At 50.5% G+C, this 126,164-nt stretch overlaps 5 protein-coding genes across 10 annotated transcripts in view; 2 read left to right on the top strand and 3 right to left on the bottom strand.

Annotated features, from left to right (window-relative positions):
• The window catches only part of PANX3 (pannexin 3), a 13,272-nt gene extending 8,834 nt beyond the window's left edge, over positions 1-4,438 (bottom strand). Inside the window, exon 1 of the mRNA XM_084611612.1 lies at positions 4,190-4,438. Coding sequence (XP_084467738.1) covers positions 4,190-4,370 — 181 coding nt within the window. The 5' untranslated portion in view covers positions 4,371-4,438. The remainder of the gene's footprint in view (positions 1-4,189) is intronic.
• Positions 4,439-7,827: 3,389 nt separating this feature from the next.
• Positions 7,828-22,190, bottom strand: RPUSD4 (RNA pseudouridine synthase D4). Of its 2 annotated transcripts, XM_084611617.1 has the most exons (8): positions 18,853-19,745; positions 17,295-17,416; positions 14,576-14,741; positions 11,477-11,678; positions 10,419-10,512; positions 10,135-10,285; positions 9,620-9,717; positions 7,828-8,396 (listed from the first exon to the last, which is right to left on the bottom strand). In XM_084611617.1, exons 2-8 carry the CDS (start codon positions 17,328-17,330, stop codon positions 8,190-8,192), a joined length of 954 nt encoding a protein of 317 aa, XP_084467743.1. In that variant the 5' UTR covers positions 17,331-17,416; positions 18,853-19,745; the 3' UTR covers positions 7,828-8,189. The 2 variants fall into 2 exon arrangements, with proteins under 2 accessions (XP_084467743.1, XP_084467742.1); XM_084611616.1 differs by lacking the exons at positions 17,295-17,416; positions 18,853-19,745 and adding an exon at positions 21,891-22,190.
• Positions 22,191-22,274: 84 nt separating this feature from the next.
• Positions 22,275-32,150, top strand: HYLS1 (HYLS1 centriolar and ciliogenesis associated). 3 transcript variants are annotated; one of them, XM_084611615.1, is made up of 3 exons: positions 25,546-25,612; positions 30,876-30,892; positions 30,988-32,150. In XM_084611615.1, exon 3 carries the CDS (start codon positions 31,022-31,024, stop codon positions 31,940-31,942), a length of 921 nt encoding a protein of 306 aa, XP_084467741.1. In that variant the 5' UTR covers positions 25,546-25,612; positions 30,876-30,892; positions 30,988-31,021; the 3' UTR covers positions 31,943-32,150. The 3 variants fall into 3 exon arrangements, with proteins under 3 accessions (XP_084467739.1, XP_084467740.1, XP_084467741.1); XM_084611613.1 differs by lacking the exons at positions 25,546-25,612; positions 30,876-30,892 and adding an exon at positions 22,275-22,552; XM_084611614.1 differs by lacking the exon at positions 30,876-30,892 and having other exon boundaries at positions 25,514-25,612.
• On the bottom strand, positions 23,372-33,532 carry PUS3 (pseudouridine synthase 3). Of its 3 annotated transcripts, none has more exons than XM_084611607.1 (5): positions 33,457-33,532; positions 29,254-29,697; positions 26,551-27,119; positions 25,839-26,029; positions 23,372-25,714 (listed from the first exon to the last, which is right to left on the bottom strand). In XM_084611607.1, the coding sequence occupies exons 2-5, from the start codon at positions 29,641-29,643 to the stop codon at positions 25,383-25,385; spliced, it is 1,482 nt and encodes a 493-aa protein (XP_084467733.1). In that variant the 5' UTR covers positions 29,644-29,697; positions 33,457-33,532; the 3' UTR covers positions 23,372-25,382. The 3 variants fall into 3 exon arrangements, with proteins under 3 accessions (XP_084467733.1, XP_084467734.1, XP_084467732.1); XM_084611608.1 differs by having other exon boundaries at positions 33,399-33,515; XM_084611606.1 differs by lacking the exon at positions 33,457-33,532 and adding an exon at positions 32,150-32,248.
• Positions 33,533-35,165: 1,633 nt separating this feature from the next.
• DDX25 (DEAD-box helicase 25) lies at positions 35,166-82,868 on the top strand. Its single transcript, XM_084612022.1, has 12 exons — positions 35,166-35,256; positions 41,565-41,631; positions 45,466-45,513; positions 49,762-49,897; positions 51,509-51,601; positions 53,622-53,724; positions 60,742-60,856; positions 61,191-61,368; positions 62,318-62,555; positions 65,912-66,074; positions 74,419-74,607; positions 81,794-82,868. The coding sequence occupies exons 1-12, from the start codon at positions 35,200-35,202 to the stop codon at positions 81,853-81,855; spliced, it is 1,449 nt and encodes a 482-aa protein (XP_084468148.1). The 5' UTR covers positions 35,166-35,199; the 3' UTR covers positions 81,856-82,868.
• Positions 82,869-126,164: the final 43,296 nt, after the last annotated feature.

Here is a 126,164-nt window from a genome sequence, read left to right on the forward strand (position 1 = left end):
GGCTGGAGCTGGGCAGGGATCAGACTGGGCCAGGGTCTGTAAAACACATTGGACCTGGGCTGTGTTGTCCACACTCCTCGCAGCTGCCTGGGGACTACAGCCCCTGGGGGATCCCCTGCTGCCCTGTCTCCCCAACAGCTCATGTAACACAGTTGGCTGGGCACAACTCGTCTTGCCCTGGCCCGAAAAGGTGAGATTCCCTGTGGCAAAGGCTCCTGCCAGCTCAGGAACAGCCTCACTGGCAAAGCCAGGCTTGGCAGGAAAGTCTGGCTCCAGCCAGCACTGAGAATCGAGCAGTACGATAGGTGCGGTTCAGCGCAGCCTCGCTGAGCTTGGATCCTGGCGTCCTTCCTGCAGCCACACCAATGCCCCCCTATACCCGTTCAGGTGCAAGGCATTCTGGGTACTTACCCCACAAACCACTGCCCACTGCAGGGGTGGTCTAGTGAGCTCCTATAGACCACTGACTGGGGGATCCCTCTCTGCTCCCCCCTACAACCCCCAGGCTATGCCCCCAGGGACTCCACTAAGTCTTCTGACTCCAGCTGGCATGTCACGCTATGTGCTCAGACCTAGCCGCAAGCTTGCTGGTGGGGCTGATGCAGCAGGAATGCAGCTACCCGACAGCCCTGCAGCCCCCAGCTCCCCATCCCTGCTCCAGGCCTGTTAGTTTCGGAGGGGGCTGGAGGAACTGGGGCAGTGAAACTCCCAGCTATGCTCCTACTGCAGCAGCCCCAGCCCATGGGCTACAGGTGGGTCATAAGCTGAGATACCGGATCTGCCAAACCCCAGGCAGCTCACTAGGCTAGACTTTGCTGCTGGTAAACACAAGTGCACTTGTTGGCTCAGGCCAGGCCAGCTAGGGTGCATTGAGCTGCTGTCTTGCCCAGATCATGATTTAAGTTTGGACGGGGCTATCAAGGAACCAGCTTTGCTAATCAAGGCATTTGAGATTGTGGGGAGGGATAGCTCAGTGGTTTGAGCATTGGCCCACTAAACCCAGGGTTGTGAGTTCAATCCTTGAGGGGGCCATTTAGGGATCTGGGGCAAAAAAAATTGGGGATTGGTCCTGCTTTTAGTAGGGGGTTGGACTAGATGATCTCCTGAGGTCCCTTCCAACCCTGATAGTCTATGAGATGATCCTGTCCCTGAAGGCGACAAGTTCATTCCTGTAACACCATGTTCTGGTGCTTTACATACACACAGAGCTAGCCACAACTCTAACGCTGTGAATAGCCTACAGAGCCCATCAGCTAGACTATTTCAATGTCCATTCAGGAGACTAATAACCGGGTGGCCCCTCAATCTATGTAATCAAGGAACAACCCAGCAAAAACACGTCGATTTTATTCTCTCTGGCTCCACCCAGCCTCCTGTACATTAAGTCCAAGAACAAATTTCTGAGGCAGGATGGAAATTATATCCACAAACCTCACACTCTCTGGTCAGACATACACAAATAACCCCACAAACACAAGTGTCCTCCGCTTCCGGGACTAGAGACCAAAGCTTTCCTGGCAGAAATGTTACATCACTGTAACATTAGATTCACAGATTTTCAGGCCAGAAGGGATCTCTCCTGAATAACACAGGCTTGTTACCCCTCTGTTGAGCCCGATGACTTGTGTTTGGCTAAAGCATCTTCCAGAAAGCTATCCAGTCTTGATCTGAAGACTGGAGAATCCACTTCCCTTGGTAGTTTGTTCCAGTGGCTGAATAGTATCAGGCCTCATACCAATCCGTACAGAACTCCAGCGGAACACCCCCATTCAATGAAGGTTCCCCACTGACAGCTACTTTTTGAGATCCGCCAGTTCGTTTCTAATCCAGTTAATGTGTGGTCTATTGATATTGTGGGGTGCTAAATTTTTAAAATTAGAATGTTGTGTGGTGCTAAGTCAAACACCTTACAAAAGTTTATTATAACTTACATACTTCGTTGGGCCATCCTGCCTGCTCTTTTTTATCATCATCACATTAGCACTCTTCCAGTCTTCTTGAATTCCCCCAAGATTCTGAGATTTATAAAAAATTAGTATCAGCTGGCCAGAGAGCTCCTCAGCCAGCTCTTTTAGGACTCTTGGTTACAAGTTATCCAGGCCTGCTAATTTTAAATATTTTATCACTAGATTTTCCACATTTCATAACTTCTAATTTCTATCAATTGCTGTGTATTTTCTTTTTTCCATTTGTTACGTAGTGCTTTCTTATTGCTAATTGCTGCGTTATTTTGCCATTGAACCAGGAGGACTGTTAGCCAAAGCTGCTCTCTCTCTCAATTGTGGAATCATGGCTTTTTGGCCAACTAATACATTCTTTTTAAAGAATTCCCAGTTTTCTACGTTTTTCTTTCCAATGTCACTGATAATTTTCCTCTGCTTAGGGAAATGAACCCTTTTGAAACACCAAGTGCTTCTATTACTGGTTGGAACTAGCCTCTACTTGCCCATATTAAATTTAATCAATTCCTGATCACTGCCCCCTAGACAACCACCAACTTCAGTCCAGTGGAAATTCATCTTTAGTCATTAGAATGAGTCCAAATACAGTTACCTCATGTTAAATGCAACACCCTTTGTGTTGACCATCATCACCCATAAAAGAAGCTAATGATATTTTACTACTGGCTCAGTGAGACCTCCAGCAGGTGTCTCCCAAATTGAAGTTTCTCATAAGACCACAACTTTTCTGTCCACACATTACAGTAAGGTTGATCCAGGGGTTGCTCCCCTGGTCCAGCCAGCCTTGTATTCCTTCTCTGACCAGAGCCATAACTTTGTAGAAGTTAATGAAAAATCATCCTGATAGTTAATTTCTTCATCGTCCTTAGCATCGGCTAAGCAGTGGTTGGCTTCTGTCAAGATGGGAGTATCCCTCATAAATGTCTCTCCCAGCAGGTCTAATTGCCAATGATATTCTTAATATTCAGGGAAATGTCTAACCCTGTTTTGAAACCTGCTTAGCTTGTTCCCTCTCTAACATCATGTGGAGGGGAGTTCCACAGGCTAAACACACATTGCGTAAATAGGCATCTCCCTTTTGATTTTTATAGATGCTCTCTCTCTTCCAGGAGCAGCAACTGAACCAACAAAGGAGACTTAAGAGATTGTGACATAACCCCCTCATCTCCCACCCCCCGTACACACACACGTCTCTCTCAGCAAGAACACAGGGCATGTAGCCGTGGGATGGACAGAAAGAGGTAGAAAGCAAGGAAGTGAGACCAAAGCCTCTGGAGGCAGAAGCAGATCATCCTCCAAGTCCATGTTTAGCCTGAGGTTAAGATGCATCCAATTGTGTTATCAATGAACCTTTGTGTAATAGGATCCTAGGCCAAGTCCTATAAACCGGGAAAAGAAGAGTCAATTCAAGCACTGTCAGCATCCCAGCGCTGGCTGGGCTGGCTCCCTGAAGGGCTGCAGGGACAGAGAAAACCACAGCCTCCAAGAACATCCAGGGGCAGGAGAGAGAGAGAGAGGAGCGAGACCACACATAACACAGAGCCACATCAGCACAGGAACTGGGAACCCCAAGGAGAGGGAAGCAGCCGTTGTTTTTGTCAGAATTGTGGCAAGTTATGTCCAAGGTTAGATGCTGGCTACGGAATGGTCCCCCCGGCCGCAGCAGAACCCTGCTTAGATTGGAAGCTCTTCGGGGCTTTCTATTCTCTTTGTACAGTGCCTTGCACCATGGGGCCCTAGGCCATGACTGGGGCTCCAAGGCACTATTGCAACACAGATGATAAACACCACAGACTCTCCAGGGGAGCACAGAGTATTCACAGGAACGTAGGAACTGCCAGCCTGGATCAGACCGAGGTCCATCTAGCTGAGTGGCCTGGCTCTGACAGCGACCAGAACCAGATGCTTCAGATGGAAGAACCTTGCAGTGGCAGATGTGGGACAGTCAACTCCCCATTAAGGACTCACCCTAACCCCTAGTAATTAGAGGCTGGAGCAAGTACTACATGAAATAGCATAAGGTCTTATCGCCCTTCTGAAACTCTTCCATACCCCCAGAGCGCTGACCTCGCTCCTTGAGCCCTCCATGTACCCGTGATGCGCCAGCAGAACCAGAGCCCGAGGAAGCCAATGGGGTCTGTGCTGCATACCCTGCTCCTGCCCTAGAACTTCTTCCCCTTAATGCTGATCCAAAACCAGTTCCGACAACACCCCACCCTGCAACTCACCCATGGAAAACTCCCGTGCGAACGCCAGGGACACCAGGAACAGGGGCAGGCCCACCGTGACGAACTTCACAACGCGGTCGCTCGGTAACTCCAGGCGAAGGCCTTTGGCTCGGGAGCCGTTAGGGTCCGGGAGCAAAGCATCAGAGAGCATGTACTCGGCGGCCGTGTGTGCGATAGACATGACTCCAGGAGCAGAGACGATGCAGCTGCTGGCGTTGTTTATGGTTTGATCCCGGCCGAGCAGTAGCTAGCAGGGCATGAGCACTTGTGGGGTTGAAAGCTGCATTTGCCCAGCATTATGTACCGGGCAGTGGTAAATGACAGCCCGGGCAGCGCATTGCTAATTACAAGGGAAGCTTTTTTTCCTAGGAAAGTTACAAATAGCTTTCCCTCAAATAGAGGGGCCAGAGTCGCAGCAGGAGGGCCGCACTGATTGCTGGGCCCTGGCGTGCCTCACCCAGCCACAGGCAACCCCACGAAAGGCTGCGTCCCTGTGGTTTTACAGCCCTCTCTCATGAATGGATTTATTTCTAGCAGCGATTTTAAGGGGCGTGGGGCTGCTGGGCTATTTTCACATCCAGTAATGAGCAGGAGGGTTGGCAGGGAGGCACAATCCCAGCCCCAGCTCCCATGCCTGGGGGGCTGGGGGATGCACGCAAGTGTCAGCTGTAATAACCGCTGACGCTCGCTGCGAGGTGAGTGATTCTCAGCCAGGCAGATCCCCAGCCCTGCGGGCAGCCATTAGTGGCATGATACAGAGAGGCCTCTTTCTGCGGCCTGACACCGCCCCAGGCACTGCAGGGCTGCAAGGTGAGCATGGTAGGTGTTTGACCAGGCCAAGCCCCAGACTCCATAGACACTCACATGTGCGCCTACCAGAGGGAAGGGACACAGCTGTGCTGTTCAGAGGAGACGCTGCTGAGCACAAGAGCTGACGGCCCCTCAGGGCGGGCAGAGAGGAGCAGGCAAGGGCAGATTTTCAAAGGTATCTAGGTACCTCACTCTCACAGATTTTTAAAGATGTTTAAAAATCTGGGCCTTGGTGTGCCTGCCGATGGACCCTCCAGGTCCACCCTCTTCTCGAGCCTTTGGCCTGTGCCTCTAGAGGTCCCAGGGGGGGTCTCTTGCACACCATTTTCTCCTGCTTGTTGCATGGGAAGTTGTACTCTTTCAGGGATGACAGCCACATTAGAAATCCCACTGCCCGTTCCCGTTGCTCAGGGGGCCCAGCACTCTTCCTAGTTAAGCTCAGTGGCAGATCCCTGGCTCCCCACCCTCATCCTGTGAAGACCTCCACCCCTAAACAGCCACCCCTTGATCATAGATTATCAGGATTGGAAGGGACCTCAAGAGGTCATCTAGTCCAACCCCCTGCTCAAAGCAGGACTAATCCCCAATTTTTGCCCCGATCTCTAAATGGCCCCCTCAAGGATTGAACTCAAAACCCTGGGTTTAGGTGGCCAATGCTCAAACCACTGAGCTATCCCTCCCTAAATTGGTAGCTATCCCTAAATTGACTTGCTTGCTCAGGATTTTGCCTCTCCCCCCTGGCCAAATCCTGCTGAACCTCCCCCATGCAGGCTTGTCAGAGGCACTTCTGAGTGGAAAAGGCTGCCATGCTCATGCCCTTGGGCTCACTTAGTGGGCCTTTCTGGTTGCTTGGCCACTCTAGCCTCTCGCTCTGGCTGCAGCGGCATCTTGCCCAGCCATCCTCACCTCTCCCCATCCAGAGCCTGGGCCAGGTACAGGCCTTCTCCTGATGGGTCCATACCACCTTTCAGGCTAGACTAACCCTGGAAGAGAGAGGGGGTCTAGCCTGGATGAGTCCCAAGAGACTATCCCTTCATTATGCAGCTGTCTGTCCATCATCTCTTTGCCAGGGGCCCCACTGAATTAGCAGAGGCAGGACCATGTTAAAGCCCCTCTGGCCGGAAGCTTAGATCCCACTTTGATTTACTTACTGCACATCAGCGCATCTCACTCTACAGCCATGGACAAGCATTGTAAAAATAGAGCGGGATGAGAGGTCAGTGAGGTGCTCTCTCTCCAGCCGTGAGCCAAATGGGACACACCTGGAGATCCCCTTAAGATTCCAGCCACATGGACAATCCAGTATTTAACACAATCCCTTCCCACCCTGCAAAACCAGAGACCCTTCAAACCCTAGAGCACCACCAATTAACCTCCCGCCTCCCAGCCACCCCTCAACAAGGACTTGGGGCCTTGCCCCCTTTGTCCTCATAGTCAGCAAACCTGTGCCCCACTGGATCAAAGGAGTGTGTGTGTGGGCTGGGGGCAGGATAAACTGTAGAGATAAAAGCCCCCCAGTGAGGAAGCCATGCCCCCACTCAAACACCTCTACAGAGGAAAGCCCTAGGCCAGCATGAGCTAATGAACTCTCCCATCTGGCCTGCACACTGACATCTCAGACTTGGCAAAGCTGAGCCCATGTAAAGTGACCTGTCTCTGCCGCACAATGGGCCAGGGCCTCTGCTGTAGCCAGGGCCAGGGCTGGAGGGGAGGATTCATTGATTCTGAGTCAGAGATCATAGTCTGACTGTACAACACACGTCCCAGAAGTGTTAACCCCTTTTTATGGGGACCAAGCACTAGAACTGTTGTGACACACAGACAGGGTAGGGCTGCGTGGGGAGAATCACCATCCCCTGCCCCTTGCTGAGCTCAGCTGAGCGGGTTTCATGTTGATCTAGCATTTGGCAGTTTGCCTTAGAATTAATCTGCTGTTGTGCGATCGAAGAACCGGGTCTCACAGCACAGCACCCAGGGTTCCTGGGGGGCCGCTAGGAAAACCTGCTTCTACAAGGCTGGAGGCAAGCTGCAGAGCTGAGGGAATCTCAGCGGGAATGCAAGTTACGTTGCCAAGGGTGCTGTGGGCAGTTGGGAGGGAAGGCTCCAGCACAAAACTGCATGCATTCTGTGCAGTCCCTTGGCCAAGGCAAAGCCGCGGCTGCATTTATACTGTGTGGTTTACAAATGAACATGTTACAAATGCCTGTGGCGGTGAAGAACTCGGATCCCAGGCAGGGACCTGCCCCATGGCCAACTGTCTTAATACACATTCCCACCAGAACGGCAGCTCAGACAGAGCAATTCACAGATCTCCAGCCAGTAGGGAAGGGCTATGCTGCCCCACTCCATGCACCGTGGGCCCTGGCCATGCTGCCAGCAGTACAGAGCGTGAATGGGGCTAGCACCAGAATGCAGCCCCAGATGGAATTAAATGAGAGGAGGGGAGAGGCTGCAAGACTTGGTGAACACCAGGGTCACCGAGCGCACCCGTGGCCCCAGAGGATCCCTTCAACATTTGCTGAGCTTGGGGAAACCCACCTCATTTGTGAGGCAGGATTCCAGCCTTGCACTTCCCTCATCTCCCTGGGTCACTCACCCAGCCCATCAATACCTCCAGCTCAGGGCCTTGGAGGGGAAACTGGCCCCACCAGCTCAGCCCAGCAGTCAGTCAGTCATTCCCCCAGCAGGGTTTTGCGGCACAGTGAAATGGGTCATTCTGGTGCCTCTTGCTGATGGCAGCTGACATCTCAGTGGTGGGAAGCCCCATGGCAGAGACAACCTGGTTTTCTCCCAGATTACACAACTCCTAACAGCATTACTGCGTAGAATGAGATCACACCATTTATTGTTTAGAGATGTTCACGGCTTGAGTTTGCCTGGAATCCAAAGCCCTGCTCTGCCTCTGCTAAACCACAACTGGCTGAACCTGCTGGCTCTTCACTGAATCCAGTCCTGTTTCTGCACAGAACCAGACCTTGGGTCTGAGTCAGAACCTCCCTCAAGCGCCTGAACGGCCCAAGATCAAACAAACAGGTCAATGCACAGCCATTGTCCCCAGTGGCTGTGGTTTTCCGGGAGCAGCTGAGATCACTGAACTCATCACCCCATTCTCCCATGAGGCAGACAGCACCGCACAGCAGCTGGGACCAGAGTCAGATGTCATTGGAGCAATGGCAGCTCCGCTCTCCTCTCACTTTTCCAGCGACTCTGGAATCTCCAGCTTGAGCCGCTTTAAAGTGTTTGTGAAGAAACGGGGCGGCCTGCAGACCAGGTGCAGCTGCTTGTCCCCGCTGGTCCCCGTGGGCAGGGTGAGCTGGTGGGCGTGCAGGTGGAGGGGGAGGTGACGCACCTTGGCCTGTTCCAACCCCAGTCTCTTCAGGGTGTTCTCGGGAAGCTTCTGCTCCAAGGAGAGAGAGGGAGAGAGAGAGCAAGCAAGATGGGTGAGAGCCGGTGCTCAAAGCCAGCACACCACCTACAAAAGCAAGGCAGTACCCCAGCCCCTACTGCCAGGGAGGGCCAAGAGAATGAGGTCTCTGTGGGTACAGCAAGCTGCAGAAGCATTAGAAACACCCATAATCAGTCGCAGCCGGACACCAACACAGTGTTCCAGGTACCTGCCTGGGGGAGGGAGCATCACAGGAGCCTTCAGGGTTACCCCCAATTCAGTCAAAGAGCACTGGGCTTAAGACTTAAGCTGACCAGACACTATCCGAGAGGAAACAGGACCTGGGATCTGCTTTAGGGCGAGATCGCTCCCTCCCATCTCACCTAGGGTGAGGTGCTGTAGGATCTGGCTAGTGCAGAGAGACCACGGGACCTGCCTGTATCATAACATACAATCATAGAATATCAGGGTTGGAAGGGACCTCGGAAGGTCATCTAGTCCAAACCCCAATTTTTGCCCCAGATCCCTAAATGGCCCCCTCTAGGATTAAACTCACAACCCTGAGTTTAGCAGGCCAATGCTCAAATCACTGAGCTATCCCTCCCTCCATCTCCTTCTTGCCTGGGGAAAAGATGCCTTGAGATCTTCATGGTGACACCCCCAAGTTCCCAAAGAGAGATGCCCCAGGAGCTGGGTGTTGCAAAGTCGACCACCCCCTCCTCCCCTAGAGATGATGAGACCTGCCTACCGCACATTTCCCCACCTCTTCCCTGGGGAGAGGTGCCTTGGGATCTTTGTGGTGGCGGAGGTGATTCCCCCCCAGGATCTGTCTTGTTGTAGGAGGGGAAACCATCTCCTCAGGGGCAGGGAGAAGCCGCAGCACATGCCATAAGGACTCCTCCAGAGTTTCCAGCTGGCAGTCTAGGTGCCTGGTTCCTAGATTCTCCTCTGGGTTTGAGGCTCTGAGAAGAACAGGCCTCACCTGCCCGAAGCGGGTGCTGGAGATCTCACCAAACTGCTCTGAACTCCCTGACCTGGAGAAGTCAGTCTCAGCAGGCTGTGGATGTGTAAGGAAGTGCTGCCTGGGAAAGGTCAGCAACAGGCCTCACACCAAGCCGTGAAGCCTTTCCCAGGGCCTGGGCTGCAGCAGGGACAAAGGCCCCATAACTCTGCCATTGTTCCCCTTCTGAGGGCCAGCAGCTCCCACTCCCTCCCCAAGCCATATCACCTCTTACCTGGGGTGCCAACTTGTTCCAGTGTGCGTATTTGTGGTCCCCGAGGACTGGACACCCCAATCCATAGGCCAGGTGGACCCGGAGCTGGTGCTTCACTCCTGAGCACACAAGAGGAGAGAGAAGAACCAGGCGTTAGAACACAGCCTGGTGCCACCTGCCTGAGCACGTGCCTGCTGCTCGCCCAAACTGACTGCCAAAGGAAGAGTGGGCATGGACTGGAGATGGCAGCCAGAGCGGCCTGGATGCAAACAAGCACTCCGACTGACTGCTGGAGCAAACTGTTCGGTCCCCACCGCACTAGGAGTGCTCCTGATTGGCTGAACTGCAATCTTATCCAATAGCCAGACTCGAATGCAAAGCCCTCAACTCCCAGAGACCCACGGGCTCCGCCTGAACTGGTTCCCGTCAGGCACCTGCTGTCACTAGAGGGACCCCTACAGAGGCAGCACAGAAAGCACGTCAGGGGCTCTGCTCGCTAGCATATCTGAACAAACCGGGGTCCGAGCGAGCCTTACCGGTGATTGGCTGGAGCTCCAGGAGGGAACAAGAGGGAGAGCTAGCCAGGACGCGGTACCGGGTCACCGCGCTGTGGGCATCTCGGTTCGGTCGCACTTTCACCATCTTCCCGCTCTCGGGAGACATGCGGTAGTTTGGTGCCAGCGTCATCTGAAGCACCGGGAAGCCCGCACAAGGAAGAGAGGGACACAAAAAACACAGCTTGAGCACTGTGAGGCCAGGGTAACGGTGCTGATGGCCTGGCCGGCAGTACCAGGGCCTGGCTGGGAGGCAGCTCACTCACCTTATAGTGCGACTGGTGGCTCTGCACTTCCTTTTCCACAATGGGAATATCCACCAGCCCCTCTGAGGGGACTGGGAGCCCCACACTGATCGTCCTGGGAAGAGAACACACGGATCAACAGGGCCCCACCCCAGCTCTCTGCACACAGCAGTCAGAGGTCATTCTCCTTTATTCCATTAGCAATACTGCAGAGGTTTTGACCCTGCAGCGGGAGGCTCTTCCGAGTGAAAAACATGATCAGCCCTTCCAAAAAGCTATAAAGTACAGCTAGCTCCAAGTCCCCCGAAAGAGCTAACAAGGCTCTGGGGTGACAGCAATTACACATGGAGGTCTGAGCACCAGATTCGGAGCCCCGAGGAGTGCCCCCCCGTTGCCCTTTCTCAGGCTCTGAGCCCCAGACTCACCGCCGGCTGTATGGAGTAAGATGCCCTTCCCACTCAACTCTTCTCCTAAATGTGCTCAGGAGGGGAGAGGAGACCTAGTCCTGGGGAGCAAGAGACGGAAGGTGGCTCTCCAGGCTGGAACACAGCAAGCTACCGGGCCTAGCAACTAACTGATCATCATCTGATTCCCAAGCATGGCACAACCAATCCAGAGCAGATGGCGCTTCTATCACTCCCAGGTGAGAGCATATCAGCATGTTTAACAGGGGGCCTTCCCCCTCTAGGTCACAAGTTCAAACACAGCCTGAGTGGGTAGTGAGCAGCACTGTGAGGGCTGTTTGTGGCATAAGTGAATGAGCTGGCAAGTATCCAGCTTGTCATCAGTGGACAGATGCACTGCAGTGCAGAACCACCCCTGGCAGGAGTTCCGCCCCCATGATGTCTCTAGGGAAAGACCAAGGGCTGACTGGGCTGTGGGGACTGAGCTCCCCCTCTCCTTAAAAGGGGCCCTTTCAGGCACTGTAGGAAATCTGCATTACTGCTGCCCATTCTAAGGCCCCAATCAGCTCCGTCAGTACCGAGCTCAGTTCAGCTTTAAGAGGGCAGATGCCCCTCTACACCTTGCTCCAAACCACTTGGGAGCCTGTGCTCCTGCTCCCAGCAAACCTCTCGTACCAGTATTTCTTCTCCACCTGTCGCGTCTTGAAGAGGCCCTGGATCCGATGTGCTGTGTCCTTGTCCCGTGCGAGCACCATCACACCCGTCGTCTCCTTGTCCAGCCGGTGACAGAGGTGCAGGGGTTCAGCTTTCATGCCATCCAGCATCTTGGCCAAAATTGGCAGCACATCGGTGATGCAATTCTGGATCCCAGGGCCACCTGGGTGATTGAAAGAGAAACAAGACCAAAGAACTAGATTAGTGACTGAGCTCCCGAGAGAACTCCCCTTGGAAGCGGTTTCCCCTGAGTGCGGAGCCAGCAAGGACAGGCTCTATCAGGGCCCCATTGAAAGAGCTTGATATTCCAAAATGTTCCTTTTGGAGACTCAGGAGCCACAAAGACACTTGTGAGCCTGGGAGATGCCTCCAGTTCTCACTCTGCCAGACAACACTGGGAACCTTCAGAACTTTAACCCTTGGGGCCGGGCACTCAGAGTTCCCAGAGGAACCCTAGATTTACTCCAGGTGCCCACTCAAAGCAGAGCAATGCCAGGCAAGTTCACTCGCTGACAGGCTCCTCTGCCCACCATCAGAAGAGTCTCACAAGCACATTCCAAGTTAGACAATAAGTTCTTCGGGGCAGGGATCGTGCCTATCTGTGGGTATGGCACCTCGTGCCATGGTCCTGATTAGGGGTCCTTCAGGCAGTACCACAACAAAACAAACTTCCACTTTTCCATTTGCTGTATTCCCCATATAAGTGCATCTCCTGCTAGGAGAGGCTGGAGCAGCTGAGCGCTCTCTAATACTAGGTCTCCTACATCATTCCCCATAGCACAGCTTGCTGGGTCTGTCTGAATAGGCAGCTCCCAGACTGCCGCAGTGGGCAACACAGCATGTGGAATAGATGAGCAGCCCTCAGTGGCGAAAGAACAGGTTAAAGACTATTTAGAAAAGCTGGACATGCATCCAAGGGTGCTGAGGGAGTTGGCTGATGCGACTGAAGAGCCATTGGCCATTATCTCTGAAAATTTGTGGCAATTGGGAGAGGTCCTGGATGCTTGGAAAAAGGCAAATATAGTGCCCATCTTTAAAAAAAGGGAAGAAAGAGAATCCGGGGAACTACAGACCAGTCAGCCTCACTTCAGTCCCCGGCAAAATCATGGAGCAGGTCCTCAAGAAATCCATTTTGAAGCACTTGGAGGAGAGGAAGGTGATCAGGAACAGTCAACATGGATTTACCAAGGACAAGTCATGCCTCACCAACCTGATTGCCTTCTACGATGAGATAACTGGCCCTGTGGATATGGGGAAAGCAGAGGATGTGATCTATCTTGACTTTAACAAAGCTTTAGATACGGTCTCCCACAGTATTCTTGCCAGCAAGTTAAAGAAGTATGGGCTGGATGAATGGACTATAAGGTGGATAGAAAGCTGGCTAGATTGTCGGGCTCAACAGGTAGCTATCAACGGTTCAACGTCTAATTGGCAGCCAGCATCAAGCGGAGTGCCCCAGGGGTTGGTCCTGGGCAATGTTCCCTCTAATTTTTGACAGACCGTGTGCTCAAAAAATTTCTTCTATGCAAATTTTTGTGCACAGGGGGTTTAGAATCTGTGTGCGCGTGCACACACGCACAGCTTAGAGGGAACAGTGGTCCTGGGGCCAGTTTTGTTCAACATCTTTATTAATGATCTGGATGATGGGATTAATTGCACCCTCAGGAAATTTGCGGATGACAATAAACTTGGGGGAGAGATAGATATGATGGAGGGTAGGGACAGGGTCCAAGTGACCTAGACAAATTGGACGATTGGGCCAAAAGAAATCTGATTAGGTTCAACAAGGACAAGTGCAGAGTTCTGCACTTAGGAAGGAAGAATCCAATGCACCACTGCAAACTAGGGACCGAATGGCTCGGCAGCAGTTCTGCAAAAAAGGACCTAGGGGTTACAGTGGACGAGAACCTGGATATGAGTCAGCAGTGTGCCTTTGTTGCCAAGAAGGCCAATGGCATATTGGGCTGTATTAGTAGAAGCATTGCCAGCAGATCGAGGGAAGTGATTATTCCCCTCTATTCGGCACTGATGAGGCCACACCTGGAGTATTGCGGCCAGTTTTGGCCCCCCACTACAGAAGGGATGTGAACAAAATTGGAGAGAGTCCAGTGGAGGGCAACAAATTGATTACGAGGTTGGGGCACATGACTTATGAGGAAAGGCTGAGGGAACTGGGGTTATTTAGTCCGCAAAAGAGAAGAGTGAGGCGGATTTGATAGCAGCCTTCAACTACCTGAAGGGGGGTTCCAAAGAGGATGGAACTCAGCTGTTCTCAGTGGTGGCAGATGACAGAACAAGAAGCAATTGTCTCAAGTTGCAGTGGGGGAGGTCTAGGTTGGATATTAGGAAACACTATTTCACTAGGAGGGTGGTGAAGCCCTGGAATAGGTTACCTAGGGAGGTGATGGAATCTCCATCCTTAGAGGTTTTTAAGGCCCAGCTTGACAAAGCCCTGGCTGGGATGATTTAGTTGGTGTTGGGCCCTGCTTTGAGCAGGGGGTTGGACTAGATGACCTCCTGAGATCTCTTCCAACTCTAATATTCTATGGTTCTATGACAATCAGCATTGTGGTGAAACATTCTCCTTTCCTCAAACTGAGATGTGACCCTAAGAAGATACATGCTGCTCTCTCTTGGGACCAGATGTAGGAAGAAAATCCCCAGGATAATCAGAGAAGCTAGAGACAGATTACCCTATTGGCTCCTTTTACCCCATCCCCCTACTCCCTTGTGCAGCTCCTGTGGGAGGCTGTCTGGGGTACTGCACCACTTCAGGTCTCTGTTCATGAGCTCAGCATGACCCAGGCTCTATTGAGTTCTATATAGCGATGAGCATGTTGGCATGGTAGCAGAGATCCAAGTGGCATTTAGATGCGTTTGGATCTGAAATCAATTAGCGTTGTTTAATATAACATGAACTCAGACACTACTAACCAAGAGAAGGCACCTTCAGGGGTTGGTGAAGCTGCTCTCACAGTAACTAGCATTGGCTGACATGCACCCCTAGCATTAGCCTAGGCACTGCCCAGCACAGAGCGGCCTCCCTTGTCTCTCTCTCACCATGCACAGGGAGGCCGTAGGGTTTGTCAATCACTACAAGCTCCTGATTCTGGTACAGGATCCCGTGCTTCAGTGCCTTGGCCAGGACGTTGGGGTGAACCCGCTGCAGCTGCTTGCTGAGCTGGGTCAGTTCTCGGACCCGCCTCAATACTGGGTTTTTAGGCTCCTGTGAAGAGAGAAAATGCTCTAAGTGGAGAAAGGATGGTCTCAGGTTAAGTAACAGGGATTTAGGAGACCAGCATGCAATTCCCAACTCTGCCGCAAACTTCCTGTGAGACACTGGGCAGTTCACGTAATGTCTCTGCCTTGGCATCTCCTTACCTCACAATGGTGTTTTGAGGATCTCTCAAACCTGCGTGAGGCACAGTTACTACAGTGACAGGGCCGCAGAGACTGCCCAATGGTCCTATCACAGCAGCCATCCCACTGGAATCTCACCTGGCTGGGCAAGATTTATCCCCAAATGATTCAACTCCAGGGCGCTCTCAGTGCCTCGCCACTTTATGTCAGTTTCATCAGGCCTAGGAGCTCTGATGTCAGGCTGACATTTGACCCCCGCTGACAGCATTCAAGGAAGTAAGGCCAAGATTTTAAAGTAAGGGTATGAGCAGACGAACGACTTTTTTTTTTGAAGCAGGAGAAAATTCTATTTGCATAACACACTTACAAAAAACCACCAAAAAAGATAACACAAAACTATGCAATAAAACAAAAGCAAACGCAATGTATAATACAGCAGCCTTCAGGGGAGAGAAGTGTTCAGGCTTGCCTGGGCCTAGAGCAGGGGGGCTTCCTCCACACTCATGGTCTTCCACCCTCCTGAGTTACCTGGTGGCCTAGAGCGGGGGGCTTCCACCCCCCTCGAGTTACCTAGTGCCATGCCCAGTTTCACCAACTATTCCTCTCCTGAGAGCGCCCAACAAGATGAGCAAGGCTGCAGGGTGGGCAGTTTCGGGGGGGACGTGCACCCACGTGTGAAAGGACCCCTCCTAGGTGGTGGTGATGATGGTATCCATAGCGGCAATGGCTGGGGCTAAGGTCTCTCGCTCTTCCCCTCAATCAAAGGGTCAGACGGAGGGAACCGGACGGGGTCACTGAGCAGAGAACCTTGGACAGCGCCCACCGCTCCTCGAAGGCGTCAAGGGCGTCGGTGGACGCCGCCCAGAGGAACTCTGCCCGGATACATGAATGTACTGAGGATCGGAAAACAGCCCTACAGTCACAGGAAGCTTCATCGGCCAACCTCCTCTCTCTGGTTTTATAGATGGCTGTTTTAGCTAGGGCTAGGAGGAGGTTAACCAGGAGATCCTGCGACTTTGTGGGGCCACGGATGGGGAGTGTGTAAATAAAAAGGTGAGGGGAAAAGTGCAGCCAAAAGCATAATAAAATATTCGTGAGGAGCCGGAAAAGGGGCTGCAGCCTGGCACACTCTAAATATACGTGTGCCAGGGTTTCCCTCACGTTGCAAAAAGGGCAAGTATCTGGGATGGGGATGAACCACGTCAAAAACACACCCGTGCTCACAGCTCCGTGAAGGAGCCGCCAACTGATGTCCCCAACGGGCCTCGGGACCAAGGTGGAATACAGGCTGGCCCACCGGGGCTGCTCACCCTCCAAAGACGGCAGTTTTTATTACACTCGCTGATTCTGAAGAAGGGCACTGATTAATTCGAATACGTTAGGTAATGCAAAGGGTCAGATGGACCCCCATGCTGGCCTCTGAGCCACGCAAGGCTTTTCAAGTTGTGAGAACAAACCCCTCAGAATGAGAACTGAGATCACATTGGGGCTTTGTCTGAACCAGGATTTAAAGGTGTTTCGTTACCTAACACGTTCTAGGGGGCCAGTGCAGACAGGGAGTGTAAACTTTAACTCATACAAAGCTAGGCTAACCCTTAGGCTTTAACTTGACCCATTTAGTGCACCTTAAAGTTTACACTGCCTTGTCTACACTAGAGTTTTAGAATGTTTTAGTTAGAACAAGTCAACTAACATCATGCAACACCACACCTTTACTGGCTAGACTACGCACTGCCTGTCTGACTGAAGCCAGGTCAACACTACAAACTTACATCAGTAGAATTATGTTGCTCAGGGTGTGAAAAATCCACACCGCCGAGCGATTTAGTTAAACCAACCTAGCCCAGGTACAGCCAGCGCTGTGGCGATGGGAGAGCTTCTTCTGTCAACATAGCTACCGTCTCTCACAAGGGTGGAATAACGACGCCAACGGGAGCGGCTCTCCTGTCGGCATAGCGGCACCTTCACTAAAGCACAACAGCAGTGCAGCTGTGTCACGGCAGCGCTGTAGGTGTAGACAAGCCCTGAGAGCGCAGGCAAGGAAAACAGCTTTTGAAGATCTCCAGTTCCCTGTGCATTCAAAGGGAACTGGCATTTCTTATGTCACATGGCACCAGATTCAAGATGGCAGCATTATGTTTGCATGTTAACTACAAATAATTAAGAAGCATTTTCCTTGAACACAAAGGTTTGCAAGCTGTTGGTGCTTGGAGCACCGGCTGCCCACATGTTGGCTCTCATAATTTCCAATTATTAAATCACATTTAAAAAAAAAAACAGCTAAACGCACAATACTTTCCTAATATGTACTGCCCTGCTGGCAAGCTTACCCTCCGCCAACATGGGGTTTCCCTCCCTTTCCATTTTGTTGTTACTCTCCCTTTATATCCCTGTTCTGTCTTTACTAGATCTCTCTTGCCTGGTTCAGTCTGAGGGACGGATGTGGACTTGGCATCAGGGTGGTTGCACACTACTCGGGTAGTTTCTTCACTTCGATTGTAATGTTTACTGCTGGGCCATTTGAAGCCTATTTACAAGCACCTGGTAAAGGCAGCAAAGAGAACAGGGTCTGATCCTGAGAGTAGGGTTGCCAACTTTCTAATTGCAGAAAACCAAATGCCCTTGCCCCGCCCCTGCCCCCTCCCTCCATCACTCGCTCTCCTCCTCCCTCATTCATTTTCACTGCAAGGCCCAAGCAGGCACTAGGAGAAGGCCAGGAGCTGCAACAGTTTGAATGTGGGAGATGGAACACGCGATTCAAATACCCTTCAGCTCTCCAGGGAGGTATTTTAAATACTACTGTAAAATTAATTGCCCCCCCAAAGAGTCCCAATCACTCGCAATGAGCGAGACTAAAGAGGCTATTGCAGGAGCTTGATTTTTCTTGCCTTCACCCAACCGTCCTGGTAGGGAATCCAGTAATACTGCAGCCACTGGTTGACTCTTTCCCTACCCGACAATGGACTATACAGCGGGGGGGGGGGGGGGGGGGGGAAGTTATGCTGTTCCGTGTTTAATGACTAGTTCAATTGTTTAAATGTATGCTTTAGCAGACAAAATATGCAATGTGGACAAATTAATGTTAACGTTTCCTGACACTTGTTTAAATATATAACCTTAGTATTGCATTGATGTTATTTTATAAATTCATTATAGCTCTTTAATGTTAAGGTGAGGTTGCATAAAATGTAATTCATGCTGCAGAAACCGACTCCTCCCTATTTTACCATCCTGCTAACCAACAGGTTTTCTAGTGTTGTTCGTTTCAAGTTTTTTCACCTGTCCTGCGTCCCAAAGCAGGTCGAGAGGAAATATGTTAGAAAGTCACACACAACATAACCACCTGTCCTTGTTCGGTGCCCAACATTCCACATCAAAATCAATAAATATCATCTTGTGTACACCAATAATCATGCAAAAGATTGTACACGGTAATACAATGTGCTATTTGTATATTAACGCTCGTAAATTTCCAAGTTGTCCTTTATTTGAAACATAAAGGGTCTGTATATGGGCGTGAGGGAGATTACCATAGCCAGGGACTAGCTCTTTTGTTTCAAGAACACCCTAGTGAAGCTGTGCTTTCCCTGTTGCCAGGCCCCTTTTGTGCTGCCGGCACCATCAGACCATATGACCCACTTAGAAAAGGAGTTTTTTCCTACCCCCCCCCCCAGACGTTCTTGTTAAACCCTGGATTTGTGCTGGAAATGGCCCAACTTGATTATCAAACACATTGCAAGGAGAGTGGTCACTTTAGATAAGCTATTGCCAGCAGGAGAGTGGGGTGGGGGGAGGTATTTTTTCATGCTTTGTGTGTATAAAAGATCTTCTACACTTTCCACAGTATGCATCCGATGGAGTGAGCTGTAGCTCACGAAAGCTTATGCTCAAATAAATTGGTTAGTCTCTAAGGTGCCACAAGTACTCCTTTTCTTTTTGCGAATACAGACTAACACGGCTGTTACTCTGAAACTTACTGTTTGCAGTCTCTGGCAGGTACCCACCAGTCAGGCTTTGCACACAGTGATGTCTGGCTGCTGGGTGGCTCCTGATGTACCGTGCTGACTGGGTGGGTTGCAGTGGCCACCCCAGTGGCAGAAGCTGAACCAGCCCCAGTGCACTGCCCCTGGATGCACTGACAGAGACATGTCCCAAACCACACTAACCTACCTGCACCTCCTGCACGGAGGGACTGGCCTGCACAGCTACCTAGGCTGGTAGCTGCTGTATCCCACTTGCTGGGAGGGAGTGTGGGTGGGTGTGGCCATGCAGTAATTAAAGCTGGCTGCCCCCTGACTGGGGTTCGCTGTGGGGCTCTGTTTGGGCTAGCTGAACCCCAAGCTCGGAGACCCACAAGGTGGGAGGGTCTTAGAGAGCCCAAATGTCTACACAGTAATGTTCTGGCCCCAGTCCACTGAGCCAGGTCAGGAGGTTGTTTAATTGCAGTGTAGATATACCCCAGATAGCTCAGACAGGCTGAAGTGGAGGCTCCCGGATAGGGACTATTGGGAAAAGGAGACACAAATTTGGAGCATCTCCAACTGAACCCTTCTCCCCAAGCAGCCACCAGCTGCTTGTGGGAACCAGGGCCACCTAGCTGGGATGGCTATTAGGAAGAGCAGGAGGGTGCTTGGGGCTGCGGTTATGTGACAGCGTTAGGGGTGCGGGAGCAGGGTGCGGGGCAGAGAGTTGGGGTGCGGTAGGTGCTACAGACTCTGGGGTGGGGTGCAGGCTCTGAGAGGAGGCCAGAAATGAGGGGTTCAGAGTGTGGGAGGGGGCTCTGGGCTGGGGTGAGGGCTCCAGCTGGGGGTGCAGGCTCGGTGAGGGGCACGGATGAAGGGTTTGGGTGCAGGAGGAGGTTTCAGGTGGGGCCGAGGGGTTCGGAGTGTGGGAGGGGGCTCTGGGATGGGGTGCGGGGGAGGGTTGAGAGCTCGGGCTGGGGGTGCAGGCTCGGGGGGGGAGCAGGGATGAGGGGTTTGGGGTGCAGGAGGAGGTTTCAGGTGGGGCCGATGGGTTCGGAGTCTGGGAGGGGGCAGGAGTGCAGGGGGGGTGAGAGCTCCGGCTGGGGGTGCAGGGATGAGGGGTTTGGGGCGCAGGAAAAGGTTTCAGGTGGGGCCGAGCGGTTCGGAGTGTGGGAGGGGGCTCTCGGATGGGGCAGGGGTGTGTGGGGGGGTGAGGGCTCCGTCTGGGGGTGCAGGCTCGCGGGGGGGTCAGGTATGAGGGGTTTGGGGTGCAGGAGGGGGTTTCAGGTGGGGCCGAGGGGTTCGGAGTCTAGGAGGGGGCTCTGGGATGGGGCAGAGGTGTGGGGGGGGCAGGGATGAGGGGTTTGGGGTGCAGGAGGAGGTTTCAGGTGGGGCCGAGGGGTTCAGAGTCTGGGAGGGGGCAGGGGTGTGGGGGGGGCAGGGATGAGGGGTTTGGGGCGCAGGAGGGGGCTCTGGGATGGGGCAGCAGTGTGGGGGGCAGGGGTGAGGGGTGCAGGAGGGGGTTTCAGGTGGGGCTGAGGGGTTCGGAGTCTGGGAGGGGGCTCTGGGATGGGGCAGAGGTGTGGGGGGGTCAGGGATGAGGGGTTCGGGGTGCAGGAGGAGGTTTCAGGTGGGGCCGAGGGGTTCAGAGTCTGGGAGGGGGCTCTAGGATGGGGCAGGGGTGCGGGGGGCAGGGGTGAGGGGTTCAGGGTGCAGGAGGGGGTTTCAGGTGGGGCCGAGGGGTTCAGAGTCTGGGAGGGGGCTCTGGGATGGGGCAGGGGTGCGGGGGGCAGGGGTGAGGGGTTCGGGGTGCAGGAGGGGGTTTCAGGTGGGGCCGAGGGGTTCGGAGTCTGGGAGGGGGCTCTAGGATGGGGCAGGGGTGCGGGGGGCAGGGGTGAGGGGTTCGGGGTGCAGGAGGGGGTTTCAGGTGGGGCCGAGGGGTTCGGAGTCTGGGAGGGGGCTCTGGGATGGGGCAGAGGTGTGGGGGGGTCAGGGATGAGGGGTTCGGGGTGCAGGAGGGGGTTTCAGGTGGGGCCGAGGGGTTCGGAGTCTGGGAGGGGGCTCTAGGATGGGGCAGGGGTGCGGGGGGCAGGGGTGAGGGGTTCGGGGTGCAGGAGGGGGTTTCAGGTGGGGCCGAGGGGTTCGGAGTCTGGGAGGGGGCTCTAGGATGGGGCAGGGGTGCGGGGGGCAGGGGTGAGGGGTTCGGGGTGCAGGAGGGGGTTTCAGGTGGGGCCGAGGGGTTCGGAGTGCGGGAGGGGGCTCTGGGGTGCGGGGGGGGGGGTACGGGCTAGGGGCGCTGCCACGCGCCGCCCCTGCCCGCGGTCATTGCCCCCCAGCCCCCGCGGGCCCGAGCCAGGGCTCAGGGTGGGGGCAGCGCGCGGAGCCACGTGGCCCCCGGCCTGGGACCCGGACCCGCTGGCGGCTTCCAGGGGCAGCCAGGACAGGCCGGCTGCAGCAGCGCTGACCGGACTCTTAACGGCCCGGTCGGCGATGCTGACCGGAGCCGCCAGGGTCCCTCTTCTCCCGGGTGCTCCGGCGGGAACCGGACACCCGGCAACACCTGCCCAGCCTGCCGGGAGCCGTAGCCGGGGACGAGCACGCGCAGACCCCGCAGTGCCTGCCGGGAGCCGTAGCCGGGGACGAGCACGCGCAGACCCCGCAGTGCCTGCCGGGAGCCGTAGCCGGGGACGAGCACGCGCAGACCCCGCAGTGCCTGCCGGGAGCCGTAGCCGGGGACGAGCACGCGCAGACCCCGCAGTGCCTGCCGGGAGCCGTAGCCGGGGACGAGCACGCGCAGACCCCGCAGTGCCTGCCGGGAGCCGTAGCCGGGGACGAGCACGCGCAGACCCCGCAGTGCCTGCCGGGAGCCGAAGCCGGGGACGACCACGCGCAGACCCCGCAGTGCCTGCCGGGAGCCGAAGCCGGGGACGAGCACGCGCAGACCCCGTAGTGCCTGCCGGGAGCCGAAGCCGGGGACGAGCACGCGCAGACCCCGCAGTGCCTGCCGGGAGCTGTAGTCCCCGACCCCTGCCCAGCCTGCCGGGAACACTCGCCTCCTGTTTCTGTTCCTCTCGCTTCTGGGCCCTCAGCTTCTCCGCCAGCTGCTCCGCTCTCACCGCGGCGGCTGCCCCGCGGCTGGTGCAGAAGGCCCGGAGGCCCTGACTCAGGGCGGGCGCAGGGGCCCAGAGGCACAGCCCGACGCTCCCCAACGCCGCCATCTTTCCGGAGTTATCAGAAGGGGGCGTAGCCGAGGGGACCTCGAAGGGCCCCGCCTCCCCCCCCGCTTCGAGCGGGCAGATCTGGCGCCGAATCAGGAGGGTACGGCAGGAGCCTTCAGGGAGCAGGCCCAATGGGACGAGTCGACGGGCGGGGTTGCAGAGAACTCACCCAATGGGTAGCGACAGGGCGAGGTGACACCGATCGCCCCCAATCAGAATTCGAGGCAGCGCGGAGGAGGCGGGGCCGCCAGCGCGGCACCCAATGGGAGGAGAAAAGCCGGGGATGACGTTTTGAGGCAAAGCGCCCAATGAAAGCGAAGCATGCGGCGGCGGGAGGCGGACTTTAACAGAGGGCGGTCCAATGAGAACGGTGGATTTTGCGGCCTCGAGGAAGGCCCGCCCCGCGATTTAAACGTTGGCAGCTGCCGGCCGTTGGCAGGAGCCGGTAACGGTCGTTGCGCGGGGACGGGGCCTGGAGTTTCTCGGGCGCGGTACAGGTATGTGGGGGGAGGGTCACCGGGCCCCTCCCGGGCAGGGCCCCGGCAGCGGCGGCCTGGAACCGGAGTCCCGCCTGCCACGACCGGGCTCGGGGGGCTGCTGCGGGCCCCGGGCCGGCCCCCGCTGAGCCGGGCCTCCTCTGCGCCCTGCCCCTGACTGCAACCCCGCCGCCCCGCTGGGGTTGCCGGGGCGCCGCCGAGGCCCCGGGCCCGGCCCTCAGCGGGAGGACACCGGCGCGCCTCGCCGCCCCGGGGCCCCTCTGGCCGGCCCGATCCGCCCCCCCGCCCCGGCCCGATCCGCCCCCCCGCCAGGCTCTAATGTCCGGGGGCCTCTGGCGCGCGGGGGGGACTGGGCCCCTCTGCTCAGAGGGGGCCGGCGCCGATCCTGAGCCGTAGCTCCGGCGGGGTGCTGGCTGTCCTCCCACCGTCTTATGACGCCTAATCCGAGGGTCTTGGCGGCCGCTGGTAGTGAAATTATCGAGCTCGGGAAGGCAGAAGTGACACAGAGTTAGAGCCTCTTGTCCCCCTAAATCCAGGGCAGATTTTTTTAAAGAGGGGTGGGGATGGGGCCAAATGTAGGGCCGCCTCCGCCTGTTTATTCATAGCGAAAAATGTCCAGCACAAGCTTAGCATGCTTAAGCCATTTTGTCCTCTACAGATTACTTTATGCACTGACAGTACTGAAATAAACCCTCTGAAAGGGGGGGTTGTGGGTAGAACATGCACTGTTCCCCTTGACAGACTTAGGTTGCTGAACAGGCTTCAGGGTAGCAGCCGTGTTCCTCTGTATACTGACAAAAAGAAAAGGAGGACTTGTGGCACCTTAGAGACTAACCCATTTATTTGAGTACAAGCTTTCGTGAGCTACAGCTCACTTCATCCGATGTTCCAGACTCAACCACTGCTACAAATATTTAATTATCCTTTCCTCTATACCTGACATTCCACTCCTGAACATGGTATCAAATGCTGCGATTGAATCTAGCAGGCTGTTGCCCTGTAATTATAGGAGTTATGAAACTTAGCTTTTCAACAAACCAACATAGTGCTGGAGTAGTTTTAAGGCATATGCACATTCCTGGGTGGGACTGCCCCACAGGTGGCCTAATGTAAAGAAGTCCAACACTGAGAAATCAAGAGTCTCTCTCTCTACTAGGATGCTGGTACTCCTAGGGCAGGATTGAGCTAGTTGAGGAAAAAGCCATAGTTCAAATGAACATAGTCCTGTTGATGTCAACGTTAGTTTCTATGAGCGTGTAAGAAGGGAAGCAGTTGCAAGACTGCTTAGAGCATGGGTGCCTAAATTCCTTTAAAGACAGGGTTCAGGGCCTGTGGTAGGTACCTTTCTCCAGTACTGGGTATTATACCTTTCACTAGTTATTACTGTGGCTCGCTCCTTTGGGATTGTGGGCAGAACTTTCTGTACAGTCACATCAATTTCCTTCCAGTGCATCTCATCTAAAATTGTAGTTTAATTACAATGTCATAAAGGTGCTTGTTTCCTTCATAGGGAAAAACAAAGCATTTGAAACAACTAGTAAAATTCACTGGATTGCCAAATTAGTCCTTAGTTTAAAACTGAAAAGTGTTTAATGATCTGATTCAGAAATTAAGACATTGTCACATCCTGACATGGCCATTCCACTATTGCCTTTCATTTCTTCTCCTGCAGTACAGGCTCTTCCTTTCCAAAATAATTTCTCCAGCCTTCTCGGTCTTTCCTGCTGTCCATCCCACACTATTTGTAACTGGGACAAGTGTTTCATCTGAAATCGTATCCTATTTGCTTCCAGAAAAAGCTGATTATTTCTGACATGATTCTTTTAATTAACTTTCTTTCAAACTTCCTTGCTCCCTAGTCTCATGCTGACACTTTTAAGGTGCCTGGAGGTAGTCTCCATGATCAGCACTGTTACCCAAAGCATTTACACTTCCACAGAGCTGTGACCCTAGTAGCCTCTAAGTATCTTACCTTCCTCAACTAAATAAAGCCTGCAGGAATGAAGGGGAAGGAACCTACAAAATTCATGGGTTCCTCCAAACATCCTGACACCTGCCATACATATGCATCCTGACACTTGCCATACTTCCCACTTTTGGGTACTACCCACCAAAATGCATTGTGTGTAGCAAACAGGAGCCTGGCAGCAGTTCCTGAGACAGCACTTTACCCATGGAGCTGGCTGAAAAGGGACCCTGGCCAGGGTGCTAGCTGTTTCACGCTGTAACTCTTCCATGTGCAAAGTGCTTAAGCAGAAAGTGCAGCATGAAAGGGCTGAAGAAATTGAGGGATGAAAGGAAATAATGATGGTTCTCACACTAGTGCCCTGCACACTTAAACAGTGTAGTCGGAAGGTAAGCTAGCAGTTTACCCCCTAGGGGTAGGCGTTTTCACTCTCCTAGTCTGGATCACACTAATATTGTTTCAACCACTTGTCCTCAATTACGCGGGGCACCACTTCTTCCATTCAATCACATGATATTCCTGTGGCAAATACAGCCATTGCTTGCATGGAAAAGCAATGTTAGCTATTTTTAATGCATTTTAGCAGCTGGTAAAAAGGAGACAAAACAAGTACCATATGCCCAGCATGTTCCATGGACCTGTTTGAGAACCTCTGCACTATATTACCATATTTCAACAGCCCCCTAGAAGTTAATATTTTTAAAAAGTAGGTGCAGAATTGCACCTTTAAAAAGGATTCCTCTCCTCTGTGCCCTTCCTCCCACCCCCAAATGTTTCGTTTCCTAAAATCCTAGGGGACCACTCACCCCCCCCCCCCCCCATTACTGAAAGATGGTCCTGCTTCTGCTATCACGTGACCAGTTCTCATTTAGAGCTCTTGGACTCTGTGTCCACACAGACTCGCTTGGCAGCTTGTCCTGGAGTCTCACTATCTCTTTCTGCACTGTCACCGTGGCCTCTCTTTGTTTCTAGGTGCTCCTCTTTGTCTGCTCCAGTCTCTTTCTCCCCGCAGTGTGGCAGCTCAATACGTCCCCTGCGCACAAAGTGATTAATCCGGGACTCCAAGCCTTCGCACTTGGGACGAGCCAGCAAAGGTTTGTAAGTGCGGGCCTTCACCCCTTCGATGAAACTGCTGACCTGGTTATGGACTGGGGGCTTCACCTCTCTCCAGAGGACCATTCTGTTCTTCTCTAGGCCTGTAACATACACAAGTCAGATGCTGGTATCTCTCAAACAACCCAGGCTACTCATTTCAGGAATTAGCCTTTATCCCTACATGACTTCTATGTGTTAGGCATACTTACAGAACAATTTTCCTACCTGTTCCTAGGGGTATGACAGCAGAGTCTAGCCCCTGTAACATGTTATATAACATGTGAGTTTTGACTGCATGATTGGCCCAGAGTTGCTGTAGGTGAGTAACATTAAACTCCTGAACTTCTCGGTCGTAGATCCACTGGATGTTTTCAAACTCGCAGTCATACAGAACCAGAGGAAATTCCACTGCCATGCTGCAGAGAGGAAAGGAGGAGACATTACCTAACTGTACACAGGCACAGTCAGCAGGAAGTTAAAACAAAATGCAGTGACTTGGGAAAAACCTAGAACACAAGACTGCAGATCCAATGTGATGGCACTGATTTCAGTGGAAAAGACTATGACTAGCTCACTGCTATCTTGTATAAGAGCTGTCAAGTCAGCAGCTCATTGAACCTTACATTTTTACTAGGTCCTAAGGAATAAGACTTATCAAGAATTTCATGTTCCTTGCCTGAAGAGCCAAAGCTTAAACACTGAGGCAACAGGAAAAGTAGTTTCTCAAGGGCATGCTTTGAAGATGAAGAGGGTACGTTAAGTAACAGGCTGACACTGGAAGTACTGTCTTCCATCTCACTCTAGGACTGATAGTGACAGGCTGCTTGGATGCTGATAGGAAGCGTGGCGGGGCACTTATGGCGCTAGATTCAGAAACAGGGACTAAGATGCATAAATTTGAGATGAAATTCTGAGGATTCATCATGGTAATTCTTGCCTGTACTGTGGTTTTCGAGGGTTCTTCTCTACATCCAATAGCTCATCAATAATCTCCGGATTCTCCATCCTCTGTCCAATTAGTAAGAGGATTGCCATCATGCAACGGACTTGATGATAGAGGAATGCCTGGCCTGTGACTTCAAACTGGTACAGTTGGAAAGGGTCCTGTAGCCCAGTTTCCCCTCCTCTATCCACCAGCTGCACCTGTGCAGTGAGAATAGTCCTTTGGAAGTTTGTCACGCCATTCGCTACATCCATTTTGCACAAGTTCCGGAAGTCATGGGTCCCCACGTATTTTTGTGCTGCAGCATTCATGAGGGCCACATCTAAATCTGCATGAGGGAAAAAATAGCGATAGGTCCTCTTGAGGCAGCTGAATCTAGCACTGAAGCTGGGTTCTACAGGGGCCCATGCCAACACACGTATGTCGGGAGGGAGCACCCGATTTAGGATATGGGTGTAGCGGATTTCGTTGGCAGGACTACTGGTTTTGTCTTCCAAGCCACCCTCATGACCATTCACTTTCTTTCCCTCTGAAAGGCTTGAGCGAAGGTCCAGGGAAATCACCTGTAGGATTGGAAAAAGGGGATTACACTCAGACTCCCTCAAGATAGGCAAAGCAAGCTTCCAATTACTCAGTTTTAAAACAAACACGTTCAAGACCTCTGGAAGAGACACTGATCTTCTGGTTTGCTTTAATAACTGGACCTACCAGTAGTCCCTATTGAAGGGTATATAATTACAGCTGCTGGAGGTGGTTGGAGTGAGCTAACAGTTTGCTGCACTGTTATTGATTTGGTGATAGACTAACAGCCCTCAAAGTCCTAGTAATCCATGGAATATATAGGTATCTTAGAATACTTTCAACCTTGACCTGGAGGAAACACACTCACAGATGACAGGTTTCAGAGCAGCAGCCGTGTTAGTCTGTATTCGCAAAAAGAAAAGGAGGACTTGTGGCACCTTAGAGACTAACCAATTTATTTGAGCATAGGCTTTTGTGAGCTACAGCTCAGATGGCAACTTAGTTCAGTTCCATGGCTAACTTACTGCTTAACCTCAACAAGGGTGCCAATTTGTGATGGTTTATACAGACAGTTGTCCACTGGCGTCAGATCAACTTATTGGTAGATCATGGCTAGTCTACATGCAAACAAAAACTGCTTTTGGCCCTTATCGAGACGGTTTGAGTTCAAACCACTGACAGAAGTGGGGCTTTTACCCACTGATATAGTATCCTGTTGTGTTCCGGCTGAAGTGTACAGTGAGACTAAAGCCCTGTCTAAACACAGTTGTACTATAACTTTACCAATATTGTTAAAGCAGTACAGCTGGCCCAGCATTGATGTAATCATATTGGTATAAAGGTGCTTACTTGCCTTCTCTAGCACAGAGGTGGGCAAAATACGGCCCGTGGGCCACATCTGGCCCGTGCGACTGTCCTGCCCGGCCCCTGAGCTCCAGGCTGGGGAGGCTACCCCTGGCCCCTCCCCCACAGCCACGCCACTGCGTGGCTTGTGCCCGCTCACCTCCCAGGCTTTCCAATAAGCCTGTCCTGCCGCTTTGAGCGGTGTGATAAGGGGTGGGGGTGGTTTGCATAAGGGGCCGGAGATCTTGGGGGGCAGTCAAGGGACAGTTGGATGGGGGGGGTGTGGTTGTTGGATAGGGGGTAGGGTCCTGGGCGGGGGGGGGGGCAGTTAGGGACAGGGGTCCCAGGAGGGGGGCAGTCAGGGGACAAGGCGGGGGACGGACAGATGGGTTGGGGACAGGAAGTGGGAGGGGGCAGCAGACAGGTTGTTTGCGGAGGCACAGCCTTCCCTACCCGGCCCTCCATACTGTTTTGCAACCCCAATGTGGCCTTCGGGCCAAAAAGCTTGCCCACCCCTGCTCTAGCAGAATAGCTATACTGGTAAAACTGCCTCCATGCTAGGGGTTATACTGAGTTTACTACTTAATTAAGAACCCCACACTCCTAACCATAGTTAACCAGGACAAAAGCAGAATGCAGACAAGACCAAAGTCAACTGGAGACCATTCTCATTAGTTTCAAGAGGGGTTTTTTCATTTGTTTTTAAAGGAATAAAAATTTAACCAAGTCAACAACATGTCTTAATGACTCTTTGGGACACTTGGTGCAGTTGTAATTTTGCTTAGCATTGTTCTAAGTTTCAAGCTAATGGCTTGTCTACAAGGGGAAATAGCCAAGAATAGCTATTCTGCCATTGCTTCCAGAATGGATGCTCTTACTCCACAATAAGAGTGCCTGTGTGCTGAGTGAGTGTCCATGTGGCGAGTTAGTACAGAAGAGCACTGAATTTTGAAGTCATACCCTCACTTATTTCACACTAGCTTCACTGAGTAGACAAGCCCTAAGTGTCATCCATCATTCATGTCCATTGTGAATTGCTGACTAAATGCATTGCTGAGCACAAAGTTAACTATGGGCTCTCTTTGCTGAGTGTCCTTTTACATACTAGAAATGCTTCTTACCATGTTCATTTTCAGATCAGAGGGGAAAAATTAGTATCTTTTTAAAGACTGGGACAATGTTCTTATCCTCCGTGCTCAACACTGGGTTGAATAAAGCCTGTTGAATTATCCTAGAGGACTATATGCCCTCCACCTAGATTTCACAGCATAATTAAGGCAGAATCTCTCATAGCTGCAAGAGCTGGGAGAACTTGCAGCCTTGGGTACTGACCTGTCCAAATGCACTGACCCCCTTGTCTGTCCGTCCACAGCGATGATAATTGGAAGTCTGCCTATTGTCTACCAGCCGGGTCTTGCTTAGCGCCTCAAACAGTTTTTCTTCAATGGTGTTGTTGGTGTTCTCCTGGCTGGCAAAACCCTGGTATCCCCAGCCCAGGTAGGCAATCTTTAGTGCCACGTGTCTCCGGCCATAGGCACTAAAATCAAATGGCCGCTGCTGGCGTTTCTTAGTTTTCCCCAGTGCTGAAGGGTTCCTTTTTATGTCGGTGCCCTCCTTGCCCTCCAAGAGTTTCTCTTGCAGTCTCTTCACTTCTTCCTCCAGTTCCTGCACCCTTTTCAGTAGTCCCTCTCCTTTATCTTTCTCCATACCCCGGTCTGCCATACTGAAAATTCCGGTGAATATCCCAGTTGGGATCCGTTGGTAGCGCCTCAGTGTCTGCAGAAGAAGAGTAAGGAGATTAGCAAGTCTGAGTGTCTCTTTACTTCCTATTAGATTTAGTATAAATCTGCCTCTGGCATTTACCCATCTGAGAATTTACTTCACGTACTGGCTTTGGCCTTCTAACATTCCTCAGTGCCTTGCATATCCCATGTTCTGACCTACCATATGGGTTGCTGGGCTTAGCTGTGACCGCTTTTCCTTACTCAGTGTAATTAATCCTTTCAACTCTTCTAATCTCATGTCCCTCATTCCACTTACTTGTTATATCAGATCTACTGTGTAGGCCCAGTCACATCTATACCAAGCTTTCATGTAGTCTTTTTGGGATCCTGTACAGAGCTGCCAAGCAACAATCCTCATTTTCATCAGCCCCTGCTCTGCTAGCATCGGCATGTGAGGCAACTTGTTAATGCCTGTTAGTCTTACGGAACCATCTGTTATGTCGTCTTTCCTTCAAATTAGCTTCTTTTGACATTATTAAAGCTCAAGTTTTCAAAGCTGTCTAATGGATTCGGTGCCCAGTTGCTCGTAGAATTAATGTGAATCCCCGAGGTGACTTTGAAAATTTCAGCCTAAATGTTCCCTAGCTTGGCTTCTACTATGGACTGAGGTCTCCTAGTATTCAATTCAACTGCAGTCTCCAGCTTTGCCTTAGGTATCTGGTATCAAGGTGACCTCCCACGGGTGGGCCTTTCCATTATCTGTGCTAGTAAAACGTTTCTAGGGTGCCCCATTGGAGTCAGCACAGCTAGTAAATAAACTGTCCTTGCTCACACAAGGCAGAATCACACTAGAAAAAGTTACTAATACCCCCCCCCGCCCCTCTCCACTTTAGACAAAACCAAAGAGTTAATCTTATTCTGCTTCATACTTAGCTATTACCTTTGTAACTGTCCCTTGCGCTAGGACAACTAACCCATAGCAATTACCCCTTTGCTGTTTGAATATCACTGCAAATTCTTATATGGCACAATTCTAATATTGGCTTCAAAAGGGACACTGGGGCATGACACTACACTATAGGTGCTATTTGTCTGCATCTGACATAAAAGCATCTGTAGGGAAGTATCGTTCAAAGTGAAGGGTAAATTTGGGGATCCATACAGGATTCTCATTGCTCTACTCTTTTCAGTTTCACTAGCTCTTACTCATTTGTTTAAATTCCTTTTTAGCTTTCAGATGGTCACTGGTAAGTGGTCTAGAGCCTGATTTTAATGTTCTAAGTATCTTTTGTATCTATCAGTTCAGATGTACTAAGAACTTAATTACAATTTACTCTTACAGAATAAGTGACAATCAGTCCAGCCCAGGTGAAATCATGGAGGCACAGATAGGACCAGATCAGTATAGATGGGCCACTATGAACCATAAAGAGCGGATGGCAGCAGCTGCTATGGCCTTTACCCAACTTTGCGCAGAGCAAGGAGATGGAGATAGCCTGAGAGGAACCTATGCTCCAACTCAGTATGACCCCTACAGTAAAGCATCTGTGACTTCTGGGATCAGGCCATCTCTTCATCTGTTGATGCGGCACCACCAGGCAGAACACAGCGTGCAACCAGAGACCCTCTCGGAGGGACTTAGAGGACCCAGAAAGCCAGTGATGAAGAGGAAAGTTCTGAGGCGGATGCCTGATGGAGAGGTACACGTGTCTGATGAGTCTGTCACCAGTGAACCAGAAACCAGTGCTGAAAGTGACCCTGAGACCTCAGACCTGAGACACAGACTGCTCCATCTACACCCCCACCAGGAAGACACCGCTTCAGAGGTGGAAAGCGAGCCGAACCACAGTTCCCATAGAAAGTTTTACTTTGATCTTCCTCATCGCAGTGGCTCTCATGGAGACCCCCCATTTCTTCTGAAGGATTGCCATGGTCAGGGCTCTCCAGTTTATGAACAAGACTTGATTATGGCTGGACAACCTAAATCCTTCATTCCTCCAAGATTAGAGCAGCAAGGCCGTAATCGTGGGAAGATTGACCGGGTAGCCCGGTACTTTGAGTACAAGCGGGACTGGGAGTCATTCCGGATACCAGGGGAGGATCACAGGAAGGAACTGCGCTGGGGCATCCGAGAACAGATGCTCTACAAGCCTGACCTCCCAACCAGGTCTCAACACATCTATGTCCCCAACAACTATCTGGTGCCTACAGAAAAGAAGAGATCTGCCCTGCGCTGGGGGGTGCGCTGTGACCTGGCAAATGGCCTCATTCCCAGGAAGAGCTCCTTTCCTTCATAGTTATCTAGAGTCTCTCTTCAACCCCCATCCACAGGACCATCCATCCCTTAGTGCCAATCAAAGATCTACCTGCTCTGCACAGGCACATTGCATTATTCTGAGTCGTTCGTTCCTCCTCCTAGAGACCCTGAATAAGTCAAGTTGACTCTAAAATCTCATTTGTGCTCCTAGACAAAGGTGGTTGATTGTGGTAGAAAACAACTTTACCTGCCCAGCTTCCTGAATACTTGTATTGAAGCACATCAGTTGCATGCCAGTTGCCTTCCTGTTAGCAAGACCCACAGAGCTTCTCCTTGAGGAGACTACTGTAGCAGAAGCTGCTCAAAGTAGATATAATGCAAACAATCAACCTACAGGAATCTATGCTCAGGGGAATAATCAATATCACTAGTTCTATTTTTTTCCCTTTTTATTTGCTCTTGTTCCTGTGGATGAATTGCTGTGACGGTGTTTTATTTATGGCTTCTGGGTTATGCATTTCTTTTAATAAAGTGCGTGAAAGGATCTGCTGTAGTTCCATGAATTCATTCGAAACACTTCTGATTAGCTTAAGATAGAATTTACTTACCCTAGACCTGTTAAACTATTCCATGCATTTGTGTATGCGTGTACATTCGTAGGCCTTGTCTACACTGCAGAGTTTTGTCACCAAAACCATGAGGCTTTTGTATTGTATTTTTTAGAGAGAGCTGTCAGCCACTTTAAGTTGCCAAGGCACTTTCTGTAAATAGAAGCATTTGCTATGGTGTCCTTGATCAACCAATACAAGAATAATTTGTCTGTCTATAAAGCTCTTTAGGATCCTCTGGGATGGAAGGGGTTAGAACTTTAATATATTAATTTCATTGTATAAAATGCATCTATCCAATGTTCTGGAGTACTACATGGTTCATAAGATGGAACAACAAAGGGGGGAAATCTAGGTTCTAGCTCTGCCACTGACTTGATGTATGACTTTGGGCCTCAGTTTCCCCATCTGTAAGACAGGGATACTGAGTCTTACACTGCATTGTAAAATGCTGAGCAATCACAGAGTGCCATAGAACTGTGTGTTATTCAGGACAAACATGCACATCCAATGTACTAAAGTCAAGAAAGCCCTTCCCAACCCAGCAGAAATATCACATCCCTCAGCCACCTACTGTGAAAGACAAGGCCTCTAGACCTGCCAGGCCCTGAGTTTTCCCCCAACCAAGAAAGGGATCCTTGTAGTGGAAGATCGCTCGCTAAGAATACCCTCTTCCCCCGCACCCCCGTCTCCTTTACAGCTGTTCGCTCGCTACTGCTGCCACTGCACTTCCCGAGGGGCGATTGTTACCGGTCTCATGCTGCCTTGGACCGAACTGCAGGGAGGCCCAAGGGGGAGAGCGAGGGTTTCCAGCCTAGCCCCACATGCTCAGTGAAGCCTGCCCCATTCCCTCCCTGGCGGGATCGGAGAGGGAGAATCCTGCATTACCAAGTAAGCCCGAGAGGCGAGTGAGCCCTGCAACGTGGCACCTGTCCCGCGCGCCTACCTCTACAGCAGACCGGCCTGACACTCCAGGGAAGGGCCAGGACGCGGTAGTCACGTGCGCGCTGCTTTCTGCGTTCCCCGCCGGAAATGACCTTTCCACTCCCCATGCTCTGCAGGCGGGTCATGGGAAATGTAGTTCCGGCACCACGTGGTCCACACTCTCCCCCCCCCGTCCAGCGAGGGGCTGACGGGGATTGCCTGCGGTGTGAACGCTGCACGGGCAGACTCTCCCTCATCCGCAGGGAGACCCCCGCAATTTTGTGCTGCTTTCAGGAAGCGTTGGTGGCGTCTTTGCTCTTCTCAGGGGGACGTTTACAAATAATCACCATGGTGTCCGTGTGAAATCCTCTTTCAGAGGGGCCCCTGGAGCCAGCCACTGCTGTAAAGGGGAGAGACACTTTTAATGATTCGTCACGCTTGGCACTGACTGTGCTTTTCAGCCGTAGACAAAAGAGCGATGTACGAAGGCAGGCAAAGTCATATCGTTCCCAAGCAAGGGTGGAGCTTTCAGGCCTGATTTTCAGAGGTACCGCTGACTCCCGTGGGATAGAGAGAGCCTCTGAACACCAGGCCCGAGTGACTTGTCCAAGGAAGGCCACACAGGCAATCAATGGCAGAGCCGGGGTTAGAAACTAGCTATGATGACTCCCGCTTCTATGCAGTAACTGCCTCCCATGGCTCAAGCTATCACTCCACAGGTTGTAGCATTCATCATCTTTACCATGGGGGTGCAGATGGAGAGCAATTTTATCACTGATGGTGCAACCAAGTTGTGGGGAACATAAGAATCCTGCCTTTGCCCAGAACATTTGTGAAATGGAGGAGCAGGTGCGGGTAACTTCAGCTTCAAGCTACAGGAACTCATTCTCCTGTCTTCGCTCTGCTGCTTTTTCCTTTGAAATTTTAGCCACCAAGTCCAGCGTAGCTGGTGAGGATGAAGTGCAGAGGGCTTGTGGACTTTGTGTGGGTGTGAGAATGGGGTACATGGGCAGTGGCTCTCAGAGCGTGGGGGGGGGGCACGCCACACCCATCAGATCTGTCCATTTGGCCATTGCTTCCTTGCCCAGAGAGCCCTGGCCTTGGCTGCAGTGGGGCAGGGAGAAAGAGAGGTGGGAGCGGGCAGGCAACATCCTCACACCCGGGGGTGCGGTGGGGTGGGGCAGAGAACTCCTCACCTCACAACTTGGGACCCCCCCCTCACGCCCTGGGGTGGGGTGGGGCAGAGAACTCCTCACCTCACACCTTGGGACCCCCCCCCTCACGCCCTGGGGTGGGGTGGGGGGGCAGAGAACTCCTCACCTCACACCTTGGGACCCCCCCTCACGCCCTGGGGTGGGGTGGGGTGGGGTGGGGAGGGGCAGAGAACTCCTCACCTCACACCTTGGGACCCCCCCCCCTCACGCCGTGGGGTGGGGTGGGGAGGGGCAGAGAACTCCTCACCTCACACCTTGGGACCCCCCCCCCCTCACGCCCTGGGGTGGTGGTGGGTCTGGGACTCCCCGCCCCTTGGGACAGGTCAAGGTGGGGCAGGACAGGGGACCCAATTCCTGCGCTGGGGGGGGGGGGGGCAACAGCACGGCACTCCCGCCCCCCCACGGAGGGCTTCTCTCCTCCCCCCCGCTTCGCTGGTGCTCGCCCTCGCCCCGCCCTCATGAATATTCATGACCCCCCACCGCCCGCCGGCGCGAAGGCCGTTCCGCTCTCGGCGCCTCCAACGGCCGGGCGGGGGCGGCGCGGGGCGGCCATGGGCTCCCCGGAGCGCGGCTGCTCCGAGCGCGACGCCGCCTGCCTGGCGCACAGCGTGAGTGGGGCCGGCCCGGCCCCGCCGGAGACCTCCGCCTCCGCGCCCGTCAGCCCGGGCCGCCTTCGCCGCCACCCGCCCTGTCCCCCTCACTGCCCCTCAGCCCGTCCGCCTTCACCCCATTGCCCCCCCCCGTCCCCCCTCACCCCATTGCCCCTCCCCCGTCCGACCCCTCACTGCCCCTCAGCCCGTCCGCCTTCACCCCATTGCCCCCCCTCGTCCCCCCCGTCCGACCCCTCACTGCCCCTCAGCCCGTCCGCCTTCACCCCATTGCCCCCCCCCGTCCCCCCTCACCCCATTGCCCCTCCCCCGTCCGACCCCTCACTGCCCCTCAGCCCGTCCGCCTTCACCCCATTGCCCCCCCCGTCCCCCCTCACCCCATTGCCCCTCCCCCGTCCGACCCCTCACTGCCCCTCAGCCCGTCCGCCTTCACCCCATTGCCCCCCCCGTCCCCCCTCACCCCATTGCCCCTCCCCCGTCCGACCCCTCACTGCCCCTCAGCCCGTCCGCCTTCACCCCATTGCCCCCCCCCCGTCCCCCCTCACCCCATTGCCCCTCCCCCGTCCGACCCCTCACTGCCCCTCAGCCCGTCCGCCTTCACCCCATTGCCCCCCCCGTCCCCCCTCACCCCATTGCCCCTCCCCCGTCCGACCCCTCACTGCCCCTCAGCCCGTCCGCCTTCACCCCATTGCCCCTCCCCCGTCCCCCCTCACCCCATTGCCCCTCCCCCGTCCGACCCCTCACTGCCCCTCAGCCCGTCCGCCTTCACCCCATTGCCCCCCCCCGTCCCCCCTCACCCCATTGCCCCTCCCCCGTCCGACCCCTCACTGCCCCTCAGCCCGTCCGCCTTCACCCCATTGCCCCTCCCCCGTCCGACCCCTCACTGCCCCTCAGCCCGTCCGCCTTCACCCCATTGCCCCCCCCCGTCCCCCCTCACCCCATTGCCCCTCCCCCGTCCGACCCCTCACTGCCCCTCAGCCCGTCCGCCTTCACCCCATTGCCCCCCCCGTCCCCCCTCACCCCATTGCCCCTCCCCCGTCCGACCCCTCACTGCCCCTCAGCCCGTCCGCCTTCACCCCATTGCCCCTCCCCCGTCCCCCCTCACCCCATTGCCCCTCCCCCGTCCGACCCCTCACTGCCCCTCAGCCCGTCCGCCTTCACCCCATTGCCCCCCCCCGTCCCCCCTCACCCCATTGCCCCTCCCCCGTCCGACCCCTCACTGCCCCTCAGCCCGTCCGCCTTCACCCCATTGCCCCTCCCCCGTCCGACCCCTCACTGCCCCTCAGCCCGTCCGCCTTCACCCCATTGCCCCCCCCGTCCCCCCTCACCCCATTGCCCCTCCCCCGTCCGACCCCTCACTGCCCCTCAGCCCGTCCGCCTTCACCCCATTGCCCCCCCCGTCCGACCCCTCACTGCCCCTCAGCCCGTCCGCCTTCACCCCATTGCCCCTCCCCCGTCCCCCCCGTCCCCCCCCGTCCGACCCCTCACTGCCCCTCAGCCCGTCCGCCTTCACCCCATTGCCCCTCCCCCGTCCCCCCTCACCCCATTGCCCCTCCCCCGTCCGACCCCTCACTGCCCCTCAGCCCGTCCGCCTTCACCCCATTGCCCCTCCCCCGTCCCCCCCGTCCGACCCCTCACTGCCCCTCAGCCCGTCCCCCCTCACCCCATTGCCCCTCCCCCGTCCGACCCCTCACTGCCCCTCAGCCCGTCCGCCTTCACCCCATTGCCCCCCCCGTCCGACCCCTCACTGCCCCTCAGCCCGTCCGCCTTCACCCCATTGCCCCTCCCCCGTCCCCCCCGTCCCCCCCCGTCCGACCCCTCACTGCCCCTCAGCCCGTCCGCCTTCACCCCATTGCCCCTCCCCCGTCCCCCCTCACCCCATTGCCCCTCCCCCGTCCGACCCCTCACTGCCCCTCAGCCCGTCCGCCTTCACCCCATTGCCCCTCCCCCGTCCCCCCGTCCGACCCCTCACTGCCCCTCAGCCCGTCCCCCCTCACCCCATTGCCCCCCCCGTCCCCCCTCACCCCGTTGCCCCTCCCCCGTCCGACCCCTCACTGCCCCTCAGCCCGTCCGCCTTCACCCCCATTGCCCCTCCCCCCCGTCCCCCCTCACCCCATTGCCCCTCCCCCGTCCCCCCGTCCGACCCCTCACTGCCCCTCCCCCGTCCCCCCTCAACCCCATTGCCCCTCCCCCGTCCCCCCTCAACCCCATTGCCCCTCCCCCGTCCCCCCGTCCGACCCCTCACTGCCCCTCAGCCCGTCCGCCTTCACCCCATTGCCCGTCCCCCCCGTCCCCCCTCAACCCATTGCCCCTCCCCCGTCCCCCCCGTCCGACCCCTCACTGCCCCTCAGCCCGTCCGCCTTCACCCCATTGCCCCCCCGTCCCCCCTCACCCCATTGCCCCTCCCCCGTCCCCCCCGTCCGACCCCTCACTGCCCCTCAGCCCGTCCGCCTTCACCCCCATTGCCCCTCCCCCGTCCCCCCCGTCCCCTCTCAACCCCATTGCCCCTCCCCCGTTCCCCCGTCCCCCTCAACCTCATTGACCCTCCCCCGTCCCCCCCGTCCGACCCCTCACTGCCCCTCAGCCCGTCCGCCTTCACCCCATTGCCCCCCCCGTCCGACCCCTCACTGCCCCTCAGCCCGTCCGCCTTCACCCCATTGCCCCTCCCCCGTTCCCCCCGTCCCCCCTCACCCCATTGCCCCTCCCCCGTCCGACCCCTCACTGCCCATCAGCCCGTCCGCCTTCACCCCCATTGCCCCTCCCCCATTACCCCTGTTCCCCCCGTCCGACCCCTCACTGCCCCTCAGGCCGTCCGCCTTCACCCCCATTGCCCCTCCCCCATTACCCCCGTCCCCCCCGTCCGACCCCTCACTGCCCCTCAGCCCGTCCGCCTTCACCCCATTGCCCCTCCCCCCCGTCCCCCCTCAACCCATTGCCCCCCCCGTCCGACCTCTCACTGCCCCTCAGCCCGTCCGCCTTCACCCCATAGCCCCTCCCCCGTCCCCCCCGTCCGACCCCTCACTGCCCCTCAGCCCGTCCGCCTTCACCCCATTGCCCCTCCCCCGTTCCCTCCGTCTCCCCCCGTCCGACCCCTCACTGCCCCTCAGCCCGTCCGCCTTCACCCCATTGCCCCTCCCCCGTTCCCCCCGTCCCCCCCCGTCCGACCCCTCACTGCCCCTCAGCCCGTCCGCCTTCACCCCATTGCCCCTCCCCCGTTCCCCCCGTTCCCCCCCGTCCGACCCCTCACTGCCCCTCAGCCCGTCCGCCTTCACCCCATTGCCCCTCTCCCCCGTCCCCCCTCAACCCATTGCCCCCCCCGTCCGACCCCTCACTGCCCCTCAGCCCGTCCGCCTTCACCCCCATTGCCCCTCCCCCCGTCCCCCCTCAACCCATTGCCCCCCCCGTCCGACCTCTCACTGCCCCTCAGCCCGTCCGCCTTCACCCCATTGCCCCTCCCCCGTCCCCCCGTCCGACCCCTCACTGCCCCTCAGCCCGTCCGCCTTCAAACCCATTGCCCCTCCCCCGTTCCCCCCGTCCCCCCCGTCTGACCCCTCACTGCCCCTCAGCCCGTCCCCCCTCAACCCCATTGCCCCTCCCCCGTTCCCCCCGTCCCCCCTCAACCCCATTGCCCCTCCCCCGTTCCCCCCGTCCCCCCTCAACCTCATTGCCCCTCCCCCGTCCCCCCCCGTCTGACCCCTCACTGCCCCTCAGCCCGTCCGCCTTCACCCCCATTGCCCCTCCCCCGTTCCCCCCGTCCCCCCTCAACCCCATTGCCCCTCCCCCGTTCCCCCCGTCTGACCCCTCACTGCCCCTCAGCCCGTCCGCCTTCACCCCCATTGCCCCTCCCCCGTCCCCCCCGTCCCCCCTCAACCCCATTGCCCCTCCCCCGTTCCCCCCCGTCTGACACCTCACTGCCCCTCAGCCCGTCCGCCTTCACCCTCATTGCCCGTCCCCCCCGTCTGACCCCTCACTGCCCCTCAGCCCGTCCACCTTCACCCCCATTGCCCCTCCCCCCGTCCCCCCCACCGCCTGACCCCTCACTGCCCCTCAGCCCGTCCGCCTTCACCCCCATTGCCCCTCCCCCATCCCCCCGTCCCCCCTCACCCCATTGCCCCTCCCCCGTTCCCCCCCGTCTGACCCCTCACTGCCCCTCAGCCCGTCCGCCTTCACCCCCATTGCCCCTCCCCCGTTCCTCCCCGTCCCCCCACCGTCTGACCCCTCACTGCCCCTCAGCCCGTCCGCCTTCACCCCCATTGCCACTCTCCCGTTACCCCCCGTCCTCCCACCGTCTGACCCCTCAATCCCCCTCAGCCCGTCCCCCTTCACCCCCATTGCCCCTCCCCCATTACCCTCTGTCCCCCCGTCCCCCCACCGTCTGACCCCTCAATCCCCCTCAGCCCGTCCGCCTTCAACCCCATTGCCCCTTCCCCGTTACCCTCTGTCCCCCCGTCCCCCCACCGTCTGACCCCTCACTGCCCCTCAGCCCGTCCCCCTTCAACCCCATTGCCCCTTCCCCGTTCCCCCCCGTTCCCCCACCGTCTGACCCCTCACTGCCCCTCACCCCGTCCGCCTTCAACCCCATTGCCCCTCCCCCGTTACCCTCTGTCCCCCCGTCCCCCCACCGTCTGACACCTCACTGCCCCTCACCCCGTCCCCCTTCAACCCCATTGCCCCTTCCCCGTTACCTTCTGTCCCCCGTCCCCCCACCGTCTGACCCCTCACTGCCCCTCAGCCCGTCCGCCTCCAACCCCATTGCCCCTTCACCGTTACCTTCTGTACCCCGTCCCCCCACTGTCTGACCCCTCACTGCCCCTCAGCCCGTCCGCCTCCAACCCCATTGCCCCTTCACCGTTACCTTCTGTACCCCGTCCCCCCACCGCTTGACCCCTCAATCCCCCTCACCCCGTCCGCCTTCAACCCCATTGCCCCTTCCCCGTTACCCTCTGTCCCCCCCGTCCATCCACTGTCTGTCCCCCTCAATCCCCCTCACCCCATCCCCCTTCAACCCTATTGCCTCTTCCCTGTTACCCTCTGTCCCTCCAATCCCGCCCACCCCGTCCCCCCGTCCCTCCACCGTCTGACCCCCTCAATCCCCCTCAATCCCCCTCACCCCGTCCCCCTGGTTCCTCCACCATCTGTCTCCCTCGCTCCATCCCCCTGTTACTCCACTGTCTGTCCCCCTCAATGCCCCATTGCCCCTTCCCCGTTACCCTCTGTCCCCCATCCCCCCACCGTCTGACCCCTCAATCCCCCTCACCCCGTCCCCCTTCAACCCCATTGCCCCTTCCCCGTTACCCTCTGTCCCCCCGTCCCCCCACCGTCTGACCCCTCACTGCCCCTCAGCCCGTCCGCCTCCAACCCCATTGCCCCTTCCCCGTTACCCTCTGTCCCCCCGTCCCCCCACCGTCTGACCCCTCAATCCCCCTCACCCCGTCCCCCTTCAACCCCATTGCCCCTTCCCCGTTACCCTCTGTCCCCCCGTCCCCCCACCGTCTGACCCCTCACTGCCCCTCAGCCCGTCCGCCTCCAACCCCATTGCCCCTTCCCCGTTACCCTCTGTCCCCCCGTCCCCCCACCGTCTGACCCCTCAATCCCCCTCACCCCGTCCCCCTTCAACCCCATTGTCCCTTCCCCGTTACCCTCTGTCCCCCTCACTCCGTCCCCTCACCGGCTGTCCCCCTCAATCCCCTTCACCCCATCTGCCTTCAACCCCATTGCCCCTTCCCTGTTAAACTCTGTCCCCCTCAATCCCCCTCACCCCATCCCTCCACTGTCTGACCCCCTCAATGCCCCTCACCCGTCCCCGTGTTCTGCACCGTCTGTCCCCCTCATCCCGTCCCCCTGTTATTCCACCGTCTTACCCCCCGCAATCCCCCTCATCCCGTCCCCCTGTTACTCCACTGACTGTCCCCCTTCAATCCCCATTACCCTGTCCCCCTTTAATCCCATTGCCCCTTCCCCCCGTTAAACTCTGTCCCCCTCAACCCATCCCCCTGTTACTCCACTGTCTGTCCCCCTCAATCCCCGTTACCCTCTGGCCCCCTGCTATTGCCTGTGCACCTACTACCCCCGTCCTCTCTCCCATAATTACCCCCTCTTCAGCCCTGTTCCCCCTCCTGTTACTCTGTTCCCAGTTACCCCATCTCCTCTCCCCCCTACCATTACCCTCATCCCCCTCCTGATACACCCTTTTCCCCATTCCCCTTTTACTCCGTTACCCCCCCCACCTCCTCAGTCCCCTGGCTTGTTACCCCCAATCTCCCCTCTGCTTATCCCCACGCCCTGCTCATGTCCCTTCTCCCTTCCAGTTTTCTGGACTCTGCACCCCCCGGAAGAGCCTCAGGAGCATCAGGAATGCCAACTTCCCCACCCTAGGTAAGGGCCCGGCTGAGGATCACACCCTTAAGTGAGCACTGGCCCCACGAGTGGGGTGCTGCCCCGTTGCACTCAAAGCGGGTCCCCACCTGTTCCACAGCGGGTAGTAAAAAGAAAGGGTATTTCTTAGCTGTCCCCTTTGCATTCCCCGTCAGGACAGTGACAACTTGTGTAGACAAACCCCATGAAAGTTCATGCAGAGTAAAGCCGGGTGTGAATTTAAAGAATAGCTGTTTCTGAATACCTTCCAAGTACATGCTCTTATTCAGAATAATAGTGCCTTTTTCTGAATTAATTTAATTAAGTTCCAAATGAATTAAGCTCATTTGGAGTAAAGCACACTTATTCCTGAATACTACTGTCCACATATGGCGTTAATAAGGAATAACTCCCTGTGTAGGCTGCCGCAACAGTGCCCACATGTATGTTGAGTTAATCAGGAATAGCTGATACTGTCCTTTGGATTTGGCACTCAGTACAACTTCCACTTCTTTTAGCTTCCTCTTGGCAGTGTAAATAACATTTCCTCTGTCATTGGTGGCCCAGGCTCCAAATACTCAGCTGATTTCCAAATTGTCTATGTTATTTATGAGGTATGGACAGAAGCTCAGTCTTCTATGTGGTAACAGCATCTCTTGTAGATCCATTAGGAGCATCTCTGTTCTCCTTGTGCTTTGGACTGTGCATTCTTCAGACATGCCACCTGGTGACCTTTTGGTTTTGTTGTTCAGTTTCTTATTTCCTGTGAGGCATGATAATTTGCACCACACAGTGGTAATGTCGGCTTCTTCTCAGTAGGATCTGCTTCATCTCGTGTATCAGGCCTAAAAGCCCTGCCCTTTGGATTCTGATCATATACAAGCCACTCTGAAGTTTCCCTAGCTTTCTGTTTGATTTCCCCATATTTATTTTTGTATCCTGTGTCATGTAATTGTAGGTGTTTTCAGTATCTGCATAACTGTGCAATCCTTTAATGAATCTCACAAAACTCTTGGACTATTGAGTAATCTCACTAAGATCTTGGGCTATGGCAATGACTCTTGTGGCAGTGAGTTCCAACACATTATGTACTGCATAAAAATTATCTCCTTTATCAAATTTTAAATTTATTCTATTTCAATTTCATGGGATGTCCTTTTGTTTTTGTATTGTAAGAAAGGGTAAATAGAAGTGCTTTTACCTATTCTATGCCAATCATTCTTGCCCCTCTTCTTTGTCTCTTTTCTAAATGAGGTAGTCATGATCATTTCAATCTCTCATATGGAAATCTTTCCATTCTTCTTAGATATTAAAGTAAAAAAACTTTAAATTTGACATGACTCTTTAGTTGCAGGGTATAAATCTGTAAGATCCCCAAAGTTTTGATTTTTAAAAGTACAATATACTTTGTCTTGTATTAAATGTGCTGGCTTCTGACTAGCTGTATCTTTTAAAATCTTGGCTTGTGAATAATTGTTGGCTATCCAACAATCAGCTTGGACCTTGAGAGGTCATCTAGTCCAGTCCCCTGCACTTGTGGCAGGACTAAGTATGATCTGGACCATCCCTGACAGGTGTTTGTCTAACCTGCTCTTAAAAATCTCCAATGATGGAGATTTCACAACTTCCCTAGGCAATTTATTCCAGTGCTTAACCACCCTGACAGGAAGTTTTTCCTAATGTCCAGCCTAAACCTCCCTTGCTGCAATTTAAGAGCATTGCTGCTTGTCCTATCCTCCGAGGTTAAGAAAAACAATTTTTCTCCCTCCTCCTTGTAACAACCTTTTACGTACTTGAAAACTGTTGTTATATCCCCTCTTAGTCTTCTCTTTTCAAGACTAAACAAACCCAATTTTTTCAATCTTCCCTCTTATGTCATGTTTTCCAGTCCTTTAATCATTTTTGTTGCTTTTCTCTGGACTCTCTCCAACATGTCCACATCTTTCCTGAAATGTGGTGCCCAGAACTGGACACAATACTCCAGCTGAGGCCTAATCAGCGCAGAGTAGAGCAGAAGAATTACTTCTCATGTCTTCCTTACAACACGCCTGCTAATATATCCCAGAATGATGTTAGCTGTTTTTGCAACAATGTTGCACTGTTGACTCATACTTAACTTTTGGTCCACTATGATCCCCATATCCCTTTCCGCAGTACTCCTTCCTAGGCAGTCATTTCCTATTTTGTATGTGTGCAACTGATTGTTCCTTCCTAAATGGAGTACTTTGCATTTGTCCTTATTGAATTTCATCCTATTTACTTTAGACTATTTCTCCAGTTTGTGCAAATCATTTTGAATTTTAATCTTATCTTCCAAAGCACTTGCAACCCCTTCCAGCTTGGTATCGTCCGCAAACTTTGTAAGTGTACTCTCTATGCTATTATTTAAATCATTGATGAATATATTGAACAGAAGTGGACTGAGAACTGATCCCTGTGGGACCCCACTCATGTCTTTGCAGCATGATTGTGAACCACTGATAACTACTCTCTGGGACAGGGCTTTGGAGCGGAGCCTGGAGCTGGAGCACGGAGCAGCTCTGGAGCAGTGGAGCTGCAGGTTTCCGCCTAGAGTGGAGCGGAGCCGGAGCACAGCTCCAAAGCCCTGCTATGGGAACAGTTTTCCAACCAGTTTTACACCCACCTTATAGTAGCTCCATCTAGGTTGTATTTCCCTAGTTTGTTTATGAGAAGGTCATGCGAGACAGTGTCAAAAGCTTTACTAAAGTCAAGATATACCACATCTACCACTTCCCTCCTATCCAAAATGCTTGTTACCCTGTTGTCATAAATATAAAGGGAAGGGTAAACCCCTTTAAAATCCCTCCTGGCTAGAGGAAAAATCCTCTCACCTGTAAAGGGTTAAGAAGCTAAAGGTAACCTTGCTGGCACCTGACCAAAATGACCAACGAGGAGACAAGATACTTTCAAAAGCTGGGAGGAGGGAGAGAAACAAAGGGTCTGTGTCTGTATGCTGCTTTTGCCAGGGACAGAACAGGAATGGAGTCTTAGAACTTTTAGTAAGTAATCTAGCTAGGTATGTGTTAGATTATGATTTCTTTAAATGGCTGAGAAAAGAACTGTGCTGAATAGAATGACTATCCCTGTCTGTGTATCTTTTTTGTAACTTAAGGTTTTGCCTAGAGGGATTCTCTATGTTTTGAATCTAATTACCCTGTAAGGTATCTACCATCCTGATTTTACAGAGGTGATTCCTTTACTTCTATTAAAAGTCTTCTTGTAAGAAAACTGAATGCTTTTTTATTGTTCTAAGATCCAAGGGTTTGGGTCTGTGGTCACCTATGCAAATTGGTGAGGATTTTTACCAAACCTTCCCCAGGAAGTGGGGTGCAAGGGTTGGGAGGATTTTGGGGGGGAAGGACGTGTCCAAACTACGTTTCCCAGTAAACCCAGTTAAAGTTTGGTGGTGACAGTGGAAATTCCAAGGGCAAAGGGTAAAATTAATTTGTACCTTGGGGAAGTTTTAACCTAAGCTGGTAAAAGTAAGCTTAGGAGGTTTTCATGCAGGTCGCCACATCTATACCCTAGAGTTCAGAGTGGGGAAGGAACCTTGACACCTGTCAAAGAAAGCTAGCTGGTTGGTTTGGCATGATTTGTTCTTGACAAATCCGTGCTGACTGTTACTTATCACCTTATTATCTTCTAGATGTTTGCAAATTATGATTGCTTAATTATTTGCTCCATTATCTTTCTGGGTACAGAAGTTAAGCTGACTGGTCTGTAACTCCCTGGGATGTCCTTATTTCCCTTTTTATATTGTCTGTTTAAAATAAAAGTATTCTGTTCTATGCTTGCACATTCAATGTACGTTTTTTGTGATTTTCTTTCCTTAAGGGGAAAAATATGCAAGTTATGGAGAAGAGGAGAAGGAAGATGATAAAGGTGGGATCACAAAACTTTTTCAAGCTCTGCTTGATTAAAGGAGCGTTGCCAAGTCTATTCAGCTTATAATTAGGATCTACTGCCTATGTTTTGGTCTTGTGGGTGTGTGTACAATGACTCCACCTGTCTGCTCCCTTTGAGTGATCAGGCAGTGTCAATAAAACATACAAGAGCTCTGCTTTCTCAGTCCTTCAGAGAACAGGGTTCTTGCCTTTTTGATTTGCTGTTTGCTCACATTAGTGGCACATCTGGAAAGAGTGGAGAGGATAGTGGGATGTCTTCACAAAGAAACCCACGTTAGTCACAAGTAGGGCTGTCAAATGATTAAAAAAAATCACAATCACTAGATTTAAAAAATAGTTGCAATTGCAATTTTAATCACACTGTAAAATAATAATAAGATGCCGATTTAAATTCAGCATGGAAGCATGTCCTCTGGAATGGTGGTCAAAGCATGCAGGGGCATGTGAATGTTAGCATATGTGGCACATAAATACATTGCAATGCTGGCTACAACAGTGCCATACAAGCCTCTGTTTCACTTTCAGGTGACATTGTAAATAAGAAATGGGCACTATTCTCTTCCATAAATGTAAACAAACTTGTTTGTCTTAGTGATTGGCTGAACAAGAAGTAGGACTGAGTGGACTTGTAGGCTCTAAAGTTTTACATCATTTTGTTTTTAAGTGCAGTCATGTAAAAAAAAATTCTACATTTGTAAGTTGTACTTTCATGACAGAGACTGCACTACAGTACTTGTATGAGGTGAATAGAAAAGTACTATTTCTTTTGTTTATCCTTTTTACAGTGCAAATATTTGTAATAAAAAATAAAGTGAGCACTGTGCACTTTGTAGTATGTATTGTAATTGAAATCGATATATTTGAAAATTTAGAAAAATATCCAAATATTTATTATAAATTTAAATTAGTATTCTGTTATTGTTAAACAGTGCAATTAAAACTGTGATTAGTCGCAACTTTATCTAGTTAGTTTGGTTTGCATTAATTGCGTTAACAGCAATTGACACCCCAGTCACAAGGTATTTATTATATACTTATCACTCCATAAATGTACACAGTACTGTAAAAGGCGTAGAAAAAGCATAGTCCTTGCTCCAAAGAGCTTACAATCTAACAGACAAGACATGGAATGCAAATGAGACAAAACAACTTAAATTGTACTTTTGTTACAGTCCTTATTTATGGAATAGGCTAAGTTTCTATAACCAAAGTTAAAGGTTTATTCCGGTTAATTACCATTGGTTAAAGATAGATTCTGCTTCCTTTTGCTCTCCCATTATCAAAAGGTATTCTCAAATGAGAATTCAATGAGATTCTTATTAACTTCCTGTCTTAAACTTTTTATATTGTGCTGTACACTTTCTAGCAGCTGCTGTTTCACCTCAGAAGTGACTACTGTTTAGTGCTGGGTGAAGTGAAGTGATTCCTGGGTGAAGCGATGTGTAGTTTGTACAATCAAGGGTTCATTTAGATGAAAGGTGCTATATAAAAGTGAAATTGACATTGAGATCAGTAGGGAAAGTGAAAATGACATTCTTAAAGCAAGATGAAATTGGTCTTGTTACTCTTTAGTGTCCATGTTACTGTGCATCAGAAAGAGGGCTTTTTGAGAAATAAATTCCTTGATTATATTTTTTGTAACTCTAATCCCCTAATACTGTAATTGCCACTTTAGGTCTGTATTGTGCATTGTGATCTGCGTGTTCTGAGCCCCACTGAAGTCACTAGGGCTCTGTATGTGGCAATTTGCCTTCACAACTTTCTAGGTTACAAATCATAGAATCATAGAATATCAGGGTTGGAAGGGACCCCTGAAGGTCATCTAGTCCAACCCCCTGCTTGAAGCAGGACCAATTCCCAGTTAAATCATCAAATGTATATAGCCTACTTGTTGATGAGGTATATTATAATTAGAAAATGTGTTTATTTCATCATAACTGTTCGTTACAGGTGGAGCTTGCAGCGCTACCAACTGCCTTTTTGTTCTGTATTTGTATGGCACCTAGTACAATGGGGTCCTTGTCCATGACGAGGGCTCCTTAGTACTATGACAATACAAACAATAAATGTGATAATTAAGGTTGCTTGACACTTCCCATTGTAAGACACTGTGTTCAGATGGTTATAGCTTTGCCAAACTTTAACCATTTGGGCTGAAACTTTCCATGTTGGGTATCTGCTTCAGGCTGAGTTATTTTTGGAAAGTTTTAGCTAAACTGATGTAGCCATTTCTTAGAACAAGGCTATGGAAAAATACATAATTTTGCTATATTCTGTTTTGCTGAGAAGCTTTAGTGCCCTATACTTTAAAGCAGGGACTTGAAATCTGGCAGGGGAATGGCCTTTGTGTCAGGGATGTGTGAGAAATGGAAAGACTTGGTTCTATTCCGGATTCTAAAGGTCGCACACCCTTCTGCCTCTTTCCTCAAGCTTTTGATCCCTTTTGCCTGTTTCTCTACAACATGTCTTCGACCTAGCTCTGTTTTTCCTCACCCCGGCTCCTCATCCCAGACTCCCCCCCATGCCCACTCAGTCCTATTCTCCCTTTTGTGGCTTCCCATTTTAGCCTCAGTTTCTTCCTGCTCCCACTCCTAGTCACCAGTCTCCTTGCCCAACCAGTCCCATTCTCTCCCCTGGCTCCTCACCCAATCTGTCTCCCCTTTCCTACAGCCTCCAGTCATGTCCCATAGAATCATAAAATATCAGGGTTGGAAGGGACCTCAGGAGGTCATCTAGTCCAACCCCCTGCTCAAAGCAGGACCAATCCCCAACTAAATCATCCTAGCCAGGGCCCTAGTCCCTTTCTCCCCCAGTGACTCCCAGTCTAAGGCCATGGTTCCTCTACAAACTTGTGCTAGCCTAGCTACATCATCAGGGTGTGAGGAGGTGCTGGAAAAAGCCCCTAGTGTAGAGAAAGTTATACTGGCAGAAGCACAGTTTCGCTCTTATGGCGGCATCCACACTAGGAGCACTTGGCTGGTGTGGTATCTGGCCACAATCTCCCTCCCTCGGCTCCTCATGCAACGTCAGTATTCCTCCATCCATTCCCCAGCTGCTTGCCCCGAGTTTTTGTCCAGTGAGTCCCACTTCTCCTCTCCACACACCCCCCGGCATCAGATCTGTCACAAGGGGACTAAATTCACATTGCACAGGCAACCTTAATTCTGGCATTTTCTAACTTTTGGTTGTGGTTCATTATTGTTCAAGTGATCTGAACAGCATGAAACTAGAATGACTTAAAGGGTTTGTCTACACATGGAACTATTCAGGACAGCTCTTCCTGAATAACTCCATGTGTGAATGTTTTTATTCTGCAATATTATTTTAATGTGTTTTTTGAATTACTCTAAAGCTAGGAGCCCTGGGCATGGACCAGGACCCCATTGTACTGATGCTGTACAAACGCAGAACAAAAAGACTGTCTATGCCCCAAGGAGCTTATAAAATCTAAGAGTCAACTGGAGAATACAAGGAAACAGTGAGACAATGTTGGTGAACATGATAGGCAGTGGTCTCTCCACACATAGTCAGTCAGTAATGGCTCCACTTGTAGACAAACCCTAACATTATTCAAGTCCTTAATGTTGAGAATGGGGGGGATAAAACCATTTAATTAATTACATTGAAAGTGCTTTACATTTTTTTCATTTCAAAATGAAATCAAAGAGCATTGCAATAAAAAAGAAGAAAGGGCAAGATCCGGTGAATCTACAAAGGAATGTCAGGGACGGTGCAAGGTGTCTGGGGTGGAAGAGACAGGGAAGAGCACATTGGTCTCTTTTTGAGGAGGGTTTTGAGATTGCATTAAGAATCTCGGGGGGTGTAGGAGTTAATTGAGTTAGATAGAGTTTGCAAGGTGAGCTAGATTGGGTCAGGGAGTCTCTCTGTTAACCTGAGGAAATTACAAATTAAGATGGAGTAGACTTAAATATTTGGCAGGGCTACAGAGGGTGGTGCAGTTGTTTTTCCCCTCAAAGCGGGCATGTCTAGGGTTGCAATAACTCCATTGTTTGAGACAAAGCTATGTGAGCCCCATCATACTTTTCCACCTTATGTGTGTTGACTTCATTTTTTTTCGTTTTGGGGGCTTGTATTTACTTTTTTGTTTTAAAAACACTCCATTTCTAGCAGTTACGAGAAGTGAGCTGTGACCTTTATACAACCTGCTAGGTGTGGTGAACTGTTCCCTTTTCTCTTTTTTTATTTTTTTTCCATGCTCACCTAGTGGATTTAGCAGAAAATTCCCTTTTAAACAAGCTTATCCGGAAGTCTCTGGTAGAATCCAGTCATCATGTTGAAGTCCTGCAGCGAGATCCCAGCTCCCCTCTCTTCTCAGTAAAAACCTTTGAAGAACTGCGGCTGTAAGTATAGAACTACAGACTGAAAAAAGGGCAGTCTCAGATAAATGGGCCAGTAGTAACTACCTGGGGGGTTTAGTCATGTTCTATCACACAGTCTCCTTTGAATTTGGGAGTGACAGTACAATACAGTAAAAACCAAATACAGCTGAAATGGGGAAGACACGCAGACATATATTGAAGGGTCCATCCTTTCCACTGTACTGTGATCTTGTGAGACTAACGCGTCCTGGTACCATATCCAAAAAACACGTAGAAACGTGATTGTAATCCACCCATATTTTAACACTGATTTTTAGATGCCATAGCTATAGACACCTTAAAGAGATTTTGTTTGTTTTTCTTTTCCATACTGGCAAGAAAAAAAATCTACACCTATACTGGAAACTGTTTTTAATGTTGGAAAATATATAGGCTAAAATAGTTCCTAAACATTGTGTAGAAAGACTTACATGTTGTCTTAAACCAACTGTGATCTGACCATATTACAACATGGATTTTCACTGATGTTTCCTAACCACGTTTAAACATGGTTATTTTTGTGGTGTACCCAGGCCCTGATTAGGGTTAGAGCTGGATGCAAGATTTCCAAGGGAAACCTGAAGGTGTATAGGAGATGATGGTATGTCAACAGATGAATCTTCCTTCTGTCTGCTGGTCTAGAGCCACAGCAAGGAACAGTTAGAACACGTCTTCATAAGCTTTAAAACCAAAACATGCTGATAATATGCTGCAAAAGATCTTATGGTGATACCTTCTCCCAAGAGTATGTGTGGTACCTATGACAGAGCTTTGGGTTTGGTCAGTATTTTATATTTCCTAAAAGAAGATGGATTGGGCAATAATTCCTTTCATGATAAGGGACATAAAATAAATTGTAAAAGGTCACACCTAATTGCTTTCCTCAGCAGAATTGAGGATTGGTTGAATACAGCAAGTGGGGCAGTACCTGAGCTAAGATGGTTAACATGTGAGAGACAGATATTAAACATTGGTAAAGCATCTTTTTGTATCCTGAGTGGCCCATCTCTTAAAGAATGCAGAGAGTCCCCCAAACCCTACTGAGTGTGTGAGTAATTGGATAAAACTGGTTTGGAAGGTAGGGTGGCAACCCTGGATTGTGGTTGGGGTACCCTATCTATCTCTCTGGACTTGATAGCAGGGGCTGACTCTGATAAGAGACTGTCAGACAGAACAGGTCTTGCTTTTTAGACATCTTTTTTTCTTTGACTCAACTGAGAATGTCATATCTAGTTCAGCTAGATAGGTTAAGCTAACCATTGCTTTTGTTTTAACTCCATTTTCTCTTGGCTTTTAATAAATCTTGTTTTTGTTACAAATACTCTGGTATCAGTAATTTCACATGCCTGAATGTCCTAATCAAGTTCCCGGACTGGAGAAAAAGGACATGAGAAAAATCCTGTAACACATTTTATTTAGTAGGATTTGGAAATCTAATCCTAGGTATGTTATGACCATATCTCAGATGGGGGGTACACGGTAGACTGCATTATTTGGAAAGGCATACGCAGTCTAAAAAGTTTTGAAAAGCACTGTCCTAGGGCATCTCATCACTTGCTTGTAAATAGTTTGATTTTTTTCCTGGTTTGACAGGAAGAAAGAGTTATTACAGGGGATTTATGCAATGGGTTTCAACAGACCATCCAAGATACAGGAGACAGCGCTTCCTATGATGCTAGCTGACCCGTGAGTACTTTCAAAGCAAGGTGTAAAACATGCTATTTGCATTTGTTCATTATTTTCATATCTCTGCCATTCTGGTCATAGGCGTAGTTTGATTTGGGGGAGCAGGGCCTGGCAGAGCAGGGCCAGCTCTACAAGGAGGGGCCCAAAGAGAGAATGCCACCTCCACCCCCGACTCACCTCAGCAGTCCACCTAGCCTGTCTGGGTTTGGGGGAGGGGTAGGGTGCAATCAAAAATTATAAGTCAAAGTGCGGGGGCAGCTCAAAAAGTTTGCAAACAGCTCAGGGAACAGGCAGAGGATAGCCCAGAAGGGCCCCCCCACCCCATGGTCGATGTTCCCAGAGGGCTCTTCCAGCCCCGCAGCTGAGTCCCCCTGCCCAGGCAGCTCTTACCAACTGTATGAGCAGTCAAAGGGGGCCGGGAGCTGAGGAGCACCAGCAGGAGGAGGAGGAAGGGGGAGCTTCCATGGTACCAGCCAGAGCAGCAGCCACCCTGCACTGCCTGGCTCTAACCCCACTCCAGGTTGGAGGTGGGAAGCATCGGAGAGGTGTGTGTGGAGCTGCCCTGCTCTACTTATGGCATTGCAGTTAGGGGAGCAGCAAGCCCCTCATGTCTTCTCCAGACTCTTCCCATGCTCCTGGTTCTCCTTCTCCCTGGCTGATCGTACCTGCAATGCTTAATCTCCTTCCATGACTCCTTATGACTTGGTGTGACACTAGATTCCATTCAGTTTTTCCCATGGCGTAGTTTGGGGGGGGCATTGCCCTCCTGCAAATTGCAAGCCTTGGGTGCCACATGTGGGGGGCAGATTTTTGCCTTCCATTTGGCCCTGCTCCCTCCCCAGGCAAGCCCTGCTGTGTGCGACAGGCCCAAACCCCCCTAGGGGAGTGCGGAGGAATGTTGGGCGGGGATGGGGGAGCAGTGACACCAGGTTCTCTATGCATCCAAGTCAGCTTCCCCATGTGGGCTGCCTGCACAACCTGGTCCCACAGCAGCAATATCCCCTCGGACACAGCCCCTCCTTGTAGCCTGTGCTACAGTCCTCCTGGTACACAGCCCCTATTTACCCGCTGCCTGTACCTGGAGTTACACCTAGGGAGTCTGGGTGCAGGGGGGGTTCCAGATGAAGAGGGTGTGGGTTTAGGGGAGTCAGTGGGGAGGTTCTGGGTGCAGGGGTGAGTCTTGGCAGGGCAATCTGGGTATGAGGTGGATCTGAATGCATGGGGGTTGGGCTGATGGGAGAGCAGCTCCTGATACAATGACCTCTCCTCCCCCCCTCCCCCACAGCTGAGGAACAAGGGGACAAGAAGCAGGGGGGAGGTGCGGTGCTTCCTGCAGCCAGAGCGATTTCTGGGGGTGGGTCTGATCCAGCCCTGGCCACTCCTTGTAGGGGAAGAGGAAGTCCTGTCCTCCCCAGCCCAGTCAGGACTAGTAGCTGAGCGTGGCACAGGGTAGGAGCCACTGGCCGAGCCATCCTCAGCCCTTCTCTCCAGTGATTTACCTCTCGGCTGGCTGCTCAGGGCGCCGGAAACAACGCACTCGCACTGTAGGGGACTTCCCTATCAGAAAGTTACTTTTCTGCGGGAAAGCAAAGATATTGGCGGGGGACATGAATTCAGCAAACACGCAGTGGCACAGAATTCCACCAGGAGTAGCCATCAACCTTCCACTGGCTTCCTGTCTCTTATAATATCCAGTTTGAGATACTCGTCCTTTCTTTCAGATCCTGCATAATCTCCTATTCACCTGCATCTCTGTTCTGACTTCCTCCTGTACTTATTCCTCTGTTTCCCACATGTTGTTTTGTGCTTTGTGTTGTGCTGCGTGTACCTCAGACACTTTTCCTGTCATCTTCTTTCTGTTCTTATAATCTACCTCTTGAGGCAATCCCTTTTTAAATATAACCTCCCATGTGCACACATCCTCTCTGTTTGGAGAACACCATGCACACTTACAACACTACAGATGTTTTTGCAATTATAAAACCTACACACAACTGAGTAAATTCTTATTGTTTTGCAGACCCCAAAATCTTATAGCACAGAGCCAGTCAGGGACAGGAAAAACCGCAGCTTTTGTCTTGGCCATGCTGAGCAGAGTTAATGGTGCTGAGAAATTCCCCCAGGTAATACTGGTAGAAGGTTAAGGTTATCTGGGAGGAATAGCAATATATTGTCTTTCTTAAAGGGAAACTGCTTAAAGTCACAGTTTGAATGTGTTGCTACTGTTACTTGCACTATCTATGGTCACTGTACTGGGAAAGTTAAATGACTTTTCTTTTCCATTTTCTTCGTGTGACCGCACTTTGTGTATATTATTTTTCACTGCTTCATCCATGTAGTCAGTTTCCCCTGTTTGTTTGGGCCTGTCATGCAATTACAGGGGACAAACTTTTTCTTAAAAACAGGAAGATATGATTGTGATGGGTTAGTCATAGAGATCCCCTTGGGACTGTCACCTCACGTGCTGAAATTACCTCTGAGCTCGTTTTCCCTGTCAGCTTGGGACTCCAGAACCCTGTCTTGTTGAGCTAGACATGCTAGCCTGCTGCAACACAGACCCAGGATCTGGTCCATGCCCCCAAAGCTGCAGATTTAACTGAAAATTGCTCAGCAAGTTGCCTGCCTCCAGCTCCCAATGGGATCCAAACCCCAAATAAATCCATTTTACTCTGTATAAAGCTTATACCAGGGTAAATTCATAAATTGGCTGCCCTCTATAACACTGATAGAGATACACAGCTGTTTGCTCCCCCAGGTATTAATCACTTATTCTGGGTTTATTAATAAACAAAAGTGATTTTATTAAGTATAAAAAGTAGGATTTAAGTGGCTTAAAGTAATAACAGACAGAACAAAGTAAGTCACCAAGCAAAATAAAGCAAAAACATGCAAGTCTAAGCCTAATATATTAAGAATCTGATTACAGGTAATATCTCGCCCTCAGAGATGTCCCAATAAGCTTCTTTCACAGACTACAGAGTAACAGCCGTGTTAGTCTGTATTCGCAAAAAGAAAAGGAGGACTTGTGGCACCTTAGAGACTAACCAATTTATTTGAGCATGAGCTTTTGTGAGCTACAGCGAAAGCTCATGCTCAAATAAATTGGTTAGTCTCTAAGGTGCCACAAGTACTCCTTTTCTTTTCACAGACTAGACTCCTTTCTTGTCTGAGCCCAATCTTTCCCCTGGTACAGTCCTTGTTAGTTCTAGCAGACACCTGAGGTGGTAAGCAGGGGCTTTCTCATGACTAGCAGCCTCCTTTCTCCTGCTCCACCCCCTTGTATAGCTTTGGCACAAGGTGGGAATCTTTTGTCTCTCTGGGTCCCGACCCCTCCTTCTGACCCCCACGTACACAGGAAGGTTTGTAAATAAACAGAGCCACTTACAATCAATTGTCTTAGTCAATGGGAGCCATCAAGATTCTAAACCACCATTAATGGCCCACACTTTGCATAATTACAATAGGACCTCAGAGTTATACTTCATATTTCTAGCCTCAGATACAAAAACGATACATGCATACAAATAGGAGGAATATATTCAGTAGGTTATCACCTTTGTTATAATACCTTACAAGAGACCTTTCGCATAAAGCGTGTTCCAGTTACATCATATTCACACTCTTAAGCATATTTCCATCAAACATATGGAGTGCAACGTCACAATGATTGTAAAACCCTATGGTAGAGGGTGACCCGGGGCAGCCTATGTACTTGAAATTACTTTTAACTCCATTTTTTAAAAATGAATTCGGTTTCATGTTGAGTGTTTTTTTATTTTCTTTTTACGTTTTGTGATGTTGCTATATTTGCTATATGCCAGCACTTCCAGTCTAACCCCTGTCCTTTATGCTGGATATCTTGGTTGTGCAGTCGCTTTGGAACTTGATATATAGGCTGTTGGTTTGGATGCGCTTTGTCACAGAAATGTGTTTACATCTTAAGTGGTTTGCATTATAGAGCAGAAACCTGTTGAATGGTTTCAGATTAATTTTGAAAGCTCCATCTAAAAGTATAATTTACAAAAATAGCATGCACGTTTACTAATTGTGGCTTTAGACCAGGTTTGAATACTTTGCATTTAAGTTTTGAGAAATCAGAGACATTTGAAGAGCAATTACTGTGAGTACATGATAGTTCTTTTCTGTAGCTTATTTTACAATTAAAGTTCTTGTTCACACGAATATTCTTACTGGCTCAAGTGTCGCTATTGAGTTCTTCCTCACGTCCGTTCCGTATTAGGTGTGTGCGCTCACTACATGCACCGGTGCTGGAAGTTTTTCCCCCAGTGGTATCCATAGGGGACCGGCTCTGGTGCCCCCTAGAGAGGCGCACACATGCCGTGGTATAAGGGGCGCTGCCGGCACCCTCCCACACACACCCTCAGTTCCTTCTTGCCGCCAGTGATGGTGCTGGAACGTCTGCCGCTTCAGCTAGATTTCGCTTTGTTCAATGTTTTTCCCGAACGTTTTCCTGTAAAATAGTTGTGTATATAGTTCCCTTAGTATTTAGTTTTAGTTAGTTGGTCTTGGACGGGACTCAGCCTAGGGACGGGGCATGTTCTGGTCCCCAGACTTTAAGTCATGTGATCGTTGTAAGCAGCCTGTGTCCATCAGCGACCCACACGTTAGTTGTTTAAGGTGTCTAGGCCAGCGTTTCTCAAATGCGGCCACCAGGGGCTTTTCTTGCGGTCACAGCCTCCTGGGCAGTTATTTGGAGGAGGTGGGTGGGCAAAGCAGTGGCCCCTCCCCAGGGGCCACCAGCAGTGGTTGGGCCTTGCCCCTCTCTGGAGATACACAAGCTGGAGGAGCAGGCAGTCGCTGAGTTCTCCACATTCCTGGGGGTGGTGCCATTGGGCTTCAATCCTGGGGTGGCAGATGGCAGGTTCCAACCACGGGATTTCGGGCTCTGTCTCCAGGTCCTATCCCTTGGGTGTGGAACTTTGGGCTCTGTTTCCTGGCTGCAAGGTGGTGGGCTCTGGCCCTTGAGCTCACCTCTTCCCCCTCCCCCTGCCCCACACACGCACACATTACCTCTGGCCCCCGCTGCCTCCTCTAGTCCCCATTGCTCCTGGCTCTCACTGCCTCTGTAGCCACCTCCCCATCCAGGGCTTAATTTGGCCCCAGGCTTACTGGGGCTGAGTAAGTCTGCTGTGAAAGGTGATGTTTGTTTGTATGTATGTTTGTTAATATTACTTTTCAAAGCAGACTTACTTATCGCTAGCAAGTCTTAAACACACACACCCAAAAAAGCAAAAGAAACAACAAGAAAAAAGACAAGAACGTTCAAAGCACCTTATTTGTGTTGCTGTTCTGTTAAGGTTCAGTAAAGAATAGACAACTGTACATTTATTTTTGAGTCTGCAAAAAAATCCACAAGCTAAATAGATAAATTACAATGATTTGGAGATGTATGTGTGCATATTTATTTGTTTTTCCTAAAGTTAATTAAGTATTTTAGGAAAAATTGTCAGAGTGGCCACCAGCAAGAGTTGGTGGTCGCATTCTGAGGCCACCAAAAAATTTGTTGTGGGAACCCCTGGTCTAGGCGAAGGACACATAAGCAACAAGTGTTGCATCTGTAAATCTTTAAACCCCGAACAAAAATGGAGAGAGACAGATGTCTCAGGGCACTCCTGATGGAATCGTTGCTGACCCCAGCTCCGGAGCAGAGGTCTGACTTGGCTCCGAGCACTGCAGCATTGGTGCGGAGCGCCCCGCCAGCGCCATCTACAAACTGGCACTGATCCCCCCCTTCCCGGTTCCGGCCAAGAAACCGAAGAGATCTGTGAGGGGAAGATCTCCCACTTCCTGTAAGGGAAAGGAGAGGGCTGGAGGAGAGCCAAGACTCGTGTTGGGCAGCTCAACACCTCTGTCAGGGAGTCGGGCCTCAGCTCAAGTCGAGCGGTCTAGCCCTTCCTGCACCATGCCTGCCACACCGGACATTCGCAAGGGCCTCCATCAACTAGAGGTCCTGTTGACACCGAAGGCCCCGCAGGCAGCGCAGGAAATCCTGATGCTACCAGTGCTGCCAGCTCCAGCAGTACCCTGGTCCAGGGGTAAACCTGCCTTGGGACCTCCCCGTGTGTCCCCGCCTCGGTGGCACCACTCCCCATCATGGGGGACATCCCGCCAGTGCTTGCCCGCATGGAGCCATCATGCCTCGGAAGTAGGGAGGCAGGCTCAGCGAAGCCCTCTTTGGTCTTCAGACCCTGGGCACCGACAGTGGGATTCAAGGTGCGGCTCATCAGTGACCTGGCGCAGACCTACGGAGGCACGATTCCCTCAGCATGAGCATTGAGACCAGTCCTTCGTGTCTTCAACGCATTGGTACCGATCATGTGACTGAGCGGAGCCACCAGTCACCAACCCACCGACACCTGTCGCCGAGACACGGATCCCCACGGTTGGGGAGATCCTCCCGACGATTGGCCTGCTCTAGGTCCTGGTACCAGTTGAGCAGCGTGAGACGTAGATCGCTGGATTACCGATGCCAATCCGCTGAACGCTCCCAAGGTCCTGCGTGAGGGACTCGTCTGTATCAGACAGGTTTACATCAAGATATAGTGGCCGGCATCGCACAGAGGAGGGCTGCCAGTCCACCCAATCGGGGTCACTCCATAGCAACTGCTCTGGTTACGACTCCGGTGCTGAGCAGGAGTCCTTGACAGCAGGACAAGCCCCAGCACCGGCGGTATTGTCTACATCATCAGCCCTGCAACCGACGCCAAGGCTAGTGGCTGGCGGCATGGTACCCTTGTGGGTTTACCCAGCATTCACAGGCTGCCCGGTCGGTGGTGGGTGCCTTGGATATGCCATTGGCCACAGCATCCCACTCTCCTCCAGAGGTGGAGGCCCACCCCCGCCCCCCAGGCCCATGAGGACCCAGGGGAGTACCTGGTCGGACCACCAGGGGATGTGGTAGATCCCTTGGCTCCAGCTTCGTCCTCATCGTCGCCGGTCAAAGCTATTATGGGTCCCCCTCACCCTGTTCCACACGATGACGCCAAGGCTCTTCAGGAGCTATTGAAGCTGGTCGTCTCTAACCTGGAGCTCCAGGCAGAGGAACTAGAGGAGCCATTGGACTCCCTGTTTGAGATCTTTTGTTGTATGCACCCGCTAGGGTGGCTTTACCCCTATATGAGGGGGTATTGAAAATTATTAATGCCTTATGGCAAACCCCGTCCTCCCTGCTCTCCATTTCTAAAAGGGCTGAGTGCAATTACTTTGTGCCAGCTAAAGGCCATGGATATCGCTACACTCACCCGGCCCCAAACTCCCTCGTAGTTGAGGCGGTTAATCAGAGGGAGAGGCAGGGAGGCTACATCCAAAAATAAAGACTGGATCTGTTTGGGCAGAAAATTTATTCATCTTCCAGCCTTCAGTTGAGAGTGGCCAACCACCAAGACCTACTTGGACGCTACAACTATAACATGTGGCACATCATGGCCAAATTCGAGGCCTTACTTCCCGAAGTGTCCAGGAGAGAATTCCGGGTGATCCTCGAGGAGGGCACGGCTATGGCCAGAGCAGCCTTCCAGGCAGCTTCAGAAACGGCGGACTCTGTGGCTCGCACCATGGCCTCGGCCATCTCCATGCAGTGAGCATCCTGGCTGCTCCTCTCCGGCCTGTTGACTGAGGCTCAGCAGTCAATGTAGGACCTCCCCTTTGACGTCCAGGTCCTATTTGCAGAACAGACCAACAGTAAGCTGCATGGGCTAAAAGGCTCCTGAGAACTCTAGGGCTATACGTCCCCAGTCCAACCCATAAACGGTTCAAACTGCAGCCATCTCAGGGCCAAGGGAGGCAACCCCGGCACGAGCCGCCCCACAAAAAGACAAGGGGCTACAAGCACCACCTGCGCCACCACTCTCTGCCCAATCGGGCTCGACCTGCAATAAGCAGGGGGGCAAGCGAGAATTTTGAGGGTGTGCCTGAGGGTGATCTACCGGCCTATACCCAGGATCCATCTTTCCCGCCTTTCTCAAACCACCTTTCATTCGTCCTCCCGGCATGGACCACCGTAACTTCGGTTCGCTCAATACAGTGGCACAGGGTTATACCCTCCAGTTTTTCTCCCCCCACCCCCTTCCCCATTCCTCTTCAGGGACCCCTCTCATGAGTCTCCTCATGCAGGTGGTAGGACTGCTGCAGTGGGCTGTGGTGGAAGAGGTTCCTTATGAGCACAGGAACAAGGGGTTCTATTCCCGGTACTTTTTAATCCCAAAGGTCAAGGGCAGTCTGCGGCCCATTCTGAACCTGCAAGACCTCACCAAATACCTAAAGAAATTGAAGTTCCGCATGGTCTCCTTCACCTCATCCCCTCCCTGGATCCGGGAGACTGGTGTGCTGCCCTCAACTTGAAGGACGCAAATTTACACATAACGATCTTTCAAAGTCACAGACGCTTCCTACAATTCGCGGTGGGACCTGACCACTATCAGTTTGCGGTCCTCCCATTCGGCCTTGCAACAGCACCAAGGATGTTTACCACGTGCATGTCGGTAGTAGCCACTTACCTCTGATGTCAGGGCATCCAGATCTAGCCATATCTCGACGACTGGCTCGTCAAAGGCTGCTCCACATCCCAGTCCAAAGGGATGTTGGGGTGCTGCAGGCCACGTGCCAATCCTTGGGCCTGCTGGTAAATGACAATAAGTTGATGTTAGTTCCGATGCAGAGGGTAGAATTCATGGGGGCGGTACTCGACTCCACCTGCGCCAGTATGTTTTTGCTGCAGGAGAGTTTCCAAGTGTTGGTGGACCTTATCCCGGGAGTCTTTTTCTGCACAAGGACAGCTGCATTGGTCTGTTTCTTCCTGATATGATATCTAGAATTTTTATTATGTTCATTATTTCCTTCTCTAGTTTCTAGTCTCCTTTCCCCCTAAAATTTCTCACTGCTGCTACCATCAGTGCAGCTGAGTCCAAAATGGTTGATGCTTGTGCGACCTTGCGAGACTCCCATAGGATGGGATGGTGGTTTAATGTATTTATTTTATTGCACTGATTTTTACTAAGTGCTGCATCAGTTGCACAACACCTTCCATTTCATTCGCTTAATCTGATTTAAAACAATGCAGCTTATAGATTGCTTCTATATCTGCTGCTGTATAATGTCTTTCTCACTTCTCTATCTGAAAGTGCCTCTGTTTAGCTCCGACCTATGAGCTGGCTGTGCAGACTGGACAAGTGGTTGAGAAGATGGGAAAACTTTGTGTCAACATCAGAGTTACATATGCTGTCCGAGGGAATAGAAGTATGTGTGATTCACTTTTCTCAGTAGATGTGGGAATAGTCAATGTTAGTGTTAGTATCATGTAACATTTATATTCTAGAGGCCCCAGTCAAGACAGAGGATCCCATTTTTACTCCTGAGGGAATTCTGTGCCAGAAATATAAAAATTCTACACACAGTATTTTAAAATTCTACAAATTTAATTTGTCAATAAATAAATGTGGAGGTTCCAGCATAGCAGTGGGCAGCACAGGCCACTGACTGCATGTAGATGGGAGATCACCCTGCAGACTCCCCCTTCCCCCCCCCCCCACACTTTTGAGATAAAGGCTAATTTAACTTTTCCATCTCTCAGTTCCAAGAGGTACCAAGATTGAAGAACAGATAATAATTGGAACCCCAGGGACTGTGCTAGACTGGTGTTTCAAATTGAGGCTGCTGGATGTAAAGAAGATCTCGGTGTTTGTGCTGGATGAAGCGGATGTTATGATTGACACACAGGGCTTCTTAGACCAGAGTGTTCGCATTCAGAGGTAATTCTGAATGCTGAAGGCAGAGTACATAGTGGTTTAGTTTTCAAAATTCTCAGTTCTAACTTGCAAATCAGTTTATATCTCTGAGTAATAGTTTTAGCTAAACCACCTCTGAAAAAACTCTACATAAAATACTGTCCTAGTCAGATGTACTTGAAGGGGAAGCTAGAGAAAAGCCTCTTTAAAGCATGACTTAAAAAGTGGTTGAGTTTACCTTCCTTATTTATACGCGCTTCCTATGGAGGTGGCTTCGGATTTGGTACTTTCAGAGCATTTGGTCAAAAGGAAATTGGAAAAAAAAATTGGCTTCTCAATAAACTTGTTTAAAGTTGTGTTTAAAATCAGCCTGGAACCCTCCAAATTCTCTTACAGTTGAGATGATGAATTCCTTTGAATGTTAAAGGAAAGAGTGCTGGAAATTTCCCATTTCATGAACCTTTGACTTGGAAGCCTACATGAGCACTACTGTTTTATCTCCTGTTCTTATAAACTTGATCTAAAATTAACATTGCTTTATGTGCATTATCAGTCCCCCCATCTCCCTCAGATTTGAGAGCTTGAGCTACAACCCATGCCACAGTTTCAAAGCAACGTTCACACCATTATTTTTAGTGTGCTAACCTGAGCCCTGCTAACACAAGTCAGTGGACCCAGGCTGGGAGGCTTGCTGCCAAATGCAGTGTAGACGTACCCTAAGAGCTTGTTAACATTACAGCAGGGCTCTTATGATCTGTTCTGTTGATGGATCTCTGGTTCTTCCATGTAACTTGATTGCGTGGAAATATCACACTGTGATAAACCACTTGTCACCTTAGACGATCCCGGGAACGGATGGAAAAAATTCTTAATCATAAGGAAAGGAGGGTTGGCACAGGAATGTGAAGGTATTGTGGCTTGAGGCTGTTATCCGATGATAACACTGCACAATTTACTAGCCTTTCTCTTCTAGAGCATTATCACAGGATTGTCAGATGCTCCTCTTCTCAGCAACCTTTGAGGATGCCGTGTTGCGGTTTGCTGAGCAGATCATCCCTGACCCCAACATAATTAAACTCCGCCGAGAGGAGATGACCTTGACCAATATCAGGCAGTACTACTTTTTGTGTGAGAATAAACAAGATAAATACAAGGCCCTGTGCAATATCTATGGGAGCATCACTGTTGGCCAGGCTATCATCTTCTGTCAGGTAAAGTTCTCCTGTCGCTGTTACTCATGCAGTAAAAGAGCCAGATTACTGTTTTCAGAGAAATTACAGTAAAAAATGACCCATCTTTCAATGCTGATATCAACAGAATAAGGAGTTTTCTTATGGGCAATGCAAGAGGGCTTTTATCAGTGGGATATAATTTGAGGAATACTGCTCAATATGTGTTCCTGTACACTACACACACCCTTCCTCCAGACTCCTACAACTCTGCCCACCATGACTCCTCTTACCTTTAAGGGATGTCTACACCAAACTGGGAATTACTCCTCCAGCTGCAGGTAGACAGAATGCACTGTCTTTGATTGAGCTAGTACACTAAAAGCACTGTGGCCGCAGCAGCTCAGGCTAGCTGCCCAGGTACAATCCCATCTGAGACCTTGGGTACATGCTCAGGTAGCTAGCCAAAGCCATTTGTGCTGCTGTGGCCACACTGCTATTTTTAGCACACTAGCTGAATCAAAGCTTGCACAGGTCTGTCTACCCGAGCAGGGATTTACATCGCTCAGCTGCAGTGTAGATGTACCCTGATGCTTTTATGTGTTCTGTACTTAAAAGATTATCAGGAGTCCCAGTTGCATCTTTGCTGGGTTCTTGTGTGACTTCTACATCAATTTGCTGTATGCTTCGGTATGCAGTGGACTCTTTGGCACCACGTATCTCACTCTTGAGTATCTGGGATTTGCAATGCCCAAGATCCCATTGCATGCTAGAACATGAAACAATTCAATTGAGAGGTACCGTGCATGGGCTCACCACAGAGGCAGCTGGGCTCCTAAGCTTATAATTGAAGAGAGGGAAGTGGTGACAGGCAACAGAGCCCAGAACCACCACAGGCTCTTCAGGCTTGCTCGGTGGCTGACCTGGGTCAGACCTTTTATAGAATGTTTGTTCAGTTTCACTCCTGACTGTAGTAATCTTTCAAAAATAGTATTATTTTACATCTCTCCCAGCAGTAGATGAAGCATATTACTCTGGATTCCACAAAGACACTTACAATTAACAGGTTTCAGAGTAACAGCCGTGTTAGTCTGTATTCGCAAAAAGAAAAGGAGTACTTATGGCACCTTAGAAACTAACCAATTTATTTGAGCATAAGCTTTCGTGAGCTACAGCTCACTCCGATGAAGTGAGCTGTAGCTCACGAAAGCTTATGCTCAAATAAATTGGTTAGTCTCTAAGGTGCCACAAGTATTCCTTTTCTACTTACAATTAAGCCACATTATATAGCTGTTTTTTATTGGTACCCAGTTCTTTATTCTGAGCATACATATCTTAAACATGGTTTCTCACTATACTTCATGTTTAGGGCCTTACCAAATTCATGGCCATGAAAAAAGCGTCACGGAGCATGAAATCTGGCCTTTTGTGAGCTTTTGCCCTAAACTATACAGATTTCACGGGGGAGACTAGCGTTTCTCATATTGGGGGTCCTGACCCAAAAGAGAGTTGTGGGGGGGGTCACAAGGTTATTTTAGGGGGATCGCGGTATTGCCACCCTTACTTCTGTGCTGCCTTTGGAGCTGAGCAGCTGGAGAGCAGTGGCTGTTGGCCGGGCGGCCCAGCTCTGAAGGCAGCCCCCTGCCAGCAGCAGACCAGAAGTAAGGGTGGCAACACCGTGCCACACCATCCTTACTTCCATGCTGCTGCTGCTACTGGTGGCGGCCCAGCCCTCAGAGCTGGGCTCCCGGCCAGCAGCTGCTGCTCTCCAGCTGCCCAGCTCTGAACGCAGTGCCACCACCAACAGCAGCGCAGAAGTAAGGGTAGCAGTACCACAATCCCCCCTGCAATAACCTTGCAAACCCCCCCCGCGCGCACACACACACAACTCCTCCTTTTTGGGTTAGGGCCCCTACTATTACAACACCATGAAATTTCAGATTTAAATAGCTGAAATAGTGGAATTTATGACTCTTAAAATCCTATGACCATGAAATTGCCCAAAATGGGCCATGAATTTGGTAGGGCCCTATTCGTGTTCTTACTCTAGGATCCAACAGGCCATGTGCACTTACTCTTAAAGTTCTCTGGTTTAGAGCAATCAACTGAACTTCACCCTTTATGTTCATGAACATTGGGAATGCTGAGTCACTCGCTCTGTCAGACTACACTGTCCCAACCTGTGTTCTGAAAGGGCTGGATGAATTGTCATTAGCCTCTCTAGTTTCCTGCCCCTTATTACATTTGGTGCCAATTGACTTTTCCCACCGTGGCTCTCTGCGAACACACACATTATTACATTAGGTATACTGAGAGGGTACAGATAAGTCAGAGCCCCCCAGCAGGATTCCGTTACACCAACTGCTCTTTGTCTATTTCACCTGCTGTTGTTGGCCCAATTTGTTGTCCTTTTGGAGTCCTGACCTATATTGTGTTGTCAGGAAACCTATCATCAACTCCTAACCAGTTTCTTCCTCCAGGCTCCTGTGTAAGACTGGCTGCGCCCAGCTCTCTCAGCAGATCCCAGAGAAAATCTTTCCCTCCCTGGTTTTGGTGAAAGGGGAAGAGACTAGAAAACCAGCTGGAAACCTGCATAAAAGAACTAAAGGAAACAAACAGAAATGAGGCTTTTAATCTTTGTGTTTTCTAAATTCAACTACTTAATGTTGTAGTATTAAAAAAAAAAAAAACACCAACCTCTGTGTAGGGCAATTTTGATGATCAAACACTTCAGGTTGTTTAAATTGTAATGCAGTGACGTGTGTGTCTGTGTGTGTGCATGCATGTACACAAGAATCCAAGACACAATTTCTTTATTGGAACTTTAGTTCTCTAATCTACTGTATTTAAAGGTGAGGGTTCAGAATTTCACTGTATTAACCACTTAGCACCAGCTGAATACATCCTGTTTAAGTGGAATTCATGCTAGTTCTGTCTTGGCTAAACAGTAGGCCACTACCATTCCCTTGTATTCAGCTAAATCTTTCCTGAAGCCATCCTAATTCAATTTGTCTCCGTTTGGTCTATAGATGTGGTCCATAGCTTTAACTAATTTTTTGTTTTCCAGCTGGTTTCAGTGTAACCACTTTTGCTCTTTTTAGGAACAGAAATAGCCTTAGAGCAAAATCCATGGACATCTCCCTATATCCAGTATTTCTCAAATAGTGGGATCTTAGTGAGCTCCCAGAAAAATTGATGGTGTGCTAGTGGGACTTGGACTGTGAGCCTGCAGGTTCTGCCTGTGAAGAGCCAGCCAGACACTCCTCTGAAATGCCATAAAGAAAAGGAATAACGTATTTTAGGGAATACATAAGATGGTTACAAGTGATTGAAAGGGGAGGGAATATGGTTACACCCAAGGAGATTTTATCTCATGTACTTCCTGCATTTGTTTTTAGACTCGTAGAAATGCCAAATGGTTATCGCTGGAACTGACTCAGGATGGGCACAAAGTGTCTGTCCTGAGTGGGGAGCTGACAGTTGAGCAACGGGCAGCTGTAATCCAAAGGTTTCGTGATGGAAAAGAGAAGGTCCTTATCACAACTAATGTCTGTGCTAGAGGTATCGTCTTTAGCTAATCCATTTGTTTCTCAATGTATTACAGTACTGAGAGCTTTGTTTTTCCAGATGGGGGGCGCACAGGGCATGCAAGCTTCTTATTGTTCCTGCATTACGTAATCCTTTCGTGCTTTCCACCTCCACCACACACACCGAAAACCCACTGTGGAGTGCAGAAGATGATGACAGCTGCTTGGAATCCTGTAATCTCTCACATATCGAGACCTCCTCATAAGCTTTTCTACTACACTGTTGTCACACACAGTGTTGGAGTTCAGTGGTCAATTTGTGGGCTTTTGTGGATTTCTAGATATAAATTCAAGGAGTGTTTGGCAGAGTCGATGCTGATTCCTATAGCTTGCAGAAATAACACCAGACTGATTTCTTATTCCAGCCAGCTCAAATTAAGAATTGTAATTCTGTGTATAACCCCTTTGTATACAGCTCAGTGCCTGCTTCTCAGGATGGTGTTGCTTGTAGTGACTTTGAAGCCTTATCTACACTAGCAAACACTTTATAGCCATAATTCACAGCTGGTACCACACAGTGGTATAAACACCTGAGTCCTGTTTACACTACAGCTTCCACCAATGGTGAATTACAGTTGTGAAATTGCTAATGTAGACAGTCAAAATCGGCATGTTTTACAATTGCCCATCTGAAAAGTCAGTCACAACAAATATGGTATTCCAAGGTAAAGGCAGATTTCCTTCAGTAAACTGATCCTTTGGGTAGAGTTTTTCATCCACAAAACCCCATTGAGATGGTGTTGTGTATAAAAATACACAATATGCACCTGTTAAACTAAAAGCCCTTATTAGAATGTTGTTAAAAAAAATAAATATTTGAAAGTCAGGAAGTTCAAAGTTGAAATTCCATAAACATCTTAACTCTGTTTTCATACTCAACCCCACTGTGTATAATCTTTATAGCAATACAGAGAAGTTTTCCTGGTTTTGTTTTAAAGTAGTTTAACATTTTAAAATGACCAATGAAAAAAGTAATGTGATGTGTATGTATGTCAGCTGCCCTTGTGCCCCCTGGAATGGTAAGGGTCAGTAGGGTCTGCAAACAGTGTTTATGGACTGGATGGGGTCAGGGTAAGTACTTAGCTTTAGCTTTTATGTGAGTGCCAGGATTGCAGACATGCATAAAAAAGATGCTTGATTATAGTAGTTCTTGTCTGTATAGTGAAGTGGCCAACTTAAATTGCCATTTCTGGCCTGTAATGGAATGGTGACTAGAGGTGGAGGGTGCTTGTGAATTCAAGCTAGAAGTAAAATGTGAAAATGTGGTGGTTTTTAGTAAGTAAAACTCATTTATTCTTGTCTGAATATCGATGACCTCGTAGGATAATTTTCAGAAGCCTTCTTGATCCGTTGCTAGCTGTCAACACTCAGCAGCTGATTTTCCAGTAATCTGCCGCCTTCCATCTTTCCATCTCCTCGCTTGTCATCCTCTACTACAATGACCTGTCACCATTCCTGCCATGACAGTTTGCTCAAGGTTATTTCCATCTCTGTGCCTGAAGTGACCAGAGTACGTAAGTTTGTGCCTGTTGACTTCTTACAACACGGTCTTGTTCTCCCCAGTAATGCTGCTAATGTAAGCATTCATCAAATTTTCTGTCCAGCAGATACTCAAGTCTTTGTCAGCAGCACTACATTTCTAAGGCTTCAATTTTCTTCTTGTCAGCAGTATTAGTTTCTAATGATTCACCTCCATAGTTTGCTACTGAGAAAATTAAGCTTTTCACCAGTTGAACCTTTGTACATTTCATGATGCCATGGTTTTTCCACATATTCATGAGGGAGGCTTGGCTGAGCGAGTCATTCCTAATCTTCTGATTTCTTTGGAATTCTTTCTCTGGTTGATATGTATGATCCCAGATAATTGAATTAATCTACTTCCTCTACAACTTGACTGACAGTTGTGTCTGCTTGTATCCTGGTTTTGTTAATCATGTTTCGTGTATTCAGGGATCGTCCCTATTCCTCACTAACTGTCCTTTGCAGACGCCAACAATCATTGCGTTCCATCAACAGTTGTACCAAAGAGCGTCATTGTGACCATGGTTTCTGGAGGGGCCTCACTGAGATTGCTCAATCAGGACAAACTTCAAAGAATGGGCTAGACGATCCCCAGAATGGTGGTTTATTCTAATAATGACATTCACCAAGCCAGCAGCAAAACCGCTTCTACAACACCTTACTGGTTACCCAGAAGCCAAAAACACAGCTCCCCTAAAGCAATTCAGCCGTGGGCTCCCACCCAGACACCCAAATCAAATATGGTGAGGATTACTTCAAATCTTATTCATCATATATAAAGTTTACTAATCTCAAGAGATCGGACACAATACCCACAAGGTCAATGAATATTTCACATTTTACCCAAATACATGCTTACAGCCAATTCTTATTAACTAATCTAAGACTTATTAAAACAAAAAAGAGTTTTTGTGGTTAAAAGAGCATTATACATACAGATATGAATGAAGTTCTCAGGTCAGTTTCATAGCAGCGATGGTGAGCTGCTGAGTTGTAAAAAGTTTTTCCAGAATCGGTTGCATAGGTTATAGTCCAATAGGCAGTCCATGTGCAGAGTCTGTTAAAATTTTTCCATGAGAAATTGCAGAAGAATAGGTGAAGAATAATGTACATTGTTGCTTTGAAGTCCGTTCCTATTTCTTCTGTACACACAAGTAATTAGTTGGATTGATTAGCACAGGCAATTAACTATTCAAAGGTTCACAGACAGCTTACTACAAACTTCAAAGAGAAATAAAGACAATGATATTATGCCCAAGTTACATCTAAGGGCTTGTCTACACTTACTGGGTGATGGATGAGTGGTGATCGATGCATCGGTGGTTGATTTAGTGGGTCTAGTGAGGACCCGCTAAATCAACTGCAGATCGCTCTCCGGTCGATCGAGAAGAGTAGGGGGAGTTGACGGGAGAGCGTCTCCTGTCAACATTGCGTAGCGTGGACCCCGCGGTTAGTAGATCTAAGATACAGCAATTTGAGTTATGCTATTCAGGTAACTTAAATTACGTAGCTTAGATCGAATTTCCCCTGTAGTGTAGACAAGGCCTGAATGTTGTTAATATTTTTTGATCTCTGAATCAATAGAATATAGTAACAGACAGAAAAGGAAGTTTAGCATCTACAAGCTGATTAGATCACTTTAACATCTAACAAGATACAGTTAAACATAGACAAATACAATTAGTATTTACTTCTAATTCTCTGATAATACAGGTTTGCATTTCAAAGAATTTAGTCTACTTTAACGTGGTTTTGATAACAATCTATAAGAAATGGCCCAGTTTACCATTTCAGTACTTCCCTATTATGTTCTTAAAGATTGATCTTTAGGTCATTTAGCCTGTTGGTTGTTTAACCCTCACTGACTCAGTGTCACAGTCATATCAGCGTGTCTAAGGTCAGTTAGGAGGAAATCCCAGCTCCTTCTGCTTTATCAAAAGCTTCCAGGGTTTGTCTCATAATAAATTCTGTTACATGTTGAAAAGACTTAGGGACAGAATATATCTTGTTACACTCCCTGCCCAGTAGAAAACCACTCGCTGTCACCTGTTGCTGTTCATGCTGTGGTCTGTTGTTGAGAGTAGGCAGTTGTGATGAGTTCAGTAAGATGCTTTGGAATCCCTGTATCTGTCAGTATCCTCTTAGTACTTTCACAGACCTGAAGAAGAGCTCTGTGTAGCTCAAAAGCTTGTCTCTCTCACGAATAGAAATTGGTCTAATAAAAGAGATTATTTCACCAGCCTTGTCTCTAATATACTGGGACTGACAGGACTACAACATTACTCTATAGTATCTTCCAAAGACAGTCCTGTCAGCCAGCATTGGGTACTTTTGAGTAGTCAGTGAAACACATGATCAGTGGGTGAATGTATTCCCTGTGTTTTTTCGATGATGTGATCTGTGTTCACAATTTGATCATGTGTGTCTTGTCCCTCTCTGAATCCATCTTGTGGTGGTAGTTCTGTTTCTAGCATTCACTTAATGCAATCCGGATTATGTAGAGCAAAACTTTGCTCGCATGCAAAATCCAAGAGATGATATAAGTGTTACTACACTCTGTTGTATCTCCTTTCTTTGGTAAGGGCAGAATGACTAGACGACGGAAGTCTTTCTGCCAATTTCTAGTCATCCATTCATTGCTGCAAATTTTCCACGTGAGATCAATCCTGCAGTCACCAATCAGACTTGCTGGTATGTCATGTGCCCTGGATGCTTTCCCTGGCTTCATTTTCATTATATATTCACCAATTCCATTTCAGGATTGATTAGAAGTCTTTATTCATTGGACACTTGAGCTCCAGCATTGCTGTATCATTACATAGTCTATTTGTTCTTTGTCATACTATCAGATGACCTCCATCTGTATATGCATCTGGCATGTTGGGTGTAGATGGTGTTTTGTAATGACCAGGTGATTAGAGCACCAGAATTCAATTAAATACCTTCCTCTCCTCTAATTTTTGTAAACCCAGACTATTGTTTCCCACTACTTCTTTTTGAGATCTTACACTTCCAACTTTTGCATTCAGGTCCCCCCCATAAGGGAGATATCTTCTGCTTGGTATTTTAATGTCTTTTCAAGCTGTTCATAGAACTCACTGATCACATTGTCATCAGCTGCTTTTGTAGGAGTGCAAACCTGTGTGATTAACATGTTGAATGGGTTGGTTCAAAGAAGAACTGTAATAATTCTGTCACTGATTGGGTTATCTCCAAATACACTTTTATGTCTCCTTAGATTGAAAAAAAAATGGGGTCACATTTATCTTATTTTCTCAGATCCAGAATAGTAAGTACACTGTGCATTCATCCATCATCATGAAATGACCCCTAGTATTCCCCTACAGCTCCGAGACTCCACATATATCTATCTTGCATTGGGAGCCTGATGGAGGAAATGCCATCAAAAGTTGGAAGAGTTAAATCAGGGAGTTAACCAATGGCAGCCACAAACAGAGGGAAGGCAGCAGGAAACCACCCTCTGAACTTTCATGGCAGAACAAAGGCAAAGTGCCAATCAATGTGTGGTGCTGGATAGTGAGACTCCCAGGTCAGAAGGTGCAACAGATTATACTAGGGAGGAGGTTCCGGCCATTAAGAGTGCAAGTTACAGTTATGATGGTGCTGTATCAAATCCTCAAGGTAGTACAGTGCCTAATGTTGGCTGAAGGAAAAGTTACCTGAACGTTTTGTAAACAAAATATCAGAGTAGGCATGTAAAATGTGAAGAGCGGATAAGCTCTGACTTCCTCTCTACCTGGAGGGTACTTGAACCCTGCCCCCCCTCCCCCACTTCAGGTCCATGCTCCCACTTCCCCCCCAAGACCCCACCTCCGCTCTGTCTCTTCCCAACCCTGGTCTGCATCCTCCCCGAGCGCGCCCCATCCCTGCTCCTCCCCTCCCTCCCAGCACCACCTGCATCCTGCAGAACAGCTGATTGAAGTGTGCAGGAGGTACTGGGAGGGAGGGGGGAGGAGTTGATCAGCAGGGCTTCAGGGCAGGAGGCGTTGGGGGGAGGGAGGAGCTTTGCTGCCAGTGAGTGCTAAGTATCTACTAATTTCTTTCTGTGGGTGCTCCAGTGCTGGAGCACCCATGGAGGAGTATGTATGAAGGGATGCTCATCATTGTTACCAAAGAATTGTAAAGAGGTAAGATAGATATGGTTTTAACTAGGGAGGATTAAATTCTGGGATGGACAAACCAGATGTGGAAGGCAAGAGAGCAAGATCTAGCTGCTCTGGTTGTGTAGACCAGTGCTTCTCAAGCTATCTGTGGGGGACTGGCAATTTTTTTTTCTCAATGTGCGCGCGGACCAGCAGCCGATGGCTCGCGGACCCCACTTTGAGTAGAACTGGTGTAGATGACCCTATGTAGAGAGTTGTATGCCCATTAGTATTTAGAGTATAGGGTGATGTAATGGAAGTAAGTGGTTCATTTTTAGGAATGTAGAAATACAATATGCGGTGTAAGGAAATCAGAGGCACAGAGAGAGGTTGGATACATGTGTGGCAGATGGAACTAATTGCTAGTGGAACCCTAGCTCTGTATATCCTGACCATCTAGACTTTAAAACTACAGTGTTCAGCTGAGGTTTTCTTTGTTTAAGGAAGATGTTTTCAACCTTAGCTGTCTTAATTTTTGTTCGGGATTTTCTTGGTGGTTCTTAATTTTGATGAATAGCACAATTGTAATATATCTAAAATATCATGTTGATGCTTGTTTTTATGAAGTTCAAATATTCCTCTAGTCTTTCTGGTGCATAACTGTTTCTCTGAAGACTCTAAACTTATGAACTTCACTGCATAATTTGTTGCATTAAAAATTGTATGGATTTTCCTATGCCTGAACAGCTTCCTCCCTCCAGGGATTTACAAGATTTGCCAAATTCATGAGCCAAGTTTCTAAGATCCTTGAAGCAAGCGAAGTTTTGTAGTTCCACTCATATTTTGCACAGCTCCTAGAGGTGTTAATTTTCAGATACAACTCAAATTATTCACCTCATTAGGGGAAGGAAAAACTTATTTGAACATTGAGGACAAATCCTAAGAAAAAAGCCCCAAACTTGCTGTTTCTAGACCGAGTGATTTGTGAAATACACATCTTTAAAGTTAGATTGCTTGAAGAATGAAAAGCTCACTTGTTTGTTTCATATCCCCAAAATGTCTGATTAACTCAAACTTTAAAAAAATCTGAGACACGCAGACAGTTTCAATAAAAATTACAGAGTGGGGAGGTGCAATATGGGGCTTATAATGGGAACTGTCCTACAACTTTAACTATAAAAAAAACGAGGAGTCTGGTGGCACCTTAAAGACTAACCGATTTAGTTGGGCCTAAGCTTTCGTGGGTAAAACCCACTTCTTCAGATGTGGGGTTTTTTACCCACAAAAACTTATGCCCAACTAAATCTGTTAGTCTTTAAGGTGCCACTGGACTCCTCATTGTTTCTGTGGATGCAGACTCATACGGCTACTCCTCTGAAACCTTAACTATGGGGTCAGAAAATAAAGCATCACTAACCTGGCACTAAGGGTAGAGTATGGGAATATTACCTGGTCCCACAGCAAGCAGGAAGATCACTCCACCGGCTCAGCGTATCCCAGTCACATGTGCAGAACCATTGTTTCCATAAGGGTATCCCTGTCTGTGCAGTCTTTACCTCTGGTGGGTAAAGTGGAAAAGCCTCAATTGATGCTTTGCATTGCATCACCTTCGAGTCCAGACCAAGCTGGTTACTTTCATTGTGTGATATCCGCTTATTAATAAGAAAATCACATTTTCTCTAGTATCTGGCTGGTGAATATTGCCCATATGCTCAGGGTTTAGCTGATCGCCATATTTGGGGTCGGGAAGGAATTTTCCTTCAGGGCAGATTGGAAGAGGCCCTGGAGGTTTTTCGCCTTCCTCTGTAGCATGGAGCACGGGTCACTTGCTGGAGGATTCTCTGCTCCTTGAAGTCTTTAAACCACAATTTGAGGACTTCAATAGCTCAGACATAGGTGAGAGGTTTTTTGCAGGAGTGGGTGGGTGAGATTCTGTGGCCTGCTTGTGCAGGAGGTCAGACTAGGTGATCATAATGGTCCGTTCTGACCTTAGTGTCTATGAATCTATATCAGTTTGATAAATTTTTCTGGTCCCCAAACGTACATGAGTATTGGCCAATATTTTTTTTCAAACCTTTGTCTACTCTACCCTTCTCCCCGCCTCCCCCCAAATTTCCCATTGTAGCTACTTCTGGTTCAGCTCCCTGGTGATAGTAATGGTGGAAGCTCTAATATGGGCAAGATAATCTTGGCCAGCCACTGTCTTGTTTAGACCTGTCCAGAGCGGGGTTAACAAATGCTGGTAGTCATTGGAAGCAGTCGACTGTCAACAGCTAAGCTGAACCAGTGGTAGCAACAGTGGGAAACTTTAGGCAAGGGTTAATGTAGACATAACCTGAGGATCTATGTCTTCTCAAATACAAAAGGTTCTGCTCACACTCTGGGGGTTACCACTTCTTTTCACCCCATTTTTCAAGGTAACTTGCTTCAGATTTTCAGAACATGTTTGAAGAGAGCATATGAATTAGGTAGCCCCCTCCCAGCTGAGTGTCCCTAGCCAACTGTAATAGCTATTCTTGATTCTCTGTGAAGTACTGAGATAACTACATTAGGCAGAAATGAAACTGGACACATTGGTCCTATTGTTTAAGGGTTTTAATGGCCATGGCCTATTTCAGGTGCAATGGCAGGTGCCTTAGGAGTTCACCAGTGAATTTGTTTCCCCCTCTCTCTCTCTCTCTCTCTCTCTCTCAGGTATTGATGTGAAACAAGTCACAATTGTTGTGAATTTTAAACTCCCGACAAACCAGTTGCGGTGTCCAGACTTTGAGACCTACCTACACCGCATAGGGCGAACAGGTCGTTTTGGGAAAAAGGGCCTAGCCTTCAACATGGTGGAAAGACACAACTTACCACTGCTACAAAGCATCGAAGAGCACTTCAGTGAGTACAGTATCCCCATCAAACCTGCACTGTATGTGTAAAGCTTGTAGAAGTTGGCTGTAGTAGCAAAGGGCAAATCACTGATACCATAGTGAACTGTGATTTAATTATTAACCAATCAAGATGCTTTTACTAGGTTATTAGCCAATTAAGTTATCAACTTGCACTAAGTTATTAACTTATTTGCTGTCAAAATAATATATATAACTGTTTCCCCTGTATTTCATACTGTTTAAATAGGAATAATACTACAGTAAATGATACAATGAACTCACACTACTGTGGCTCTTTTTGATAATGTTGATTGCTAATTTGCTCCTGAACCACTGAGGTGTGAGTATTACTGCCCTAGAGGCTCAGATCAGACACCCAGAAAGTGAGGAGAACACAGAGCATGTGTAAACCACAGGCAACCTTAATTTTGGCATTTCCTAACTTTTCAGTGCTTGACTTTGCTGCCTTAATATCCTTTTTAATGTAGGTTTTTGTGTAATTTCCTGGGTTTTTAAAAAAGGAAACGAAAACAAATTCCATCATGTGGAATCTTGGGTCCATTCTAGGCTCCGTTGTGTGCTCCAGTGGGCACAGTCTCTTCTGCCTATTCCTCCCTGCTTGACCCCGTCTGCCCCATCCTTTCAAGCCTTTCCCTTCCAAGTCCTGTCTCTTCTCCTAGTCTCATTCTTTGGGCTTCTCATCTCAGTACCGGTCCCTTGCATAGAAGTCCTATTCTCACCCATCCCAATTCCCAGTCCTCTTGCACAGCCTGTCCCACTTCCTCCCAGATCTTCATGTGATCTTTCTCCCCCACCCTGCCTTCCAGTGGTGCTCCCCCATTCCCTTCCTTTGCTTGTTCCCAGTCCTGATCACACTCCCCGAACTCCTTGTCCAATCTGTCTCCCCCAGCCCCAAACTCCCTGCCCAAGTCTCTTTGCCCAGCCAGTCTCAGTTCTGCTATTGCACACTGGTCTTCTCTTCAGATTTGTGTCCTCCCCATTGGTTCCCATTCTTTTTGCCCCCCAGATCTGGCTCTTCTCCCCTCTGTGTTGGAATCCAGCAGCTTCCTCCTCTGTGCTACCTGGGCCCAGCGGGGGGGTCATTGAGATTTTAGGAGGCATCCTATTAGGTGCCCAGCTCAGAGCTGCAATTGAAGGGAAAGTCCTGCTGAGCCTCAGCTGGAGCATGCCCAGCGTGGACAGATTCTTTGGTGAATTTTGTTATTAAAATTGCACATGCTCAGTAGACTTGGGTTGGGGACTCTCCCTAAGGGTCCCCGATCTGGTTTAACCTGTTCCTCCCCACTGTTCAAAGATAGAGCTAAATAGGCTTAATTAGGAGCCTTTTGTTTATGGGAGGAGGGATAGCTCAGTGGTTTGAGCATTGGCCTGCTAAACCCAGTGTTGTAAATTCAATCCTTGAGGGGGCCATTTAGGGATCAGGGATTGGGGATTGGGCCATTTAGGGATCAGCAAAAATTGGGGATTGGTCCTGCTTTGAGCAGGGATTTGGACTAGATGCCCTCCTGAGGTCCCTTCCAACCCTGATAGTCTATGATTCTATCAGACTTCTGCAAAGTGATTTTTCAGAGATGTAAAACTTAGCCAGATTTGGGTGGATTTTCATGGAGAGGGCAAAAGGCACATTCCCTAACACAAAGGCCATCCCCTTTCAGATTTCAAGTCCCTGGGCCAAAGCATAGGGGTGTTAAAGCTGTTCAAAGATAAGGGCACCAGAATTTTTTAACATGAGCAACAAGTATTTTCCCTAACTTTTTCCTGGAAACAGCTGAACTTTTTTGGCTGACATTTAAAAAACAATAACAGTAAAAAGTCAGCCTGAGGCAGACATCAGCCATGGGAAAACTTCATCCCAAGTGGCTAGGCTACCGAAGTTTCAAGCAACCGAAACAGGGTCTTATAATGGGAAGTGTTGTGCAACCTTAATAGGTGTTACTGCTAGCCCCTATTATAATTCTGTTAATACATACTGTTCAGAATGTATGAGGAGAGTGTGAGCAATACCATAGTAAATGAGAACACTTATTGTTTAGAACAAAAACAGGGACTAAACATACCTCACTTCCCCTCAGGACAGAGGTGCCCCCCTAGGGGACACTTTCCCAGACTAGATTTATGCATCTCAATCACTTGTGCAGACTCTGGCTCCCTCACCTGATGTAGAAAGCAAGCCAAGTGCTGAGGAGGTAGGGCAGGAAGTGTAATGAATTAGAAGGGACCTCAGAGGGTCATCCTGTGTTGCTGAGGATGGAAATGGGGGGGAAACATACAACTGTGTATAGCCTTCTCCAGGTGAAAGAGAGGCTCTTCATTGAAGATGTTTTGGGGGAAATTATAGTAAGGAAGGGGGGAGCTAGAGTGGCTCTAGAAATGCCAAGCCAAAGTAAGGATGACTCAGGAAGTGATGGGAGTAAAGTTGGATTGGGGAGAAAGAGCAGAACCCACATGGAATGTTATCAGCATGAGCTATTGCTTCAGTAAACACTATTTGTCAGGTATAGCTGGGAGAGGCAGCAGGTGCAGGATGAACTGGAGGTGCAAAGCGGATGGGAGTGTTACTAGTAAGAGACTTCACTGAAGAGATGGAGGGGTCAGGGCTCCACCATCCTATGCCATCTGCTATTCAGTGTGCTGCTTTGTAACACTCCAGCTAAAGTTCTGTGTTCAGTTTTTGGACTTCTCAACCAGAAGGGTTTGATAAACTGCAGAAAATTCAGGGATGGGCAACAAACTGCAGCATTAAAGGGTTCCTGTGAATGCCTAAGGGAGCCAGGTGTGTTCAGTTTGGAAGAGGAAAGAAGATAATGGAGTTCTTATTCTAAAGGGATGGGGGGGAAGTTATTTCAGGGGCTCAAATGAGGCAAGAATATGAACAAAAGTCTCAGGAAATCCAATTTTCATATGAAGAATATATCCAAAGAATCAGCTGGTAGGGGAATCCTCTATTTGGGCAATTTGAGGTGCTGCCACTGTGTCAACTAAGAAAATTGGACTGAATGCTTGAGATGCTTATGCAGAACCAGCCCAAGAATGGGTCATCCAGCATCTCCACCACAATCTACAAGGGCCATTTCCAGCTTTGAGAGACCAACCTTATCCATGTTAAAGGGAAGAGACTGTTTGCTGTAAGGGGGGGAAGCTGTCTTCTGCCTGTGTACTGCCCACTAGGAATGTTCTCTCACTGTGCTTTGTTGCTCACCTGCTTGCTTAGCACAGCTTCTCAATGTGAATGATTAGAAGCTGTTACTGTGGTTAGAACTCGTGACATGGCAAAGGGCAATTTCATCAAATGCTCATTTAACCTATTTGACATTTTCATACTGGGTTTGGATTGTTTCAGTCCCTGGACTTTCGGACCCTGGACTTAGAAAAGCAGACTTTGACTCCCTCAGGGAACTGATGGGCAGGATCCCCTGGGAGAATAACATGAGGGAGAAAGGAGTCCAGGAGAGCTGGCTGTATTTTAAAGAATCCTTATCAAGGTTACAGGGACAAACCATCCTGATGTGTAGAAAGAATAGTAAATATGGCAGGCGACCAGCTTGGCTTAACAGTGAAATCCTTGCTGATCTTAACCACAAAAAAGAAGCTTACAAGAAGTGGAAGACTGGACAAATGACCAGGGAGGAGTATAAAAATATTGCTCGGGGATGCAGGAGTGTAATCAGGAAGGCCAAATCCCACCTGGAGTTGCAGCCAGCAAGGGATGTTAAGAGTAACAAGAAGGGTTTCTTCAGGTATGTTGGCAACAAGAAGAAAGTCAAGGAAAGTGTGGGCCCCTTACTGAGTGAGGGAGGCAACCTAGTGACAGAGGATGTGGAAAAAGCTAATGTACTCAATGCTTTTTTTGCCTCTGTCTTCACGAACAAGGTCCGCTCCCAGACTACTGCACTGGGCCGCACAGCATGGGGAGGAGGTGACCAGCCCTCTGTGGAGAAAGAAGTGGTTCGGGACTATTTATAAAAGTTGGACGAGCACAAGTCCATGGGGCCGGATGTGTTGCATCCGAGAGTGCTAAAGGAGTTGGCGGATGTGATTGCAGAGCCATTGGCCATTATCTTTGAAAACTCATGGTGATTGGGGGAAGCCCTGGACGACTGGAAAAAGGCTAAAGTAGTGCCCATCTTTTAAAAAGGGAAGAAGGAGGATCCTGGGAACTACAGGCCATCAGCCTCACCTCAGTCCCTGGAAAAATCATGGAGCAGGTCCTCAAGGAATCAATTCTGAAGCACTTAAAGGAGAGGAAAGTGACCAGGAACAGTCAGCATGGATTCACCAAGGGCAAGTCATGCCTGACTAATCTAATTGCCTTCTATGACAAGATAACTGGCTCTGTGGATGAGGGGAAAGCAGTGGATGTGTTGTTCCTTGACTTTAGCAAAGCTTTTGACACAGTCTCCCACAGTATTTTTGCCAGCAAGTTAAAGAAGTATGGGCTGGATAAATGGACTATAAGGTGGATAGAAAGTTGGCTAGATTGTCAGGCTCAACGGGTAGTGATCAATGGCTCCATGTCTAGTTGGCAGCTGGTATCAAGTGGAGTGCCCCAAGGGTCGGTCATGGGGCCGGTTTTGTTCAATATCTTCATAAATGATCTGGAGGATGGTGTGGATTGCACCCTCAGCAAGTTTGCAGATGACACTAAACTGGGAGGAGAGGTAGATACGCTGGAGGGTAGGGATAGGATACAGAGGGCCCTAGACAAATTAGAGGATTGGGCCAAAAGAAATCTGATGAGGTTCAACAAGGACAAGTGCAGAGTCCTGCACTTAGGACGGAAGAATCCCATGCACCACTACAGACTAGGGACCAAATGGCTAGGCAGCAGTTCTGCAGAAAGGAGCTAGGGGTTACAGTGGACAAGAAGCTGGATATGAGTCAACAGTGTGCCCTTGTTGCCAAGAAGGCCAATGGCATTTTGGGATATATATGTAGGGGCATTGCCAGCAGATCGAGGGACATGATCGTTCCCCTCTATTCGACATTGGTGAGGCCTCATCTGGAGTACTGTGTCCAGTTTTGGGCCCCACACTACAAGAAGGATGTGGAAAAATTGGAAAGAGTCCAGCAGAGGGCAACAAAAATGATTAGGGGACTGGAACACATGACTTACGAGGAGAGGCTGAGGGAACTGGGATTGTTTAGTCTACTGAAGAGAAGAATGAGGGTGGATCTGATAGCTGCTTTCAACTACCTGAAAGGGGGTTCCAAAGAGGATGGATCTAGACTGTTCTCAGTGGTAGCTGATGGACAGAACAAGGAGTAATGGTCTCAAGTTACAGTGGGGGAGATTTAGGTTGGATATTAGGAAAACCTTTTTCACTAGGGGGGTGGTGAAACACTGAAATGCGTTACCTAGGGAGGTGGTGGAATCTCCTTCCCTTAGATATTTTTAAGGTCTGACTTGACAAAGCCCTGGCTGGGATGATTTAATTGGGGATTGGTCCTGCTTTGAGCAGGGGGTTGGACTAGATGACCTCCTGAGGTCCCTTCCAACCCTGATATTCTATGATGTATATTTTTGCAAGACAGGAAGCAAGAAAATGGTCCAAATTATCCCTGCCTTGTAAAAAGGCATTGAGTTTTCAGGAAGTGCTTGTATGTCCAAGTCTAGTCATGTGTGAAGTTAGCAAAATGAGCCTTGCTGTTGATTTCTGTGGCATTAAAAGCTGAGTGGAATTAATGTAGGATAATCTGACTTTTCTTCTTTTTAGCCACTTTAATGCTGTAAACCTGGGCATAACTATGAGACTGAGAAAACAGTCAATTATTTAACAAGAATAATGCTTAGTAGGTGGAGCTCATTATTTTCTAAGTGTTTCCAAACATTCCCTAATCTCCACAACAGCCTATCAGAGTGGGCAGGGTTGGTGAGTTAAGGTAACCTGGGATGTGATTGGATCTTTCAATCTAACCCCATCTGCTGTTTTTAATTTGAGACGCTCCCAATGTGCATCATGCTTGTATAGTAGCCTCATGTTGGCAGCTGCCTTAATCCTGTTTACATTGTGCTTCTCAAAGTTTATTTGACTATCGCTTGAAGCACTTTGACTGGAAATACTATACTGAACTCTTAACCGGATATTTCCGTCCAAAAATAGGGGCACATGTGTGCAACAAAATATACTGTAATGTTCTGCAGAATGGCTTCTAACCAGAATTGATCCGTACCCCTTTTGAGAAGACAAACATCATTTCTCATTCCAATTATTATAGCAGTATCTCAGTTCGGTAGATGGTGGTGACTGACATCCCTAAAGACTGAGGTCTTCTGTCCACAAGACAATTGTAGCATGGACAGCAACAGCGCAGCTCCCTCATGCACTTCTGCCGCTGTGCCATGTCCCAACCTAGAGGAATGATCTCCACAGGAAGTTCTACCTAGACTGCCAGCAGTTCCAGTAGTTATGTTGGTGTTTGCATTAATGTTATTGACTTGGTTACTTACATACACATGCAAAAATCTAATACAGAAGAATGTATAGTTGGTGCAGACCCTGATGTGATTAGAAATATGCCTGAGTTATCAGTGCCTCGGTGAAATATATTGAGGGTCTCCATTTAAATACGTGAGTTGAGTTAAAATAAGCAGAGCAAAAACCAAACACATTAAGGTGTGTGACTTTTTTTTTAGCAGTCATAGGAACCAGGAAGCACCTAAAGTGACCAAGTTGCTGCACAGCAGACACCAGATTCACAGCTATGAACCACTGAGTCTGCTACAGCTGGCATAGCCATGCGACTTACCTGGTATCTGGGCCACCATCCATTATTCAGTCATTTCATAGAGTCTGTTCAATGGCAGTTGCTGTAACTAAGCAGAATTATTGTTTCAGGGGCACTATTAAGTGGATTGTACAGAAATTATTACAAATAGTGAACGTCAACATCTAAATTGTAATATTAACTAATTTAGAACATTTGACAGACCCTACCAACTATGTTGTGCCATATTTGTCTCACTTTTTTGTGAAATATCCTTCAGGTTCTAAAGATCTTTCTAAATCTACCACTCTCTGTAAAACAGCTTAAAAATCTAACCAACTCCTGTGTCCCCACTGTGAGCGGCCCTACTAAATGTGTACTCTGCTGCTGAAGCAGAGGGTGTGCTAGCTGAGTGCTGTTTGCAGACCAGAATGTAACTCTTTACTTGGTCTCATTTTTTTCCTTAGAGACCAAGATTAAGCAGTTGGACCCAGATGACATGGATGAGATTGAGAAGATTGAATATTAAATAAACCAGAGGTATTCGGAATCAAAGGGAGATTTTTCTTTAGCCTTAGACTTCAATATTTTTTCTGTTTAAAACATTGAAATAGTTTAAGTGAAACGTATTGCCATGTTTGGAAATGGTGATAGTCTGCCAGAGGATATTGTATGTTTATCATAAAGAATTTAGGAAAAGAAAAAGAAACTTTTTCTCATGGCTTCAGAATGTTTCCTATCTTTCCCTTCTCATGGACTCCCGTGTGTCTCATTACCAAGATATTGGCAGGCTTAATAAAAAGCACAGGAGGATATTCTCTCATCTGACCAAGTTTCCCTTTCCCACATCATTCCCAGGGTACATCTCCATCAAAAGTAGTGACTTAGTGAAATAAGTTGTTCAGATGAATTAAACTGCGAACATAAAACTGACATCCATATGATGATTGACACAAATCATGAATATTTCTAGCCACTGGATGGCAAGGGTTGCTTTCACACTCATGGATGAGGCAACACTGGCTTTCCTGCCGAGGAATAATAAAGAAACAACACTTCCCATTTTAGTCACCAGGCTCTCCTACGTTATATCAAGAATTAAATAATACGTGTGCTTGTTAACTTTCTTTCCACTAGATGGCAGCATTACTCCATAAACATACTCTGCCCCGTAGCCCTGAGCATCCCAGGCTTCACGTTTAACTTGGGAAACGACGTTTCCTTTAGTTCAGAAATACTCTTTTGAGCCTGAAGTTAAAATCTTTTTAGCTGATCCAAGATTACCTCAGGACAGAGAGAAGTCAAACTTTCCTGAGCCACAGAAATCTCTCAACTCTGACCTACCTCTTAAAGACTCTGGGCAGATCAAGTCATCTTTAGAACTTTTTGAATGCTTCACTTAAACAGTATCTTTCAAAGATATTTGAACAATACAGTAGGTTTTTAGAACTATTCTCTCTATTAACTGTTACTGAAATATTTATCCACTGCTTTACCTGTTCTGCTCCTTGTTAGATACACCGACAGTGGAAAGTAGTTATATTAAATGGCTCATTTGTTCCTCAAAGTCAACTTCTTTCTTTGTATTTATTTATTCTCAAATCAGTAATATGGGAGAGAACTCCGTGCAAGGGATGATCCCAGTGGTTGGGAAGTAGCTTGGGACTCAAGATGTGAGTTCAATTCCCTGCTCCACCACAGACATCTGTGAAACCTTGGGCAAACCACATAGCCTCTCTGTGCCTCCGATTCTCAATTTTAAAAAGTGACACTAATTGTGGTGGTGTGATGTGCTCAGATACTACAGTAATGGGCTCTGTATAAGTACCTGAGAGAGAGAATGGAGTTGAGGAACTAGTTACTCTAGAGCCAGACATCATGCAAGCAGTTGCTGTGTATGGAGAGCTTGCACAGCTCTATTCAGTGCACCTGAATCTTGACCTGCAGCACCTCTTTGTGTGTTTCTAATATGCCCATCCCCATTATATGTGGCCTAAATTGTCTACAAAGATGCAAGCTCTGCTCTTCTGTGGTCTGGCTGTTGAGCCTGTTAGTGGGAGAGCTGTGGCAGTTATTTCCGGGAGAGGTCACCTGTCTGTTTTTCTCTGCTGCATCATAGAGAGAGGTGATTGTGAAAAAGTGCAATGCCTAAAAGGATGTCAGGTTTATCTGAATAAGGAGTTCCACAGTCGCAGACCCTCTGCTGAAAATGGCCTGTCCCTGATCCCAGAACTTCTGTGTTTGTCATCCATAGCAATTCTGTACAGCATAACTGGTGTGAGAAAGACTGCTTGTAAACTATCCAAATCTTACACTGAATTTGCAATCAGATAGGGAGCTGTATAGTGAGCACAGAGCTCTGGTCCCTCACTCTCTTCATTCTGTCTGCAGCACACAGCACTAATTAGCTTCTAAAAGACCTTTACTTTCATCCTCAGGCAAAGTGTGTTGCTATCATCCTTCGTGGAGATGAGAAATGTGTAGCTTGCAGCGGGTAGGTCCCTGTTCAACAATAGACAAGAGAAGGAGGCGTTCCTTGCCATTGTAACAGTGTGTGTAGTATTTCTGATGGGTGTACATAGGATATAGCACCGGTAGGGTCCTTCTGGGTTACTGAGCCCAGTCCCCTACTATCTCAGGAAACCCTGTCATATAATCCCCTTCATAAATTCATCAAACACCATCTTAAAACTAGATAGGTTTTTTGCCCCCACTGCTCCTACTGGGAGGCTGTTCCAGAACCTCACTCCAAAACCCTTCTGATTTCTAGCCTAAATTAAATCATGGCCAGTTCATGCCCGTTTGGTTTTGTGCCAACATTTTCCTTGAGCTTCAATAGCTCTTCTCCCCCTTCCTGTATTTTACCGAGAGCAACCAGATCCCCCCCCATAGCCATTCTTTTGTTAGGCTAAAAGACCCCAAGACTGTGTACTATGATATGAGGGCAGACACCTGTCAGTAGAAGAGTGAGGTTAGTGTCCTAGGCAGCCACTTTTCATCTCTGGCATTAGGACCTGATGTAGCATCTGCTGAAGAAATGTACGAGTAAGTGTCATCGGTGCATTGCTGACATTGGAATATTTGCTAAACTAAAGGAGCTTGGTTTGAACTTTGTGGCCCTTCACACAAGAGCTATAGGGAAAGGAGCACAACTCTCCACTGAATTATTGGGACATGTCTGAGATGAAGTAGCAAAGCCAGCTGTGTGGTGCTTTTGCCACTCCTAAGTCTGTGTAGGAAGGCAGCATTTTGTGATTTAGTGTTGAAAGCAGCTGTGAGATTTAAACATGGATATTTCTCTCTCCAAGGCCATCCACTGCTACTGTCAAAGCTTTCTTTGTGCTGTATCGTAGCCGAGATCTTGCTTGTGAGGTCTAGGATGTTGGCTGAGGCCTGGCATTGCTGTAGTGAACTATTCACTACCTTCTCTGATAGTGCCAGCGAATGGCACTGTGGAGGCGGACAGTAGCAGGTGAGGTAACTGAGTCCTGTTGTCCTGAAGGTTGATAGGATATTTGAAAGTGGCTGAAAGTTTGCCCTTTTAAAGAGAGCATGGATCTCCACATGCTCTTCACTGTCTCTGCTTTGATCTCCTAGTGTCAGCTGTTGAGTTTAGGCTTTTTAACAGTGCTTATTGCCTGCATCTCTGAGCAGTGCATAAAGTTAAAGTGCAGAAGCCTGTGAGTATTTTCTTATTACTCTGACTTTGGGTGTAGTTGGAACATGGCACATTTTGTCATTTTTTCAGTGCTGTAGTTGATTTTTTGCAGCTGGCGTTCTTGGGGATTGGAATAGGTGAAGGAAGTATGGATTGACTGGCGCACTTTTTTTGTAGGGTACTCTAGCTGATTGCGATTTCGGGGAGTTAAGCAAGTACGGTTCTTTATGGGCTCTGGTCGATGCCTGCTTGCATACGCTGCTATTGTTGCTGCTGATAGATTTCAAAGCGGGTCTTGGCTTCACAGGTTGGAGTGCAAATACTTTATGTACTTCCTCTTCCCTTTTGTTGTATTAGGGAGCCTGCAAGTATACTGTTGAAGTCAGCTAGCCAAGTCTCAGTGACAGCAGCGAGGCTCAGGTGCCTTGTCCATTATTAGGTTGACCAGTGACTGTGCATGGTGACGGTCAGCAGTGGTGGTGAACAGGTGCTGATCACAGGGGTGCAGAGCAGGTCTACGGGGAGCAGCCTGCAACTAGCCTCTTAGGTCTCTGGTGAATGTTTCTTTGAAAAACCTCAATGCAAAAGTTTATGGAGGAAAAATAGAGGGTGTAGGGAGGAGATATTGAATACCTATCCCCTAGCTATTGGGATCATTTGATATATCTGTGTTGGTGTTTGAGTTGCCTGAAAATGTTGGTGTCTGCACGTCTGTCTTCCACTTTCAGGAATTTGCTGGTACTTAGAAGCTAAATTTCCTATGGAAGGTATCAACCACCTGCTGAGGAGAAGTATAGATGTTACCTTTATTTAAATGACCAGACAGGCTATCCCTTTTCTATAGCCCACTGTAGGAAGTGCATGCCAACCTTGGTTTCAGCCCATTTGACGTGTTTCATCCTTCCACTATCTTCAGACAAAAGCAGTAATAAAGTAGAATTAAAAATAATTACCAGGGAGTTGTGCTTCTGCTACCCTGCTGCCAAATAGTTCCTTAAAATGTATAATTTACTATTTTACTTTCGGGCTGAAGTATTTTTATTAGGTCAAAGTGTTGACAATGTTGTCATTCGCTGGATCTGCCAACACCCCCTACTTTGATTCCCCCCCTTCCCCCCCCAAAATCTGACCTGTACAGGCAGACAACTAGACTGGAGGTGTCTGGCACTGTATCAACACGGAATGAATCTGGGGAGATTTATGTTCGTGTTTCCAAAGCCCAGGGAAGCTCTGCAGTGACTGAGCTCACTAAAACAACTGTGTAAATGATCTCAGTCTGTTGTCAAAATGAAACTGGCGCTGCACCACTGTGCTCAGATCCCCAAAGAACAGGCTGCAATTTTCATGTCTCCATCACTTACACTGAGAAGGTCGACTTACTTTATCTCTTTCAGCTGAGACGTAGTTTTAAGTAAAAAAGGGAGCGAATCAGCAGAACAACTAAGACTCTAACCCACGTCAAATAGGCTTTTGTGTTTGCTACCCAAGCTTGGCATAAAATGTTAATTTGAAAATTATGCTTATGGAGTGTCTCATAACAGATGACCCAAACGTGCCATTGCTAATTTCAGGTTCTTACCAGAACTCATTGCATTATTGCTTGGTGGAGCAAGAACTTATTATTTGCAAGTTACTGCTGCTTGCACATACTAATGTGAAAAGCGGGGAAGCAGAGAAATAACATGCAGTCCTTCCCTGTTGTGTATACTTCAAATAAGAGGAAGGAGGTAAAACAGTTGTAATATCCAAGGTAAACAATGCCTGCTGTGTCTCACCTTTAAATGGATAATTCTTAAGGCAAATATAGTAACTGCAGTAATTTCTTTGATGCTCATCATAGTAATATGAGTGCCTCCGCTGATTTGAAAATAATTAGCAATAATCCTTCCTTCCCAGCCTGTTGGAGGAATTGCTTGATTAGTTTATAGATGGCTTGTTTGCTGCTCAAACTGGTACAAAAGGCAGTAAGCTGTGTGCATCTGATGTGATGCTATGCTCTGCACTGTTTCTCCCATTGAGTACAGACTCCAATTCAAGGTCACTGGCCTGATAGTTAAAGCTGTCCATGCAGCTGACTCTAGCTACTGAGAGATTCCATTCCCTTCTGTGATCTTTGCGACATACCCCTGACACAGTCAACAGTTTCACTGTTCATGTGAATAAATCATTGAGGTAGAGCTGAGTGTTGCATATGGTTCTGAACACACCAAAACCTCTTGTGTCCACTGGGACTGAGTTTCGTACACGTTCAGTGCCTGAGGGTACATCTGCACACAAAGAAAAACCCAGGTTTGGCCCATGCCAGCTGACTTGGGCTTTTGGACCTTGGGCTCCAGGATGGTTTCATTGTTGTGTAGACTTGAAGGCTCTGGGACCCTCGCACTCTGCAGGATCCTAGAGCCTGGACTCCAGCTGTAAGAGTAGTTAAGTTCTGGAACAGGCTTCCAAGGGTGGCTGTGGAATCCCATCACTGGAGGTTTTTGAGAACAGGTTGGACAAAACCTGTTGGATGGTCTGGGGTTAGTTGGTTCTGCCCTAGTTGTGGGTGGGTGGGGTTGAACTCTGTGACCTCTCAAGGTCCATTGCATCCGAAGCAATACTCTAGGCTTGTCCAAGGGAGCTGCAGATACACTAGGCATCTGTCAGTTGACCTGGTTCCCAACTCCTGGAACACAGTAGTTCCCCGGCCCTGGTAAAGCACAGTCTGTCTTCATTGTAGAAGGCACCAAAGCACATTCTCTAATTGTGCAGACCAGCGTGGTTTGGGCATGCAGGTCTCCACGCTGCTGCAGGATGGAAAAGCCATGGTGGACCTCACAGTAAAATGCTGTAGGGGACAGTGGTACAGCCAAGGTGGTTCTAAAATGGGGGACCAGCTCTCATTTCCAGATCTGATTATTCCTATATTGTGGATGGGCGTAAGTCACGGTTTCTTCAGAAGACATGTAGAAAGCTCTGCTCTTCTGATGATAAAGGCCTGTCCGATTCAGTACAGGGGCCTGTCGAAACCATCCTTGTACCCATTGGTTATACCACAGTTCAGAGTTACAGTGTAGAGGGGCTCTAACTCTAGTTTTTTGCCAGAATTAAGGCTGAGCTTGGAGAGGGCAGGAGCAGTGTTGTGCTGTATTTAAAAGAGATTTTTGGCTGAGATTCCGAGAGCTGATGTGGACAGACCTGAGGGGGTTAGCCTCTAGGAGGCCCAGAACAGTGATGCATTTGGTCCAGTAGGTCACAGCTGAAAGTAAATAGCAGATGGTGCCAACTGGCTTCCTTACTACACCTGAGAACTGGCTCATGGCCAATGAACTTTGGTTAGGAAAGGCTGTGCCTGTGTTCCATGTACAGGCCCTAAACCCAGCTCCCGGCACTTTGCCTCTGATTGCTGCGAGGGGCAAGGACTGCTGCTGTCCCATCCTCTCTCTGCTCCAGCGAATGCCCTGGGCCAGCCCAGTCTCGCACCACAGTTCTGTTCTCTGCCTCGCTCAGAGCAGGCACAGCCCTGCCTTCACCCCCTTCTCCCTACGTTGCAGTGATAGCCCATGTAGCTAATCCATAGGAGGGTGGTGAGGCGGCGGTGATAAACCAGTTTTTATTTGAATAAAGTTAGTGCAGAACATTGGAAACAGCTCTGGGACTGCGCCGTGAGCACAAGAGCTGTTCTCTGAGCAAGGCCGGGGTAGCTGATGCATCTCTGAGCTCCTCTTGGCAGAGCCCAGTGCTTTGGACAGCATAATCCAAATGGCCTGGAGTTCCTCATGGATAAGCTAAAGCAGTAAATTGTTCCACTCCTTGATCTGTCCAGGAACAGTTGTATTGAGCATTTCTGTAAGAATTCCTCTGAAAATTGGCACTAAACGTCTCCAGATGCTGTGCTTGAATGAAAAAGAAAAGCTAATAAAATGGGGTGCCTCTGGCTTCGTGAAACCTATTTAAAGCGCTGACGGCCCTAACCACTCGAGGTAGGCTGACTTCATGTCAGAGTAGCTGTCCCATTCGCCGCCCCTTGGTGAGCTAAGTGAGCAATCGATATAATTTAATTCCATGGTAACAAACTTACCCTTTGAGCCAGAGCCTCTCGTGTTGCTGTACAAATGATGGCCTAGGTATTTATCTGGCAATGCTCACCATCAGGTCTGATCTCATGACTGTTAAGGTATTTTATCCTCACAACATCCCTGTGAGGTAGGGAGGGTAGATGAAGTGACTGGTCCAGGGTCACAGAGCCTTGAGTTAAACCCATTGCTTTTGAGTCTTTTTGTACTATTCACTGGCCACCATAGCCCCCATGTAAGGTGGGTCTGCGTTACCTGCCTTTGAGCGGGGGGTGGGGAGGGAATTGAGGCCCAGAAGCAGGAACTGGCTAGAGTGGGGAGCCAGAACCAGGAATAAAACCAGCATCCCCTGGCTTGCCTGGCCCTGGATCTGCCGCTCTGCTTGCTTCCCCCATATCCATAATATCACTTAATCTAAACCACAGGCACAAAGAAGCTGCAGTGAAAGCTGGAACTCTGCCCTCAGTGGCATCTTGTCTGCAATGTGGTCTTCTGGAAATTTTCCCATTACTCTGCCCCTGCCCAGCTCCACTGGGGCCTGCAAAATACTGTATAAGGTAGATGAGTGCAACTTGGAACTGTGGAGTAAGCTGAGCACTAGCCCTATGTCATCTAACCCTGTACCTGCTCTGGGCTACAGTTCATGTGCTCCCAGTAGACTCAGCTGTGGAGTGAGACCTGGCTGCAGGAGCTCCCAGCAGCTGTCACTACTTCCCTGCATGCATTTGCCATAGACCCCTTCCCTTGCTAAGAGTCACCACTGCAGGCTGGATGAGATCATGGGAAGAAGTGTTCGGGAGCTGGCCTGGAGGGAGGGGCTGCCCAGCTGGAGCTCTGCAGGAGGACTAGGGAGGCAGGAGCAGCTCTGCTAGGTTGGGAAGAAGGGCCAAGAGTTTGGGTGAGGGGTTGGTGGTGGTGGAGAGTTAACAGATTGAGTATCCTCATCATCTCCTCCAGGCTGGGTGCATGAGAAGGGCTGGTTGAGATAGCCAGTTCTGTAAGGTTTTCCCTACTGTTTCTGTATTGACTTATTAGGGCTTGTCTACATGGGAAAGCTAAACCCGTTTAAAAATCAGTTTTGTTAAACTGGTGCAAACCTCTGTATAGGCACTGTTGTTCAGGTTTAAGAATGGTTTGCTTCAGTTTAGCTTAAGCCAGTAAGAAACCAATACAATATAAACTGCTTTTAATCCCAAAGAGCATCTACACTGGGCTTGCAGCATTTTAACTAAGGCCATGTCCACACTTACAAGCTCACAACAGCAAAGCTGTACTGATACAGCCATGATTTGTTGGTGGGAGAGCGTCTCCTGCAGACATAGTGCTGTGCACACAGGCGCTTCTGCCAGCAAAACGTATGTTGCTCAGGAAGGTGCTTTTTCACACCCCTGAGCGACAAAAGTTTTGCTGACATAAGTGGTAATGTAGACATGTCCTAAATCTGTCTTAAAACAGCCCTTTAGTTTAACCAGTTGTGGGTGTATACATGCGTGCATGCACACAAAGCCTTCATATCATTTATGCCTTTCCGGGGGCATGTTCTGTACTGCTTGAGATGGCTACTTTAAGCAATTTTTCTGGCCCTTGTTACAACAGTCATAGAATATCACGGTTGGAAGGGACCCCTGAAGGTCATCTAGTCCAACCCCCTGCTCGAAGCAGGACCAATTCCCAGTTAAATCATCCCAGCCAGGGCTTTGTCAAGCCTGACCTTAAAAATCTCTAAGGAAGGAGATTCTACCACCTCCCTAGGTAACGCATTCCAGTGTTTCACCACCCTCTTAGTGAAAAAGTTTTTCCTAATATCCAATCTAAACCTCCCCCACTGCAACTTGAGACCATTACTCCTCGTTCTGTCATCTGCTACCATTGAGAACAGTCTAGAGCCATCCTCTTTGGAACCCCCTTTCAGGTAGTTGAAAGCAGCTATCAAATCCCCCCTCATTCTTCTCTTCTGCAGGCTAAACAAGTCCCTTAAGATGGCAGCCGACTGAGGGCCCTCTAACCTGGTCTCTGACAGCGGCCAGTGCCAGCTGTTCAAGATCAATGTGCATGAAAACCTGCAGTTATGGAATAGCTTGAACACCAACCAGTTAGTGGCTGGCGTGGGCCCTGAGTCTTAAATCTCTAGAGCTGGATCGAATCAGTAGAGCCCATGGAAGTCAACACAGCATTTACAAATTTATGCTAGCTGAGGATTTGCCCCCTTGATCCATGTCACATCTACAATCTGATCTGCATTTGATAATACTGTAAACCGATTTCTTACGTGTTCACACAGCCAACAGGCATCACAGCAGAACTGAGCCTTTAAGAGGGACTTCCCTATAGAAAGGGTGATGGTGTGTCTGTGCTTAAGTAAGTAGCAGGCAATGTGGGCTAGTCGATACAGCATAGGGATAGGAGGCAGGAGACCACCATTCTGTTCTCTGCTCTGCTGCCGGATGCCAGTTACCACCGCTGTCTGTGTCTCCGTCGTCTATTTGGAGTGTAAAGCATTTGGGGCAGAGGCTGTTTCTCACTGTGTCTGTCCAGTGTCCAGTACAGTGGGACTGTAGGTGCAACTGTAATACAATTAATAGCAATGCAAATCCAGAGAACCCCAAAAGATCTGGTGGAGTCGCTCCAGATTAACACCAGCAGTAGAGCTGCAGTGTGAATTTGGCCATGGGTCTATAAAACAAACCTGGAGATAATGTAGCAAAGCTGCTGCTCACCCCAGATAATTGACTCCTTACTGACAGGTTTCAGAGTAGCAGCCGTGTTAGTCTGTATTCGCAAAAAGGAAAGGAGGACTTGTGGCACCTTAGAGACTAACCCATTTATCTGAGCATAAGCTTTCGTAAGCTACAGCTCAATTCATCGGATGCATCCCATGAAGTGAGCTGTAGCTCACGAAAGCTTATGCTCATATAAATTTGTTAGTCTCTAAGGTGCCACAAGTCCTCCTTTCCTTTTTGACTCCTTACTGGTTCACTTGAACAGTAACAGCCCTGCTGATGACCTGGTGTTTGTGCACTGTGGCCAACTCCATTAAAATAACGTAGAATTGGCAAGTTCAACGAGGCAGTGAACAAATGAACTGAACAGTAGCTTTGCACTGCAGCGGTGTCACTAGTACTCAGCCACTTAGGTAAGTTGAAGCCTCAGTGGCTTGGCTTAATAAACCCACTGCCATAAAAAATACACTGGGTATAGTTATGGTCAATTGTATCGATGAATTGCTGTCAACCCCAGGATAGCTAGTTATAGACCAAGGAGACATCTCCAAGCTGCAGGGACCTTGGAAAGCCCCTCTGCAGGGGGTGTCCATAGCAGTTTATTTGATCATAGTAGATCTGGAACCACAACAGGAGTTCCCATACAGTGACTGAGGCTCAGAGCAGCTCTGCTTATGCTTGCGGATGGGTGGGCAGATGGAAGTAAAACCAGTGGGATTGGCACTGGTATCCTGCTCTTTCCTTGGGAGTTGTCCATCTCTGGCAGGAAGTGTCCTCTGCCCATGGGATGAACTGAGGGCAAAGTTAATTTAAACTGACCATATGGATCCATTTCCTGACAGTGAGAGCTGCAGGACCATGGGATAATCTGCCCCCAGGAAGTGCTGGAAGCTCCATTGCTTGAGACAATTAAAGCTAGATTGGGTAAAAACACTAGGATGTGGATGAGGGGGAGTGATCTGGGGTAGTTTGGCGGTGATGGACTAGACAAGAGATGTAAATGGTTCCTCTCTGATGTCAGTGGTTCTCACCCCAGCAAGGCAGGGGCGGGGCGGTGACAGCAGGTCACCTCCAATCTCCACAACTTCAGTGCCCACCCCAAGCCTGTTCTAGACGTTGGTTGGAGCTAGGCCTATCAGCTTCCTTGCTGCCTTGCCCAGGTTAGAAAGCAGCAGCCTGGCGCTCACTAGTAACCTGGCCAGGTCCAAATGGGAAGGACGAGGATTCTTTTCTTCTTCGGCTGTCACAGCCTTGGCATTTCTCTCTCGTGCTAGCACAAACCTCTAGGCCTCACTGCTGTCACATGCTCCAGAGGCTTCTTGAAAACAGTGATTCAGTGGTTGGGGGTCATGGTGTCACAGCATGTAACCCTCTGCAGCCAGTGCAGTGTAGTTAGAGTTGGTATGTTAGGGCAGGGACTGTGTGTACGGACCTAAGCCTGATTAATGACTAAGGTATCAAATAGTCACAGGCCATAGACAGAGGCTGCACAAAATATTTGCAGGTTAATAACACGTAAAAGGAGACTTTACTGAGAAGGAATCAAGGTTAATGCTAAGACTCTTAAGCCCCCTCCTCTGCACCACTGGCTAAGTGCTTTATGAGCCTTACCGCGCACGGCTCCCTTGACATCATAGGGACATTATGTAGTGTCTGTGTCACATGCAAACTGTTACATGTCATGGCCCCGATTCGCTCTCTCTTGTGCTGTTCCATTGACATCAATGAGTTACTCACCCCAGATTTAACTCAGTATAAACAAGAGCAGCGTCAGGCCCTGTATCTAGTAAGACGCACTGATGCACAGATAAAATTACGTTAAGGTGGGTGCACAACTGAAAGTCTGTACTCGGAGAGTAATAATCAAAGGTTTGCTGTCCAGCTGGGAGGGTGGATCTAGTGGGGTCCCACAGGGGTCAGTCCTGGGTCCAGTACTATTCAATATTTTCACTAATGACTTGGATAATGGAGTGGAGAGTGTGCTTGTAAAATTTGCAGGTGACACCGGGCTGGGAGGGGTTACAAGCACTTTGGAGGACAGGATTAGAATTCAAAATGACCTTGACCAATTGGAGAATAGTCTGAATTTAATAGGATGAAATTCAACAAAGAGAAGTGCAAAGTATTTCACTTAGGAAGAAAAAGTCAAATGCACAGGTACATAATGAGGAATAACTGACTAGGTGGTAATACTGCCGGAAAGGATCTGGGGGTTATAGTGATCACAGAATGAATATGAGTAGGGCCCTACCAAATTCACGGTCCATTTTCGTCAATTTCACAGTCATGGAATTTTTAAAATAGTAAGTTTCATGATTTCGCCTATTTAAATCTGAAATTTCGCGGTATTGTAATTGTAGGGGTCCTGATCCAAAAAGGAGTTGTGGGAGGGTTGCAAGATTATTGCAGGGGGGTTGTGGTTCTGCTACCCTTAATTCTGTGCCGCTTCTGGTGGCAACGCTGCCTTCAGAGCTGGGCAGCTGGAGAGCAGCAGCTGACGGCTGGGAGCTCAGCTCTGAAGGCAGAGCCACCACGAGCAGCAGTGCAGTAGTAAGGATGGCCTGGTACGGTATTGCCACCCTTACTTCTGTGTGGCTGCTGGCGGGGCGCTGCCCTCCGAGCTGGGCACCTGGCCAACAGCCGCTGCTTGCGGGCCACCCAGCTGTGAAGGCAGCAGAGAAGTAAGGGTGGCAATACTGTGACCACCCTAAAATAACCTTGTGATACCACCACCACCCCCGGAACCCTCTTTTGGGTCAGGACCCCCAATTTGAGAAACGCTGATCTCCCCCGTGAAATCTGAATAGTTCAGGGTAAAAACACACAAAAGACCAGATTTCACACTCTGTGACGTGTTTTTCATGGTCGTGAATTTGGTAGGGCCCTAAATACGAGTCCACACTGTGATGCGGCTGTGAAAAAGGCTAATTTTGTGGTGTGTATTAACAGGAGCATTGCATGTAAAACACTGGAGGTAACTGTCCCACGTTACTCAGCACTGGTGAGGCCTCAGCTGGAATATTGGATCCAGTTCTGGGCACCACACGTTAGGAAAGATGTGGACAAACTGGAAAGAGTCTGGAGGAGAGCAACAAAACTGATCAAAGGTTTAAAAAACCTGACCTAGGAGGAAAGGTTAAAAAAACAGGGTGTGTTTAGTTTTGAGAAAAGAAGATGGAAGGGGAACTGGATAACAGTCTTCAGATCGGTTAAGGCTGTTATAAAGAGGACGGGGATCAATTGTTCTCCACGTCCACTGGAGGGAGAACAAGAAGCAATGGGCTTAGTCTGCAGCAAGGGAGATTTCAGTTAGATCTTAGGTAAAACTTTCCATCTACAAGGGTAGATCTGGAGCAGGCTTCCAAGGGAGATTGTGGAATCCCCATCATAAGAGGCTTTAGGAACAGGTTTCACAAACACCCATCAGAGATGGTCTAGTTGTACTTGGTCCTGCCTCAGTGCGGGGGGCTGGACCTGGTGACTACTCAGGTCCCTTCCAGCCATAGCGTTCTGTGATTCTGCACAGCTGCCGCTTCTCAGCATCGCAGGCCCTGGCTGTGTCGGCTTTGTGGAAACAGGCTTACCGTCAGGCACTAAGCTTGATTCGTCGCTTAGCTCAGGGATGCCAGGAGTCACTCCACTCAAGTCAATGGATTTGCAGTGTGTCAGAGGAGAATCCGGCCCTTCGCAAGTGGGGAATAGGTAAGCATCAAGTTAGATTGTAAACTCTAGGCGGCAGGGACTCTCTTTGTTCTGTCTTTGTACAGCGCCTAGCACAGTGGGGTCCTGGCCTAAGTTCCCTCTAAGCTGCATGATCTCGCAGCAGCCTATTAAGCGTCACACAGGCACTTAGGGCTGCAGAGGAGAGAGAGGTGTCTCCCCCAGCCCCAACCCAACCCCCGCCCCGACGTGTCATGGTCGGAGGAGAGGCACCTATCCCACGGCCCCAGCCTAGCTGAGGCGGGGAGAAGTGCCTCTCCCCCACCCACCCCCCCCAGCCCAGGTGCTGCTGTGGGAAGAGAGGGCTTGGGGGAGTCCTTTCTCTCCACCGTAGCCCCGAGGCAGTCTGCACCCCAAACCCTTCATCCCCGGCCGCACCCCAGAGCCCACACCCCCAGCCAGAGCCCTCACACCCCCATACACCCCAATCCTCTGCCCCAGCCCTGAGCCCCCTCCCTCATCCTCGCCCCTACCCCAGAGCCCGCACTCCCAGCCAGAGCCCTCACTCCCCCCCCGCATCTTACCCCCTCCCCTCCACAGCCCTGAGCTCCTCAATCCTGGCCCCACCGCAGAGCCAGCTCCTCATCCCTGGCCCCACCGCAGAGCCCGCACTCCCAGCCAGAGCCCTCAACCCTCTGCCCCAGCCCTGAGCCCCCTCCTACACTCCGAACCCCTCGGCCCCAGCCGCACCAAATGAATTTTGTTATGTGCACCAATATGAAGGTGATATGTCACACATCACCTCCATATTGGTGCACATAACAAAATTCATTCCACACATGCGTGTGAAAAATTAGAGGGAACACTGGTCCTGGCCCCCAACTCGGGCTCCTATGCCGGGGGTGGGCCTTTAGTGGCACGCTGCTGCCAGCCAGGGTCCCGGCCTCCGGCCCTGTTCAGCCTCCTGCTGATGGACGGAACCCCGGGCCAGCAGTGGGCTGAGCGGGGCCGGTGGCCAGGACCCCGGCTGGCAGGGGCCGGTGGACGGAACCCCAGACTGGCAGTGGGCTGAGCGGCTCAGCGCTATGCCGGTCTGGGATTCCGTCTGCCCCCCGTGCTGCCGGTCTGGGGTTCCAGCTGCTGGCCCCTGCTAGCCGGGGTCCCAGCCACCAGCACCGCTCAGCCCGCTGCCAGTCTGGGGTTCCGTCGGGGGGGCCCCTGTAAATGTAAAATTTATTACTGGCACGCGAAACCTTAAATTAATGAAGACTTGGCACGCCACTTCTCAAAGGTTGCCAACCCCTGTCCTAGGCACTACAAATAATAGTGTTGTTGTTCCTTCTTTGCAGAGGGAACAATTGGAAAGGGGAGAAATGAAGTGACTCTTCCAAGATCACACAGCAAAGCCAGGGTTAGAACTCAGGCCAGCCTTCTGCTCAGGGCACCAAACCGCCCGGCCTCCCTCAGAGTCACAGGGGATAGAAACGATCATCGTGGGCCACCCTCATACCGGCGTAGGCAAGGGGGAGAAAGTAGTTAACTCTGCAGGGGACACTGCTTGTAATGTTTTCTGTGCTCCCCAAGTTTAGCGGGGGAGGGAATTCTCTTGACTTGCTGACTTGGCTGCCTTCATGTCAGTGTCAGGCAATAAATCTGCTTTCCATTGCAACACGGTGTGGGAGCCACATAGACTCCTGTTTAGAGCAGGGGCTGGGAGCACACTTGTACTCCAGGCCCTAGTGAGCATCCCTACCCTAACAAGGGAGCGTGCACAGTCCAGCACTTGTCAGTGACCCTGCAGCAACAACCAGTGCACAGCAGACCAAGAACAGCAAACCAGTTAGCACAGGAAAAGAGAAGAGTGAGGGGACAGAAAGATTTCAGTTTCAAGTTCCTAGGTGTTATTAAAGCTAACACTGAGGACCGAAAGAATTTTCATAATTATCAAATTGCCTTGGCACTAGCCTTTATGACATGACCCTATCTGTGCAATCGCACTCCCATATTGATTGCAGACAAAATAGAGAGCTGTCTCCAAACACTGACAGAGGCGCCTTTAGGGAAGCAGACACACCTCAGCAGGGCAAACAGACGGCTTGTTTCTGTACTGCTTAATTAATTCCACGGGTATTGATCTACCTAAACTGAATTTTGAAATCTGAATGAGACCATGATTGTGTCTGGACAAATCTGAGTCGTGTCTGGAGACAGAAAGATACAATGAACGATCTGTCCAGTTCTTGTAAAGCAGCTAGTCCTACTAGGCCTCTCTGTGCATGGTATAACCCTGTACCATAGACATAACGATTCAGTTTAAGGGGTAGAGATGCGCCAGTACCATATCCTTTGATCCTGAATGTCATTGCTTTACAGTGACCAGAACCAGTTTGTCCTGTAAACCTTCCTAGCTAGATTCCAAGGCCAGAAGGGACTGCTGTGATCCTCTGGTCTGACTTGCATAACACAGGTCAGAGAATGTCTCTGAATGAATTTCTGTTTGAACTAGAGTAGAGCTTCCAGAAAAAAAATCCTATCTTGATCTTGCCAGCGGGGAAGACTCCACACTAGCCGTCGGCAAGGTGTTCTAATGCTTAATCACCCTCACTCTTGAATATTCGCACTTTATTAGCTCTTGGGTCAACCGCTTTCTTCACTAGACCTTACACAAGCTTGTGCCTATTTCCATTGCTTAATGAATAATAACAATAACAACATTAAGAAAAGGAGGACTTGTGGCACCTTAGAGACTAATGCTTATTTGAGCATAAGCTTTCGTAGCTACAGCTCACTTAAGTATCCCGTTTACATCCCCGAGTCAAATATTTCCCCTCATTTATGCCCGTAACTCAACTGGCCTTTGTCATTTGGATACATCCAGTTCAGATCAACTTGCTGGGTGCTGGTCTTTCAGGGAGACCTTATAAACCAAGGTGCTGCTTATTCTTTTTGGGGATTAAAAAACCTGCAACACTTCATGAGCATTTGAGTTTCCCCTTCCCCACTGTTGTTGTGTGTGCCAGTTTTCTGTTGCTCTCCACCCCAGATGTGGCTGCATTCACTGGTGCTCTACAGGCTTCATGTATGTGTAAAGTACTATTACCTGTAGAACTGGGGTGGGAGGTGGACCCATGCGCCCACACCTCTGAATTTTGGGTCTTTGCTGACAAAGGACAACCAGCTGTGAGTGGGATGCAGCGGGGGGCTAGCCCTTCTGCCAGGTGGAGTCGGCAGCAACAAGGGCCGGGTTCAGTAGCCAGGGGTTCCTCTTAACAATACAACACAGAGCCAGCTCGAGCCCCCACCCAGTAACCTGGGAAAAAGAACCACCATCCTAGGGGAGCTCTAGGAGGCAACCCTGCCCATCACCACAAAAGAGAACTGTCATTAGAAGGGAGCGGGAACCGAGCGTTAATTTGGGAAAACACTGCAACCATGATTCAGGAGCATGTGACCATAGGCAACCCCCCACCCCCACTGCACTCCCTCACAGCTGCTTCCTTGCTTAGCAAAGACCCAGCGTTGTGAGGGGCATTGACTGGGGGTCACCTCCCACCCCTGAAGGGGGGTGTCAGGCAATGCATCTGAGGTGCCTCTCCAAGAGCAGTGCGGGGAGAGGGCAGTGGTGTGTTAAGGGCCATTCATCGGTCGAACTTTCACACCGCAAGCTGGGAAACTGAGGCAAAGGGCACTGCCCAGCGCTCTGCAGGCTGGGGATTTGTCTGTGGTCACACACTTGTGAATTGTGATTGCCTCTCCTGTTTAATAAGCATGTTATTCTGTTGCACACAGACTCAGTGCTTGTGAGAGGAAAAGCATTGACTCTTAGAGGCATCCTGGGTGGTGTTCAGTCTCCCCAGGATACTGGGTGAGGGCTCAAGCCGGTTCCATTCAGCAGTGTCACAATCCATCGCTGTTGGAGAACGCGGCCTTCCCACTGCACCCTGGCCTGTGGACACACTGTGACCAAACAGGGTCAAGTCTGCCCAGGAAACTGCCTGGACAAGTAAGGAGCTTGGATCCTACAAGGACGTTAATTTCCCTAATTACAGCCATTGGGTTCTGCTGTGCTAATCCCCTGGTGCTGTGGCCATGATCAGCTGTCACCACACCCTCCTCTTCTGATCTTGCAGGTTGGAGAAGGACAGGGGAAGTTCCACTCCTCTGCGGAGGGAGGGGTAAGGGAAACTGACTCCCTCACTCTTCTTTCAGGCTAACCTAGCCTTTTGCTCATGATCATTTCCCACTGGGCTATCCCTGCACCAGCCCTGGTGGTAGCGGTGGGAGCCCTAGTGTAGACAAAGTACCAGTGTTGTACCTACTGCATCATCTAACCCTGCTCAGGGCTGGCCTGGAAGACATGGTGGTTAAAAGGCCTGGGACCCCACTGGGAAATCCACAGCTGCCAGCGTGCCCTACAGAGAGGAGGGGACCTGGGCCCAGACAGGTCCTCCCGTTACAGTGAAACAACCTCCAGTCCTCATGCCAGCACCCATCTTGCACAGGGAGGAGGAATTCTTCACCCTACCATGGAGCAAGCATCCTTTGGCCTCACACACACACACACCCCAGTCTGCCCCCCTACAATGCCCCCTGTCTGCAACCATTCTGATCCCAGGAGACCCTAGGGGCGGAGGGGGTAGGAGCTGTCTCCGTCAGCTGAAAGCGCTCTGCTGAGCAAACCCAGCGCCATGGGGGCTTCATTTCATGCCAGGAAGCAGCTCTCCCCGCACTCCCACCTGCTGCAAGGCCCCCAGGGAGTGATGACAGCAGCTCTCAGCACACGCAAGCCCCTCGGGGCCTGCAGGTTACGAGGCAAATTGGGTCAAGTCTGAAGACACAGGAGAGAGGGATGTTTAGCTTGGCTCTGACTCCCTCTGGAAAGGGTTCCTCGCAGGTAGTCTCATGTTTAGTATTAATGGTGTAATTTTTTGGTAATGAGCAATTAATTCTAATTAAAATATGGGCTGTTTGGAGAGAGCTGATGCTCTGGCGATGAGAAATTGCAGGTAATTTTACGCTGTTTGCCTTGGCCCGGCTCCCAGTGCTCTTCCAACTAATTGTCATTATTTAGTCATTTGTTGCCATGGTTATTGCAGATCCTTTCCAGTTGCCAAGTCTCCCAGTACAAGCTCAGACAAGGCACTTTGTAAAAGCCTGTCTACTTCCCCCTCGCCCTGCCAAGGGAACCCGTGGTTCTCCACTTACTGGGAACGGCCACGCTGCCCTTCCCGGGGACGAGCTCACCTACCCTCAGGCCCGAGTGGTGCGTGGAAGCGCCAGACCTCTGGTCTCCCGTGTGAAGCAGCTCACTGAACCAGCCGTGGTGGCGTGCAGGGGCCGGCCAGCGCGCTTTGGCATTTTGTTTGCCGCTTTACGGTGGGGATGTGGGCACCGGGGGATGAATGCGGCATGCGTGGCTCATGATGCAGTGTCTGAAGGAACGTGGAATCCCTGGGAATGGGGCTCATGGAGTATGCCTCCTGGCGTGCCGATAACCTGTCACCAACAGAGCTGGGTTCGTCAGGTTGCTGGAGAACTGTGATCGCTTGAAAGCCTCAAGCTGTCCAGACCTAAACACTGTACATTGCACTAATGCATTGGTCCGGGTTTTGCTGTCCACACTGATACACTGTATATTGGACCAAGGGGCTAGGCTTGTTCTCACTGCCCAAGCCTATACACTGCTTATTGGACCAGGGGGCTGACCTGGTTCTCATCGCCCAGGCCCACGCACATTGCATCAAGGGGCTGTTCTGCCCTGCCAGCTTTTGTCTGCCATGGCAAGACAAGCCCTTGGCATGGCTGGGAGTCCATCCCATGTCAGAGTGAGGTGTTAGACATGGATTTCTGTACATCTCGAGGCAAATCTGCTGCACGTGTAAGTGATGCCAATGTCCATGGAGTGGGCCAGGCTCATGTGAGTTCTGCATCTGGGTCAAAGTCTCTTTTCCAGGCCATTTTCATCTTCTGAGCTGCTGCTCCCATCATAAACGCAAACCTGCCAAGGCTCCCACCAGCCTTAGGGGGATGGGTGGCCTCCACCAGCAACTCCGGGGCTCACCATCTAACCCAGCCCAGCCCCTGGACACAACCCCCTGGCTGTGTATGTGGGAGATCTGCCTTCATCCATGGAACCATTTCCCCAGCCTCCCCCAGCAGAGTTGCATCTATCTCTGATATGCTCCCATGAGAAGAACGTCTTTCACTGCTATCTCCGTGTCCCGGGCAGTCAGACCCATGGGGCAGGGGCAGCCTGCTGAGACCCCCATCCGCTGGGAGGCCAGCATCCCCCTTGGGGGTCCAATGATAGCTACATTCTCGTTCTGAAACCCTGGCCGCATGCCAATGGGAGTCTCATCACTCGCACCACTGGGGGCAGGACTGTCTCCGTGGGCCTGCTCCCCGGGTCTGCATTGGGGCAGGCTGCACTCCCATAGCCTGGGCTTGCTTGAGTTAATGCCTCGAGGCTGCTCTGACTTACACCTTGCTCCCGTCTCCCCCTGTGGCAGGCAGGACGATCTGTAGCGTAATGCAGGCCAGCCACAGGCGGCAGGCCCAGCTCAGCACCCTCCTGCCAGCCCTGAACTAGCCAGGGAGGCCCCCAAGCATGGGGAATTCATGGGGGACAGCTTCTGCTCGCTTTGAGGCCCCATATTTGCTGCCAAAGGGGTGCCAAGGGTCTTTGTGTCACTGAGAACAAGGCCCTACATCTGGGTCTGGTCTGTACAACTGGAGGGGGGGGGCGGGGTCATGCGGTAGCTACGCAAATGTTCCCCCTATGGGAATATGGGCCTGGAGCTGGAACGTGGACAGAGGAGCCAAAGCCAGCCCTGGTGTAAGCAGGTGCAAGTTGCAGTCAAAGGTGCTGCACCTGCCCACACCAGGGCTGCGTTTGGCTCCCTGCATAGAAAGGAGACCTTAATGTACCATTAAATGACGCAACCGCAGAACGTTCCCGCGTGACGGTGAAGGCGGGGCGTTAGCTGGCTGTCTCCGTAGTTGAATGGCACCTGTTACAAACCCAGTGGGTGTGACATGGTGGAGCTCAAAGAGGTGGAAAGAAACCTATGTCTCTGGCTGCAAAAAGCCCCATGCAATAATTTTTTAAAAGAACAAACCCTCTGGAAATTCCCCTTGGGCCTGGGGAGGATCTGGCTGGAGGGGCGTTGTTGGAGGCAGTGAAAAGGGCAGGAAATAAGGATCCAGGGCCCATGTGGCTGAGCTGCAGGAGGAATCGCACCTGGGCATGCACCACAGTGGCATTTCCAGCACCCTTTTAGCAGGTGTGGCTGGGAAGCGGGCCCAGCATAGAACCAGGACTCTTCTTTGTAGCTGCCTTGCTGGCCCCTGCATAAGGGATAGGCGCAGGTGGGGGAGGTGTTCCATGGGCTATTTCTTCCTCTCCCTTGTGTGCATGAATTAATTCACCAGAACTAGCGACAGCCAAAAGAAAGAGGCCCTAGGAATATGTATGGGGCAGTGGGTGGGATGCAAACGTGGTAGCAGAGCTATGGGGTCTGGGCCTTCTCTAGGACCTTGGATAAATCCCTTAAACCAAAGTGAATTTTGGGTGCCCAGTTGGAGACTCATTAGGTAGCTCAAGTCAGGCACCCTAAATCACTGGAAAGTGTTGGCCTGAACCCCACAGCGCTTTAGGCTCCCCTCTGTGACATGGGGCTCAGAGACTGACCTGAGCGAGTCCTTTGAGGTACACAAAGGACAATGCTGTATAAGCGCTCCGGGCGATTATCGTTACCCAGGCACCCCCAAAGACTGGAGTGTTTGGAACCCAAACCTGGATCCAGACCTTGCTGCACCTCCAGCCCGTTTCTAACCCTCATTCCTCCCCTGCGGGCGCGAAGCTGCCATTGCACGATGCGCTCAGGAGAGGGGAGCGTGTTATAAAACGAAATCGAATGCTGGAGGCTGTTAGCACTTCCCTGCGAGGGGGGAAAATTCAGCTTGTAAAGAACAACAAGGAATTGAAACGGAAAACAGATGTAATCCTCTGATCCTCAGCCCTGGCCAAATGGTGTTACAGGGGGTAAGCACCCTGCACCCCAAAGAACTCACAAAGGCTGCACGCGGACCTTGAAAACGACTCATGAAAGAGCCAAAGGAAAAAGTGACGACATTCGTTAAAATGCCACCAGACATGGAAAAGAACCCAGGAGGATTATAATTGGAGCCTGCTCCTTTAGTACCAATTAAGATTTTTTATTCACTGTATATTAAAAAACATCTGGGTTGTAACATTGTCCGTATTTCCTAGTCCCCACATCTACCTTCCACAAACGCCTTCCTGGCTCTGGATTTCCAGCCAGTGCACCTCTGGGGCTCCAGTTTAGGGCCCCTTCCTGCAGCCCTCACTCATGTAAATTCCCCATTGCAATCAGTAGGGGTGACATGTGTATGAGGCTTGGGGCTTGTAGCCTAAATCTTCCAGCCCCATGAAACAGTCTGGGGCTCAATTATTTTGCCTTCCGTTCCCAGCTTGGACACAGACTCCGACAATGACCCCGAGCAAGTCCCTCAATCTGCCTGTAAAATAGGGATAATACCTCTGTGCTGCCCAGAAGTGTTCTGAGACTAACCTGATTCGTGTTTGTGAGGCATGTACATTCTCAGCAATGGGGCTGGATAAGAACTTTCTTCCCTATCTTCTAAGGCTGCTCTTCGGCCCCGTTTGTTCTGGTGCTCAGCACGTCAGGGACGCCTGGCTGACTTTAACCAAGTGACTTCCCATGTGCTCAGAACGTGATGGGGCAACACGTTCTGATGGCTCAGGTGCCTGTGATAATCTTTTGGTCCAGGAACTGGTGGGATCCCATCAAGCGTTTCCCACAAGCATCCATGCTACTCGCCGCAGGGATCCCCTTTGGCTGTGCTCACACAGGCATGTTCACACTGGATGGGGACTCAGGAGAGTGGAATTCAACTCCCAGCTCTGCCCCAGACCCACTGTATGACCCCCCAGGCATGTCACTTGATCTCTCTGGGACACTGCAGAAATGGAGACGACTACGATAACACTTCCTTCCTTTAGCCCGTTTGATGTCTGTTTGGATCGCAAGCTCTCCAAGGCAGGGGCTGTCTCTTGCTGTGTCTGTATAGCACCTTCTAGCACAATGGGAGTGTGATCGCTGCCGTGGGGGACTGGATGCTACTGGGGTACAAGTAATAATCATAAATAGTGGTGTACTTATCCAATGAGAGGACAGAAAGAATACCAGGTGAGGCCTGTGACCAATTGCAACAAACTGTCCCGTCTTGACTCGTGACTCTTCCCGGGCACTCTGGGGAGTTACAATAACCCCAGGTAATTTGTCTCAACTCGTCTGAATAAGGAAGGAATGTCCTTGAACCTTAGTGAACCTGAGCTGGGAGCCTGTGGTTTCCAGTCTTGCCCTGAAGCGCCAAGGGCCTGGGTTCAGACAGTAAGGAGCAGGGGTGGGGAGACACACACAGGGGAAGAGAGGAAGGGGGTACAGGTGACAAAATACAACCAGGTAGGTGCTTTGGTTAGCGATACGCTCTAGAGAGTTTCCTGCAGTCACCTCCTGGAAGAAGTGTGTTTTCAGGAGAGGTTTGAGGTGGGGAGATTGGAAGGGGGGTAGGTGAGGTTCATGGGGCATGGAGCATCGGGGAATAGGATAGAGGGAGAGTTGGGGGAGGGGGATAGAGGGGGCAAGATGGGGAGTGAGAGGATCCAGAATGTGGTGTGTATTCCGTGGCCCCATAAGATTAACATCCTGACAAGAAATAAATGAGAAACATGGAGCTGGGGATCACAGTGAATCCAGACGCTGCGTATCCAGCTAAAAATACTCCTATCCCTGGACTCAAACAACCCTGAACTCGGGTGGGGTTGAAAGCAGAGCCGAATGTTACATCTCAGGCCCATCTCTAGTACAAATAGGCCATTAGGGAGACAAGCAAGAAAGGCAGAAGAAATACCTAGGAGAAGGGCGGATGCGTGGAATGTAACACATGGAGAGTTTCAGGGCTGGAGAACATTATTATTTCAATCTCGCCAAGTCAAATACATACAGCGAGACAAGGTCACAGGCAAGGCTCTGAGAAAATATTCCAGGAAATACAGGCTGGAGCGCTCCGGGCCATCCCTGTGTTTCCTCAACCAGTAATCAAGGAAGGCAATCAGAGTGGAGCATGCACATAGATCAGTCTTGCTGTCCAGCGAGATACATGGAACCACGGCTGACTTGTGTCTGAACTGTAAGCAAGGCATCCTTCCCCCCCACTGTAAGGTGCAGTCCTGCCAAGCAATACAAAGCCTCTGCAATAAAACCAGAGAGCAGCCTTGAATCCATCCAGGGCTTCAGCCTTGAATCCATCCAGGGCTCTTGACTTTCAGATTTGCTGGTCTGGGAGTCTGCTAGAACAATAGGCAGGAGAAAAGTAATACAAAGTCTGGTACTAGCCCATGGAGCAGGCTTGGCTGGTCTGACAGACTCATTGACTTTAAGGTCAGAAGGGACCTTCGTGAACATGCAGAGATATGTCCTAGCCACTGCCTGCCATGGCTTAGATCCTGCTCCCCAGCTGCATTTGTGCCCCGAGTCAACGACGCTCTAGAAATGACCCAGAGCTGGACAGAAGTTTTAACCAGGATGTGACAAAGTGGGACTGTTCTTAATGTTTCCTCTGAATAGTGTGGGGGTGCCTCAGTTTCCCCTAGGCAGTTCTTAAGTATCTAGGTGGTGGGGTAAGGGTGTATGATCATTGCAGAGCCCTAGAGGGCAGGTGTGTGCAGGGGTCTGGACACAGAGAATGGCCGACACCCTGTTTCCTGGCCACTGACGGCCTGGCCCTTCCCCCCTGCAAGGTGAGAGCTGAAGGGTTGGAGAACAAAGGAATCAGGTGACCTCCTGGCCCGGGAAAGGAACAAAGCCCAGAGGAGGAGGGGCTGGAGGGAGTTTCAGTTGGGGGCTGGCTGGGACATGGAGTGAAGGGCAGACGTGGTTGTCTGGCTCACTGTCCCCCAAAATGGACCCAGCTGAGGGGTCCTGTTCTCTGCACCTGCAAGCTCTGTTTTAGACCATGTTCCTGTCGTCTAATAAACCTCTGTTTTACGGGCTGGCTGAGAGTCCCGTCTGACTGCGGAGTTGGGTGCAGGACCCTCTGGCTTCCCCAGGAGCCCCGCCTGGATGGACTCGCTGGGGGAAGTGCACGGAGGGGCAGAGGATGCTGACTGCTCCGAGGTCAGACCCAGGAAGGTGGAAGCTGTATGAGCTGTGTGTCCTGAAGACAGGCTGCTCACAGAAAGGCGACTGCCCCAGAGTCCTGACTGGCTTCATGGGGAGCAGTTCCAGAGCATCGCCCAGGGACTCCATGACACAGGCTGAATCACAATGACGTCAACAGGGGTTTTGTCTGAGGATGGAACTCAGGGTTTGGCTCAGTAACAATGAAACTTGACACTTGTAAATTATGGTCCTTGCATCTCCAAAGCATTCAGTGAGTATCAGTGCAATGAGTATCATTATCCCCATGGGGAAACAGAGTCCCAGAGGAGCTAAGCGACTAGCCCAGGGGCTGCTAGGACTCAGAGTCCATGCTGCTTTCTCGGATTTTCCTCCTAGGAGACTCCGGAACCCCTCTGCAAAACCCGCTAGTGACTCCGAGAGCAAACCCCTGGAAGCACACAAAGAGCATGTGGGGTTAAAGCCCTCTCCTGGCCCCGTGCTGGGCTGAGCTGCTCTGAGAGAGTCCATGGAAACATTACGAGCCAAGGAAAAAACAATCATAGCTTTGAAAGTGCTGCGGACCACAGGACCACTGATACAGGGCCTGAGCGCAGGGGTGCGGAGCACCCACACTTGGAGCCAAAGGGCTCTGGGAGCACGCAGCACCTCTGGGAATCAGTCCTGGCTGGCTCAGTTTGGACACAACATCAGCCCCGATCCCGCCACGAGGCTGCATGTGGGCAGCCCCCTGCACTCATGTGAAGCTCTGCTGATGTCACCGGGGCTCTGTGCAGCTGCAGGGATCTGTCCACGCACGCTTACTGCAGGATCTGGGCCCCAGTGGCCACTTCTGAAACATAGGGCCTGGAGAGGAAGGGAAACCAAGCAAGCCACAGGTGCAGTGCGTGGGAAGGACGGTTGGGGAGGGCAGCTCTTTGCGGGATTGCCATTCCCAGGACACCTTTTAACGTACATCAGAAAAGCAAGTGCAACTTGCCAGCCAGCCTGCTGCAGGAGCAGGGAAGCAGAACTGCTGATGCTCAAGACAGGAGCTTGCTCGGAATAAATTACTGCTAGCTCCATGGAATAGAGAGCTGGAAAAGAGACCCACAGATTAGGTCATCTCCTCCCCAAGCTCATCGGGCCAGGGTAGAACATGCTCCAAGGCTTTGTCCAACCCAATTGTAAATGGCTCAAGCAACATGGTTTCCATTGATCCCTTGGGAGACTGTTTTACAGCCGCACAGATCTCAGCGTAGGGATCTTTTCCTGCTCTCCCTCGGATCCCAGGTCAGTCAGCAGGGCTGGGCCCTGATCCAGCAGGTGCTTTCATTTGTGGGAGCTGCGGAGGCAAGGAACTGACCTGGGGCTTCTTGCTCCCAGATATGGGGTGTCCAATCTAGCTGTATCACAGCTACTGTGCACTGGTGTAAATGGTGACACAGGGCAGGACAGGGGAGACGCTGGCCCATAGGGCCTGATCCTGTGAGCCTGCTACCTGCTGGAGCTCCCACCTGGTGGCCTGCATCCTGGGCCTGCCTCTGATGTTTGTACAGGGCTCTGAGCACAAAGAGTGCTCGGCATCCGCCCCGATGAGTGGAATGGGGTGGCAAGTTGGATGGAAGGTTTTCCCATTGCAAAATGCTGATTCAACAGAATAGGTACATTTTGCAGGAACATATCGATTTTTTGGCATTTTCAATGAAAAATTATCAAAGCATTCCTGTTGTTTTGTTTCACTAACGTCCAGGTGCTTTGCTTCTACTTTATCAGTTACTGTTTCACTGTGCACTCCCCCCCCCCCCCAGAGCATCCCCTGCTGGCAGGATGCGATGCTGCAGAGCTTCTGTTGCTGTCACACCCCCTTTTGCATCCTGGTTCCACAATGGTCTGCTGCCTCCAAGACCTCACCCACCAGCTCTCCGCCCAGTCCCCTCTGACTGGGCCCAGAACCAGGCCCTTCTAGGGTGAACAGAAAACAAATTGAATCTTAACTCAGAATAGCTACCTGGGTATTAAAGTCCATGATATAAAGACTGGTCCTTCACAGAAGCCAGTGTTGTCAAGGTTAGACCCTGACTGGGTCAGGTTACTCTGATTACAGCAAGGACAACCTGCCTCCCTGTCCTGTCTCCACCCAGAACTGGAAGTGGCCCCTAGTAAGCAGCCAGCCCTTTTTATGTGTCCTGCTGGGCTCTGATTGGCCTCTGCCTGCTCCCAGCCCTTCTAGGTGCTGGAGGACTAGCTCTTGCTGGTTCTGCCTGAAACTGTTAAGGGGATGCCTCTCTGGGCAACTCCTGGAGGTCTGAATTTGCTGGTCTTACCTTCCAGCAGGGTGGGAGAGCCAAGGCAGTGGGTCTCCGGTAGGGGCAGTGTAAGCATGGTCTGAATGAGTTCTTCCCTAGCTGGGAGTGGGAGAGACTTCAGGAGCAAACCGTATTTACAGGAACACACCTACTCTGCCTAGATATTCAGCAGATAGAGCGGTGTTGCTCAACATGATCAACTTTGGCTGGTGTTGGGTTACAAATCACTTTAGTACTGAATGCAGGGGTAATGATATGTTGTTATCAGTGTTGTTGTCTTTATTGTATGAGTAAAGGGGATCAGAACTGTGCTTAGCCTGTCCCAAATGAGGGGGTCACCTTCAGCTGAAAGGACCTCTTTAAGCCAGGGGCTCAAATGCCAGAGCTCTGTGAAAGTAAGAGGGGAGGGGATAGGGTGTCCTAGTTAGGAGGTGTGGACTCTCCCTAAGGATCTGGTTTAACCTGTTCCTTCCTACTGTTCAAAGATAGAGCTCCATGAGGTGTCTTTTTTATGTTAAGTGCTCACTAGAGCTGAAAACACTTGTGGTGGGACAGCATTTCTGCCCAGCCTGCATCACTAAGAGACCTGGGAAGGGACTGAGTCACCGCAGACTTCACTGGCAGATGACCCCAGAGGACCCATGGACTGCTGTACTGGGAGACCAGGTAGGAAGTAGCCCAGGGGAAATAGATACTAGTCCAGTTGTAGGACCAAGAGACTCATCAGCGTGTTTTGGTAGGATCCCTGTTGACCCAGTGGTGGGAACACTCCCACCGACACTGTTAGGGCCCTGGGCTGGGACCTAGTGGAGTGGGTGGGCCTGGGTCCCCCTACCACCTGCTGCCAACCCCACACTCAGGGTAGCAGCTACTCCCCCACCTTAGGCCTAGAGGCTTGCAGTTGTCTACCGTTCGCCTGAGTCAGAATGCTAGACTATTGAGACTCTGTGTTTGCAGCTCTGGCCTATCTGAGGGTCTTAGCAACCCAGAGTGTTGATTTGATGCTCGACCCTACTTGAAGTCCTGGGACGCTGGGTGGTAGCCCAGTCTACTCTGACTACTAGTTACACTGCCCTGAGAGTAAGGGTAGGCCAAAGGACTCTGACTGCTAGATCACACTCTCCCGTTTTGTGGGTTAGGCTGTCAGGGAGGCTCTAGCAATCGGGGCATAAGCTTCCCACTGACTGTATGGGACGGACACCCCTTGATGGGGTGTATCCACCCCACGACACACAGTCTAAGGTGAATGAAAGGCAAAAAGTAAGTGAATAGTTTACACAAGAAATGACACTGGGGGGGGGGTGTAGGGTTCATTATCAAAGGTGTTATTGGAAACACATGTGATGAAACATTTCGAGCACAGTCGGGGTTGTAAGTCGATGGGAGCTCACTGGGAATGTTTGTATAGAAGCACTGCATTCCTCGGCTATAACTGTCAGACCTTCAGAAGGGTTTGGACATTGGCCAGTAATCATGGCCATTCATCTAGCCCATGAAGTTCTGCTCGAATGAGAACTGGTGCCAGAATCATGAATTTCCCATTCTCCTGTTTACAAAGTGTCACTCCTCCAGTCAGAGAACAGAAACAGAGCCATGCGGTGACCAGCCATGCCCCACAAATGGTTATTGATTTGCTGATGGAGCACCCACAATGTGCTGAGCACTAACTTGCTAATGGAAAGCTGCTCTTCAGTCCTAGGCCCTCAGAATCCCTCCAGAGCAGCAGAAACTTGGTGTCCTTCAGTGGGATCCACCCTTCTACAAAGCCCTAAGGCCTCAGGGCTGTTCTTGCTGGTCTTTGGGTCTCAGCAGCTGGAGCGTGGGGTGAGATGATGTCGCCCCACACTTGTGCTCTCTGTCCTGGTGAGCATGTCAGGTACACACAATGACGAAGCTCTGAGGTGGCAGCAGGCAGAGTGGAGCTGCTCGTTGGCCAAGCACCAGCTACTGCTTTCCACCTCCAAACATCCCATTTGTGTGGTTCTCCTTACCGCCTGTCCCACACTCCAGCTTCCCAGCTCTGCACAGCCGCCACAACTAACCTCTTATAGTGTCATAGAGTTTAAGGCCAGATGGGATCTGTGGCCTCTGGCCTCCTCCTGCACATCACAGGCCATCACCTTCCCTCCAAACACCTCTACACCAAGCCCAACACCTTCAGTTAAACCAAAGGATTTCCGTCCTTCGGACACTACACAGTTGTGTGCCCCAGGCCGAGAACAATGCCCTGAGCATGTGAACAAGACACGAGCCAGGCATCTGACAGGATTTTCTGTACCAGCTCAGAGCACTGGTCCATCCAAACAGTGTCCTTCTGTCTCTAGCTGGGGCAGAACTTTGATGTTCAAGGCAAACCCAGATTACAACTGGGCATGGGCGGAAAATGTCCTTCCTGACCTTGCAGGTGACTGACTGAAGCTCTGAAGCATGACAGTAGATTATAATCAGTATCAAACACAGAGTCCAAGGATCACCAAGACCATCTAGCCTAACCTCTGGACACACCGACGGCAGAGCTTGTCCACAAACTGGATTAAAGCTTGAACATGCCCAGCTAGGCCGTGGGCTGTCAGAATGCCTTGCACACCCTCCGTGAGGACTTAGGGCAATTAGAGACACTAGGTATCTAATCCACTCCTTAAATGCAGTCTCCCCTTCCCGAAATCCTGCTGGGTTTTCCCAAGTGTTTCCCCACTCTGTACATTAAAATAACTCCTACGGTCTTTCCACAGCCCCTGTCAAACCAACTGGTTAGCAATTTCCTCCCACATCCCCAGACATCGTTTTATACAGTAAAGGAGTTGAGTTCACTACTCCTCCATCCTCAGGGATTTCTCCATAATGAAGCCAGACCTTGGCAAACCTCTCCAGTTTCCACCCTATTCTTCTTGTGTGCAATCGAATATATGTTCCTGGCCCTGGTGCCATGTCAGTTTTAAGAGCCTCTGACCTTTGAATCACTGTTTCCTGTGTTATCTGCACATTTCCTAATTCCTCATCTGCTGTCTCCAGAAACCTGATCCCTGATTTGGACAAATGGCTGCCGGAAAGGCACATGCAAAAGTCATTCTCTGCACTCATCTGCAATCAAACACTCCCTCTACGAGCATTGTCCGCGGCCCACTTGCTGGCTGCTCAGTTCCCATCCAGAGGCGACCTGCCAAGGAAAAATAAAGGGGGTGGCTCCTTTTTTCGCCTCTATCTGACAGACAAAGAAGATCGGAAAAGACTGTTTATTTCAACTTTTCTCCTGAGGAATTCGGCTTTCACTTCCCTTCTATTTCCTGGGAGAGTCAGGGCAACTGGAGAACGAATGGTGCTAGAACGTCACTGGAGGGAAGGAAATGACCTGAGCTTTTGGTCCCTTGTTCAGACTCTCTACCCCAGATGCTTGGGCGTGGCAAGACCATTCCATGCTGTCGAACAGCTGCTCAGTCAGTGTAGGGCTCTCGTTGGCTAGAGCTGGGTTTGCTTCTCATTCCTTCTCTCGTTTCAGCCGCAAATGGCCATCACGAGCCATGCAGCCTGACACCCCCTCAGCTCCCTGCAGACTGGGGCAGCGTGGGCAGCAGGGCAAGGCTTCCCCAGCCAACACACATTAGTCTTGACCTGGAGGACCCCACCTCTGGGGTGAGATTCTGCACGACCCCTTCCAATTTGGTGGGACCACTGCAAGGTGCCAGTTCATTGTGACCTGTGCTGGGTTCACACAGTCACTGCAGCAACATCAGACAGAGATGAGATGGGCCAGACTCCAGCCAGTGACTGGAAGTGTCCCGTTACGAACTCCCCTCTCTGTCTTGACCCCTACTCCATTTTCCTGGGAGCTCAGTTCTTCCTAGGCACAGCTCCCTTTTACTTAAAGGGGAATAGCATCCTGTAGGGCCTGATCCTGGAACAGCTGAGCACCCACAACTTCCTAGCCTGTGTCTCTTCTTCCATTTCCTTTGGAAAAGCCCTCTCCCACATCTGCTCCCCACCATGGCAGAGAAATGAGCTAGGGAGACACACAGGACGGAACTCTGCTCTCACTCACACCTCGGCCAGGTCTTTGACTGTAAAGTTGCTGGGGGTCAGTATTGGGGTGGGTGGAAGGGTCCACTGAAAACTGTTTTTTAAGTTGTAGGCTGTCACTTAAAATTTCGGGAAGCAGGGGCATTTCCTAGCCCTGCTTGCTGGTTAGGGGGCTCTGTAAGGAAGTGTGCAGGAGTAAGCTGGCCTAGAGTAAGATGGGGTGACTTGTGCCTCGCTGCCTTAGGGAGCAGCCTGCTTTGTCTCTCTCTGTTTTTCGGTTCCTGGGTGTGATCATTCCGATTCTGACAAATAAAGCAGTTTTATGCTGCCACCTTCCAGCAAGAGTATTTGTGTCTTTATCTAACTTCTCTGTGTGAATGCTGAGAATGTAACATTGGACCTACGGTTTTTTACTTTCTGTAACTGTTCCTGCCCCTCACTGCTCCTTGTGGACTACAGAAACCTCCTGCTACATTTCTGCCCCCTAAATCAGCTGCTTTGTCTGTTGTTTCAATCCCTTTCTTCTGAGTCATTCCATTTGACGTAGCTTCTCTGGGGCGTTTAAGAGCGGGGAGATTACGTTGACCAGACCCAAGATGTTTGCCTCTTTTAAGACCACCTTCTTAAGATTGCAACATGTCCAATGAGGCCTCTGCCCTCACTAATTGCTTAGAAACCAGTGCAAGGGGCCCTGTCCTGTTCCCATGCTTCCCTGTCCCAGCTGCTAGTGATTCAGCAAAGCAAATTCTAAAGTAACATGAGACATGACAGAGAGAAACAGGCACCCAGCCTGTACATATTCATACTGATGGTGATGGCATTTGAGATAAACCCTGCAACCGATCTCACAAAATTGTACGTTGCCTGCATGGAGTCATATTGCAGGGCCAGCACATCGGTCAGGATGCAGTTTGTTGGGCTTTGAAGTATTGCTTTTATAACAAAGGAGCCACAGCCCAAAATCTTGATTTACTCCCTCCCCCTGCAGAACAATTTGCAAAGACCAGGTAACACTAAGGTGTGTGATTTCTCTCCCCCTCTCCCCCCGCCCTTCATTTCAATATATTAAGTGAATTAGGGGCTGGTGGCAGACACCAGATGGAAATGCTCTTGACCTCGCATAGGTGAGACCATGTGCAGTCAGTCCTCAGCTAGCTAGCTGGTATATTTCAGTCATTAGCAGCTGGGGCTGGATTTGAACCAGGAACCTAAGGTCAAGGGGAGAGGCTCTGGAGCATAGCACCAATCAGCAGAGCTAGTCTGTAATCAGTACCAGCAGCTCAGTGCTTGCAAGCAGGGCCGTAGAAAACCAGGGGCCCGGACGTTGCTCATGACCAACATAAATGTAATGGACACTGAAGAGCGGCCACCCTGGCGCACTCAGTGGGGCCGTAAGCCACTCCCAGGCCCACTTAGGGGGTTCCAGCAGCAATCGAGACGACCCAGAACATGAGGGACAAGAGCGCCCCTGAAGGTGGGAACCAGCTCTTCTGCTGGCTCCTCCTGTGGGACTTGGAGCATCCCTCGTAGCTGTGAGGGTCCTTTTCCTCTCTTAGCCCGGGAAGGCAGGCCAGGCCAATAGGACTTTTCCCCGGGGTCTTTCTCAAAGCCCTGACCGGGGGGGCTGTGGTGGAGGCAGCTGGTTTCGCTTTGTGCCCTGCCCGCAGAGGGAGCTGCTGGGCTGTGGGGCAGCATCGGCGCCACGTGTTGCAGACCCGACGCGTACGTCCCGTGCTCTCTCCCGGAGACTTCCCTTTTGCTCATTCTGGTTTTCCCCGGAAAGCGGCTGTGGACGGTTTGCTCCTTGCAGGGAGGGTTAGTAGCAAGCTCCAGGGCTGCCGTGGGTGTGGGGTGCTGGCACCGTGCCTAACAGCCTGGACTTGGGGTCCCACCCGCCCAGCGCGGGGCCGCTAGCCGGTCTCTCAGGAGGTGTCCTGGGTCATCTTTCTGGGGGTGCTGGAAGAACTGGCTTTGGGTGAGCTGAAGGTGAGACTAAGGGACTTCTTACTAGCCTCTGCCACTGAAGGGCTCCTTTGGCTCCAGGCTTTGGTGGTTTTGGTGCTGACAGTCCAGGCTCCTAGTCCCAGGTCCCGCAGAGGACATGCTGGATATGCAGGGGCCTGCTTTCCTCCTGCGTCCCAGGGTGACTTATGGACACTGAGAGCTGTCTTCCTGGCCGTCACGAAGCCCTGATGTGGAGCAGTCGTGCAAGTAAAATATGACCCATCACACCCGTGTATTGAGGGGCAGCAGAGTGCCCGAGCATCTGGGGCAGCCATGCCAAGCAAGAGAAGCTGCATGCCAGAAGCAGACAGGGAAATTCTCAGCTCCAGCCGCTGGCTGCTCCCATTTCACTGTTCATTGTGCGCCCTGTTTATTCTGTCGGAGCGAGCCGCTTCCCCCCGCCCCCCACAGGGTGAGCTCTGTGCCCAACCCCCCACATGTCAGTGATACCCGGTGGCAACACTGAGGCTCATCCGGCCCCTCTAACTTTACAGCTGCCCTGGCTCCTGCGCAATAGCACTGCGGTTACCTTACCAACACCCGTGTATATTTAATGGCCCTGGGCTAAGGGGAGACTAAGGGATGAAATATCAAACCCAGCAGTGCACAAAGGCCCTCCTTGAATGCAAGCCAGCAGCCGGCAAGGTGGAGAATGAAAGAGCTGCAGCTTTCCGCACCCAGAGCTGCTGTGTGACCCCCCCCCGCCCCCCGGCCGGCAGTGGGAGCTGATGCTTTCAGCTGGGGGTTTCAAAGGAGCCCAAGGGAGTTGGGTGTCTGCATCCCACTGAAATCCCTGTCCAGGCCCAGACTTTGCCACTCACAAACTGATCAGTGTCATGTATTTTACATGGTGCCTCTCACCTGTTCTCAGCTTGGCTGTGTGGCTGCCAACTCCCCAAAGGCCTCTGGGGACTCAGCCAGGGGAGAGCAGCTCTTGGGCTCTGGGTGATGGCGCTCCAAGGGCCACCAAAACTCATGCTTCAGGGTGTAAGGGGACAGGAAGGAATTACAGCGCTAATCCCACCTGCCAAATACACTGTAGCGCAATGAGTGGCGTTCGGCATTGCAGGGAGCGCTTCCCAGCCGAGGGATTTAAAAGCACTTCATAGAATCATAGAATATCAGGGTTGGAAGAGACCTCGGGAGGTCATCTAGTCCAACCCCCTGCTCAACCCCAACTAAATCATCCCAGCCAGGGCTTTGTCAAGCCTGAACTTAAAAACTTCTAAGGAAGGAGATTCCACACCTCCCTAGGTAACCCATTCCAGTGCTTCACCACCCTCCTAGTGAAAAAGTTTTTCTTAATATCCAACCTAAACCTCCCCCCTTGCAACTTGAGACCATTGCTTCTTGTTCTGTCCTTGTTTCCTCTCCTCTAAGTGCTTCAGAACTGATTCCTTGAGGACATGCTCCATGATTTTTCCAGGGACTGAAGTGAGGCTGACTGGCCTGTAGTCCCCCGGATTCTCCTCCTTCCCTTTTTTAAAGATGGGCATTACATTAGCCTTTTTCCAGTCGTCCGAGACCTCCCCCAATCACCATGAGTTTTCAAAGATAATGGCCAATGGCTCTGCAATCACATCCGCCAACTCCTTTAGCACTCTCGGATGCAGCACATCCAGCCCCATGGACTTGTGCTCGTCCAGCTTTCCTAAATAGTCCCGAACCACTTCTTTCTCCACAGAGGGCTGGCCACCTCCTCCCCATGCTGTGCGGCCCAGGGCAGTAGTCTGGGAGCTGACCTTGTTTGTGAAGACAGAGGCAAAAAAAGCACTGAGTACATTAGCTTTTTCCACATCCTCTGTCACTAGGTTGCCTCCCGCATTCAGTAAAGGGCCCACACTTTCCTTGATTTTCCCGGACTGCACAGTCCAGTGTCACCCCCGCTGTCCTGCCATCACCTCCTTTGCTTCAACGGTGCTGTGACCTCACTTCCTTCCAGCAGGCCCTCCCGCGAACGACAGCTCCTCGCTCCTCCCGTGGAGGGCCACACGCATTCCCCAGATGCCCGAACTGTATCCCTCTGGCAGGTTCCCAACAGCCAACCTCACCAGCTCTGTGCCCCTCGTGCCCGGGGGCTGTGCACACAGCCCTTCACGGTCCAGTTTCCTCTCCAAATCCCCTTTTCACCCCAGTGCCGTCTCTTTTCATCTCCTTCTTCTCTGACCACCTTTGGGAGACCCCGGGCCCCCCGCCCCAGCTGGAGCTGCCCTCTCCTTGTCTGTCTCTCCCCCCAGGGGCAGCAGTCTGCTGCAGCAGGTACCAGTGCCGGGCCAGGGTCAATACACGTGCAGTTCCTCCCCGTTTAACAGCCTCTGCCACAGTCACGAACGTGCCCTCTCCTGACGCTGGTGATGAGCCCTGGCTGCGACGCCAAGCTCTGCTGAGCTGCCTCAGACACGTGCCTGGCTCTGCCCACGCCTAGACACCGATGTCCTCTGCTCGCAATCCCGGGTTTCAGCCTAGGCGCCATCCCAGCCATGGCAATACCTGTGCGCCAGAGTTTGGAGTGGAGCGCTTGTTTCTTAACATTGCCAAGTAAGTTGTGTCTGACCAGCAGGGGCGGGAGGCTGGACGGCCGCACAGAGAGAGCACTAACAGTTGCTGAGCTCAGGCCAGTGGGAGGTATGGCCCAAGGGGAAGAAAGACTAGAAGGGGCAGCCCAGGAACTAGGCTGGAGGAGCTGCCTAGGGCTGGATACCCTAGTCACCCCTCTGCTGGTCTGTCCCTGAGGGGCTGTGTTGGGACCTGCTGGGCTGAGGGAATTTGCCCCTTTGCATCCTGCCAGCCACAGTACAGGATCCTTTCATTTGTGCATTCACGGGGTGCTTGGGGCCAGTGTCCAAAGGTCCTGCAGCCCTGGCTTCTGCACTCGTATGTGAGACAGTCTGGAGTCCCACAGTGACCCCAGCAGGCGGGGATAACAACACCAGCTACTAACTAGGTCCCCTGGTGGCATGGGGACCTGCCACACCAGAGACCACGCCACCAGCAAAGCATCTGAGATCGTCACCGGGTGGCCAGGGCAGAGCTGCAGTGGGACAGGCGCTGACCTGCCCTGTAGGGCAGATGTGTAGGGCACGTTTATCGCCTGGAGTCCAGGAACTGAATTCACCACCGGGTGAGTGCAGTGACGTCACTCCTTGTTCTCCTGCCTCGTGTCGGCAGCCCCATTGACGTCTATCTACAAGGTGAGCAGGATGTGGCCCTTTACAATGAACTCCTTCTTGTCGCCAGCATAGGAGCTAACACTGGCTGGGTGAATCGTGGGTTTTTTTGCTTTGCTGGCCAGTCCGAAAAATTGGAACAAAAGTTGTTCCGGGTGGAATGAAATATTCCGTGTCGATGCCGAGCGGGGTTTTCATGTGGTTAATTCTTTCAAAATAAATCTGAAAAAAAGTGAAACAAAACGTCATTTTGATTCGAAAACTCAAACCAGTTTTGCTTTTTCTGGATTGTTTTTTTAACGAGAACAATTCAGCCAACCTGACGCCAGTGCCGGCAACGTTTTGGTGTCCCCAAATCTGCATTTTCTGCAGAAACAAATTTGGTTCAAAAATTTCATCCAGCTCCACTGGCAAGAACCTTCCACCCCTCCCAGCCCCGAGAAGAGGGAATCCTTACACAAACCGTTTGGATTGGATCAAATTCCAGTGACTTTCCCCTGCCTCAGATTTTGATCCTCGGGCTTGTCAGGTGAGGCTGAGTTTTGGCACTAGGGAAGGGGCTCTTGGGAAGGAGGGGGAGGCCGCTGGATGGTTCGGCGTCCAGGAGGCAGATTAGTTACAGTTGCAGAAGCCCCAAGCTCGAGAGAACCACATTGCTAGTGACTAGAATTTTACTACACGTGGTAATTCCCATTGTGCATCTTTGACCTCTCCAAACGCTGCTGTTTGCTCATCCAGTAACCGTGAAGCACAAAGGCAGAGAACGCTGCTTTCATCTCTGTGGATGAGCTGTAAAACCAAGGCCCTAATATTAATTATCCCACAGCAATTTTCATACAAGGAGCGTTCACCACAGCATCCTGGCTGGGAATTACATTTTGCCCTTAAATCCCTCTGCTTTTTCAACTGGCTGTAACATAACTCTTCCCCTTTTAACCGGTGGTGTAGGGTTGCTGTGAGCTGTTGAAGAGCTGCTGTGCTCCACCCTAGAAGTGGCTGCATGTCAGCAGGGGGCAGATATGGTCCTTGTGTACTGCCTATCAGCTAGAAGCACTGCTATATTTGGATGCCTGCATCTGCTATGATATTTACAAGCCTTTTATGGGTGGGAGGGAGGTAATTTCCCAGAGCTGATGACTCTGAGTGGATTTTTCGAACTAGAAAAACAAGGTGCCTTCCTCGGGTCAGCAGTGCCATTCTCATCAGACAGGTACCCCAGGGAAGAGAACAGACGTCTCAGTCACTGCTCTAGTTAATACAGCCTCGGCCCCCCTCTGACAGCTGGGGAAGTCATTGATGAAGCCTGGGTTCATTCCTTAGGTTGCCAGTTCCCATCCCTCGTGGCTGCACTTTGCCCTCGCTCCGCTCCCAGCAGGCTGCAAAGAGAGCGTTAATCTCACAGCACAGCCCCGCTGATCAAAGGAAGGATCTTCCCATCGGAATTAAATATCTTTCCTTATAAGCTGCGAACCGATTCAGAGCTGGCACGACTTGGCTTGGCCTTGCTCTCTTTTTGCAACTAGCTGTAGGGTAACAGAGCGTCTCCGAGTATGAAGAAAACCCAGGAGGCCCCATTGTATATCATTAGAGCCATGTCAGAGCTAGAGCAGGCTGGTATTCCCATTACACAGGGGGAGTTAAAGTCTCAGCTGCAGCCACATGTTGTCCTTACAAGCCAGCGGATAGGCTGGGCTTCGCACTTTCCCCCAGCTGTCCAAGGAACCACATCAAAGTGGGGAGGGGAGATGGGGCGGACACATCGAGGGGTGCTGGCTCCAGCCCCACTCTATCTCTATCACTTTCGGGGAAAGAGACGTCAAAGGCACTGGATGTCGGTTTCGAATGCAACCAGGCTGGTGGGATTAGAGGGGGCAGGCTAAAAAGGGTGACCACGTGGGCTGCACCTGACCAAACTTCCCCAAGGCATCAGGATCTGAGGTAGGGAGGGTTTCGGTAGGAATCTGGGATCACACATCCCCATTGCCAGAGCCCAAGTGTTTTCCCCCAGGCGGAAAACAAACCCCTTGCCTTTCCAAAGAGTTTGAAACTGAAAGCATCACTTCCCACCGGCGAGAAACCATTTTCTCACAGGGTGTCGATGCTTCAAACTGAATCTAGGCCCACATCGTTCAGGTGAATTTCATGGGAACAATCTGGATGTTTACAGGAGTCTGACTCTTTGCCTCGGGAGAGAATATCACCGTAACTGGGTTTGGTGGCAGAGTTATTCTGCTGACTCACCCGGACAAACAGAGTACGTGGGTCTCATTAGCTCCAACTCAGGAGCATGAAAGACTAAGGGCCAGGTATTCAGAAGAGCTCAGCTTCCTGGGTGTACTGCTGTGCTGAGCTGTTCTGAATATCTGGCCACGCAAGTCCCTAGGGCAAGACAGAGCTTTAGGGAAGGTCAAAAGGTCTTGCAAGGAGAAACCTCAGGAACAGCCAGCTGAGGCCACGTGTTACGTCTGTAAGGCAAGGGGGAAAGCTTAGACCTAACCCATTGTGTGGCTGTGTGTCCTGCATTCGGTGTGAATCATGTCAATTTGTACTGACGTATGAATGCATCAATTCTCACTTGTGTCCAATAGCTAGTTAAGCAGCAAGGCGCTGTCTGTACTAACATTTGTCTTAACATTTCCTACTGGGGCAGCCCCACATTGGGTAGCGCTCACAAAGAGGAGTCTTTGAACCAGGGTGCTGGCTATGCACCTCGAGAGCACGATGGGTAAAACTCCAGCAGTCTGCAGGGAACCAGGGAATGGGTTATACTGGCATGACCACCTGGGCAGTGGTAGGACAGGCGAAGAAACTTGCTAGTGTAGACAAGGTTGAGGACAGCATGTGGCAGAGCTGGAAGCCTACACTAATGCTGGCGAGTTTGGAGAATTAACAGGTTCTCTGATAAAAGGCAGGGATGTTTAAAATATTGTTAGCCCTACACTGGAGACCTGATTGGAGTGATACCGACACTTATCCCTAGCTAAAGCACTATGTGTCTGCTGCAGTTACTCCTTCGCAAACAAAACCTGCTAATAAATCAGGATGGCAAATGTCAAAAGCAGCCAGTGTGAGTCATTTCATAATAATCCAGCTCCTACAAAGAGGGTGGTCCGTGAGTGGGAGAGTGGTAAAGAGGGGCTGGGCCAACATGGTAGCAGAAAGCCACAATCCAAGTACAGCCTTAACGCTTGCTAAACCAACCTCCAGAAAGGCTCCAGTCTTGGGCTTGTCTTCATGTACAGGGCTGGATCGGCACAGCTGTGCTGCTGGAGTGTTTTAGTGAAGACGCTACCTCACTGACAGAAGAGCGTCTGAGAGTTAATCCGTCTCCCTGAGAGGCGGGAGCTGAGCTGGCGGGAGAAGCTCCGGGGGCTAGGTCAGTATAACTCATCGCTCAGGGGGTTGGATTTTTCACACGCCCGAGCGATGTAGTTATGCCAGTGCGGGTGTGTAGTGTAGACCGGGCCTTGATCTGAAGACATCAAGAGACAGAGAATGGATCCCTTCCCTGGGAGTTTGTTCCAGTGGTTAATCACGCACACTGTTAAAAACCTGGGCCTTATTTCTCACTGGAACTTGTCTGGCTGCAGCTTCCAGCCGCTGGTTCTTGTTCTCTGTGCCTCAGAGCTGGTGCTCTGTAGGAGAGCAGAGAAGAACCGAGAGCTGAGCCCGGGGGGGTGGAAGATCCGTTTGTTAACATTGCACATGGGACTTTTGTCTAAGTTTGGGCGGCTCTGATGGAGACTTGCCTGGGAGAGCTCCCAGAAGGACGGATAGTGCCACGGCAGGCCGCAATGGGGCTCTACTAAGCTCACCTTGCCACAACATGGTGGGGAAGGCAGGCGCACTGGGGACGCAGCTCTGTCCCGGCTGGGCGTAGGGATGTATTTCCTGCTGCATGCTGGAGTCCTCTCAAAGACCAACGATTCTGCTCCCCGCCGGTGGGGCACCAGATGGTTTTCCCAGAAGAGCGCGGCCTTAAACTGCGCCTCGCTAGGCCCCCACTGAGGGAGCCGATCCTTGAGCTGATCCATGAGCTCACGCGCCATGTGGGCCCCGGCTGTCTGAGGTGGGAAGGGTGGACGTGCAGCTGCCAAGTGTGTGGAGAGCATGCAGGAAACGCTCTGCGTCTCTCCAAACGCACAGGGCTGGGCCAGAGCCTGCTGATGAGCCATCACACACGCAGCGCCTGTATAGTCCTCCCGGCTCTTGGCTGCTTTGGAACAAGCTGTTCCTTCCAGAAAGAATAAAACAGTGAAACATTTTCCCAGGTTGACATTTACATAATTACAGGGGGATTTTATTCCCACTAAAAATAGCGTATTTTAAACCAGGAAAAGGCTGCAGTGTTTTTCCCCCAACCAATAAATGGCAGCGTGAAATGAAGCGTGTGAAGACACCGTGCGGACAGCAATGCCTCTGAATGGGGGCAGGACAGCGAATCCTCTGGCAACACCACCGGCTTCCTGCTAGCTTCAGCAGCGAGTTCATGTCCTTGGCGGGTTTTAAAGCAACAAACGGCTTTGCTCTGACCTGAGTAACAGACAACAGGCCAAAATCAGCGGGCAGGAGGCTAAGGGCTGGTCTACACCCTGCTTTGGAACGGCTTTAGCTATGTACGTTTGAGCCCCTTAAATCGGTTGTCACTGGGCTACCTACATTCACTCTACTGGCACAAGGCTCGTTTGTGCGGGCAAAACAGCGTCCTCACTAGGGGTTGTTGAATTATTGTGGGGCAAACAAATCACCCCCATATCCCAAATAATGAAACTGGTACCAAAGCTGTCCCTCGACCAGGCCCGAGTAGGTCCTAAGGGCGTCTAAGCTGAGGTCATTTAAACCTGCTTCCCCTGACCCCACCCACATGTAAATGTTAGGCCTTGTCTCCACTAGAAAGCTGCAGCTCTGTAACTGTGCCTGGGTGGTGACAGCACCCTGGGGTGGACACACTCCGGCTGGTACAATGGTGCTTTATGTGGGTCTCGCTGAACCGCCTGGGAAGGGGATAAGCTAGAGCGGTGTGAGGGCTTGGCTACTGGGGCAATATTTACCAGCTGTGCTCACCTATAGTCTTGCCAGTCCTTCCCCTTCCCCTCACTTCCCGAGCCTGCTTCTCCCTCGGCTCCCGGAGCCTGAAGGGGGGTCAGTGAGCCTCGCCCTCTGCCCGAGCCTCTGGGAGGGGTGGGGCCCGGGGCCGCCCTCCACAGGGCACCCAGGGTCGCTGGGACTCGGAGGGGCGGGGGGGTCCCTGCGCCAGGCAGCCGTACAGCAGGGCTCTGGCTCCAGGCGTCCCCCATTTGTTTGTAAGGGTCAGTTCCAAGCCCGCGAGGCGACGTCTCGTTAGAAACCAGCCCGTCTATTTACTCAGGGTTGGAAAAACGAAGAGTAACATCCAGTCAGCTGATGCCCTCCCTGCCCCAGCGTGCACACACGCACCCCCCCGCACAGCCAGTACACAACCCCCCCTCACAGCCAGCCCACAACCCCCCACACAGCCAGCCACGCACCCCACTGTGCACAACCAACACACAACCCCCCCAACACACACAGCCAACACACAACCCCCCCACAGCCAGCCCCCAACTCCTCACACAGCCAGCCACGCACCCCACTGTGCACAACCAACACACAACCCCCCCAACACACACAGCCAACACACAACCCCCCCCACAGCCAGCCCACAACCCCCCACACAGCCAGCCACGCACCCCACTGCGCACAGCCAACACACCACCCCCCAACACACACAACCCCCCTTCCACTCACAGCCAGCCCACAGCCAGCCCCCCGGCACAGCCAGCCACGCACCCCACTGTGCCCAGCCACTGGAGGCCTTTGCCTCCGTTTCTAACAGGGCACAGGAGGGGATCTGCAGGCTCCACTCTCAGGGTAGCAGCTCCTCTGCTTGGCTGGGCCCCTGGCTGCTTTGAGCGTAGGAACACCACCCAGCCAGGCTGGCAACAGCACTGCAGTGAAGTCAGATGGAAATACAATCAGTCCACAGAGCCAGATTAATCAGGGGTCTCCGCTTTCGCCTGCCTATGCTGCCAAGCCGGCCCTCCGTGGACGCCCCCCAGCCCCGTGGACGGTCCTGTCTGCTGCTCGGAGACAGTGACAGGTAGTTCCACAGGACAGGGCAATCCCGGGGGAACATTTGAATGACCCACAGCCAGGGGGACACGCCGATGAGATTCCCGGATTGGGAGCTTTGGCTGGAGCTGGGAACGCAGGCAGTTTTAGCACGGCACTGGTCGCTTTCATTTCAATAAAGCAAACAAAGCCGTTTCAAATACTCCTGCTAGGCCCCAGCGCAGCCCTCCTTCCCCCGCGCCCCATCGCGCGCCCCGATCTGGGGATCCCGGGGGCGGAGGGAGGCTCTGCAGCAAGCTGCATGTGTAACTGGAGAAAGCCTGATGGTTCCACGTGTGTTATGCCGAAGGCGCTGTGTGTGGTCCGGACCCTGCGTGGTAACAGGATCAGTCCCTCAGGGACTGACGCGCAGCAGGCTGGATGGAACGAGGCCTGGCCGAGTGGCTGGGATTTGATTGCTGCTGCTGGGACACAGGAATATGCACGTTGCCTGGAGGGGTGTTTTTGCCCTTCATTTTCTGTATGGTGCATTTTCTTCCTCCCATTTGAGATGCGGGGGTGGTTTGGGGGGTTTCTATTTTTCGCTAAGTTCCACCCCGCTCAGAAAACCCGCACTTTGCAAACACGTCTATTTGCTGCATGAAGGAGCTGATTGGGAGGAAGCAACCCTGAGAGTAAATTGAGGTGTTTGCTAGGCTGCAAACCGCGGGGCAGAAATAGCCTGGAACACAGTGAGCTCTTCACTGCCGGAGGCTGAAGAACCTGCAGAGAGTAGTTACCTAGCTGGGCTGCAGAGTTCAGACCTGGGTCCAAACTTTCCCCAAGTCCAGAGGGGGCCAGGTTCCGGGGCTTTGTTCCAGGCTCATCGTGGACATCAGCGAGTTTGACAACACCGGGTGGAACTTCTCAGCCAGGAATGGCTAGATTTTCAGAGCCCGGCGCAGGAATACAGAACAAATACTGCAGGGTTTTTCCTCCAGGTATGGGACCCTGTTCCTAACAAGGAAGCAAACGAAAGCCATAAGCAGTCCATAAAGAGGCAGGCCCCATCGCCGGGGGTTTAGCTCCATCAGCCCCACTTTCCCAAGGCCTTCCTCTGCACTGGGCTACGTTCACCCTTGCCCTGCGGCCCCTTTATGCCAGCGAGGCTGCTGCAAAGGGGCTGCTGAGCAGGCATAAGGGCCCTCGGGAACACCCCCGGCACAGGCTCCTCCGGTCCTGCACCACTTCCACAAGAACCCGGGAGTCGGGAATGGCCTTGGACAGGCATGGGGCAGAGAGGGGGCATGGCCACACCAGTAGAGACAGGACATACCTGGGGTGGACCTTCACCCTCTGTGTCCATGCAAAGCCCCCAGGGGCTATTGAAATGGGGGCACAGCTGGTATGTGCCGGGGTCTGAATCAGTGCCAACAGCCACTTAATAGGGGAAGTGCAAATTGTCTCTCCTCCATCCCAATAAACCTGGCATTTTGTCTCCCATACAGGCACTCCTCTGTCCTCTGTGCCAGGGCAGGGGATTTAAGTCTTGTTCGACAGGAGCAGAGAGTGTCCCTTCCCCAGCAGGCAGCTGGCATGTGCAAAATCTGCAGCCAAAACCTGAGCCATGCCTGTGTGCACCCGAGCACCCTGGTACTTTAGAACCCAGCCCAGCCCGTCCGTGGCATTGAGAAACAATATTTGCACCCCAGCTGTGGTTGGAAATGCACTCGCCCTCTCAAACAGCTCCTGTCCCCAGCTCCCTGCACTCACCTTTCTCTTCTCCCCTGGGCTCTTGCTCAAGGGCTAGTGATTGAAAATGCAGGCTTGTCAATCCCAGGATTTTAGAGAGACAAGGTGGGGGAGGTAACATCTCTTATTGGACCCGCTTCTGTTGGTGAGAGAAATAAGTTTTTGAGGGGACACAGATCTCTTCTTCAGGTCAAGCTTGGTGTAGCTCGAAAACTTGTCTCTCTCA

Source organism: Lepidochelys olivacea, assembly GCF_965140295.1.
Source record: "Lepidochelys olivacea isolate rLepOli2 genome assembly, chromosome: 22".
NCBI classification, from domain to species: Eukaryota; Metazoa; Chordata; order Testudines; family Cheloniidae; genus Lepidochelys; species Lepidochelys olivacea.

Coding starts and splice junctions, on each gene's coding strand:
- RPUSD4 (XM_084611616.1), bottom strand. CDS start 22,055: ATGGCGGCGTTGGGGAGCGTCGGGCTGTGCCTCTGGGCCCCTGCGCCC. Junction 14,742..21,890: donor GAGAGGAACAGAAACAGGAG/GCGAGTGTTCCC, acceptor CTCTCTTCACAG/GAGCCTAAAAACCCAGTATT. Junction 9,718..10,134: donor GGAGCTCCAGCCAATCACCG/GTAAGGCTCGCT, acceptor TTGTGTGCTCAG/GAGTGAAGCACCAGCTCCGG.
- HYLS1 (XM_084611613.1), top strand. CDS start 22,377: ATGCGGCGGCGGGAGGCGGACTTTAACAGAGGGCGGTCCAATGAGAAC. Junction 22,553..30,987: donor GTTTCTCGGGCGCGGTACAG/GTATGTGGGGGG, acceptor TTACTCTTACAG/AATAAGTGACAATCAGTCCA.
- PUS3 (XM_084611606.1), bottom strand. CDS start 32,194: ATGCAACTGATGTGCTTCAATACAAGTATTCAGGAAGCTGGGCAG. Junction 29,698..32,149: donor GTATTCAGGAAGCTGGGCAG/GTAAAGTTGTTT, acceptor CTTCTTCTGCAG/ACACTGAGGCGCTACCAACG. Junction 26,030..26,550: donor CCTCGAAAACCACAGTACAG/GCAAGAATTACC, acceptor TCCTCTCTGCAG/CATGGCAGTGGAATTTCCTC.
- DDX25 (XM_084612022.1), top strand. CDS start 35,200: ATGGGCTCCCCGGAGCGCGGCTGCTCCGAGCGCGACGCCGCCTGCCTG. Junction 41,632..45,465: donor TGCCAACTTCCCCACCCTAG/GTAAGGGCCCGG, acceptor TCTTTCCTTAAG/GGGAAAAATATGCAAGTTAT. Junction 53,725..60,741: donor GTGCTGAGAAATTCCCCCAG/GTAATACTGGTA, acceptor TCTATCTGAAAG/TGCCTCTGTTTAGCTCCGAC.